This window comes from Ambystoma mexicanum, chromosome 13, assembly GCF_040938575.1.
Source record: "Ambystoma mexicanum isolate Mex_15411 chromosome 13, UKY_AmexF1_1, whole genome shotgun sequence".
In the NCBI taxonomy this organism is placed as follows: domain Eukaryota; kingdom Metazoa; phylum Chordata; class Amphibia; order Caudata; family Ambystomatidae; genus Ambystoma; species Ambystoma mexicanum.
The window spans coordinates 796,200,065-796,344,243 of NC_090938.1; the positions used below are offsets into that span (position 1 = coordinate 796,200,065).

At 49.1% G+C, this 144,179-nt stretch overlaps 2 protein-coding genes across 2 annotated transcripts; one reads left to right on the forward strand and one right to left on the reverse strand.

Annotated features, from left to right (window-relative positions):
- Positions 1 to 5,399: 5,399 nt before the first annotated feature.
- On the reverse strand, positions 5,400 to 69,902 carry ZBTB9 (zinc finger and BTB domain containing 9). Its single transcript, XM_069635195.1, has 2 exons — positions 69,782 to 69,902; positions 5,400 to 19,077 (listed from the first exon to the last, which is right to left on the reverse strand). Exon 2 carries the CDS (start codon positions 19,056 to 19,058, stop codon positions 17,682 to 17,684), a length of 1,377 nt encoding a protein of 458 aa, XP_069491296.1. The 5' UTR covers positions 19,059 to 19,077; positions 69,782 to 69,902; the 3' UTR covers positions 5,400 to 17,681.
- Positions 69,903 to 73,691: 3,789 nt separating this feature from the next.
- On the forward strand, positions 73,692 to 74,606 carry LOC138520581 (axoneme-associated protein mst101(3)-like). The gene has a single exon (XM_069632914.1). The coding sequence runs from the start codon at positions 73,692 to 73,694 to the stop codon at positions 74,604 to 74,606; it is 915 nt and encodes a 304-aa protein (XP_069489015.1).
- Positions 74,607 to 144,179: the final 69,573 nt, after the last annotated feature.

Below are 144,179 nucleotides of genomic sequence, written 5' to 3' on the forward strand. Positions count from 1 at the left end.
GTGGGGGAGGGTGGGGATGCAGAGCTGAGTTTTGGTATTTAGGGGCAGGGAGTTTGGGGAATGGGAAGGGAGGGTATGGGAGTTTGGGAATTGTTATAGCGAACTGTTACTGGAGGGTGTTCTACAGAAGATGGGTAGTTGGGGGGATTTGTTGAACTGTCTCACTTTTTCTTTCTGTTGGAAATCAATAAATAAAGTTTTTTAAAAAAAAGATAGAGAAAGCAATAACTTTCTAATTCCTGCAACCTTAAAAACGTCCATATAATGTTATGGAGTCAAAATGTTAATGTTAAAGGACATTTGTACTGCGCACTAGCACCACCGGAGTGGTCCCGTGGCGCTCTGGTGGCTGTGAAAAATTAAGGGAAGGGGGGGTTAGTGGGAGGAAGCTGGAAAAAAAAAAGAGAGCAGTGATGTGCTGTTGGCGGCCTCAGCCCGGTGGGTCTGTTGGCTGGGCCTAGGGTGTTTGCAGCCGGTAGTCATTGTGTGCTGTTGTGCAAGTCTATGTGTGTTTTTGTTTTGTTGTTGCCATTTAGTGAAGTTTGTGCGGTTTGTTGTGCTGTAGGTTTGTGGATGTGTTTGGTAAGAGTTTGAGAGGTGTATGCAGAGGGGGAAATTGTTAGTGCAATTGGTTATTTGGCATCTCTATCCTGGATTGAGGCGCTGGGTTTGTGTAATCTACCCAGATGGGATTCGGGAGCACCCCTGCGTCTCTGTCCTGCTCTGGGCCCGTCCGGCCTTCAAGGTCCCTTTCACATCTGGTCCCTCCTTTACCAGCCTCCATCGCAGCCCTACCTGTCTTCCTTTCCCACTCATACGGCCAGTGCACCTGCCAATGTGGGTAAAGGGGCATAGTTTGGACAACACAGGCAGAGTTTGTTGAAGGGGTGGAATCTGGTGAAAGCGCAGAGTCTGGCAGAGGTAGAATAAAGTTGGGGAGGGGGCACATGCACTTATTTGGGTCTACGGTAGTAGAAAGCCTAAATACGCCACTGGTCGTACCCATATGTGATTTAGGGCCGGATTCTTTTTTCCTATGGGATTGTGCCATTATAGAACGCTTCTATGAATTAGGCACTTAGTGTATAGTAGGATCCTGAACATGATGGTAATTAGTGTGTGTAATATTTTCTAGAGGTCTATTCTCTACTCAGATCTACATGCAAAGCGTCTGCCATCATGTATATGGTTTACATTTTAAGATAAAAAGCCACAACTGGCAATGTATTGTTTTATGTCTGCACTAAGCTCTGCTGTGTGTTATATTTAAGGCTTCCCGTTTTACTGATTACACATAAATACAGACGGAAAATCTGCTTTCTGTCTGTATTTATTTATAAAAAGGAAAAAAAACAGAAAAATTGGTATTTCTGTATGGTTTTCTATGTCACTCATACACTGCAGGTCAATCACATTGCAGATTGGCAGCATGGAGAGTAGAAAGGTTGTATACAAATGGCACTAAATTTCTTCAAATTGCTGACAGCATATATCTTAAGGCAGCAGCAGTCACAGGAGCAACTGTTGTTATGGAAAAAATTGAGCTAGCATTTTTTCTCGTATATGGCTGCATGCTTTTTTTCTAAATGCACTTTTTATGACAAATAAATGCATACATTTACTAGTTGAGAGTACTCTTTTTATATGACAAAAAAGAAATGTTAATAAATACAGACGGAAATACCAGAAAGAAAAATACAACAACACAGGAAGCCTTAGTTATATGTCACTGAGTACTTACTATGCCTAACCTGTATATATGGCGCGTGACCTTGTAATGGGAGTATATTTATGTCAGTGTAACCGTGTGGTGTATTCTGTTGTGGTGACTATTGGGAATAATTGCACCTCCCTGCTAGCATGCCTTTTCCCTGAAGGTAAGCCTGCTTTTTCTGCTACAGATGCCACGCAAGAGCCTGCTCTTTCCTTTTGGGTAACACACTGTTCTACCATTAGGTTAGATTGAGGAGAGGGTCCCGGTAATGCCCCTGATGACCCCTATGCCAATGTCGACTCGCAGGAGGAGGAATCAAAGGTGTAACTCGCTCTTTGGCCTGTCACTGACTACACCAATGTATCAAAGATATTCTCTCAGACAGCCATTCAAACCGGATCCAGTTGATGGTCTCGAGGAGACAGAGGTCTCATCAATGGACCAGGTCGACTAACAATTAAGCCAGTTATCGATGACATCATTAGTGAGATCACAACATAGCAGCTTTAGTCATGAAGCAAATATGCATCCAGGCATCCATGCATGGAGCTACACAGACATGCACCAGACTGACATGAAAAACATGCTTATAACTCTTGTAGGTAGAGGAAGGATGCATGTAGATAATGCTAAGAACCTTTTCTTTCAGCAAAGCGACAACGCAAGTTGGAGAATATACGTGGACCAAGCTTGCATATGCTTTATTGGACCTAACTACAAGAAGCCATGAAGACATATAGGGAGCGACTGTAGAGAATTAGGTAGGAAAAGCCAGGTCTCAAGTACATGGAAGGGGAGATGTGATCCCTGGAGCACGAGACGCAGAGCTGGTGTTCACAGCCAAAGACAAGGGCGGGTGGAAAATGCCTGGTTCCAGAGGCAGCAAGCCACCAGCAAGCATTCAGAATAAAACCTTCATAATTGCAGACAGAAGGAATTTGTTTTGCGTTCCACTCTCACGTGACCCAGCAGGAACAGGACAGTGCCCATTTACTCATGGTGGGAAGAGAAGCTGCTCCCAGAGCCACCGAGTGAAATTATACAAAAGCTGCCCACCAAAACTGCAACCTGCAGGCCCTTTCCCTGGCTAGGTGATCAGACCAGTAGCAACAATGGGGCACACACAGCCCTCCATGTCCCATCCCATCACCTTGAAAAGGTACACCAAGCTATGTGAACAGAAAGGGTCCCAGACCTGGGTGGACCCACCCTAGCCAATCCAGAAGCTCGATTTGTGAGGTGGTGTAGAATGTTGCACGGGCCAATGGTCTTCCTGCGACCCTGCAACAGTGTAGTTTGTAACAAATTGGGGGGGCTGGGGGGAGTCTCTGGCGAAGCCACCTGATGTCGACAGCCAGTAGAACAACTAACACATGTAGGTCCTATAGGTAGCTAATAAAAGACGGTATGCTCTGTCCCATGTATGCTCCTCCGTTTTTGCACTGGGGAGACTTTGATGGGCCCAAGATTCTCTGCTAACGTCAGACATTGTTATTGCAAATCCCCAATTCTTCTTGCCCACAAAATGATTACACAGCCCTCACCAGAAGGTTGTGCAAAGATTTCATTGACAACCGCCGTTCAGCCTCAATGCATTGTAGAAATACCGGCTCGCGAAAGAGCTGCGCTACGATGGCTTTAAATAGAACCAAAGGCATATACAAGTAAATAATGAGGCACATCTGAAGGCCTTTAGACTAATCTAACCTGGGGAGAAGACCAGGGATAAGAGGTGGCGAGGTGGAAGCAGTGGGAGCAGAAGAGTGGCAGTGTCTGCAGAGCTTGGGCATTAGGCGAGAGAGGTACAGGGGATGATACAAAGGAATGGTAAACATTGGAGACAAGAGGGGGAGAAACCAAAGCACAAGAGGGTGGAAGGTGAAGAAGGCAGTTGGTGGAAAGAAAAAATCATCCAGAGGCAACTGGAAAGCGGGGTTAGCAAGGCAACGAGGGGGGCCAGGACCAGTGCAGGTTCGGACAAGCAGGTCAGTGGGTAGACATCAGGATCAAGGCGAAGTGACGGGATAGGACCTTCAAATGGCCCTCTATGGAAACTCCCGTAGACGCCAACATACAGCTACTACTTCATCCCATTGCCAAGACACAGCAACAGGGGATGGTGAAAATGAGGCTACATAACATCTCTAGAAGCCACAAGAGTAAACACTGTATGGAAGAAACTGTCCAGGCAGTGAACGATCTTGACACGCAGAGACGCCTTCAGGGATAGTGGCAGTGGTAGCCACCCACCCACATCTGGACAGATGAGAAGGAGGATATTTGTGGTGCGATAACCCAAAATACAGAACAACCTTTGCAGACAAGCATTTTTTTGTTGACGTTAACTCTGGGAGGGAAAGACTTTGATGAACTTTGAGTTGCAGAAGCTTTCATCAAGATAGCTTTTCTTCTGATTTCTGAATAAAGCCCGTTCATCCCCGTTCATGTGCCTGGACTCTGGCTCACCCACGGCCATATGAGACATGACAAACGTGTGACTTCCTTAGCATGTCTAGTGACATGTTTCCATGCCGTCAGCACACAACTGAACATTTTGGAATCAGGACTAGGATCTACAGTACTCCATGGGGACTGTGTGTGAGGTGGCCTACTCCTGTAGAATTACTGAGTAGATGTATATTGTGGGTGGCAGTCATGTAATATCCATGTGGGTAGTGTAGTACAAAGGAGACACTTCACAAACCAGGTTATTTAGCTATTACCGGGCCATGTTTTCAGGAACTGCCATGGAGAGTAACTATGTTTGGGTCCTGGGTTGGCGGGTCACTCAAGATACTCACCATCAGAGTCCCCATGGTCTGTGACTGTTGGGTTCTGCAGGTCCCCTTCAACCGCATTTTGTTATTGAATTACACGGGCTTGTATCCTGCTCCCTGGGGCTGACAGAACTCCTCTGAAGTGACCTTTGCATGCACTTACCTGGACCTTCCCAGATGTCCTGTGTCTCTGGAGTTTCCCACCACGGGCTACGTCTAAAACATTTATTTAGACCTGTTAGAGAATATACCTGTGACTTTAATAAAGTGTATATTTTTCCACTACACCAGCGTTGGGACTTCCCTAACTCAACATTACTTGTAGCCTTTCTTCGCCCCGTAAATTAAGCCAGACTGCCGGGCCATTGCAACCCCTCCCTGTGGCTGCATTTTGGGGGGGTCCCTGTTGCAGCATGCGGTTGTATGGATGCACCTCCCTCACCATGGGGCTGTGCACAAATCTCCCCTACATTCACACACAACATTTTATTAGAAGATTGTGTGATTCGATGTGCGCGTCATGTCACTTCCACCACATTGTCATGGATTGCTCTCTGCCTGGGTATGCCGATGGATTGGAAAATTCAACCTTTGCCACCTTTGCCAAGTGTAACCAACTCCTGAGACCTTTGTCATTCTCTTAAGCCTCCCCTGATTCTAAGTTGGTGGATGGCTTCAATAGTGTTACGTTCTTTGGAAAGTTTACCCTTAAGCGAAAGGTTGCGGGCACCCACTACTGTCCACTCACCTTCAATAATGTAAGATGTCCTATGTAATACGCAAAAGGTCTGAGTGAAACCGGTGACATTCTGCTCTGCACCAAAAAAAGGTGTAGGTGAAATGAACAGTACACGTGAAACCACCGTGAGATCCTTTGTGGCATGCATTGTAGAAACCAGACAGCTGAGTTTCAAGTACAGAATGGATTTATTTTAAATCACAAACAGAATAAATAAAATCGGACCTTTCTACAAAATCAGCCATGGAATCGCCTTCTCTTGTGTAGGGGGTGTTCAGCACCCCAACAAACGGAACCATCACAGACTCTCCACCTCTCATAGCACTCTAGTGCGGGCTAATTCCAGAATAGAATCCTGGATCAGTGATGGAACATTGCCCCCACCCCATCTAGCCGAGGAGCGCAGGTCCCACCCCCACAACCATCAAATGCCCCCAATAGCAGAAAGAACAGCATTTCAAAGCGGATAGTTTCCACCGAAGATCCCTCAACCAGTACCAAAACCTGAAACTAGTGCGGTGAATCGGAAAGTGACCAATCAAGAACAAGAACCCCACACTCTCAGTCAATCCCACAGACCCAGACAGAGGCCAAGAGCAATGAAAACATTTCCTGCAAAGCGCACACACTGCATAGTACAGTCACCAGACACACAACATACGAGCAGGGATTGCTACCGCCGACTTCAGGGCACGATCCCAGAATGTGCACCATCTCCACCCCAACAGCAACGGAGGGTATATATTGTGCTATGGAGACACTTCCCAACCAAATGGGGAAGTGTTCCATCACAGCTAAGAGGTACTTGGAAGGTTGATAAACATATCATTCCATTGTCTTGGATTCTAAGAAAGCAAAACCAGGAAGTCAGTTGAGACTTAGAATCACTTGTCCAATATAAGACCAAGGTCAGGGCCCAGTTCTGTAGTCTAAGGTCGATCCTTTTCATAGATTCTGAAGTATGAGACAAATTAGCAGTGGAGTAATGGTGCCTATAGGATGCCTGAACGTTTACAGAAGGTGGTCTACCAGGTCCATCAAAAAGGAAGACCGGATTGCCAAAGCGGGCCGGAGTCCCCACAATAACACAGAAGATCCCTTGCTGCAGCAATGCATAGGATCTCCAGTACAGATCACTCACTAAGTGAAGTATCAGACTCTTTCCAGAACCCAAAACCAGATGTGCCCAGAGATCGACAGTTACGAGCTCCCTATACGCTCACCAGTGCTAGAACTCAACGCTCATTAGTCGTTAGTGGAATTTCTGAATGGAAATGTTCTGGGTGAGACTTGATCCCAACTAGGAAGCTACTTAAGAAGACTCAAATCACTCCAAGGACTGACACAGACCAAGCCCTACTGTTTCGTGGGCTGAAACCTGCATAGTTTAAATGGGACCTGGTAAGAACAAGAGACGGCTGCATTTGCTGCAATATATTAAAGGGTGGAATCAGAGTTTAGATCTGGATTAGACACAGTAAGTGGCGGGGCAAAGAGGACATGATGAGGCCAGGTGAAACTACCCGTCTCAGCGATCAGGGCTGTTGGCAATACAATACTGTAGGAATTTCCGAAGCTATTCATTCAGACCAGAAAGGACACTGGCATGAGGGGGCAGCAATTATGAAACGCAAGACCTTGTGAGCTGGAGCCAAAATGGACATTATCCTGGAGGAAGTGGCCTTAGGCAGGTGCCCAGGGTTGGAACACATCTACAAGAGGCCTATAGCAAATATCCCGGCAATGTCTGCCCTATTTTGCCCACACAGAGTGAAAGATTAGCATGTGCCCGCTGTTTATAATGTTCACTGTTGGCAGCACACGCCACCGCCAAACTCCCAACTCAACTCTGTATCTGTACTTAATAGGTAGGGCCTTCTGAATATACTCCCTGCAGCATGTACTGGAGATGGTCACACAGGTCAGTGGTAAAGCGTGGCAAGAAACCAGTGGAATGGGGAGTTGTGAAAGGGTACAGGACGATACAACAGGAAACATTTCGAGTGGTAAGTAGTGCTCAGGGTATAGGGCACGGCTCAATTGCCAACACTCAGCCCAAGTCTCAGACAGATGTGTGGGAGGCTGGGGAACACTGATCAGTGCAGTGGCGGCATGCGCATGTAGCATGAGCTATGTAAACTCAGGCAGCTGGATTGTCAGTGCAGCCTTAAACATTATTGAGGGAGTACATGGCATTCCCTTTCATAGGTAGGGTCTACACTGGAATTGTGAACTTTGCAGTTTGGAAATAGTGTGACTGCTTGAGATGGATGGGTCTGGATTAGGCAGAGGTGGTGTAAAAAGGGTGGGGTGGGGGGGCGAGGAATTGATTTGAACACCAGGGTGATGGTGAGTAGTTAGGCAGTACAAACACAACTTATGGTTGTACCCTACATTAATATTATTTAAGCCACAGGTCTAGCAGTCCCTAAACAAAGATTGCTTTGGCTCATCAATCTGTGTCATGTCATCAGAGAATGGGAACAGGATGGGGAAGTGTGAATATATCCCCTCTGTACCACCAGAGCCAAGCCGTGGAAACACTGACGTGGCTTCACAGCATCAGACAGTCCGTGTGCCAGCTGAAAAACAAGCATCAACTGGCCGATAAGTTTTCTTACACGTATTTATTAAGCACAATTTATACCCATCAAGGGGCACCTTGGTGCTAATCTACCTAAAAGATATCCCACCACATCAGTAATCAAATGCTATGAAGAAAGGACCTTATTATTTTGGGAACAGGAGAGAACTTTGGTGTCTGAAATCCAGGTGATCATTTGCCCAGGAATCTGAAGCGTAATGCTGTTCCAGTTCTTAGCTGCCGGTACAGAGAAGGAGCAGCCACCGGTTCTTTCCAAGTTATGATTGGGGACTGGGTACATAACTGATACTTGTAGATCCAGATTTTCATACTCTTCCAAATGCATAGCGGCTTGGCAATGGTGAATGAAAAAGACTATTGCCGAAGGACTACCTCACACATCACTTGCACTTTCTAGCGTTGACATCAATCATAGGTTCACATGCGATCCTCACATCCACCACATGTGGTTCGTCATATGTTGAGTACACTGGTGAATTTGCTGAATTTGAGGATGGTCTCTGGGGACAAAGCCTGGAGGTTACCCATCTCAATGGTTACAAGGCAAAAAAGAGTGAACCGGGTTACGGTGAGATGCTGCCACTGCCGCCAACTCTCAGCTTAGCGTTAAGTGAACCCCTCGTTTGTGAAGGGATTATGTAATCAGACTGACAAGAGAAAGAAAATGGGATGGATTTGGAGGTCAATAGAAACTGGCAAGTAAAGGCCGCCCGATCTTGTAGGGATGCGAAACCGAGAATGGAAGAGCCACCCAACGATGGCTGCCAGGCAGTCTGTGTTCTGGGCACGGAAGCATGAGAATGGTCGAAAGATCTGGGCATGGCTGTAGAAAGAGGAGATGATGGTGCTTACGAAAGCAGAGAATAGAGAGGCGAGGACACATGACCATGTGTCTACCAGCTCTTTCTCTACGATAGTCTCTCAACATATATCCCGGCCATTACACCATGCCTCCTGCTGCTGTAACTTTGCGTCTCACCAAGCTTGGCTTAGGGTCCTGTTTTACACTGTATGCCTTCTTAGGTCTCAACTAAAACATATTCTGTACCAGAGCTGGCCTATGCCTACCACCTCTTTCCCCCTACCTCCTCTTTTCATGTTGGCCTCTCTCTGCCAGGACATGGCATATCCCGCGGCATGTGCCCCGCTGCCTGCCTTGCATTCTCCCTGTATGCCAGCCTTTTCAGCCCAAGCTTTTGGTGGTCCCTCTGGCAGTCTTCACACCTGAAAACGTTCATGTCCTCGTCACGGTGCAAAATTATTAAGCAAAACTGGCAGTTATGCACTGTCGCCACTTTTGGCTAGGTGAGCTCATGATTCTCATCATATGTTGGAAAGATCTAGAAATGCTTCAAATGTTGTCCCACATGTGCTACCCCCTGAACTGATGAGTGCTGCCAACACCGGTTACGTAAATACCCCACGTCCTGTAAAGTGCAAGGTTTATATTGAAACAAGAGGAGATAAAGGGGTGCAGCCGGCGTAAGACACCTCATAGCCATTATCATGGAGAATGCTCATGATGCATGTCTGGAAAGGTGGGTGACTGCTTTCTCGGTGCAGGTGTGTCTAGTATGGATGGGCTTCATCTCTGCATCGCTTCAAGCTCATCCCTCATGGTAGCCATTCCATAACTGCACAAGCCAACTGGGTGTGGCCACTTTGCTTTTTGTCCATGCACCAATGCCTACCACACTGCCACTCTTCCCCTCAGTAACTGTCTGGACTATTTCTGCAAACAATGCCTTTTTGAAAGTATGGCCTAGCAATGTCAACTTAAGCTTCATGGTGCCTATACACCCCAGGCAAGCTTGGCATTGCCAACTAACTTTTCTGTTGAGGAATGAAACGGTGCATGGTTGCATCGCGTAACCCAGAGTTGGCCATGTGCCGCCATCCCCAGTGAACACCCGTCTCAGAGATGGCCTTCAATAACAGACTGCTCTTGGAGGACAAGCGGCAATGAAGCTACCTGCCAAAGGGGTGCTCATTACCGAGCACAACACACTGGGGGCTACCATGTGAGGGCCAGAATCTACATGGCTCCATGTATGGCACGACGCTACGCGGGTAGCTCAGCTGTCTGCTCAGCGCCTCATACAGTCTCTTCTTTGTTGCTATCACGCATTAGCTTTGTCCAACCACAGGAGGGGGTGCCACTGTCAAGCATCCAAGTCTGGCTCCCTTCTGCCTTTTGGTGGGTGCCTATTGATGTTTGATGTTTACACACCTTGCTCAGTGCTGGAGGAGCCCTTTGACTGGCAGGGTGCTGAAATTAACTAATCGTAGCCCTTAAACACTTTGATGCTGGGGGACCATCTGTTCCTATTCCCATAAAAACAGATGAAAGCTGCAGGGAAAGGGAGGACGGAAAGAGGAACAAGCGAAAATAAACAGAGGAATTCTGACTTCTAGTGAAACAGTGGTTGTTCCTCCTTCATACAATGACAAAGGAGGCCGTCTTGCCTTTGGCCACTGCCAATCCCTCCCAGCCATACGCAGTGCTTCAATTTCAGCACCCCGTGTTCCAGGAATTCAAGGATATCTTTAGGGTGCTCATCTCTGAAAGGAGAGGAAGGAGGAGAAACCCCCTAGCTCGTGGAGACCGAAAGTCAATGGATTTAGTGAAACACTGGCATTAAGCTTCGGCCCAGTGTCCAGTAACCAGGCATTCCCAAACCAAGCGCTAGCTCAAAGCAGCCAGCTAGAGATGAGCAAGCCCACTGATGGTCTTTAAGGACAGGTCTAGAGGGCTGCATGAGTAGAGCACAGTGCCTTGTCCCCAGAATACGCTCTGTCCCCAGAATACGCTCTGTACGAACCTATCCTGTATAGATCAAAAGGTTGCGTTTGAAACAGAGATGCATGATCAAACCCCTGTCCCTGGAATGCGGCCTGTGCGGCCGTGTCTGCAGAGGCCAAAAAGGTTGCGTTTGAACCAGAGTTGGATGATCAAACGCCTGTCCCTGGAATGAGCACTGTCTGAACCTATCCTGCATAGGCCAAAAGGCTGCATTTGAACCAGAGTTACATGATCACACGCATGTCCCCGGAAAACAGCCTGTGTGTTGCGTAGTGAATACGCGGTTGTGCGCATGCGCGGCCCATAACGAGGCTCGCGCATGCGCGCATTGAATAAAGACGGTCCCGGCCGGCAGTTCGCGCCGGAGACCAGAGCAGCAACACATCTCCGGCGTGTCTCTTGGTGTGAGTGCTGGATGCGAGCGTGTGTGTCTGCAGGTGGGGCCTGCCATCGCCCCACACCATCACAATTGCGACGAGGACGGCGCGGGAGCAGTCCTCTGCTCCGGTAGTGTCCAGGGAGGAGAACGCTGCTCTGTGTCGGCACGGGCTCACACGTGTGGCCGGCGGCCATCTTGGATTGTGCGCAGAACGCAGTGGTTGCGGCCTGTGAGGGTGCTCGTGAGCCATCTGCGATTTGCACCGACAATCATCCATTTTTGGACCTTCCACAGCCTGTGCAGCTGCAAGGTTGTGGCATTCTGTCGAGGAAAAAAAAAATAAAAAATAAAAAAAGAGTGGCACTGGAGAAGATATTGCACCATGGGTGATCCGGGGCCCTGTCTTCAAAGCAGTTCTATGCATTCCTGTGAGTACCACGCAGAGAAATGGGGGGAGGAAGAAGAACAGGATGGCTCTCCTGCCCCCATCCCTCACAGGGTGAACAGCACACTAGCCGCCATGCCCGAATTTGATACCACGGGCCCATCTTCCAAGTTGGGGCCTAAATGGCTCCTGTGGGTGAAGAGGTTGGAGATGTTCTTCACGGCCTCGGGGATCACGGAGGACGAAGAAAGAATTGCAATCACGGTGTACTCGGCAGGAGCCGAGGTTCACAAGATATATGACTCTCTGAACATTCCGGTTGCGACATATGCTGCAGTGAAGCAGGCGCTCAGAGATCATTTTCTGCCAATGGCGAATGTAGACTTTGATAGGTTCGTCATGAGTGTGGAAAGACAACGAGAGGAAGAGTCATTGGATCAATTTTGTGCACGACTCAGAGTTCTGGCAAGCTCCTGTAGATGGGGAAATGAAGAGGAGATGGTTCGGAACCAGTTGTTGCAGGGCTGCAGCTCCGGCAAACTGAGGAGGCAGGTATTGAGGGAACCTGGTTTGACCCTACAACAGATTCTGGACACAGGGAGGGCCTATGAGCTGGCTGACGCGAGGGGTGCGAAAATGGATGCAGCCACGCATGGGAGAAACGAAGGTGAGGCTTTTGCAATTGGCCGCACTAACCCAGGAAAGTCAAGATGGACATCAAGAGGTGGTGATAGCCCGGGGGGGGCATAGCAACGCTCCCTCGTGCCAATATTGTGGGTACGACTTGCCACACATGGGTGACTGTCCAGCCAAATCGAGAACCTGTGGCCGGTGTAACACACCAGGACATTATGCTAGGGTGTGCAGAGCATCAGCACCTGTCGCCGTGTCGAGAGGGCCCGAAAGGGTTGCCAGAGGCAGCACTCGGAGAGTGAGGGGTGTATCATCCATCGAACAAGGTATACAGGACCTAAACATTGCTGAGGAGGAGGAGGAGGAGGAGGAGGAGGAAGATGAAATCTTCTTCATCTCGAGCATAGCTGAAGGCCCCGGCAGGAGACGACAACCCAAGTGCACAGTTAACATTGGGGAAAAACCCACACCGGTCTTGATAGACACTGGAGAGTCTGTCTGTGTGCTGGCGACGGAACACTACAACGCACTCCCTGGTCCACCAAGCCTAGCCGAGTCCACAGCACGTATATACGCTTTCGGAGGACACACACCGCTCCCCATCCAAGGAGTATTTGTGGCCCCAGTCACTCACGGACAAAATAGAATAAGGGCAAGGTTCTTTGTCACAGATGTGAGCCCGCATTCCCTTCGGAGTTGTGCTGCGGCTGAGGCATTGGACATTGTACACTTCTCATTTGCGGTCTACCACACTGACTTGGAAAATCTGTTGAGTCGTTTTGAAACGATATTCCGAGGGATAGGGAAACTAAAGGCCGACCCAATACGCCTCCACATCGATGGGTCTGTGAGACCAACGGCTCTCAAACACCGCCGCGTCCCTTTCCATCTGAGGACACAGGTGGAACGCGAGCTGCATTCCCTGATAGACAAGGACATCATTGAGAAGGTAGAGGGCCCCACCCCGTGGGTCTCCCCGATCGTGGTAGCCCCGAAGCCCAAACAGCCGGGTGCGGTACGCATCTGCGTGGACATGAGGCTTCCCAACCTAGTGATCAAAAGAGAGCGCCACATAACACCCACCCTGGACGACATCATTGGGGAGCTTCAAGGGGCGAAAGTGTTCTCAAAACTGGATTTGAGATCCGGGACCATCAGTTAGAGCTCCACCCCGAGTCAAGATACATCACAACGTTTACGACTCACGAGGGGTTATACCAATATAAAAGACTCCGTTTTGGTATCTCTTCCGCGGCAGAGGTCTTCCAGAATACCATCAGGGGAGCCCTGTCTGGACTCAAGGGAGTGATAAACATGTCGGATGACATTCTGGTCTTTGCCCGTTCCGAGGCTGAACACCTAAAGGGCCTGGAAAGCACACTGGTGAGGCTGCGCGACCTAGGGTTGACACTGCACAAAGAGAAGTGTGAGTTCCTGAGAGACAGACTGGAATTTTTCGGGTTCGTCTTCCACGTGGGGGGCATATCACCTGATCCCGAAAAAGTGAAAGACATCCGGGAAGCTACGCCGCCAACCTCACCATCTGAAATCAGAAGCTTCCTGGGTATGGTGACGTAATGTGGTCGCTTCATCCGCGATCCGGCCTCCCTGTCGGAACCCCTGAGAGCGCTAGCCAGAAACGACATCGCCTGGAGCTGGGGGGAGAAAGAACAGAGGGCTTTCGACGACATCAAAAATGCCCTATCGGAACAAGAAACGATGGCATACTTCAATCCGGATCGGGAGTCCGAAATTGTAGTCGATGCCAGCCCCATAGGACTGGGGTCTGTCCTCATGCAGGCCGACAATCAAGGAACCATGAGGCCCATTGCATATGCCAGCAAAGCGCTAACGGAGACAGAGAGACGGTACTCTCAGATTGAGCGGGAAGCTCTGGCCATCCTATGGGGGTGCAGGCATTTCCGGATATATATTTTGGGAAAACCGGTCGTTGTGGTAACCGACCACAAGCCTCTCATCCCGATCTTGTCCGGAACATCATCCAAACCACCGCCTAGAATAGAGAGATGGATGCTGTCGTTAATGGAGTATGGGGTCAAACTGCTGTATCGACCAGGGCCCGACAACCCGGCAGACTACCTGTCCCGCCATGCAGGTGCGGGGAGGCCAAAAGACACAGTGGAAATGGAAGAGGGTGTCGAAGCAATACATCTCGCGGTCGAATCGGCACTGCCCGTTGCTCTATCCCGCCAGGAGATCGCTGAAAACTCCAACATGGACGAGACGTTCACAAGGATCAAGCTTGCTATGGCAAATTGAGAATGGTGAGAAGTCCTCCAGTCCTCCACTGAAATAGAGTTACATGATCAAACACCTGTCCCTGGAACGCGGCCTATGCGGCCCGGTCTGTGGAGGCCAAAAGGTTGCGTTTGAACCAGAGTTGAATGATCAAACGCCTGTCCCTGGAACACAGCCTGTGCGGCCCGGTGTGTAGAGTCCAAAAGGTTGAGTTTGAACCAGGGATGCATGATCAAACCCCTGTCCCCGGAATGAGCACTGTCTGAACCTATCCTGCAAAGGCCAAAAGGTTGCATTTGAACCAGAGTTACATGATCAAACCCCTGTCCCCGGAATACAGCCTGTACGGCCCTGTCTGCATAGGCCAAAAGACTGCGTTTGAAATAGAGTTACATGGTCAAACGCCTGTCCTAGGAACGCGGCATATGCGGCCCGGTCTGTGGAGGCCAAAAGGTTGCGTTTGAACCAGTGTCTCATGATCAAACCCCTGTCCCCAGAATGCTCTCTTTAAGAACCTATCCTGCATAGGCCAAAAGGTTGCACTTGGACCAGAGTTGCATGCTCAAACCCCTTTCCCTGGAACGCGGCCTGTGCGGCCCTGTCAGCGAAGGCCAAAAGGTTGCGTTTGAACCAGAGTTGCATGATCAAACCCCTGTCCCCGGAATGAGCACTGTCTGAACCTATCCTGCATAGGCCAAAAGGTTGCATTTCAACCAGAGTAACGTGATCAAACCCCTGTCCCCGGAATACAGCCTGTGCTGCCCCGTCTGCATAGGCCAAAAGACTGCGTTTGAACCAGAGTTGCATGATCAAACCCCTGTCCCAGAATGCAGCCCTGTCTGCGTAGGCCAAAAGGCTGCGTTTGAACCAGAGTTGCATGATCAGACCCCTGACCCCGGAATGCGGCCCTGTCTGCGTAAGCCAAAAGGTTGCATTTCAACCAGAGTTGCATGATCAAACCCCTGTCCCTAGAACGCACTCTGTACAAACATTTCCTGCATAGGCCAGAAGGTTGCGTTTGGATCAGAGTTGCATGATCAAACCCCTGTCCCCAGAATGCGCTGTGTACAAACTTATCCTGTATAGGCCAAAAAGGTTGCATTTCAACCAGAGTTGCATCAGCAGACGCCTGTTCCTGGAATGTGTCCTATGCGATCCTATTCTGAATAGGCCAAATGGTGGTCATTCAACCAGAGTTTCATGATCAAACCGCTGTCCCCGGAATGCGGCCTGTGCGGCCCTGTCTGCATAGGCCAAAAAGGTTGCGTTTGAACCAAAGTTGCATGATCAAACCCCTGTCCCCAGAATGCGGCCTGTGTCTCTCTGTCTGCATAGGCCAATAGGTTACGCTTGAACCAGAGTTACATATGCAGACACCCATTACCAGATTGCGCACCATCTGCATAGGCCAAAAGGTGGTGTTTGAGCCAGAGTTGCATGATCAAACCCATGTCCCCGGAATGCAGCCTGTGCTGCCCTGCCTAGATAGGCCAAAAGGTGTTGCTTGAGCCAGGGAGCTACAGAAGTGGCTCCATGTCCCAGTCAGGCGTCCTGGGCTGTCCTATAGCAGATAGGCCAGAAGGTGATGTCTAAGTCAGGGAGCTATAGGAGTAGACCTGTGTCCCCATAAGGTGTCCTGTGCAGCCTTATCCTGCACAGGCTAGAAGGAGATGCTTCAGCCAGAAAGCTACATGAGCAGACCCAGGTCCCTGTCACATCCTGCAATGTGCTATACCGTATAGGCTGAAAGCTGTGTTTGAACCAGACCATGGCATGAACACCCGGGGCCTGATTTACAAAAGCGTTTTCAATGGGAAAATCCCATTAAAAAACTCTTTGCAACTCAGGCCACATGACTGATTCTCAAAACAGTGGTACAAATTATAAAAAGGGGAGAATTGGTTCTGGAACATGTTTTAGTGCGTTGGGTGAAAGAACAAAATCATTCCCCGGCCAAAAATGCCATGAACCCAGGAATCATTTGGCCGCTTCTGTAGGCATAATCCACTGGCACACACTAGATATCCAGACACCCCCCAACCCCAAAGGCAAGCAAGCAAGGCAAAGCACCAATCACTGAGCCAAAGCTAGGAAGGACATCTTCTGAAGAGCTTACAATGAACACACAATCCTCATCAGAAACACAGCAGACATACCTTGAAAACATCGGTCAATATATGGTGTAGTGGCAAGTAGACAACTACTGCTATGATGGCAGCAACATGTGACATACTTGGATGAGGTCTTCCCTGCGCCAGTTGCCTCACTTACTAGCAGTACATCATCTCTTTCTCTCTAGCTTTCCTGGTTGCCCCATTCTTTGGTGACTCTCTGGCAGCTCATTGTCTCTCACACAGCCTATTTAGCGGCCCACTCCAGCAAGTTCCTGAGTATGGGCCCCTCTTATCCGATCTCTTGACTCTGCACATTACTACTCATTAGCTCTGGCAGCTCATTATTTCTCAGTCTGCCCCTTTAGCTACCCGTCTAGCAAGCTCCTGTGTATGGGCCACTCTTCCTTGATCTCTTGACTCTACACATTACTACTCAACAGCTCTGGCAGCTCATCATTTCTCGCTCTGCCCCTTTAGCAAGCACTCGCCCCTACCTCTCGACTCTACACGCTACTTCCCTTTAGCTCAGGCAGCTCATTATTTCTCAGTCTGCCCCTTTAGCTGCCGGTCTAGAAAGTTCCTTTGGGCCAGACACTCTTTCCCCACCTCTCAACTGTGCACACTACCTCCTGTTAGCTAGTACGCCACTTTGTTCACTGGCAGTTAGACCCTTCTTCTATGCCACTACGATCACATCAACTTTCCCCTTACATCGGCCTCCTACAGCCATGTCTTACCCTCCCCACCTGTCCCTCACTTGTCTCACTGGCCACCTCCTTCATTGCAACCTTCTACTCCAGCCCCTTCCCCTCACCATCTGCCTCAGTGAAGGCCCCCGTGTTCCTCTGCTTGTTGCCAACTTTCTTTCCGGGTCTACCCAATCTTGGCTTGTTCTTCTTGAGTATTTACAATTGCTTACTAATGGAAGAGCATGGTATTTTGCTCCTCTTTCCCATGTTCTGTTCTTTCCACAATGTGCCTTCACTCTTTCCTGTACAAAACATTCAGTCGAATGCTCACTTCTAAACGCCCTCGCTGATACTTTGGCGTGCGTTCCCTCCCACCCCCCGCATTGCCTGGCCATCTCTAACATCATGCAGATCCCGGAATACTGAACTACGGTCAGAATCTATAGTGCTGGGTCGCAATCGGGCCCAGAGAATCTGCTGTACATGGGGGGGTCCAGTACCAGAGCGTTTGGTACCAGCCCGAGCCTGGCGTAGTGTGTGCATGGCTGCACATTCCAAATCCCACAGGTGCCCCCCCACCTGTCTTATTTGTAAGACCAACAAGCTGTGGCCCAGCCCTGCCCCTTGCACATCTCCTTGTGCTTCAGGAAGCAGCTCTGGACGCGGAACTTGCGGCCACAGTCATCGCACGAGTATAGGGTTCCATCATGGGTCTTCATGTGCTCAGTAAGGTGGTGCTTGAGCTTGAACTTCTTGTTGCACACAGAACAGCCGAAGGGCCGGAGGCTGAATGTCAACATGATGTGCCTGTCCCGCTTCGGCTTCACCGCAAAGCGCTTTCCACAAAGACAGCCAAACTTTTTGCCATCGGGTGCTGCCATGATCTTAACAGGTGCGTGGATGACCTGCCCGTGGACAGTGTGGGCAATGATTTCATTCCCATGCAGGTCTACTGGTTTGGGGTTTAGCTGAGGGAAGTTCACCTCAGTTGACATTTTGCCCATGTAGTTCAGGTGTCCATCAGAAGGAACAAGGTAGCTTACCTCACCTCCTTGCTGGAAGTCCGATGCATACAGGCCCTGAAGCTCGGACATTCCGATGGCCCGCCCATGGCTCAGGGTCTTCAGAAAGTTTGCCTCATGCGCTGGGGATGTGAAGCCCTCGTCCTGCTCAAAGCGTTCCTGCTTGATGTAGAAGACCTTGGTGTCCTTGGAAGCAAAGCAGTCCTTCTCCCCACGGGAGGAAGACTCTTTATACGAACAGCTCGCCACGTTGCTCCCCTCGGCTTCCTCCAGGATAATCTTTACTGACTTGTCTACTGACCTGCTGGGGACCTGGACCTGCTCTTCATCCTCTTCATCCTCGTCTTCATCATCGTGGGACACCTGGATTTTGATGACGTCATCATCCTGACAGTCGTCAGACTGCTGGGCAGAAGTTGGGTCCTCCCTCTGACTTGGCACGTCTGCATTGCCAGCTTCACTCTCGTCTCGCTGGGCAAAGTAGTTGCTGCTGCTGGGCGATTGGCTTTCACTTGCTCGGCTGGACCACTGTCGACTGGAGCTGCCGTCCCTCTCCCGCTCTCGCTCCTTCAGGATCTCTGAGCAGCGGTCCACTACCTGCCACATTTGGAGGCCACTGGCCACTAGGAGGTGGCTGGGCAGGGCCTCCACGTTCAGCCGGAGGCGTCCCGAGTAGATGAGCTGCAGGAGGTTCTCAAAGGCGTCCGGCTCAATGGCACTGGGCAGCACAAGGCGGCTAGTGTCATTCAGGAGCAGCTTGTCATGGAAGTAAGGCGAGGAAGCTGCAAGCACGGTCTTGTGTGCCTGGAACACACGGCCCTGTACATGAACGCTGATGTCACAGAACTTCCCCTCAATCCGGTGCCGGTTGAGGCTCTCCAAGAGCACTGCACTGTAGTGGGGAAACTGGATGTGGATGACCCTCGTCTCAGACTCCATGGCACGTCCGGGCGGAGGCCTGCAGTGTGGGAGAAAAAGGAAAAGTCACATGCGGGAGGAACTGGAGCTGAGAGGGGACAGTATGGGGAAGATGAAAAACTGACAGAGCAAGGGACAAAGGCATGAAAGGAGGAAAACAAGGGAAGAGAGGCAGCAAAGACAGTGAACTGATATAAACAGGCGAGGGGAATGAAGGAATGTATAACAGAAAACACCAAGCACGACAGACCCCGAATAACCCTGGAGCCCCCAACTGACCCATGTGTAGCCCAGAAGACGGGACTGGCATTTGTAGCATGTTCTGTGCTGCCAGACACAACAGATTCTCTAAAAAGACTGTGGTAAACTGGTCATTTCCACTGCTGCTTAACCTAACGTGCCCAATCACTACGAGACAACATTTCCGTACTTCCTGAAACAATGATCCCTGGAGAACCCAATCTACTCTTGATCCTTATATTTTTATTTCATACTTTTTACTAGAGTTATGTTCGGCTGTATATAAATAAATCCACGTTCAGAATTGTTTTTCAATATTGAGGGACAATTAAAGAATCTACCATCCATTTCCTGTTCTTCTGCTATCGCGAGAAATATCAGTCCCCACTCCTCGGACGGGCAGGACTTCGCAATGTTGAGGATGCCTTAGTCTATAGTAAGCAAACAAGTAACCTCACAACTGTACACTTTGTATCCAAATATATTCACAGGAGATGGTAAAAGCAAAACAAAGTGGGCGACGCAATGACTTTGCCCCAATTAGACCACGGGCCTCATCACGAGTTGGGCAGTAGCCCTTAAATGCTATTACCGCCGCATTTAAGGGCTGGCCCTATCAAGAGTCTGGTGGAAAATCGCAATTTTTAGTGCCGTTTACGGCGCTATTAGTGCAGTGCTAATAGCGCCACCCGAACCCCATTGGGTCCAATAGACCGAATGGGGACTTACCGCCCCCCTGGCAACTCTGGATCCAGATCAAATAGGGCCATACCGAGTTGCGGTAACGGGGATAATGCCCAACTTGTGATGAGGCCACTTCATTCTGCATTGGTTGTGAACGCTGCATAACTTCTATTGCGATATACCGCAATATACCCAATTTGAATAATTGTATACATTCCTATTTTATATTTGAACAGGTCTTATTTTAAATATTATGGGTCATGTTATGCATCTTTTTAAAATGTCTACTGTTGTATTATTTGCTGCTTTTTGGCTAACGCCGTAATAAAGACTAATGACTAACTGATAAATATGTACCGTGTGGCTCTTCTGTGTCCTCGTTCCAGCTGCCGTCCCTCTACTGGACACACTGTAGACTGTTTGGCCGCTGCTCCCCTTTGGGGAGCAAGGACAGATAGGAGTAGAGACGGTTCACATCTGTGGAGCAGACCGTTCTGCAGAAAATGCTTCACAGGAGCACAGACTTTCAAAATTCTCTGCAGAATTTAGACATCACCTGCAGATTTTGAAATGTTTGGACAGCTCCAGCAGATTTTCCCTCTGCCACTATGGAATTTCTGACGTTTTCCTAGATTTGGACGGCCTCCAGCTGTGAGGCCATTGATTCCATTAAGACTAGTCCATACCTCTGTTGGGGGCCGGATGAGGTGAAGGAGTCGAGATATGCTGTCCTTGAGCCCTGGAGGAGGCCTCAAAAGACCACAACACCAAGAATGGCCGAGGATTCGGAGTATAGAGCAGACAAATAAGCAACAACAAAAAGGGGCCCCATAAATGAGCAGTGATGAGGAAGGGAAGAGGAAGCACAATAACAGGAAGAGAATGAAAGGCAAGCTGTAGAAATGATCAGGAAAGGTCAGGGAAACAGGCAGGGCAAAGAAGAGTGCAGGAGGGAAGCACAGAGGGCAGGTAATTGCAAGAGGGAAGGACAAAGGGCAGGGAAGCTGGCAAGGGAAAGAAAAAGGCAGGGAAGCGGGCAGGGGAAAGAAGAAGAGTGCAGGAGGGAAGCAGAAAGGGCAGGTAGGTGGGTAGGGGGAAGAAGAGTGCAGGAGGGGAGCACAAAGGGCAGGGAAGCGGGCAGGGGGAAGAAGAGTACAGGAGGGAAGCGGGCAGGAGAAAGTGCAGGAAGGAAGCAGCCAGGGCAGGGAAGCGGGCATGGCAAAGAAGAGTGCAGGAGGGAAGCACAACGGGCAGGGAAGCGGACAGGGAAAAAGAGTGCAGGACGGAAGCACAAAGGCCAAGGAAAGGAAGAGTGCCGGAGGGAAGCACAAAGGGCAGGGAAGCGGGCAGGGAAAGGAAGAGTGCATGAGTGAAGCACACAGGGAAGAGAAGCAGACAGGGAAAGGAAGAGTTCAGGAGGGAAGCACACAGGGCAGGGAAGCGGGCAGGGGAAAGAAGAGTACAGGAGAGAAGCGGGCAGGAGAAAGTGCAGGAAGGAAGCACCCAGTGCAGGGAAGCGGGCATGGCAAAGAAGAGTGCAGGAGGGAAGCACAACGGGCAGGGAAGCGGACAGGGAAAAAGAGTGCAGGACGGAAGCACAAAGGCCAAGGAAAGGAAGAGTGCCGGAGGGAAGCACAAAGGGCAGGGAAGCGGGCAGGGAAAGGAAGAGTGCATGAGTGAAGCACACAGGGAAGAGAAGCAGACAGGGAAAGGAAGAGTTCAGGAGGGAAGCACATAGGGCAGAGAAGCGGGCAGGGGAAGAAGAGTACAGAAGGGAAGCACACAGAGCAAGGAAAGTAAGAGTGCAAAAGGGAAGCACAAAGGTCAGGTAAGCAGGAAGGGAAAGAAGAGTACAGGGGAAGAACACAGGGCAAGAAAAGGAAGAGGGTAATGAAGAGGGCAGGAGGGAAGCACAAAGGTCAGGGAAAGAAGAGTACAGGAGGGAAGCACACAGAGCAAGGAAAAGAAGAATGCAGGAAGGAAGCACACAAGGGGGTATACGTTTTGGTGAAACCAGTAGGGTACTGGAAGAAATTGGGAAGAGTATACAGAAAGAGAAAAGGAAAGAGTAGAGATGATGGCGCAGAATTACTGGGAAAGAGACCAGAGTTCAGAGCAAGAAGGTGAAGGAAATGAAGGAAGCCGATGGATAGAGAAGGATGTAAGAGAGGCATGAGGAAAGGGGAGAGGAGCAAGCAGCACAGGGCGATTGATAGGAGGATGGAGAACAGCAAGTGGCTGGAGGGATGGATGTCTAGGAATGGATAGAGCATGGGATGAACCTGTCAGGAGAGGGGCACATAAATTAATTCAAGAAACCTCACAATCCCACGCCTCCTACTCTCTGCACACCTCTCTGCCTCTCCTCCTCTAGCTACCTTTTCATTTATGCCCTTCTAGCTCTCCTCTACTTTCTGCAACTTTATTCCTCCCTCCTCCATCATATCCCTAGACTCTGCTGCTATATGATATGATATGGCAATTGTAACGTGCCTATACACAAGTGTTTCAAGCTGCAACAAGCCAAACAAGGGGGAACAGAGTGGACAGAGACAACGATCTTAATAGGCCAAGTGAAATTGAGATCGAGCAAGTGCAGGGGAGGGGGGAGCGGAAAAGTGCCAGGGGAAAGGGGAGGGGGCAGTGCTGTATATGGGATCAAAACAATAACAAGAAGTGCCGCCAGCAGGTGGCAGGTGCAAGGGTAAGTGCAGACAGCAGGTGTCGAAAAGTGCAGGTAGGGGAACTTTAGGGTTCCAAATACAGACCTAAGCGCAAGGATTGCCACGAGGCAGTGCAGGTGTGCAACTGGGCAGGCAGGGACCTGGGCCCGAAATCAGAAGGTAGCCAGGTGACAAGTGCAGTATCAAACAGGAAATCAGCAGGGGGGAGGAAGAGAGAAGGCAGAAGCAAAGAGGAAGGTCTTGAGGTGCTTCCGGAACCGGAGATGGTTCTCTTCAGGTTTCAGAGAGGCTGTTCCAGAGGGAGTCCCCGAAGAAAGTGATCTATCACCATCTCGTTGCTTGGTGAAGCGCCTGACCCTGAGAGAGTTGGAGGAGCGAAGACCTTGAGTAGGTAGGTATTTACGAAGAGAGAGTTGGAGGTATTCAGGACCCAGGCGCCAGAAGGCCTTGTGGACAATGTAGATGGTCTTGAACTTAATCCTGCAGCCACTGGGAGCCAATGCAGAGATTTCAGTGCTGGAGAGATACGATCCCTGGGCTTGAGGCCAAGGACACGTCTCACAGTCCTGTTCTGGATAAGTTGCAGAGGGCGGAGAGTAAAAGCAGGAAGATTTAGAAAGAGGCTGTTGCAGTAGTCCAGCCTAGAGAGAACCAGAGCTCTAGATACAGAACTTCTGGGGGAAGGAGAGGAAAGGAAGAATACCTCTGATGAGGTGCAGTTGGTAGTTTGACTTCTTGGATACGGCAGAGATGTGAGGAGAAAAGGAGAGTGTAGAATTGAAGATGACCCAGAGGTTCTTAGCCTGATAGGTGGGAGCAGAAAGAGGGGAAAGTGAGGTCGGCCAGAGAGTGACAGGAAAGGAGGGTGCAGGTGTGTCGATGAGGAGAATCTCTGTTTTACTGCCATTTAGGCAGAAATCGTTGGCAGCACAACACTCCTGGAAAGCAGACAGACAGTGGGAGATGAGAGAAGGAGAAGAGGTGGCAGAGGGGAGCCCGAAAACAGAGTGTCATCCGCATAGCACTGAAAGTTGGAGCAGAGAGAGGCAATGCGGTGGACGAGAGGTGCCAGGCATTGGTTGAACAGCCAGGGACAGGGGTTAGACCCCTGGGGAACACCATAGGTAGAGAGTGAACTAGAGGAAAGGAAGGACCCATGTTGGACCTGGGAATGTCGATCAGAGAGGAACAAAGGTCATGCAGGCCAGGGCCTGATCGGTGATACCCAGGTTATCACGGAGACGATTGAGCAAGATGACCTGGTTGACCGTGTCAAAGGCAGAAGAGAGATAGAGTAAGATGAGGAGAGAGGGGAGAATGTGGGCAGGGCACATGCCCCTCCAATGCAAACATGGGTCTCATGAGCAAGCATGGATTCTGCACCCCACAGATCCCTGGGGCATTAGCACCTCACTTGCTGCTTGTACCCCCAGATGAATTCATGTAAAATCCCCCATTACAGAAAGCAATTTTACAACACTTGACTTGACAGTTACATTTCTTTCTTCCCTGCTGTTTTCCACAATCAGCACTTCCACTGTCTCCTTGTTTATGCTACAGAAATCAGAGATCAAGGAATGGAAGGGCACAGAACTATTTGTGATCTGTGACAATCCTTCAGATGGCATCACTTCTCCCCAGAGGGCAGCCGCTTTCTATGAGGCTAGGCCGCTAGGGGTGGTAACATGCAGGAAGATCTTATGGGGAGGGACTTCCCTCCTGGGGACAAGGATGTACATCTTGGACAGCCCCATTATCTCCCAATCCGACAGGGTAAAAACATCAGCCAACCCTTCCTTGCCTATACTAAAATCTGAGACAATGGGCCTAATTAGGAGTCCGGCGGTAACCGTGCCGGAAGTTCCAACAGGTTACCGCCAGACTCATATTACCATTCCGCCTCCGTGATTGCCCGAATCACCGGGGCATTACAACCCCGGTGACCCGGTAATTCCGGAGGCGGAAATCGGTAAATCCCCATAGGACTCCATGGGGATGGGGACCATGAAAACACTGGCTCCGTCTATGGCAGAGCTGGTGTTTCCATGTCCGCCTGCAGGCGGGTGGCATTAAACCTGCCAGGTCAGACCTGGCGGGAGTGACACCTCCCGCCTGCAGGACTTGAATCAGCTGGTCCGGAAACAACGGTGGTGGCGGATTTACCACCACCGTGGTTTCCGGACCGGCTGACTCGTAATGATGCCCAATGTGTTATTGTAATGTGACAGACAGTCACACTATGATGGGTACTGGGACGAAGAAGAACCCAAGAATGCTACCGTCAAGCATGAAGAGTGTTCGACCAGCTGTTGTCAAACTGGCGTTACACTGGGACAGACCCCGCTACTTAAGATAAACAGTAAAGGAGGACAGGGAAAGCAACCTCCGGAGAGACAGCAACATCCAGAAGGAGGGGGATGGAGAACTAGGAGGCTGCCAAAAAGCCAGCGAGTTTGAAACAAGGCGTTCGATGGCTGTGTCGAAGCAGCGGTATCAAGCAACGAGAAGGAACCGATGAATGCGAGGAAAGCCTCTCGTCTGGCTGGGAGTCTACAATCTTGAAGCTGAGAGTCAGTGTGGTGGTGGCATGACCTGTGGTTGGTGGACCATGCAGTCCAAGAACTACGCAGAGAATGCCAACACTAGTCTACTCCGGAGCCTTGTAGGCGACTACATGGGAAGCACGAGGAACTGTGGTGTTGAGCGACCTCTAATGGGTGTGGTGTTGAGCGACCTATAATGGGTGGATCATTTGGTCTGAAACTTACGCCCAGACCGTCAGCAGTAACAGGCCACAAAGTCAAGCCAGCCAAAGAAGAGCAGAAAAGAGAGCCTGCAACCCCTAGTGAAACTGGTGAAGAGTTCTCCGAGAGAAGGTAACGCAAATGTTAGTAAGTGCGGGAGGGAGCTGGGAAAAGACGAAACCAAAAGACAAGAGAGAAGTAGACTATTTTGTGAGGCAACTCCCTAGTCATTTCCATAGGACTGTGGTATTGAAGAGTCAAGAAGGACTCAGGAAGCCTCCTCCTCGTCCCAGTGGGGGCAAGCTGAAGGACTGTGTTAAAGTAAGGGCCACTCTAAATCCGCGGAGAGAACTTAAAAGATTGATGAAGAATCTAAAATCAAGGAGACCTCAGGGAGTCTCTACCTCATCCCGGTGGGGCAAGTTGAAAAACAGTGTTCAAGTCAAGAAAAGCCTGCTAAAAGCCGAATATAAACTAGGAGAAGGGAGCCTTTCTCCTAGTCCAGTGATATTTCTCAGCACCGTTGTGCAACCTAAACTTGAGAGATTTTTTCCCAGGAGAAGGGAGTCATTCTCCTGGGCTGGGAGAAGAACTCTTTTTCCTCAGTTTAGTAATTTGGGGAATCGAGAATCGAATGAAGCCTGGTAAGCAGAAGCCAGAACCCTTTTGAAGTTGTCGCTGAGACCATCGAGACAATAAGACCCCCACCCTTCTTCTGAGTAGAGAAAGGCTACATTTGCAGACTAACAGATGACCCCAAGAGGCCGTTCTCCTGGACATAGACATTGCAACCCAGGAGAAGGGAGGCATTCTCCTAGGATGCGGATTAGTTGTTTTTGGACTTTGGTGTTTTAGTGGTAGTAATAGTTTAGAAGTTTAGACCAGGATGGATAATTGTTATTTTTGATCATCACAGACTTCTAGTTTGGTTGCGGTAGGGAAATCACCTCTAGAGATCGCTTTTTGAATATTATAATAAAGGTTTAAAGCGCAAGCTTAAGGAGCCTGGTCAGAGTCGTCATTCTATGTCACCACAGACCCCAGCAAGTGCTGCCCACGCCTGTGGCATTTGCGCTTCCCTTTCAGACAAAGCTCTCAAAGGAATCTTGCTACTGGCAAGACATTTTATGGGTGTAATCCCGGGGGAGTTGTGGGACTTGTCAACCACGAGAAGTAAGTGGTTGGGACACTTCCAAAATGTCCAGTGGTCACCTTAAGAGTTGGGGACCGGCATCAAGAGCTGCAGAATGAGCTGCTTTTCCATTCACTCAACTGGGGGCAAACCAAGGTGTAGCGGTCAAATTTCAAGGGGGATCCCTGACCCAATCAAGCTTTGTTTTCCTACGAAGGGTCCGAAGATGCCATTCTGTGATCCAGGCTGGTATCGGAGCACTGTAACAAACTAAAAATGCATGTGTAATCGAGGGCTTTGTAGGTACTAGCAAAGGCCACTATTAGCATAAGGATGCAGCAAAACTGCAATGGTTCAGAGGGTTCAGAGTGCAAAGGAAACACACACACACACAAACCCACACAGGAGCATCCAGAACTGAGGCACCCTTGAATAGTGTTCACATATAGCTCCTTGTGGCAGCACAAAGATGAATGTGCTCTCCAGGACCTCAGAATCAAAAAGTGACTTTAATTAGAGATCAGTGAGCGGCTCTTTCGCTCCTCCGCACCTCAGGTAAGGTCTCCGACTCCACAAAGGATGCAGACAGGAGGCCCTGTTGAACATACCCTTGACTCTGATCCCTGCTTCTGGGTACAGGTTTGGAGGTGCGGATCTGCAGACCCTCAGCTAAGTAGACTGTGATAAGTTCAACACAGGGGACACCAGAGATCCCAGTGCAGTTTTGCCCATCCGGAGACCAAAACATGGTCACAGGCGTCAAGGGCACATCCCCAATGCCTGAACGTCGACCATATCAGACAGGGCACTGGCAGGCATCGCTGGGCATATTCATTTAAACAACAGGCAACAAACGCACGTGTGTTCTGTGCAAAATCTGCGCTTGTCACTTGCCACTGGCTAATCGTAATGGAGTCTTGGCGAGCAAATAATGTTGCTGCATGTATGTATAGGATTGTGGCAAGTGAGTTTGTTTGGCCTGCAACTTGGAATGTTTACCCCCCCCCCCCCCCCCGTGTTAGGGCTCATTGATCATATGAATGCTTGAAGATTACGGAGGGGCAAAACATCATCTGTGGCTGAAGTCACTGCAATGATGACATCACAGAAGGGGCTCCACCTCCACGATACTATACTGACCTAAGCAGAGGTCTTCAACCCTCATCTAAGAAGACATGTTGGAGATGGCTGAACTAATCTGGTCCCAGGCCATTTCTTCTATTGTAAATAAGTGCCAAATCCAATTGTTTAGGCTTGCTGAGGCAGTCTTAATTTCTTTGCACCTGCCATCCCGTATTGCCAGGCAGCCTTAGGAGTGAGCGAAGGCCCAGTAACACCTTACTTGGCTCCTGTGGGGTGGTGCATCCTGACTCTTCCTCTTCTTCTGCCCGGCAGATATTCCTGCCACATTATCCAAATTTAGTGCACCTTTATGGAACAGGGACTCGCATTGCTGCTAGAGCTTTTCCACCACACGCAAGAAAGACAAGATACTTGCAGTGTTGAGTGCAGCTTGTGGCTCCACAGTCACTGTTGCCAGAAGCACAACCCTGGCACTTGGTAGCAGAAGGCAAATTCACCTCAAGCCCTTTATCCCTTCACAGGGGCCGTGGCAGAGTGCAATAGATATCCCATCTGATGGGGGCGTCTAATCTGATCCCTACAGAGGAGGTTCTTGCATTATGCAAAGACATCCAAATAATACTCGGCCCAAAAAGTATTGTTGCTACCAACATTATTTTGCTCACACCAGGGGGATGTAGTGAGTTGTCTGAACTCCCCATAACTGTGGGGGAAGCTAGCCACCACGGGCTAGACTGGTCCGGCCGCTACCTGATGTGCCTCCCAGAGGGTGAATGAGGAGGTATCCCTCTTGCTTGCTGTCCCCCTCCTCCCCTATACGAGATGCGGCAATACCCTATCAAGGGTCCCAATGCAGGATACTGACACGGAGGGCCACACATCTCCTAGAAGCATTGCCAGGTACACTTGCAAGCCTGGACCCAGCAATGTCAAGATTTGGCAGAGGATATTGAGTCTGCTAACCCATGGCCTTCGGTAGTCCCGTAAAAACTGAATTAAAAAAAAGTACCTGAAGAAACCTGACTGAGAGTAGCCGCTTGGACACAAAGCGCCATAACACCCACTGCCGTTGAATTCTCCGGAGAAGCTGAAGATCAGCACAAACCCGCTCTCCGCATATGTACAGATTCCAAGATGGCCCTGCACGTTGCAATGTAAAGTCTCGAGCTCCTCCTCAACGGCAATGAAAACCATAAACAATTATCCCATACAAAAGCTACACTAATAATACCTTATGCAAGGGAAAATAAGCTCCCCTGCCCCCCGGGTAATAACCAATCAGATTCAAGAATTCAAACTGAACTAGAGAATAGCCTATCAGAAACAAGCTTAGGAGCCAGGCCCCTCACCAGGGAATATAAAATGGGCTGGGGAAGTTGCGTGGAAAAGAATCCCAGAGGAAGCAAGCCCATCTACCCATGATACCTTGATACAAGGAGCGGGGAGACGAGTGCTGTCTGGAAGACAGCAAGGATCATCTGTAGGACACTGGAAGTGACCAGAGTGGGGGGAAGTTAAGGCCTGAAGACTCTCAACAGAGAAGATAACCTGGGGGTTTGTGTGGTTGTCAAATGCGACAGGGTCAGGGACCCCATTAAGGGGGGGATGGGGAACCCTTAAACCTGGGGCAGGAGGCCCAACTGTGTTTCACAGAGCCAGTCCTGCCCCAGACACGTGGCGAGGGACCCAGTCTGTTCCCCCTTATGTGCCTTATTGCAAGCAGGAAGTACCACTTTTCATCATACAACTGGCGTACAACATGCTGTCTTCTCATCTATTGCAGAACTTCCGGGCCCAGAGGTCCTTGTGGCAGAGGACGGAACATACAGCGCACCACCGAGAGATGTGGTGGCGAGCACATAGCCGACAGAACAGTGCCGGCTGCAGACCGACACTCAAGACGCTCCCTCACGGCAAATTACAAACACTGACGTTGATAGTCACTGTAACGGCTGCCATTGTCAAACACCAGCAGTCCAGCGTTCGGAAAGGGGTGGGGCTTAGAGGGTGTCTTACGGATTCACACCTGAGAAACCAATCCCCTCGGGAGAGCAAGGCACAGATTAGCCAGGGGAACCAGGTGAGCCTGAGAACCCGAGAACCAATGCAAGGGAGAGGATGAGGAGAAAAGGAGACGAACAGGAGAGTGTGGGTTGTTTGGGTGAGCTCAAGGAGGAGACCGACCAAGAGACCAGGCCGTGGAAGGAAGGTGGAGGGCAACATGGACGCGACTAGCGGAGAGCGCATTGAAGGTGAGGTATTGGTTAGTGAAAGTGGTACTTTGGTGTGAAAATGCGTTTGTGGTGGTTGAGGTGTGTGAGACTTATTGGGAGATTAGGAGAGTGAGTGAGATGTCTAGGAGAGCGAGTGTGAGAGAAGGAGGAGTGCAATGGAGTGTAGAGAGGTTAGAATAGTAGAGAGCCGCAGGACTGTAAAGTAGTAGACAGTGGCAGGGGAGAGTAGTAGGAGGGGGGAATAGTATAATAGTGGGAGAGAAGAGCAGTGGAGAGTAGAGTGGAAGATAGTAATAAGGAGTAGAGCCGGGACATAATTACACCGGAGGGACAGAGGGAGAGAGAACAGAGAGTGGGAGGAAGAGATGGAAGGAAGGAACGAACATGAGGGAGATGGAATTGAGGAACGCTGTGAGAAGGATAAGAAGATGAAAGATCTCTGCAGTTGTAAGGCACAAATTCCTGGTACAAAGACTAATAAATAGAGTCATTGTGGGCCCCTAGACTAAGTTCCACCTAGAAGACCCCGAAGGGGGTCACATAAATAAGGTGATTACCTTTATGCGGTCAATGTTAGCGTGCCAGACTTTAGCTAGTACTGGCTACCCATCTCTAGTGACCATCTTGCAGATTAGTGTAGTCTGGGTAATGGAGGGAAAAGCCCACAGGAAGATGAGCGAGAGACGGCCCTTAAGTAGACCCCCTTTAATATGCAAATAAAAACCCTTGAACCTTTTCTGGGAGTTGATCTTTTCTTGAAGCTGTCCGTGACCAAAGCAACTCCCAAGCCTGGAGGGAATTGGACGACCAAAGACTGATGCCATTCACTAGTGATTCAGAGGTAAAGTGGAGAGGGACGGATCTCTTGGTGAGGGGGTGAAAGAATGTCTGTGGCGTGAGAAGGACCCTAATGAGTGGGCTGAGAAGTACCTATTTCTGTTCAGAATACCGAGAGAAAATCAAGTTCCAGGAAGGACCCATTGAGCAGCTTGAAACAAAGCCATAGTCTAGGAGGGATATGTTGATTATCATGAAACAATGCCAAGGTCCAGAAGGGACTTCTTGAGTATAATGAAGCAAAGCCTGAAACAAAGCCATGGTCCAGGAGGGACCTGTTGATTATCCTGAAACAAAGCCAAGGTCCAGGGGGGACCCGTTGATTATCCTGAAACAAAGCCAAGGTCATGGAGGGACCTGTTGATTATCCTGAAACAAAGCCAAGGTCCAGGGGGAACCTGTTGATTATCCTGAAGCAGAGGTCCAGAATGGACCTGTTGATTACCCTGAAACAATGCCAAGGTCCAGGGGGGACCTGTTGATTATCCTGAAACAATGCCAAGGTCCAAGGGGACCTGTTGATTATCCTGAAACAAAGCCAAGGTCAAGGAGGGACATGTTCATTATCCTGAAACAAAGCCAAGGTTCAGGGGGAACCGGTTGATTATCCTGAAGCAGAGGTCCAGGAGGACCTGTTGATTATCCTGAAACAAAGCCAAGGTCCAGAAGGGACCTGTTGATTACCCTGAAACAATGGCAAGGTCCAGGGGGGACCTGTTGATTATCCTGAAGCCCGACTTGATGTAAATGCAGAGGAAGCTAAGGTCCAGGAGGGACCTACAGAAACCCTAGGGAATCAGGGGATTGGAGAATTCCACAGGTGATTATGTGAAGACTGAAGAGAGGATTTGAGGCCTGAATACTGGGTGAGGTCTGGAGAGGGCAGGAGAAAGCAGAGAGGCCTGAAGGAGTAGACCCAACTGTGAGTAACTGCTACAAGAGCCTTTGTTATAATAATTGTTCTTTTATAACATGCTTAATACCAGCAAGTGTTGTGCTGTGTTGTCTTGCTCCCAAGACAAGCATGTTGCTCCTGAGCTACCCTTCCTCCCCTTCCAGTGGAAGAGTTCTGTTGAGTTGTATTAGAGTGGGGCTGGACTTCGAAGACTAGGTTCATGAACATTTGCCTTGCGTCAAATTTTATTTCGTCGGCATAGTTAGTCAGGAGCCTAAAACACTTGTTAAGTTCAGATGTTGTAACTTTTCGTTGCCCATCCATTTTGGGGCGTTTCTTTGTAGATTAGAACATTTCACAGGAAGATAAGGACTTGTGAGATTACGTATATAAACTTGATACCGCCAAGTACAACTCAAGTACTGTTTGCTGGGTTTGCTGCCTGTCTCTTTGGATTTATCGTGGGATCCTGCCGACTGGAGGACGTCTTAGGCGGATACACCAGATCCTGCCTGACTTCCTAAGATCTAGGTGACTTTCTTAAAAATTACATCCTATCCCGGAGGCATGACACCTACCACCGCAGACTAGTAAAAGGGTGGCATAGGGTGTAGGTGTGCATAGTGCACACAGGGAGCACACTGTTTAACAACGTGTGGAGTTGTGTTAATTGTATAGAGTGTGGACCTGCACGAACTTGAAGTGTGTTGTTCGTAATAACCTGACCTAAAGTTATTTGCTTCTTACTTAGGTTTCTTCCGGAGCGGAGGCTCCGCCTCCTAAAGAGGAACGCCCCTCTCTGCCTCTACAAGTGGACTGCTCCCAGCACACCGCGCGCGCACCGCCAAGTACAACTCAAGTACTGTTTGCTGTTCGCGGTGCGTGGGGAGCGGCGAACTGGGAGGCTGGACGGACTCGTCCTAGAGTTCTGTGGGTCAAATGTGCCTGTAGGTAAGGTGGTTGCGCGATTTTGAGTAAACCGTGAGACTTGACCATTATTGCACGTGGCACGAATCTACGTGGTTTGAGAGGTTAGCCCTTTTATTCAGAGGCTAACACTCCTGAATTGTTATAAAATAGATCAAGGTTAATACTCCGGCCTGTGATCTATCATTACATTGATAAGATTTGTGTTCCTTGCTGCATGCAAAACGATGTCTTCTCGACTACGGAGTGGGCTAAAAGAAACGATTATCAATCCGAAAATACGTACCAATGAGGCCACTATAAAAAAATTGGATGATATGCATGGAAACAAAAAGCTTATTGAATCGAATAATGATAATATGAATGACAATATAATGCATGAAATCAGTGCTAATAACAAACATGAGAAAGCTATCAATCTAAATACAACAAGGAGAAGTTTCTTAAGTGTACCAGAGTCAGAAACTGTGAACAATCAAGCCTTGGCTAGTATGGAAGACACTAATATAGGGCCGCCATCCGATATTTCGATCCTGGCTCCGGCTGTACTAATGGAATTGGAGAAGCGGATCGTAATGTCTGATGGCCCGTCAACACCAGTGACAGCACGGCTAATTGGAAAACACCAAGTACATCTTCATTGTGATATCCCATGTAACTTGGTATCAGAATCTGCCAACTCTTACAATCTAGAAAATTTTGCCTCTGATCAGGTGTCGATAGATCTGCATAATGATAGCCCTTCCCAACCAAAAAGGGAAGTGGTATGTTCTTCACCTGATATGCGAGAATCCACTCATAATAAACCACTGAAGACTGAATTACATGAGAACTTTCAACCCAAAATTACTTCTGATGTGGAGGATCTCCTGAGCTTTGAAGCCTCCTATCCGGTAATGTCAAGGATTCTTAACTTACTGGACAAGGGCCATGAGTATACGCATTATGAACTCCGTGATATAAAAACATCGTTGCTCAGCATATCCTCTAAACTTAATAAATTGGAGGGTTATATTTTTGCTGAGAATTATAAAAAGGAGAAAGGCTGTTATTCACCTAGTATTCCTTGTAGATGCACCGTAACAACGGCATCGCAAACAGAGAATTATAGTAGACCACCACAGGATCCTTCCAAAGAGATTGGAGGGGAACCAGCTTATAGCTTTCCCTCGACTTTTGCCCAGATAATGAATGTACAAAGAAACACGGACTCGATACAAATCTATTCACACGCGCAGCTTTGCCAGATGGTAAAGCAGAACTCAGAGAAAATTGATCAACTAATTTTCTTCAATCAGCCTAGCGATGTGATAAAAGAACCAAATGGACTGAACCAGCTGACTGAATCGGATAATGTCTCTGAGCAATCACCTGACAGTCCATCTGACCTAATAGAATTAATAAAAGAGGAAAAGGTCCAGAAGGGCGAAAAATTGGTACCTCCCCCACAAGAGCTACATTCTGAGCCGCAAGGATTAAAGCAATTCCTATCACGCAAACAAAAAAGATTGCATATTCGTGCAATAAATAGATTAAATGCAAGAAATAAGAAAATATTGGAAAAACAAAACCTTAATCAAAAACAAAAAAAAGTAAAAAATTTTGATCAAAATGCTAACATGGATCCAAAATTAAATGTTAAGGGGAAAGGAAGTGAGGAGAACATTGTTGCCTCTGCTGGCAATATAGACCTAGATGCAACGATAGATGTAGATGAACTTACCATTGCAAGTCGTCTTGCATTACAATTGCAATTGAATGTTGCTCCCAACAATGAATTAAACCAAATATCTGAGACAGATAAATCTATCTCAGTCAAACAGAAGGAATTTACGGCTTCATTGTCCTCCTCCCAACAATCGCTGTTATCAGCATTCTATAAACCCATTCCCAATAAAAAAACAACTGGACGGACCACTATGGGAGTAGACTCATTAGAAGACAATAGGGTAACATTGGGAAAACACAATGACAAAGTCATTCCCTCACAAATGCAAATTGAGCAAAACTGCATACCGTACTTGGAGGGACTGACATCAAATACAATACAAAATGTATCTCCAGTGCAACTGGAGGAAGACAGATCAACAAAGCAGTGGAACCCACAACTCCTGACTGGGCCGGGAAAAAAAAACAAAAATCACATTGGCTAATCAAGTTGAGGAAGAGGTGGTGGGGGAAAAATCTGTCGTTACGAAGACCTCTATTGAGGAAGATACATCTGAAAAGCCGATATCAACTATTTTGGGCTGGATTAGTGCTCCTGAAATTAATGGCGATCAAGATCTGAACAGATCATTTATATTACACACCTTTAAAAAAATCCCTGCACTAAGAACGCTGGTATCAAATGACATTATATGGATTACTCTTCCATCCATAAAGAATCATAGGATGGTCTTGGAACTTCAATCCCCAATAATCGCTGAATTAATTTGGAATTATAGACGAGAGTTAAAAATGTTGGGACTGGCAGTATTCCAAATTCCTACTATTGATGAAGCAAAAATTTTTAATGAGGTAATTCCCTTAACTATTACAAGCAAAAACAATCATGCATCTATGGGCAAGGCTGATAATTTAACGGATAAGGCAGTCTTGGAACAGTTAGTTGCTATTTCTGCGGTATCTAAAGATTGGTCCTGGCTACCGACAATATTGGGGAAGCGAAAGGAGGAAACAACGATAGAACACTCGTAGTAGCAAAAAGCTTCTGCGAGTGATATCATGGAACTCATGTGGTCTGAAAAACTTAAAAACTTGGGCAACTAGATATGCTCCGCATGAGCTTGTTGATATTGTATTATGCCAGGAAACCATGGCTCTGAAACCATTTGAAATTAGAGGCTTTACAGCATACTCAAAATCTGCAACACGGGTACATAGAGGGAGACCATCAGGAGGGATCTCCATTTTGGTAAACACTGCTCTGATGTACTCACTGTTATTAACCGCTACAACTACATCCTATATTGCAATTGTAATTAATATAGGACCATCTTCTATGGACTATGTTTTAATAGTATCAGTATATTTTAATCCATTAGGTACCGCAATGGATTCATTACTTAAAGATTTGGATATCCTGTTTGACGAAGTTTATTGTAAATGGTCTAATGTAAAAATAATCATAGGAGGAGATTTCAACTCAAACTGTACTGAAACTCCATCAAATGAAACTCAATCTAAGGTACAAAGTCACCCCCTGACCTCAAAGAGACGGGGAATATGCCTAAACCAATTTTTTAAACATTGGAATATAGACTTCTTACCCTTCATCACAAAAGGAAATGTGACCACATGGTCCCGAAATAATAGAACCTCATGTATTGATTACATTGCGGTATCTGGGGAACTATCATCTGATTGTAAAGGGGTAGAGATCGCGAACATTGAATTGAGTGACCATTGTATTTTATATGCAACTTTCAAATTAGTGATTCCAAAATTGCAATTAGACCCATTAAGCATATTTATACTGGAAGATCGACCAGGTGCCTCCCTACGATGGAATACTAGAACTTGCAAAAACTTAAATGTAACCATCAAGATGTTAATAGATAGCGCTAGAAATAATCATCCTAGAGAAACAATTGTTTTAACGATCAGACAAATTTCACTAATTATGACTATAGCGCTTACATACTTGGTATTTCAAAAAAACTAAAGAAATAACAAAGCCACGGGGAGTCGACTTAATGGCTACCAGAATTGCAATCCTAAAGAAACAAAAGAAAAATGAAATCTTACAATTAAATGGAATGTGTTTGGCTAGCGAGGAATATCATATACAGAAACGAAAGGTACTTAATAAATACCGAAATCGTATAAAAAAATTATAGGATTTACCTTCATAACTCAATGAACCAAACAATGATTACCGCATTATGCAAAAATGACAGGCGTTCCATATGGGCACTCTTAAGGAGCAATTACTTGGATCAAACTGTGGATCAAAGCTCTACTATAAGTGCCGAAATATGGACACAATATTATTAAAAAAAATTTGCTTTACCGGAAAGATTTAAAGCACTTGCTGACAACTTTACTGACAAAATGCTGAATGAATTTGAGGGTTGGACACTTGAGGATATCACATGGGCACTTGGAAAATTGAACAAATCAAGAGCGCCTGGTCCAGATTGTATTCCACCTTGTGCCTTGAAAGAAAATATCCAGTTATGGGCTCCGATATTAAAAACTCAATTTGACGAGATTATTCGCTCTTCTATTATTCCTCCATCCTGGCTTCAATCGATTATAGTTCCAATTCACAAGAAAGGCGATAAAACAAACCCAGGCAATTTTCGCCCGATTGCTTTGATGGATGCAAGTGCTAAGACCTTAGCTATCTTGTTGTTACAACAGCTGAAGGTGGTGATTAAACAACGGAATATTTTATCGATATTTCAGATTGGGTTTCGCGCCGGAATGGGAACTGCTTTAAATGCAACTGTTTTGGCGCACCTAATTGCACAGACGAATTCTCCGAACACGGGTCCATTATATATGGCATCCGTGAATCTAACAGCAGCTTTCGACTGTGTAATTAGGAATCTTCTCTGGGCAAAGTTGGAAGAAATGGGATTTCCGCCTCATTTAATCGTAATGTTAGCCAAATTGCATTATAAAACCTCATATCTGGTACGCATCAATAGTTCTGGTTCAACAACAGTCCCGATTATTACCGAGGTGGGGGTCAAGCAGGGGTGCAATTTGGCAGCTACCCTGTTTAACCTATACATCTCAGATATTGAGACAATATGGAACTCGGAAGTAAGCTATCCAGCAAGACTGGCACACTTACGTATCCATTGGATTGCATTTGCAGATGATGTCCTAATTTTTGATCGAACCCCTTATGGCCTACAAAGGAAACTGGAAATATTTGAAGCATATCTTTATAAAAATAACCTTATATGTAATGTCGAAAAGTCAAGTATCTTTATACTAAAAAATCTAAAAAAGAAATATCCCAAAATGCAATGGTCAATAAATTCTATCCATATGCCCATCGCATTAAATATGAGATATCTGGGGTATGATGTTATTGATTCACCTTCTAGAAAAACATGGTTCGCAAACTTAAATGCAAAAAAAAATGTTCTAGCGACTCAAATGCGGATGGTATTTATTAAGCATTGTAAATTTTCAATGGAACCACTTTTTCAATTTTACATGTTGAAAGTAGAAGCAATCCTACTTTATGGATTGGATTTCTGTCTTTGTAACATAGACTCAATATTAGATCAAATTCAAGGGCAATTGTGGAAAGCAACCTTGAGATTGCCAAAATCACTCCCAAATTGTATTTTATGACAGGAGTTAGGAATCTCTGCTTTATCAACCAGGTTCCATTGGCGACAGCTAACTAATTACGGAAAAATGATCTTTCCACAGCAACAGTCATTATATGAGGAATTACTAATCATGATTGGGAATCGAGAACCTAAATCGTTGATGAAGTTCTCGGAATGTATGATAAAAAAACTGGTCGATTGTGGTTTGAAACCAATAGATTTAGAATATCGTATGGGACATGTAAAGAAACGCTTATATGAGCAGGATTGGTTACTAACAATAGAAGATATGCAGGAAAAAAAATTATATTCTGAAGCAGCAAAATTTGCAACATCAAGACTGCCTCGCAAAACCTATTTGATTAAATTCCCAGCGAACAAACAGAGATATTTCTATCTAAGATTTAAACTCAATCTGTTTCACACCTATGAGAAAACCATTAAATGGGAAAAAAACACGAATGCTGGACTCAAACCATGGGGTAGATTTTGCGAGGGCAAATACTGGATAGAAAATCTGAAACATCTTACAGTATACTGTGAGCATTTTGAAACTCTACGATATACTTTAATCGGCCCACAATATCTAGGTATGACTCAGGAAGCTAGGGAATGGTGTTGGAAAAAATTCATGTGGGGATACTCAATGAAAGCAATTGTTCGATTGTGTGCATTTCTTGAAAAACTCGAATTTGAATTAGATGAGAAAGAAAATATGAATAAATCCTAATGTTAAACTTGTCAATAGTTAAATGTACGAAAAAGTACGAACAAGCATCATCCATTGGTAAGGTAAACGCACGAGAAAAGCATGAATTTAGCTTATCCACTAGGATTTACTTTATACATGTATTATGATAAGTAATGATGAATTCTAAATAACATACTGTGAACTTAATTTAATTTTTTATGTAATGATTTTAATAACAAAACTTGACGATGTTGTAAATGTTTGTTAATCAAACTTTAAAAACAACTTTTAATAAAAAAAAAATATATAAACTTGATATTTTAAACTAAAACACAACTTAGTTGTTGGGCACCTACCTACACACTTGTACAGTGATACCCTCAGAGCACCACTCTTTTCTAGAAGGCTTTTATCCAACCCTTTGTGCACATGGGCCATATCAATAAATCACCCCGAAGTCAGTGTCACTTGTGTCATGACACTGCCTTAACTCGGGGAGGCCTATCTGGCATAGCAAGTGCTCTACAAGACTGCTCCCCCAAGAGGTACAGCAAGACGTTCAAGAAAATTCAAGGGCAATCTCCTCTGCGTCACAAGTTCAATAAGCAGCAATCCATGCCCTTCCCCAAAAAGTCTTAAGTTCATCATCTTGGGATACTGGAAGAAGCTATAATGTGGGTTTGCAAGGCTGGATCGTCACCCTTTTCACCATCAGATCCTCATGTGTGCAAGAGGTTCTATCCAAAACTAATGCAGATATCTGGAGCTAAAGGAGTCGAGCCACCTCAGGCGGCGGCCAAGGCTTCTACTCAAAATTCGAGCCATTTTGTCTCGGGAGGATAGCAACGCACTCGTCTTGGAAGCAAGACGACGCAGCGCAACACAGGTTTGATCCCTGGTCTGCGCTTAGAACCCTCTGGGTATTAAGCGCGTTATAAATAACCAATCACATCATATATTTCATATCAGAAGCTCAACGCGTCATCTTCACATATTTTTTTTTAACTCAACTTTAAACTTCCTTCAGGCAATTCAAGATGGCTCAGTGAACTACGACCCGGTAATGGCTTTAAGACCAATCTAAGAGGCACAGTTCTACTTGTTCCATGGCACCCATCTAGGATAGTCCTCAGTTTGGTAGTGGAGTAGGTTGGAACCTTTGTCTTGGACTCAGAATGCAGAGTATTTAGTGACCATGCAGCAGCGCACCAGAGGTTTCTACGGTATCCGTTTCCAGCTCAGTGGCTTAACAAAGTATCTTCACCGAACAGCACCTTCAATCTTATGCACTTTGAATGGACACAGGTCACAGCACACACTGTACAACTTTCTAGTTTCTTCTTTCCATTTCCATGCTCCTTTTATTTTTTGGGGGGTGGGGGTGGTGACAGAATTTGCCATCAATGCTTTCAAATCACAAATCAGTATTCCAAGAACAGTCTGATGCAGCTGGAGGTGGGCTTTCAAAACTGCGGTTAGCGGTCGAAAAAGTACACTTCTAGACTTCAACGCAGGGATGGAACCCGTGCATGCAGTCAGACGCCTTGCGAGATCTGCACATGTCCTTCCTACAAGATTCCTACAGGAATTAAATGGAGCTACATTTTCCCCAAACGTGCTGCTGGTTCAGTTTAGTTTCAGAGAAAAGAATTGCTTCACACAAGAATCATGCATCACGCGTGTGTGGTTACACGACCCGTTCTAGTCGCAGGGTTCAAAATTCAGGGGAGATGGGAGCTATTTACCTGCCGGAAGAGGCCTGGTAAGTTTAAAACCAACAGTTACCACAAGCTACTTTTGGCTCCACAGTTCAACTGATGCAGAACAAAACGCACCCATGTCAATTGTGTGCAGTACAATATGTGGAAGTTAGATTTGTGCAACACTATGTACAAGCTCCTGGTTCCCCAGTGGTTGCTCCTGGATACCCAGGAGCAGCTTGTAGCTCCTGCTTATCTTATCTTCATTTCGAGCCCTGTAGTGCCTTATAAAACGTCCCACTGTGGAGTAGCATGTCGGGGTCAAGGGACAGTGAGCCTTGTGCCAAACCTCCGACACCATTTACCCGATGATACAGTTGTAAAACACCTGCCCTGACTGCTAGCTGAGACTGCCTCCATAATGATGGGAGGAACCCTGAAAACGTTCGGAGCAGAAGAACAGTGGCTGGAGGGTATACTGAGCAGCGAACCAGAGTGCGCCCCTCCTGTACTGTTTCAGCAAAGGAAGTCTGTGCAAGCTCTGTACACTGCGTCCCACCTCATGACTTCCCCGTATGGCTACAGACAACATGGCTCTGACTGCATCCGAAGCCAGAGTCGCCCCACACAGCATGGGGCTCACAGGATCGCAGCCAACCAGGAGAGGAGAATGGAGAGGATGCCAACGCTTTGGGCTGGGGAGCAGGGCCTGCACCCAGTGCCCCAGCCAGCAAGATGAGGAGAGCAGAGGATAGGGGAGAGAAGCACGGCCATGGAGGAGGGTATTAACGCACAGACCCGTTACATCAGCATACTTCTTTATCAGCTGCTAAACATGAAGGCGCACGTTGGAAGCCTTGTCTCGGCGGCAGCCTACTATATTAAGTTATCGGCTCACCTCAGACCTTTCATATCTCAGGATAACGCAGAGACCATCGCTAGAGCAACCACTGGCACAAATATTGATTATTGTAGTAGTCTCTTGGTTGGTCTTAGTAAAGTGGGCACTAATATAAATCTGAGCTAAAGGATATAAATGATATAAGATGAGCTGTAAATACTTATATGGTATGTGATGCATGTAGTAATGTTGTTTAGCTATGCACAAATTCTTTTTGCTTAGGTAGCATATATAATGTATGTGATTTATGGTCAAAATGGGAAAATGAACTGTGAGAATTCTGTTTTGTATGAAAAAATTTTTTTGTAAAGGTTTTTAACCAAATACAATAAAAAAAAAAAAAATAATAAAAAAAAATAAAAAAAAAAAAAAGTGGGCACTAATAGTCTTCAAGTTGTTCAAAACGGCGCGGTCAGGGTTGTCGTAGGACTATCTCGCAGTGACCACATCTCGGCGGCCAGACGTTCTTTGCATTGGCTCCCTGTCGAGGCACGTGCCCGGTTTCGACTCTTGGTGATTACGTTCAAATGCAGACTTGGCCTAATTCCCTCGTATTTGCAAGACCTCATCTCTAACAAGGTCAATAGCAGATCTTTGAGGTCTACTAATCAGAATCATTTGACCCCGTCTAGATGTAGGACTAGGAGGGTTGAAAGCAGAGCCTTCTTTATTGCAGCCCCTAAGGCCTGGAATCTGCGTCCCCCTATTCTTTGAGGCCAGGTCTCATTGGATACGTTTAAGGGAAAACTGAAAACGTGGTTATTTTCTTAAACTCCCAGTGCAGCTCTGCGCTGGTCCTATAGATCTTGACTGTCTCTCTCCTCTTTTGCTGCTGCTTCTGTGTTATGTCCGCGCCCTGATGCCCAAGGGTCCATGGTTGCACTATATACATTTCTTAAAGTAAAGTTTGATTGCCACAGGACACCGTTACTTTTGCATAATTATATTGAGGGATAATAACTGTTATTACAGTGCTTATATGTGGAGGAATCCATAAAAGCGCTCATTAGAATGCCATGGGAGTACAGTACTGGCCTGCTGTACAGTGCAGCACTGTTCTGTTAATGTTCACACAAGAAACCATGGCCACCAGTGCTCTAACAGGAGCAGCACAAAAGCGAAAACGACTTGTGTTCATGATGATTACACAGAGATTGGACTTCATTTAACGCCAAGAGACGGCAAGAACAAGTTGCAGCAGGAACTCAAAGTTGCCTCATCTACAGTCTATGGCATCAGGGCACAGAGAGTGGAGTTACTCCAGTGTGTGCCAAATTGCAGGAGAAGTAGAGCACCCGAAAAATGCTGTACTCAGCATAAACCAAACACTGGGGCCATTGCACACGGCATTGTGCCAGCAGAGGCGTAGCCAGGATTGTCTAACAAGTGGGAACTGAAGCTAATGTAGTTGGGTGCACCGGAGTAACATTAACATCTGTAAATGCCCACACAGGACTTCTGAGAGGCCATTGCCCGCTCAGGCCCTACCCTGCCTACGCCTCTGTGTGTCAGTGCTTTGCCCACACAGGTTAAGCGTGAGCTGTGACATCTGGCCCAAAGATCATCGTCAAGGGCCAAGACTTCCAACTACAAATGGAAGTGCCTGAGCCCTGGGAGTTTCCAACTGTGTGGTTATGATGATGGGTTATTTATAATGCGCTTAATACCCATAGGTTTCTAAGCGCAGACCCGGGGATCGAACCTGCGGTGCTCTGTGTCTTCTTGCTTCCAAGGCGAGCACGTTGCCCGAGCTATCCTACCGAGGTTGGCATGTGTCAACGTTTGCCATGGTATCAGGAGGCTCACACAAAACCTGCCGACCATGAAGCCACAGAAACATATTGTGCATTTTTCTGGAAATTGGCATGGTGCAACTACAGAAACCATTTTACCATGTTACTTGCCAACATCTACCTGGGCGAGTGAAACTGGTTTTCAGCAGACCAAGTCTCCCTTGACCATGTGTACACGTGCACATGCAACAAGCAAACAAGGAACGAGGCGGTCAGTGGTGGGAAAACTGAGCCAAGCAAGAGCACTCATTGGAGCTGCTCACCTACCTGTGGGATAAGAAGCGCAACCAAGTGCAAGGATGGATTTGGCACAAGAGCCCAGTGACGTGCTGCAGGCCATTGGTTTAGAGAAAACACAAGAAGGGCCACGTCGCTGATGCAGAGAATTCACAAGAAGAGCCACGAGAAGCCCTGCAGGTCATGTAGAGCCAAAGTCTGCAATCTTTAGCTCTCCAGAAGTCTTGGACTACATCTCCCATCAGACCTAGCCATGGTGAAGGATCATGGACATTTCCTTTAAGGAGAATTGGAACTTTTGATGAGGTAAGTTTGGTTTTAAATTAAAACATCAGGATTTTTAATGGATTCTTTTCATGGTTTTTGATGGAATGGGACAATTACTAGAAGCTATATTCCATTTTCAGTTTGATATCATTAGTCATACAGTCAATGGAGTATTGTACATGGATTATTAACCCAGAAGCTCAATAGGATCGAATCGAAACCGTGAAGACGAGGGAGAGTAATGTTCCACTTAGATTGGCTGGCGTTGAACTTAATAGTCCTCAAACAAACTTTACATCGCCAACACCTCAAAACTGCTACACAGTGGCTATTGAGTTCAAAATCACATTTGATGCTTTTTTGTTGTGAATACATGAATTACAACAATTGGGTTATAAATGAAATGATTTCGGGGGCCGGGCCGGCAGGGGACCAATGCAGTTCTAACTCCGTAGGGCTGCCACCGCCGGCCAAGAAATCCTGTCACTATCCTGCATGTGAGCCGGAGCTGCGGATCCTTTGCCAAGAACTGTACGGGGAAAGGCCTCAGGAGCGTGGGGATACCTTCCCCTAAGCATATATGGCTGCCGCTAATCATTGAGAGCGTGCCCTACAGAAGGCGAGCGGGATCTCAGAGTGCCGGGGGCTGCAGCTCCTCCATTGGTGCACCGCCGTGCAGAGACGTTCGCTCCTGCAGCTATCGCAGCTACCCACCGATACATAACCACCAGCGCAGCACCACTGGCTGGTGCGACAAGCAAAAGCATGTCCCGCCAGTGGGGGAGACCCCAAACTGGAGGTGATGAAGCAATGCCGGCGTCCATAACAAGCGACGCATGTTAGCCAGGGAAGCCGTCCTACACACTCAAATTGACTGCAGCCACCCACTTAGGAAAGCAACAAACAAGCCCTCATCAAGTGCGAGATCCACACACTGGAGGCTGCTTGGTCCGAAATCGAGCGGGGCAGCAGTGTCGAGGCTGCGATAGCGGCCTTCAGCACATGCCTAACCAGGCGGGCATGCAGGCGACCAGTCCCAGGGAGTCAGAGACTGATGAACAGACACTGCCGGTGCCCGAACTACAGTGCATCCGTCAGCACAAACCCAGAGGTGAGGAGGTGCACGGCTCACTGTGGTCACGGCTATCCAATGGGACGGGAGAGTGCATGGAGCGCTGGTGATGGCGGATACAAGTAAAGTGAGACTGTCTGCCCATCGCCTCTGGGGGCACCAGTGCTGGTTGGCCCCAGAGAGTGGACAGAGGAGGGCAGAGCCTGCGGCTAGCTGTGCTAAATACCCCACACTGAGGCCAATTCCCTCTGAAGACATAAGGGGCACAAGGATCCACATCACATGAGCCACGCCATAGATGGCCAGGGCCGGGGGACGGACTTCAGAAGACGGAGACAGGAGTGAGAGTCCTATCATAACAGTTTGAAGTCCCTGGACCATAACCACTTCGCTCTCTAACATCCAGCCCGCGCCCACCATACCACGATGATGGGGGTAAGGGCAGACAACCCAAGATGGACACATATGCAGTACCAGTACCACGCCCGCAGACAACTATAGCTTCACTGCTCCTTCAGCAGCAAAAAGATGTCCCCTTCAATCTGGAGAACTTAACAGAGGTTGTACAGGTGGTGTAGAGCTCCAGACTAGCCCTTGAGTCCAACATTGGCACAATTTCCCATTAGAGCCAATATGCAAATAAAACACAGACACAAAAAGGGACTGATCCTAGTGTCACAGCGACTCAGGAGGTGCAGATTCTCAAGAAACAGGTGTCCGCACTCCTACAGACGACCAAAACCTTGGAGGCTCGAGCAAAGGACCCAGAAGGCCGTTCAAGGACAAATAACTTGATATTCTGATTACACAAAGGCCAAGGGAACAGCAAGTCACTGATGCAGAGAATCCACAAGCGCCACAAAAAGCACCACAGATCATTGATATACTGATTACACAAAGGTCAAGAGAAGCAGCAAGTCACTGATGCAGAGAATCCACAAGCGCCAAATAAAGCACCACAGATCATTGATATACTGATTACACAAAGGTCAAGAGAAGCAGCAAGTCACTGATGCAGAGAATCCACAAGCGCCACAAAAAGCACCACAGATCATTGATATACTGATTACACAAAGGTCAAGAGAAGCAGCAAGTCACTGATGCAGAGAATCCACAAGCGCCAAATAAAGCACACAGATCATTGATATACTGATTACACAAAGGTCAAGAGAAGCAGCAAGTCACTGATGCAGAGAATCCACAAGCGCCAAATAAAGCACCACAGATCATTGATATACTGATTCCACCAAGGCCAAGAGAAGCAGCAAGTCACTGATGCAGAGAATCCACAAGCGCCAAATAAAGCACCACAGATCATTGATATACTGATTCCACAAAGGCCAAGAGAAGCAGCAAGTCACTGATGCAGAGCACCACAGATCATTGATATACTGATTACACAAAGGCCAAGAGAAGCAGCTAGTCACTGATGCAGAGAATCCACAAGCGCCAAATAAAGCACCACAGATCATTGATATACTGATTCCACAAAGGTCAAGAGAAGCAGCAAGTCACTGATGCAGAGCACCACAGATCATTGATATACTGATTCCACAAAGGCCAAGAGAAGCAGCAAGTCACTGATGCAGAGAATCCACAAGCGCCAAATAAAGCACCACAGATCATTGATATACTGATTCCACAAAGGTCAAGAGAAGCAGCAAGTCACTGATGCAGAGCACCACAGATCATCGATATACTGATTCCACCAAGGCCAAGAGAAGCAGCAAGTCACTGATGCAGAGAATCCACAAGCGCCAAATAAAGCACCACAGATCATTGATATACTGATTCCACAAAGGCCAAGAGAAGCAGCAAGTCACTGATGCAGAGCACCACAGATCATTGATATACTGATTACACAAAGGCCAAGAGAAGCAGCTAGTCACTGATGCAGAGAATCCACAAGCGCCAAATAAAGCACCACAGATCATTGATATACTGATTCCACAAAGGTCAAGAGAAGCAGCAAGTCACTGATGCAGAGCACCACAGATCATTGATATACTGATTCCACAAAGGCCAAGAGAAGCAGCAAGTCACTGATGCAGAGAATCCACAAGCGCCAAATAAAGCACCACAGATCATTGATATACTGATTCCACAAAGGTCAAGAGAAGCAGCAAGTCACTGATGCAGAGCACCACAGATCATCGATATACTGATTCCACCAAGGCCAAGAGAAGCAGCAAGTCACTGATGCAGAGAATCCACAAGTGCCACAAAAAGCACCACAGATCATTGATATACTGATTCCATAAAGGTCAAGAGAAGCAGCAAGTCACTGATGCAGAGAATCCACAAGCGCCACAAAAAGCACCACAGATCATTGATATACTGATTCCACAAAGGTCAAGAGAAGCAGCAAGTCACTGATGCAGAGCACCACAGATCATTGATATACTGATTCCACAAAGGCCAAGAGAAGCAGCAAGTCACTGATGCAGAGAATCCACAAGCGCCAAATAAAGCACCACAGATCATTGATATACTGATTCCACAAAGGTCAAGAGAAGCAGCAAGTCACTGATGCAGAGCACCACAGATCATTGATATACTGATTCCACCAAGGCCAAGAGAAGCAGCAAGTCACTGATGCAGAGAATCCACAAGCACCACAAAAAGCACCACAGATCATTGATATACTGATTCCACAAAGGTCAAGAGAAGCAGCAAGTCACTGATGCAGAGAATCCACAAGCGCCACAAAAAGCACCACAGATCATTGATATACTGATTCCACAAAGGTCAAGAGAAGCAGCAAGTCACTGATGCAGAGCACCACGGATCATTGATATACTGATTCCACCAAGGCCAAGAGAAGCAGCAAGTCACTGATGCAGAGAATCCAGAAGCGCCACAAAAAGCACCACAGATCATTGATATACTGATTCCACAAAGGTCAAGAGAAGCAGCAAGTCACTGATGCAGAGCACCACAGATCATTGATATACTGATTCCACAAAGGTCAAGAGAAGCAGCAAGTCACTGATGCAGAGCACCACAGATCATTGATATACTGATTCCACCAAGGCCAAGAGAAGCAGCAAGTCACTGATGCAGAGAATCCACAAGCGCCACAAAAAGCACCACAGATCATTGATATACTGATTCCACAAAGGTCAAGAGAAGCAGCAAGTCACTGATGCAGAGCACCACAGATCATTGATATACTAATTCCACCAAGGCCAAGAGAAGCAGCAAGTCACTGATGCAGAGAATCCACAAGCGCCACAAAAAGCACCACAGATCATTGATATACTGATTCCACAAAGGTCAAAAGAAGCAGCAAGTCACTGATGCAGAGAATCCACAAGCGCCAAATAAAGCACCACAGATCATCGATATACTGATTCCACAAAGGTCAAGAGAAGCAGCAAGTCACTGATGCAGAGAATCCACAAGCGCCACAAAAAGCACCACAGATCATTGATATACTGATTCCACAAAGGTCAAGAGAAGCAGCAAGTCACTGATGCAGAGCACCACAGATCATTGATATACGGATTCCACAAAGGCCAAGAGAAGCAGCAAGTCACTGATGCAGAGAATCCACAAGCGCCAAATAAAGCACCACAGATCATTGATATACTGATTCCACAAAGGTCAAGAGAAGCAACAAGTCACTGATGCAGAGAATCCACAAGCGCCACAAAAAGCACCACAGATCATTGATATACTGATTCCACAAAGGTCAAGAGAAGCAGCAAGTCACTGATGCAGAGCACCACAGATCATTGATATACTGATTCCACAAAGGTCAAGAGAAGCAGCAAGTCACTGATGCAGAGCACCACAGATCATTGATATACTAATTCCACCAAGGCCAAGAGAAGCAGCAAGTCACTGATGCAGAGAATCCACAAGCGCCACGAAAAGCACCACAGATCATTGATATACTGATTCCACAAAGGTCAAGAGAAGCAGCAAGTCACTGATGCAGAGCACCACAGATCATTGATATACTGATTCCACAAAGGTCAAGAGAAGCAGCAAGCCACTGATGCAGAGCACCACAGATCATTGATATACTAATTCCACCAAGGCCAAGAGAAGCAGCAAGTCACTGATGCAGAGAATCCACAAGCGCCACAAAAAGCACCACAGATCATTGATATACTGATTCCACCAAGGCCAAGAGAAGCAGCAAGTCACTGATGCAGAGCACCACAGATCATTGATATACTGATTCCACAAAGGTCAAGAGAAGCAGCAAGTCACTGATGCAGAGCACCACAGATCATTGATATACTGATTCCACAAAGGCCAAGAGAAGCAGCAAGTCACTGATGCAGAGCACCACAGATCATTGATATTCTGATTCCACCAAGGCCAAGAGAAGCAGCAAGTCACTGATGCAGAGCACCACAGATCATTGATATACTAATTCCACCAAGGCCAAGAGAAGCAGCAAGTCACTGATGCAGAGAATCCACAAGCGCCAAATAAAGCACCACAGATCATTGATATACTGATTCCACAAAGGCCAAGAGAAGCAGCAAGTCACTGATGCAGAGAATCCACAAGCGCCAAATAAAGCACCACAGATCAGTGATATACTGATTCCACAAAGGCCAAGAGAAGCAGCAAGTCACTGATGCAGAGAATCCACAAGAGAAGCTGCTAGAAGGGCCACATACCATTCATAGAGCAGTACCTACCACTGATGGGAGATAACCCACAAGAGAAGCTGCTAGAAGGGCCACATGCCATTCACGGAGCACTACCTACCACAGATGGAGTGAATCCACAAGAGAAGCTGCTAAAACGGCCACATGCCATTCATAGAGCACTACCTACCACCGATGGAGTGAATCCACAAGAGAAGCAGCTAGAAGGGTCACATGCCAATCATGGAGCACTACCTACCACTGATGGAGAGAATCCACAACTGAAGCTGCTAGAAGGGCCACATGCCATTCACAGAGCACTACCTACCACTGATGGAGAGAATCCACAAGAGAAGCTGCTAAAAGGGCCACATGCCATTCATGGGGCACTACCTACCACTGATGGGAGATAACCCACAAGAGAAGCTGCTAGAAGGGCCACATGCCATTCACGGAGCACTACCTACCACAGATGGAGTGAATCCACAAGAGAAGCTGCTAAAACGGCCACATGCCATTCATAGAGCACTACCTACCACCGATGGAGTGAATCCACAAGAGAAGCAGCTAGAAGGGTCACATGCCAATCATGGAGCACTACCTACCACTGATGGAGAGAATCCACAACTGAAGCTGCTAGAAGGGCCACATGCCATTCACAGAGCACTACCTACCACTGATGGAGAGAATCCACAAGAGAAGCTGCTTGAAGGGCCACATACCATTCATAGAGCACTACCCACTGTTAGGCAGAAACCTGTGCAGTTCCCTCTGGGACCACTGCAAAAGATTTAAGACTACAGGTTTTTGGCAGTAAACCCACTTGGTAGCAGTCTGTACCACACAGATTCACTTGGTAGCTGTGGCTGAGCAGTCAGACTTCCCTCAAGAAGAGTTAGGCAAAATACAGAGTATTCACAATAGGTCAAGAGAACACAGTAGAACAAGTAAACGCTGACCAGGGCTTGGTGTAAAAGAGATATAATTATTTATTTAAAACCGCATCTAGAAAAACACACGGGCACTAATAGTAAGCAATTCAAAAACACGGTCACTAAAAGATATACACTCCCTTAAAAGAATATTAGACAAGTCTTAAGTAAAGCCCCACTTATTTTCAGACAGCGGTGAGCGCTTAACGTAGATGGCACTCTAATAGTTCGTTTTAAAAAGGGAGAGAAAAGCAGAGAACAAGTTGAACAGATCCCAACACTTTTACAAGAACATAACAAGAGAGGAAGGCAAAGTAAAACCGTGAAGTTAGAGTTCAATAGGCCGGATCCACTTTAAGAGGATCAAACGGAATGTGTCCAAGGTCACACGGTTGCAGTGCAAAAAAGTCTTGTAACGGTTCAAAAAGGAGTTGGACCAAATAAAGGGACCAGTTAGAGGGTCAAGGCGGCCAGCCCAGTCCAGAAGGTTAAGGAGTTATTACCTTGTAGCAATCTTTAGAAAGGGAAGCCTGGCGGACGAGGTACCTTAAAGTGGTGAGAACACTCCAGCGGGGGCAGTTGTTCCTGGCAGCGGATGCAAGTCGGTGCTTCGTCCGGGGGTAGAGAGGATCTCGTCATGGAGGAAGACAGGAGTCCGTTGCACTGCCAGGGAAGAAACCAGCCGCGGAGTTTCTCAGGTACAAGGAGCAGTCCGTTGATTCGCGGTTCAGTGGGGAGTGGCTATCCAGCCGCCGGGGTGCTTGGCACGGGCAGTTCGACCACAAACCGATCTGGGGTGCGAAGAAGGAAGGTAAAACTGGTTGTGCCCACCAGTCAGGGGAAGAAGCCTCTTCTCTGTCGTCGGGAAGTGGTGAATCGGTTCTGCAGGGCTCCACCGGTGGTGTCGTCGTGGTAGGTCGGCTCAGCTTCTCCCTCGTCGGATTCTTAGGTCCTGTGGCAACTTCTGAAGTTCCAGTCCCCAAAGCCCTGCTTTTATGCAGCATAACCCCATTCACTCAGCCTAGTTGTCAATCACACATGCTAAGTGGTGGGGCCAATCACACAAGAGTGCGACTTGAGTTACCAAGATAACTCAGTCCAGGGTGCCTAAACCCCCTCCCACACCCCCTGTGGCACCCAGACAGAGTGGCACCACTTTTGGAGGCTTCTGTGGTGAAGCCTGCCAAAAAGTGGAACAAAGGGCTCGACTTCGGTTGGAGTCACAGAAGAGAACACAAACGCCATTTTAGAATCGAGTCCTGGCAAAAAATACCAACCGGCAAATTAATATTAAATAAATAAACCGGCGGCATGTTCGAGGCTATGAGAATTAAATAATTAAAGTTGGTAGCCTCGAACAATGGGAAAATCCCATAGGAAAATATTTGCGGTCGAATATAAAAAGTAGTTTCCACTGCCACCAGCCAAAACTCGATCAGGGGGTCGGAGACATGCCCCCTAGACTAACAGACCCCGGGGCAATCGAATTGCCCCGACCAGTATGTCCACAATATGATGGTTTGTACTGGTTTCTGTTAATAATTTGGGACTAGTAAAGCCAATGGTGACTTTACATGCCCTGGGAGACAGTAGTCAGTCCCAGGGTATGGAGTCTATGGTGGGGGGTCACTATGACACCCCTGTGTTACTGCACAGAGGGTGCTGTGTAACACACATAATAAAAACACATGAGACCCTATGGAGTAAAGGACCCCATAGCCCATAAAACACATTAACAGTCAAAGGAACACCATAAACATGTCCAAGAGTGGGAGAAAAAGAGTCTCACTCTTGGCAGGAGGAAAAAAACAAACACCAGAAATCCAGCAAAGCTGCTGGAGGACTCACTAGGTTAGGAAATTCAGCCTAAAGAGAGAATTCTCCCTAACACTTACCACCGATGGAGTGAATCCACAAGAGAAGCTGCTAGGAGGGCCACATGCCATTCATGGAGCACTACCTACCACTGATGCAGAGAATCCACGAGAAGAGACAGAATCAGTTGATTAAGTGAGAGTCTGGAACGACCACCATCCAGGTTGTAGTAGCCCTCAAAAGGCAGAGCAACACAACTAGGATGGGAAAAAAAATGCCGCCCCATCCTGTGAGTGTGTCAAACGTCAGAGCAAAGACACTGCATGTGCCTCCTACCTTGGAGCACAATCTCACTAATTTGGTGCAAATCTCGCAAGTGGGAGCATGGGAATCCCCTGCGTGTGTGTGGGCTGCAGATCCCGGATCACATGCTCACTTCTTCAGTGAGCAACTCTGGCCAAGGCTCTTTGGGCAAGCATTCAGGATGGGTCTCACACCTATAAATAGTGTGATATATTGAGTGGGCACCTCACTCCTTGGAGCATAGTATCAACCGTTGCTGGTAATCTCACAACTGAATGTACAGTTTCACTCTTGGTCATCTCAGTGACCCCATGTATATTAATGGAGTCAGTCTCCCATCTAGGAAGACAATTATATTTCTGTTAAAACACTCTTGTCACTCCAGTTTTCTCGAGCTATAGATCCATACCATATTCATTCAGTGTGTGCAGAGGTGATAACTTGTGTCTGAGAGAGCTCATTCTTTCATTCAGGAGAGATAAAGGGGTAACAACCCCCTGCATGTGGGATCAGGCTCATTTTGCCCCATGGCCCCTCCAGAAGGAGTGAGCAGGTTTTAAGCCCCTGCTGATTCTGCTATCTGACAGGCTCGAGCCTTCTATCCCTTGCCCCATCACGGCTCCCAACATCCTGAGCGGCAGCTTATGGACAGCAGGCAGCTCGGGACATGCCTGCTGCCAATTGAATGTAGACAGATCTACTATTTACACACTGGGAGAGAGCCATGAATCCACATTGGTGGTGAACAAGCACTCAACATACAGAACACAATGGTATAGTGTTGCAGTCCTGCTGAGAATGACAATTCTGAGCATGTGAGCAGTAGGCTGGATCAGTGCTGCCCCATAAAAGGTGTAGAAGCCTCTGTGAGAAGTGGAAGTACTGTCCCAACGGTGAGAAGTGTAGTATTTTCACATTAACTATACTTAAGAACTTTGGGTTATTGAATAGTCCTGCTACATTCTGAGTAATTCCATCCCTTTAAATATATGAGCTTGTGTATAAGCATGACAGTGTTGAGTTATTCTGATGATGACAGACTTGCTCAATAGTTCTGGTTCTGTATCGTTAAATGTACTTCAGATCTTTAGAGTATCGGAAGGATAGCTCAGGGGCAACGTACTCGCCTTGGAAGCAAGACGACACAGAGCAACACAGGTTCAATCCCTCGGTCCTCGCAACATAGGTTCACTCCCTCGGCCGCGCAACACAGGTTCGCTCCCTCGGTCCGCGCAACACAGGTTCGCTCCCTCGGTCCGCGCTTAGAAACCTCTGGGTAGTACACACATTATAAATAACCAATTAAAATAAAAAGAAATACATCTGTTGAGAAGTGCTGGGGCCTTGTCAATAAGAGTGTAGCAGCTCAACTGAGAAGTGTTGATGCTGTCCCATCAAAAGTATAGCAGCCCCACTAAGATGAACTAGCATTGCCTCAACAAAAGCATAGCAGCCCCACTAAGATGAACTAGCATTGCCTCAACAAAAGCATAGCAGCCCCACTAAGATGAACTAGCATTGCCTCAACAAAAGCATAGTTTATCACTGAGAAGATTCAACAATTATAGAAGCCCTGTTACAGCAGTACTCTCCCATCAAGAGTATAGCCAGCTAACTGAGGAGTACCAGCATTGCCCCATTTCAAATATGGCAGCTCTACTAGAAAGTGCTGGCTCATACGCCTCCGCTCCCCACCCATAGCATTCACCCTCACCACGTGCACCCTCAGAGACATGCAAAGAGTCTCATTTGCCCTGCCCCTGCTCCCTGCCCCCTCCCTCGCTTTGCATCTGTACCTCCAATTCTAAAAATCCTTCTGGGTTGGGTGTCCCTCTACATCTGTTCACCCCTCTTGCCAAGAGGGGTGTACAGATGTACAAATACACCAAACCCAAAACGATTTTTAGAAATTGAGGGACAGACTTATTTTGCATCTGTGCCCCCATTTCTAAAAATCGTTTTGGGTTGGGTGTACCTCTACATCTGTGCACCCGGTTGCACAGATGTAGACGTATACCCAACCCAAAACGATTTTTTTAGAAATTGAGGGACAGATGCAAAGCAAGAGCCTCTTACTTTTCATCCATCCCTCAATTTCTAAACATCATTTTTCCCCGGCTTTTACCCGGTGCGCCAGAAAGAGACAGTATGGATGGAACAAAGGGCCATCCATACTGCGTCTCTTCTCTCTGGCCTGGAGGGGGGGGGGGGGCTCAGCCCCGACTTCATTCTGCGGGGGGGGGCTTTCCCCGCAGCCCCCCGTACTCGGCGCCCCTGCATGTTTCAAACATATAAATATATATATATATAATGTCCCGCTTTCCCTGCCTTTGTTTGCTCTTCATCCCACAGACCACGGCCTGGCTGCGGTCTGGGCCAAGGTCACAATTTGCCTGAAGGCCTAGTACTGTAAAGCTATAACAGAGGTGATGTGCGCAGAATAAAGCGAATAAAAAGGTATCCAAAAAGGTTTGACCCCGAGTCAGCCAGAGTTTGAAATACCCAGCTATCACTATTGCACAGTCTGTCTTCCCTTTCCACACCCAGCCAAGTGCCCTTCTTGCAAGCAGTCCCCGTTGGCAGTGGCGGGGAGAGGGCTGGGGAGGAAAAGGTGCATCACCACCGCAATCATTATAGAGCATGAATGACTTCAGAATGTACTCCTAATGACACCATTGTGCTCTGCTGGGCTAACCTACGCCTATCCCCTTATCCCATTCATGGCGGATTAGAGAATGGCCACATCATTGACAGGCAATCAAGCATTCCCTGGGTACCTTTCCTCTAAGCAAAGAAAACAAGACTCAATAGAGCCCTCCGCTGTAGCGTCCAGGCCTTAAGAGGCTACCACTCCCCTATAGCGTCCAGGCCTTAAGAGGCAACCACTCCCCTACAGCTTCCAGGCGTTAAGAGGCAACTACTCCCCTACAGCTTCCAGGCCTTAAGAGGCTACCACTCCCATATAGTTTCCTGGCATTAAGAGGCTACCACTCCCCTATAGCGTCCAGGCCTTAAGAAGCTACCACTTTCCTACAGCTTCCAGGCCTTAAGAGGCTACCACTCCCCTATAGCTTCCTGGCATTAAGAGGCTACCACTCCCCTATAGCGTCCAGGCCTTAAGAGGCTACCGCTCCCCTATAGCGTCCAGGCCTTAAGAGGCAACCACTCCCCTACAGCTTCCAGGCCTTAAGAGGCAACTACTCCCCTACAGCTTCCAGGCCTTAAGGGGCTACCACTCCCATATAGTTTCCTGGCATTAAGAGGCTACCACTCCCCTATAGCGTCCAGGCCTTAAGAAGCTACCACTTTCCTACAGCTTCCAGGCCTTAAGAGGCTACCACTCCCCTATAGCTTCCTGGCATTAAGAGGCTACCACTCCCCTATAGCGTCCAGGCCTTAAGAAGCTACCACTTTCCTACAGCTTCCAGGCCTTAAGAGGCTACCACTCCCCTATAGCTTCCTGGCATTAAGAGGCTACCACTCCCCTATAGCGTCCAGGCCTTAAGAAGCTACCACTCCCCTACAGCTTCCAGGCCTTAAGAGGCTACCACTTCCCCTTAGCATCCGGGCCTTAAGAGGCTACCACTTCCCCTTAGCATCCGGGCCTTAAGAGGCTACCACTCCCCTTTACCATCCGGGCCTTAAGAGGCTACCACTCCCCTTTAGCATCCGGGCCTTAAGAGGCTACCACTCCCCTTTAGCATCCGGGCCTTAAGAGGCTACCACTCCCCTTTAGCATCCAGGCCTTAAGAGGCTACCACTCCCCTTTAGCATCCAGGCCTTAAGAGGCTACCACTCCCCTTTAGCATCCAGGCCTTAAGAGGCTACCACTCCCCGCAGGCTTCTGGGCCTTAAGAGGCTACCACTCCCCGTTAGCTACCAGGCCTGAAGAGACTACCCCTCCCCTCTAGCTTCTGGGCCTTAAGAGGCTACCCCTTGCCTTGGGATCTAGACGACTGGCCCAACTGACTGCTGGGGAACATTTATCCAAAGGCAACTCCCTCTATATTTGTGAATCCCCCCAAACCTTTAGCTTTTGTTACAGCATCTTGACCTGAAGTCTGCCAGTGGAGCACACTACGCCACTGGGCTTTCACTCATTTTTAAGGGGAAACTGACACTTGCCACTTTTGATAACATTTTATCATTACATTACTATAACGCGCAATGCAGTCTTTGTGTTTTCTGGCACTACACATCCGCTAACGATGTTTTGGTAATTCTAAGATGTGCCTAGCAACAGATTGGTGGCAGCAGAAGCCTTTTCTTTTATTTTTTCAACGTTTTACAGAGCCATACCGCATTTACCACGTGTGGCTCATGACTGCCGCTAGTGTCTATCATGGCTGTGCCACAAGGTCCTTTGTCTGTTCCTTTGGCCTTTTTGTCGTTTGGCCTTCCCCCTGGTCTTTCCGGCCGTGACTTCCTTCTTTGGACATACTGGTTCTTTCGCATACTCCTCCTGGTCATGTGGGTGTATACCCAGGAAGTGGGTTGCAACTGTCTGGTCCCAACCCACACTACTGATGCCAGAATATCTGGTGTGCACGAGAACATGAGAGCCGCAGTGGTCCTTGATTGGACCACTTCTGGCGTGCATGAGTGGGGCCAGCCGGGTACGAGCAATTGCGGGCTTGTGGATATGAGGAGTGGTGCTGAATTCAGACCTGCAAATCAACAGGTCCGAATTGACTTGTGGACGGAGCCAAGTATCTGGAAGAGCCAAGCAGAACAGAACAAAGGACTATCCAGAGACACGCTGAAGAAGGTTGACACCCTGAGCCTGCTGTTGTCCTGGTAGAGCCCTGGTTTGCACTCGATCTCGGAAGACCTGCAAAGGTGCTTTGAACCTTTGGAGTGGTGGGAATAATCACTCTCAATGCCTCCTGTTGCCCTGCAAAAGAGCTTGTTCTGAAGTGTACCTGGGCCATCCAGTGGACTGTCCAGCTCAAACCTTGGCACGCATGCAGGAGCATCGCTGCATTGAGTTTTGCCTCAAGACTTTGGAGGTTCCTAACTTGCACCGCAAAGCACATTTTCACTGATTTTCGTCATCCCAGCTGCTTTGGGCCGTGAGAAAGAAGGTGCGCCAGATAGCAATAGTTGGGTGCCGCTGCATCACTGTGCAACAGTAACAGTCGCTGAAGGCGGTTTTCCTGCGTTCCTTCTTGTATCCTGAGACCAGCTGCATCAGTGTTTTCTTTGTTCACCATCTGAATCGAGAGATACAGCTCCTGCTACAAACCGGACCCGCATCACCAGTGCCCTTTTAAGCTGAACCGAGGGCGAGAAATCTAACCTCTTCCAGACCTGGCAAGTTTGGACCAAAACAGAGCTAATGGCAGTGAGTACTGAAACCACTTACCGGTGGCCCCTTTTTCATCCATAACATTTTGCGCACGAAGGATCCCTTGTGTTCCTCTCTTTGACTTGGGTAGCCCCTGCTTCCTAAAGCCCTCTGAAAGTTGGGAATAGCTTTGCTCATCGCAGCACCTGGAACCTCTTGGAACCTGTTCACCCTTCAGAAACCTGTCCTTATCTTTACCAGCTTCCTAGAAAGGTACTTTGTGACTTTTACGCACGACCAAGCGTTTTTGCACGTGCTTCGAACATTGAGCACAAGGCTCCGTTCATCGTAGGGTTGTACTTATAAAGTTAGGGTTTTCTATTTCGGAAGATTGTCTATGCTCTAAAGATCGTCTGCCCTTTTCCCTTACAGGTATTGGTAGAGTTTCTAACTTTATCGCATTGACACCAGTGATTATATATATTTTACATAGTGTGTTGCTTGTGTATTTTACATAGTGTGTTGCTTGTGTGGTATGTTGCTATTGCTTTTCATTATTAATTTGTGTTTATTCTTGGGCCTAATAAATCGTAAATTTTTGTATACTTCTTTCTAATAGTAATCCTTGGTGTTTCACTGTGTGTGCTTATTAAAGACCTCCGATCACACCCACACCTCTCGAGATTTAGCCTGGACTGCTCTCGAAGCTACAGGGAACTGTTCCCAGAAGAGTCCCCTGTTTCACTAGCAAGGGTGGCCTCCTAAACATCTGTCCATCAGGCCAGTGGTTAGAAAGCCCTTCTAAACACTGACCACTTACCGACCTGAAGTTCCCCACATTTTATTTTTACATCTTTCCAATCTCTGCTTCTTTGGAGGAAAGGAAGTCAACCCACCGTGTTGCTCCCCACACTTCCCCCCAAAACACCTTTTATTCGAAATGTTTTAATGCTACTGGATAGCATTCTTTGGAGATAGGCCCCTTAAAATACAATAAATTACGTGTCTGCTAGGATATGTGCAGCGTGCCCTTACCCTGTATGCATGCATCCGAACTCACTTCAGTTGCTGTTCCTGTTATTAATGTATTTTAATGCGTTCTACCTGCGGCTGGGGCCGTGGTAGGACCGGTGACGCACTGACAGCAGAGCCACCTCAGACAGCTGTTGGCTCCTGTTCTCGGCAGCATTCAGTCTGCGCTGCTCACTGGCCCGGGTTCCGATACAGCGGCTTGCCATTAGACCATACGCTGGAAACGGGGTCGACAGCTGTGTCGCTCTTAGGCATTCATTGCAGGAGCAATGGGTGCCCGTTACTTGGCTGGAAATGGCAGCAAGTTTACATTTCGGTAGTATTTCAGATTTGTCTGGAGGGGGCGCTGATTCTTTCTTCTCTGGCTGTTCCCTTTCTTTGATGGTTACTATGGAGAGGAAAACATACAGAGAGCAGGTTTTGCAGGCCTCTGAGCGAGGTTCTTCATCAATTTCCCAGAAGCAGCCTAATCTGGCTTTCAAGACTCTGGGGAAAGGCACTAAAAGAGCCAAAGATCTCATAAAACGGCCATCTCCCCTCCTTCAGCATCTTCCCCCTCTTCACAGGTCTCGGAAGGGATATGGGGTGGTAAGTTAGAGGGAGATATTTGCTGAAGGAGGTGGTTATACAGCTGATCAACCACCTTGGCAAAAATCTTCACTTCCCAGTCGCATCGAATTCGCGCTACTTTAGGTTTCCAGAACCACAAAAGGAGAAGCAAGTTGGCCAGTCTGTCCCCGGACAATGACATCCGGGATGTGATTTTGGGGTAATAACGTTACGTAGATAAGGCATCTATCCACCTTCTGATGAAGAGGTTTGGCCTACAGACTATCTTGAAGAGGGTAGGTGGAACATATACGCAAGGTCCTGAGCTTTATACTTCCAGATACGAATGGGGACAGGCTAGGAATAACTGATAACTGATTGGTTGGGAAGGGTCTTGGATTTGCTGATGTTGTGCCAGAACATGTATGTCTTAATTTTTCCTTTGCTCCAAGGCAGAGCATTTCAGCTCTCTGGGAAGTCCAGCTCGGCGTAGCACCGATCAAGCTAAAGTCTATCACTGAGACAATGTGGGGCAAGCATTATCCATTCCATGTCACCCTAGAGAAAAGCTGATTGGAGACGTATGCAGAGTACCGCGGGACTGTGGACTTGATGGTCTGGCCATCAATTCTGCAAACCGAACATGGACCTTTATTCTACAGCTGACCGATTAGTTCAGGAGGGAAAGATAGAATGAATTCGGAAGTCATTGGCTGAGCAAAAGTGTGGATTAGGGCTTCTTACTACACTTTTCCATGTAGAGTGAGGTGCTGCTGGGAGGACATCTCACTCAATGTGTCCATGTACATGGAGGTGCTGCTGCAAGGACATTTCACTCACCATGTCCATGTACACTGAGGTGCTGCTGGGATGACATCACACTCAACGTGTCCATGTACATTGAGGTACTGCTGGGAGGACATCTCACTCAACCTTTCTATGTACATTGAGGTGCTGCTGAGAGGACATCTCACTCCATGTGTCCATGGAAATTGAGGTGATGTTGGGAGGGCATCTCACTCCACGTTTGCATGTAAATTGAGGTACTGCTGGGAGGACATCTCACTAAACATGTCCATTTAAATTGAGGTGCTGCTGGGAGGACATCTCACTCCATGTTTCTAGGTACATTGAGGTGCTGCTAGGAAAAAGGCAGCAAAGAGAAGAACCTCTTTGTGTTGAGTCCTGCCCTTGAGACGAGTGACCCTCCAATAAACCTTTTTCCCCTCATCCCCGGTGTTTGCAGCCCTTTGGGGGCAATCAGAGAATCCAGGATTGCCTAGCCGGGTATACATACAGGTAAGAACCGAGAGCTGTCAAGAGGGCAGTCCTGATCCTGGGAATCTCTCTGAAGGAGTTGCAATGCTCTTCAATTCTCCTAGATGCACAGCAACCCCAGCTGAGAATATCCCCATCATAGGCGATGTGTTGTGCAAAAAGGAAGCCAACTTTTAAAAACTACCTAACAGGTCCACTATCGTTCTTGGAGATGTGAACTGCTGGCTAGGGGTGGCGAATGATAAGGACGCAAGGGACCTGGAAAAGGCACGCATGCTGTTACCTTCGAAATCCTTAACACTGAACCAACCACTCAGGGGGACATATCCTTGATTGGATTAGCGTTAGAAATATCAGTCGAGATAGTTCCCTAACTGAAGCATGTCCTTGGTCAGATCATTTTTTCATTACGACAGACATATCTCTGCTGCAAATTCACACAGGCGGCACTCTAAACCTCTCAGAATAGCTCGCAGGAACTTTAAAAGGGTTAACCCCGAGGTTGTGGATAAATGCCTGAAGAAATTATGGAGCTTACCCAGGACTCAGACCCGCCGGAAGTGCTAGTGAACACCTACAACTCACACCTGACTTATCTTCTGGACAAGGTCGCCCCCTCAAACCCAAAACAGTGAGGAGCACCTCTAATAAACAACTCTGGTTCACCTCCTTGCTGGCTCAAACAAAACAAGAAACAAGAAGACTAGAAAGGGCCTGGTTAAAAAGCCTGTCCAGGGAGAATAAAGATTCCTGTAAGCCTACTCGTGCCATTTACAATCGCCAAATTTGCGACACAAAAAAAAGACTTCTTCAACAAAGAAATCGAGGCTGCCAGTAATCAACCAAAGAAGTTATTTGAAATGTGTCGCTGCTTAGAGAAACCGATGGTGCAACCTCAGCAACTTACTCCCTCTAACGAAGACTACAAGCATTTGAAAACAAAATTTCATTAGCTTGCTCGAAGATTGCAGCCTCTATGAAATCGCACGTACCTCATCCTACACTCATTACAAGTGGCGAGCCACAACCCACCTGCACATTTTCTTTTTCTCCCGCTTCCATACCGGACATCCTTAACATCTTGAAATCTATACGGCTAGCCTCCTGCGCGGGAGAAAACTTTCCTTCAAAATGTATTACAAAATGTCCTGGCACTTTTGCACCCTTTCTGGCCCGTTTTGTCAACACATCGTTTAGAGATGGCACAATACCCGACAGTCTCAAGCATGTGGTTCTCTCGCCTCTGCCGAAGAAGTCCGGCTTAGATCTCAGCAACCCTAGCAATTTACGGCCCATAACCAACACCCTTTCTTGATTAAAGTGATCGATAAAGTTGCCCTAACCAGTTCCAAAACCACCTGGAATCTAAGAATAGTCTCCACCCATATCAATCAGGTTTCCGGGTTACTCATGGGACGGTGACAGCCTTGGTGGACCCCCACACCAAAATGTTGAGCATCGTAGAAAGGGGGAAGGCAGGTCTACCGGGAAGGCAGGTCTACCCTCACACTATCAGCCTGCTCCCAACAGAAACCACATCAAACCTGACCCTAATAACACAACTAACCACCCAAAGGGATGCCTCGCCACCAATCTCGCCCACCTCAGCCAACATGAAAACCAGAAACAAGTGAAAGTCTGCAATACCATGCTAGACAACCCCATACAGCCCCTCAAAGGAGCCTTAATTAATATAAGGTCTCTAGTTGCTCACGCTACCGACTTAGCGGACATCATATTATCCAACAACTTGGATTTCCTAGCAGTAACAGACTCCTGGCTGCATGCTGCAGCAGGCCCCTCACTACCATTAGCAATCCCAGATAACTACTCTATCATTAGAGTTGACAGACCTATATCCAGAGGAGGAGGCATTGCCCTAATCTTCATAAACACACTTGACATGAGAATAGTTTCTTCACCAGCACTCTCCTCATGTGAAATCCTTTCAGCCAAACTCCAAAACTCAAACAAAAGTACCACTTCAATCCACTTAATTTATAGATCCCTGGGCCCATAGGCATATTCCAGCAGGATGTAATGACCCTACTCTCCCACAACATCAAAGCCACTTCGCAAACCATAATTCTAGGAGATTTCAAGTTAGGCTATAACGACCCTACTATAACGACCCTCCCAGCTACCTCTCTAGCTAATACCCTGGCCGAACATGGCTTTACTCAAAAAAATCACCCAACCTACTCATGAGAAAGGCAGGACCCTTGACTGGGTAACAGACCTAAATTGCAACATCTCAGTAAATAAAATCATACCGCAAACATGGACTGACCACTACCTTATCTATTTTGAGCTTAACATTGACAAAATACCTAACAAGAAATGGCCCCACAGCACCCCCGTACCCCACCAGAAACAAACGCAACATTACTGCTGAGGCAATTATGCCTCTTGTAATCCCCACCCTAAGTGCTCTACTAAACACGAATGACCCTAACGTTTTTGTAGACGCCTATAACTCTTCCATGTCTACAGCAATAGACACAGTAGCACCTCTTAAAATGCGCAAAGGGAAACCAAGAGCCCATGTGAATTCATGCTTTACCCCTGAGCTGAAGGCACTTCGCGCTGAAAAAAGAAAACTTGACTCTCTGGAAGCATACCCCCTAATCAGAGAATAAAACTAACCTAGTTACCATCTCTACCAAATACAAAGAAGAGATTATCCACACTAAACGTGATACTTACAACACTAGAATTAACCAAGCAGGTTCTAGAACTAAAGAACTCTTCACCATTTTGCATGAAATGGAGACGCCTAACCCACCCGCGGACTCATGCTTAATAAAAAACAAACCTTGGTGCACGAACATTCAAAATGCTCTCACCAATAAAATTGCCAGTCTACAGACTAAAATAGCAGACAAACGACGACGACTACTTACTAACTCGGCCTCTACCAAGCCCCCCACAGAACTACCCATCTTGCAGGCCCAATGCTTCAAATTTACAAATGTATCAATACCTGAAGTACAAAAAATGATAGCCTCTTTGAAACCCTCTAATTGCCAGGGTGACAGTTGCCCAGCACAGATCATCAAAGATGCGGTCAGAGACCTGGCCCCTTTCGTCACCAAACTAATTAACTCATCATTTTCAAGTGGCATAGTACCTAGTAACCTGAAGGAATCATGGGTACTTCCATTACTCAAAAAACAAACTTTACACCCCACCATCCCCACGAACTATAGACCTATTACTACGGTCCCATTACTGTTAAAGATCCTGCACAGGGTTGCATACTTGCAAATCCAAGACTACCTACAGGCTAACAACCTCCTGGGATCTCGGCAATTTGGCTTTAGATGCCCTTATTGGCCTAAAAAACCAGAATGCCGATCTCAAAGACAAAAGTAGACTTGCTATAATGCTCCTCTTGGACATGTCAGCGGCATTTGACCTGGTTGATCATAAGGTACTATGCGATCACCTCGCGACAGCAAACCATTTCTCCAAGTCAGCCATCACGTGGATACAATCTTTCCAAAAAAATAGGACCATGCAAGTTTTCTCAGCATCTGCAGCAGCTGAACCCATAGCTATCACCTCCAGTTTGTCCCAAAGCTCATGCGTCTCGCCAACTTTGTATAACATCTTTACAAAGCCATTGTTTGATTAATTGGAATGTCAGGGTGTCACCTACACCAACTATGCAGATGACACCCAGATACTCCTACCCCTTACAGGCATCTACAACACAGATGTTCGACGTGTGAAAGAAATTTACACTATCATTCAGGCATGGATGGCCGTCCATGGCCTGTGCCTGAATGACGACAAAACGGAATTCCTCCTAGTAGGCTCCCCAGCTAACCTAAACAAATTAAGCCCGAACCAAAACTCATTAAGCATAGATGGCAATAACATCCCTATTGACAAAGTAGTAAAAACACTTGGCTTCTACCTTGATGGTACCTCCAACCTTACCAACAAGTGACCGTGACCGCCTCAGCCACTGCCTATACAGGCAAACTGATGAGCTTGCAGACCCATGCCATCTATAGAAAGTTGTCTCACACTAGCCAGAGCTCTTATAGGGTCCAAACTGGACTATTGCAATGGTCTTTACTTAGGCGCCAATAAGACTGTAATTAACAAACTCCAAATAATGCAGAACAATGCCCTAAAAGCTGCTTTAAATATACAGAGAAACAAACATATCCAGGCTACGAGAAAACAGTATAAATGGCTCTCTATAAAAGAAAAGATTAAACTTTAAAAAAACAATTTGTCTCACCTTCAAAGCGCTGAACCATACAGCCCCCCATACCTCACCGAAAAATTCACCCTGAGATCATCCACACGAATCACTAGATCTTCAGACACTTCCTTCCTGGTGGTTCCAAGATACAACTTAAAAAGATCCGCTGGATCCAGTTTCCCAGTCTTGGCCTCCCAATTATGGAACACCCTCCCATCTGACATCAAATCTATCCAAGTATTCTCCAATTTCAGGAGAAGCGTTATCTCCTGGTTACTCAGCAAGAACTAATTAACAGCTGCCTAGATCCCTTTACTACTGACTATTCTCTAGCTATGCATAATAGTTACCTTTGGTACTGTAACCTCTTTGCTACTGCCCATGTCTCCAACTGTATTTTGTTAACTATCTGCATGCTGGTTATTACTTCAATGTATGTACTTTATCCACTGTTAAACTGCATGCCTTTGCTGTAACTGTGTACTAAAGCGCCCAGATACCTCTGGGTCAGGCACACTATATAAATAAAATAAACAAACAAAGAAACTACTGGATCTATCGCCCGCTTTTGACTTGTTAGATCATTCCGGCCTCCCGAGTCGGTTGAGCCTTCGTGGCCACTGCTCCGAGAGTGCCATTCACTGGATCTCTTCCTTCCTTGGTAACAGGATCTTGCGAGTGTGTTGGGGAAAGGCCTCTTCAGGCCCTGAACATATCAAGGAAGGGGTTCCCCAGGGGAGCCTGTTTGTCCTCAGCGCTGTTTAACCTATTCATTAGGCCTTTGTGTGATCTGCTGACATCACTGAATGTGTACTTTTCTAACTACGCAGATGACACCCAACTCATCTTTGAGCTGAGTGGTAACTACAAGCAAGATATTATGCGGCGAAAGCACATATACAGCATTATTAACGACTGGATGGATTTAAGCTGCATGTGCCTTAATCCCTCCAAACCGAACTGTTGGTATTTGGCTCAACGCACGCCACAGGTAAACTCTCAGGAGAGTACTCCTGTATGTCCATTGACAACCACGCCACCCCCCTTCGGAACAAAGTGAAAACCCTTGTGAACTCTGCGGCCCATGTCGACGGGAACATTCACGGCACACACTACCATCTCAAAGTACTGAGACATGGTAAATCTTTTCTGTCCCAAAGAAACCAGGCCACTTTGGCTACGGCAGTCATACTACCGCGTCTTGATTACTACAACACGTTACTACTGCGGGCTTCGCCCAGCTGTATTAACTTATTGCAGATCGTACAAAACGACGCTGTTCATTTCGTGTACAACCTATCTAAAAGAGACCACGTATCCAGTGCTCAAAAGAAGCTGCATTGACTTCCTGTTCCATCCAGGAGATGCTTCAAAGCCATTACTATGACCCACAAATGTGTTTTTGACGACGCTCCTAAAAATCCAAAGGAACATTTTACACCATACACCTCACTGAGGCAACTCCGCTGCAGCACCAACGAATTGTTGAGGATACCCAGAGCTAAAAAGAGCAGGGGTTTGGGAAGATCTTTCTCTGTCCTATCTGCTCAACTTTGGAAAGATATCCCACTTGGGCTACGAAAAGAAACCAATTTGCCGTGCTTTAGAAAACTTCTGAAAACCCGCCTTTTCACCCAGGCCCACCTGTTCCCCCTGAGATGCTTTCTGTGGTGTCCTGTCCTTGCAATGTCCTCTGTGTTTTTGTGGCACCCAGATGCCTACGGGCATTTGGCGCTTGATAAATAAATACATAAAAATAACAATGGAAAAGTAAATTTACAAGATCAAGTTTGGCTTTTTGCTCAGCAACATACATTGCCTAAACCTCAAGCGCCAAGCTTTTAGGTTTTAACTCTTTGTTGCAAGGCACGGAGGGGAACAGAGGATGCTCCACTGTGACCGAGCTGGCACAGAGGCAATCTGAGTGAGTGACCGAGCTTGCTTTCAAGAATGCCAGGGCCCCAGATTTAGTAGCAGATGCTTCCGTCCTTGGCAGAGGCAACAATTGGAGAGAGGACTGGAAGCCTGACCTGTTAGTTAAGCAATAATGCCTTGAGGGTATGGGAATGCCAGGGCTTAGGTGCCCAGAAAGCCAACTACCCTGAGCAAAGAGAAGAGAAGCTGAGCCCACCTAAAGACTTTGGTTGCCGCCCCACAGATGCTGAAGATTTTAACTCCAGTGGGAAAGGATATTTTTGTTTAAAGAAAAAATAAAACAAAAGTAATAATGGTAATTATGTGTTATGTATAAAGCACTTTTGCCAAAGTAGAGGAGCTGGTGTCATGTTGTAATGGAGACACAGCACTGCACACACAGGAGGGAAGAGGACGTGAAAGCAAAGTGGTATGCCAGTGCCCAGCCTGGTGCAGTTCCCAGAGGTCCAGAGGCCATGAGCCTCCAAGCGAAGGGACCAGGCCAGCAGAGGGTGGTAGCAATGGAAGCCAAGGTGAGCTATGACAGAGTGGCACAGAACCTTGGCTGTGCTCGACCACTGGAAATCAGGGATTCCGGGCAACAATTAGCTAACAGTTCTCAGCATCGCTGCATCCCAACAGGCTGGGGGACAGCTAACCTTCCAAAAATCATTTTAAAATGAGTTAGCTTACAGATGCTTCCGTTTGAGACCCAGAATCCATTTGGACAGCAAATGGGTGATTGAAGAAATCGTACCTCTGAAGGATGCCAACATTGCACTATTATTTCACCATAATCTAAACCTCTAGCCTTTCCCGTTCAATGGTCTCCTCAGAACTATTCGTCACCCTGGCCAAACGCCGGTCATCTTATGTCAAGCAGCCCTGCTTGGCCTGCGCAGGCCGGCCCCTTGCTCCGGGCTATGCGGTGGTAGCATCCTTCTCAGGGGTGGCTGGGAGGGCTTGTTCCATGTTTTGGAGATGTTTGGAAAAGGCATGGGCGATTTACATGATTCAAGGAGGCTGGACATGATTTGGTTAAATTCCTCCATCTTCAGGTCATTAAGATACTCAGTTTCTTTGCCGCCCGCCAAGAGGAAAGTTTCTTCTTACAGGAGGCAGACCTTTGGAGCAAGAGGATGAACTAGAAGGCTCTTTCTTGTCCATCGTCTTTCTACTTTTGAGGCAATCAGAAGAATGGACACTTGTTTTAGGCTCAATGCGATCAAAACAAGAGCATCGGGTCTATCAGGCTTAAAATGGAAACCTTGCAAGAAGGGAGCTCTCTGGCGAGCAATGGGGGTTTTCTTTGCTCACTCGATAAGCAAGATGCCTACCTCCATGGCCTCCACCATCAATGCGTCTTTTGCTCCTCTGCTCCAAAAAAGTTAAATTTCAAAGTTCTTCTGTTCGGCCTTCTATTTGCTGCATTGCCTTTTTTTTACAAAGCTCCTGGCAGCAGTGGTGACATGGCACGAGGTATCATGTGGCATCCAGTTTCGACGAGTGGATGGTTCATGTCCCCAACTTCACAGAAGCATTCAGCATGAAAGCCGTTTTGAGCACTGTGCAAGAGTTTGGTTAACTGTTGAATGAGAATGCGTCCTCCTTCAGGGCTCCAAATCTGCACTTACCACTAGCCTCTGGCTATGATACTTGACTCTTGGCGAGCAAGAAATTGTGTGCTTCTGCGTATCTGTACAATTGAGGGGGCAAGTGACTTCATGGCTGGCTAGTAGCTTGGACCCTGAACATTCTTCCACCTGCCTCCTTCCATCCCAGGACCTTCAGTTCACAGAAGCCATGTTCACGACAGACCTGGGAATTGCCACCTTCTCAGTAGATCCGCTCCTTGCCAGATCGGCAGATTCTCAGGACTATTCTTTTAGTCTGGTTCCCTCTTCCAGCTGAAAAAGCCACGTTACATTGGTTGGATTTCGGATACCAGCCCTCTCATCTATATGGGTTTCTGAAACCCAGATTCACTTCCCCACCCTCTGTTAAAACTATGATGTGATGGGAGAGAGCGGCAACTGGAGGTCTTAACTTGACTGGAGGTTCTTCTGCAGTCCACAAGGGGATTGGTGATTGCGCCTACCTGGTGTAAACAAAGCGGTATCCCCTTAGCGGGGGTTATTTGGAGAAAGTGTTTCATCTGCAGCTATTTATGGCCGCCTTCGTCTTCATTAAATAGGCTTGTTCTTAGGCATGCCGCAGAAACTGGGGGCCTCTGGTCTGTTTTCGTTTACAGTGGGGTCATTACGAGTCGGGAGGTAAGGGATACCGGGCACCGATAAGGAGACGGGTGCCGGTAATCCCTTACCGCCCGATTCAGAGGTCCCGTGGAGGGAACCGTAAGGAACGTGTGGTCTGACCACACGTCCCTTATGGGTCCCGCTAAGGGACCAGGGCGATAATAACGGGCTTTCCATTCGCGAGACAGTTTTTAGCGCTCTCCCCATTTCCATTGAGCCCTATGAGGGCTCAAATGGGAATGGGTAATGGTATGTTCAATGGGGATTTACCGGTCCTGCCAGGGTCGGACTGCACCGGTAAGTCCCCATTGAACTAGACCGGTGCCAGACCCGTTATTGGAGGCAGCCATGGCACAAATAGCGCCATGGCTACCTCCAATCTCGGAATGAGGCCCAGTGTCTTGATGCCCTAGTCTTGTTTTTCCTTCAGTCAGGAAGGGGACGAGGAAGAGGGGGTAATCGCATACTCGTCATCACCCCATTCATTACACCGGCCCACCCCTGCTGTGCCATGTCATCGAGCCATTTCTAGGCAAGGCAACTTCAGGACGTTCCATGGGGAGAGGTAGCATCTTAAGACCCAGCCACCAAAAGGGGGGGGGCCTGAGAAGTCTTGCTTTCATTTTCTCAAAAGGAAACAGTATCCATGGAATATGTGGTCAAGTGCAAAGGGAGGGTGCAGACATCATTTCAATAACAAAATACAATACAATGTATGCAGGAAGAGCTTCACTATTCACACTATTCACACTGTAAATCCAACTCTTCTTCTCTCTGCCCCTATAAACCCACTCCTCTTCATCCCCATAGAGTTGAGACCCACCCTTTATTTCTTTACCCGGCTTAAAGCCACTCCTCTTCTTCCCTAGCTGCACATTCCCTGCTCCCCACGTACCTTCTCTCCTCTCCCTCCCCCTCTATTATCATCGCCTAGCCCCCAGCGCCGCCCCCTCCTTCTATCTCTCCCCTCTTTCCCCACTTCTCTGCCCGCTCCTGCTCTGGGGCGACCCCTCCCCTTCTCTGCCCATTCAGACACTCCTCTTCTGTCTCGCTCCTCTGGCTCGCCGTCCTGTGCAACCCCCCCTCCACCACCACACTTGCCCTGCGCCCCACCTCTGCCCCCTCTCACCTTGCACCGGCTGCAGGCAGGAGAGGACGCACAGGCCCCGGGACGAGCAGCGCCTAACCCGAGGCCGACCAGAGGCGAGCCCTGGGAAGGGAGAGCTTGACAGCGGGCCAATCGGAGGCCAGCCCTGAGAAGGGACAACTTGACAGCGGGCCAATCAGAGGCCAGCCCTGGGAAGGGACAGCTTGACAGCGGGCCAATCAGAGGCCAGCCTGAGAAGGGAGAGCTTGACAGGGCCAAGCACCGGCAAACCCTGGGAAAAACAAGCAAAGACAAACCCTGGGAAAGGAGAGCTTGCCAGCAGCCTAAGAAAGGCAACCCCTGGGAAAGGAGAGATTGACAGCGGGCCAATCAGAGGCCAACCCTGGGAAGGGACAGCTTGACAGCGGGCCAATCAAAGACAACCCCTGGGAAAGGAGAGCTTGACAGCGGGCCAAGCAACGGCAAACCCTGGGAAAGGACAGCTTGCCAGCAGCCTAAGAAAGGCAACCCATGGGAAAGGAGAGCTTGACAGCGGGCCAATCAAAGGCCAGCCCTGGGAAAGGACAGCTTGACAGCGGGCCAATCAGAAGCCAGCCCTGGGAAAGGACAGCTTGACAGCGGGCCAATCAGAGGCCAGCCCTGGGAAGGGACAGCTTGACAGCGGGCCAATCAGAGGCCAGCCCTGGGAAGGGAGAGCTTGACAGCAGGCCAATCAGAGGCAGCCCTGGGAAGGGAGAGCTTGACAGAGGGCCAAGCAACTGCAAACCCTAGGAAACACAAGCAAAGACAAACCCTGGGAAAGGAGAGCTTGCCAGCAGCCTAAGGAAAGACAAACCCTGGGAAAGGACAGCTTGCCAACAGCCTAAGAAAGGCAACCCCTGGGAAAGGAGAGCTTGACAGCGGGCCAATCAGAGGCCAACCCTGGGAAGGGACAGCTTGACAGCGGGCCAATCAAAGACAACCCCTGGGAAAGGAGAGCTTGACAGCGGGCCAAGCAACAGCAAACCCTGGGGAAGGATAGCTTGCCAGCAGCCTAAGAAAGGCAACCCCTGGGAAAGGAGAGCTTGACAGCGGGCCAATCAGAGGCCAGCCCTGGGAAGGGACAGCTTGACAGCGGGCCAATCAGAAGCCAGCCCTGGGAAGGGACAGCTTGACAGCGGGCCAATCAGAGACGAGCCCTGGGAAGGGAGAGCTTGACAGCGGGCCAATCAGCTGCAACCCATGGGAAACACAAGCAAAGACAAACCCTGGGAAAGGAGAGCTTCACAGCGGGCCAAGCAAAGGCAACCCCTGGGAAAGGACAGCTTCACAGAGGGCCAAGCAATGGCAACCCCTGGGAAGGGACAGCTTCACTGAGGGCCAAGCAAAGGCAACCCCAGGAAAGGACAGCTTCACAGAGGGCCAAACAAAGGCAACCCTGGGAAAGGAAAGCTTCACAGAGGGCCAAACAAAGGCAAACCCTGGGAAACACAAGCAAAGACAAACCTTGGGAAAGGAGAGCTTCACAGAGGGCCAACCAAAGGCAACCCCTGGGAAGTAACACCTTCACCGAGGGCCAAGCAAAGGCAACCCCGGGAAAGGACAGCTTCACAGAGGGCCAAGCAAAGGCAACCCCTGGGAAGGGTCAGCTTCACAGAGGGCCAAGCAAAGGCAATCCCTGGGAAACACAACCACAGAGACAAGCAAAGGCAACCCCTGGGAAATACAACCACAGATACAACCAGAGACAAACCCTGGGAAAGAACAGCTTCACAGAGGGTCAAGCAAAGGCAACCCCGGGAAAGGACAGCTTCACAGAGGGCCAAGCAAAGGCAAACCTTGGGAAAGGACAGCTTCACAGAAGGCCAAGCAAAGGCAGCTCCTGGGGAACACAACCACAGGGACAAGAAAAGGCAAACCCTGGGAAAGGACAACTTCACAGAGGGCCAAGCAAAGGCAAACCTTGGGAAAGGACAGCTTCACAGAGGGCCAAGCAAAGACAACCCCTGGGAAACACAACCACAGGAGCAAGCAAAGGCAAACCCTGGGAAAGGACAGCTTCACAGGGGGCCAAGAAAAGGCTAACCCTGGGAAACACAACCACAGGGACCACCAGGGGCAAACCCTGAGAAAGGACACCTTCACAGCGGGCCAAGCAAAGACCAACCCTGGGAAAGAACAGCTTCACAGCGGGCCAAGCAAAAGCAACCCTGGGAAAGGACAGCTTGATAGATGGCCAAGCAAAGGCAACCCCGGGGAAATGTGAACACAGGGACAAGCAAAGACAAACCCTGCAAAAGGAACGCTTGCCAGAGGGCCAAGCAAAGGCAACCCCTGGGAAAGAAAACTACATGGGCAATCAGCAGCAAGCCCTGGGAAAGGACAGCTTGCCAGCGGGCCAAGCAAAGGCAACCCCTGGGAAAGAGGACTACACTACATAAGTACCGCTTGGCCGCTCTACCCCTGTCTCCTGCTTTGGATATTTTGCAAGGATTTTACCAATTTCAGGGAGTTTCCAGGACTTTCAGGACTTCATCTACCAGCAGGCACTCTGTGGTCCACTGCTGACACGCCCCATACAAGGTGTGCATATTATCTGGAACACGCGTGCATCGCGTGCGCGCACCGTTGCAAGTACCTTTTAAGTACCGCTTGGCCACTCTACCCCTGTCGCTTTGGATATTTTGCAAGGATTTTACCAATTTAAAGGAGTTTCCAGGAGTTTCAGGACTGTTTCAGGACTGCCTCTACGAGCAGGTGAACTGTGTACAAGCTAGTGATAAGGAGAAAATAGTGCTGATTTTCTATTAGCTTACATCTGTTTTTTACTTTGTTGGTCTAGGCACTCTGTGTTCCACTGCTGACACACCACCTACAAGGCGTGCATATAATCTGGAACGCGCGCGCACTGTTGCAAATACCTTTTAAGTACCGCTTGGCCGCTTAGCCGTCGAGTTGCGGAATTACGACCTCACGCTTTTAATGCCTTTTATGTTTAAGAGCATATTTAGCTTATTGTGTTAATGCATATTTTTTCACAGTATGAACTTTGAATAGCTAGTGATAATAACTAGCTTTCCTGCCCCGTAACCCAGTCAGCCAGAACGCTAACACGCAGGCACGAAAAAACGTCAACATTTTTTAATTTTACATGCAAGTGTACACGCTCAAATCGAACATGCCAAATGTACTGGAGATTCCATTGACTCCATCGATAATTCCAGTCAATCCTTTAGTGAAACCAAAGCGCTCGTCCTCACAAAAAACCATAATGCTCACGCCGATAGCACGAGCGCAGAGCACCAATAAAGACATACGGACATTCTGTGCTCGGAGGAAAAGCACTGACATGGATGTGGATGCCAACCATGACAACGTCGATATGAATAACAAAATCACAAGTGAAGTGGAAAAAGAACAAGTAATTGATAAACAAGCTATCTCTGATAATACACTTTTGCAAGAAATAAAATCGCCCAATAATAAAAAAAATGCAGAGGCAGCAGCCAATGATAGTGAAAGACACTTCAGAAAGTGATGAAGTATTTTCGAACATATCGATCCATGCAAGTGTCAAAAATATAACTACTTCATCAATCTCACTTTCTCCAGACTATAATGCTCGCTGCTCCATGGATTCCAGCATGTCACCTGCTGCACCATACATACAACCGACTCCGAGGCGGCGTTTGTCACCCATGAATCAACACAAAGACAGTACCAATGATGGCCGGATTGAAATGACCCTCACTGCAGTAAACACAACAATCCAAAGTCTATTCAAGCTGTTTCAATCTCTGAAGTCAAAACTTAACAACCAATCATGCCAAATTCAAAAAATTGTTGAATGGATTGAAAAGAATCCTGGTTTCCCTAATCCTCCGAAACCATACCCTCAACTAATAGCAGATAAAATGCGTTAAATGAAAGTGTACACATTATCACAGACTGTATGTCTGCCTCTGTACTACCAACCTTTACGCAAATTATTTGCCCACTAGAGGGAGATGAAGTCACAGTTGATAAAATAAATTTGTCCTGGATTAGCGTAGACAACCTACCTATCAATCCTCAACAGCCTTCGAGTGAAGAAACATATGACGTGTTTAATAAACGGTCTCAAGATAAAGAATGTTTGAAACATCTAACGTCAAAATTTGCCCACGCAACTTCAAAGTCGACAAGAACGACTAAGATTAAGAAACGCACACCAATGGTAGACAACCTGAAGGAAAAATCTGAAAGTTGCAGCAAATCGTCTGATCTATCTTCAAAAGTTGTTCCATCAACAGACACAAGCTTAAAAACTAAACATGATGAACTTCTAACAAATCAACAATGTCCAATAAGGGCCACACCTCCGGTACACTCACCTTTGAACCATCTAGTAGCAATAGTTGAGAAAGCTGCAACTGATCGATTGAAGGCACTTGAGGAGAGTCTACTATTGAAGGCGGCTGCTGCCGCACCGTCGATAGCACTGGCAAAAAAAGCCCCACAAATTCAACAGGAACAGCAACTACTCACAACAGCTCAGAAAACAACAACTGATCGATTAAAGATCTCAGAAGAGAACAAACTATTGAAGGCGGCAGAAAGTGCATCGTCGGTGTCTCTGGCCACAAAAGCCTCACAAGACCAACAAGACAATTCAAGTCTAACTGATCGCTCTGAATTTATTAAAGCTGCAGTAGAAGCATACCTCACGCAGCGACTAAATGACATTGCCACAGTCGCTAGAACGAAGATCGCTGCCCCAGAAACATCTCAACAAAAATGCTCAACCGACTTAAGTACAAATCAATTGAAGCCCTCGGTGCAAGAACATAATGCAAACATATGTCCATCTACATCTCTTAAGTGTTAGAATTCCTTAGGGGTTGTTATGGAGGAGATGGAGGAAGCACCATTCTCGCTATAAGCAGTGGAATGCAAGATGGCGCCTCCTTGGTTCCATCTCAGTAATTCACAGGGAGCGCTCTAGCCTTTTTCAACATGGCGGCACGCTCACTACCCGTTCTATATCAGTCATCACAACAAACGGGTAGGTGCGTCGCTTCTGTCTCGCTCCGTTGTGCCTAAGCTCCTTGCCTCTGCACTACGAACTTTTGCTACTTCATTAGCGTTATTTGTTTCCCTATCTCCGTCTTTCCCCTCTCCATTCCTTTCAGCTCTCTTCATTGCGCTTCGTCGTGGAACTTACTCACTCTTACTATTATTCTATCTGTTTACTTTTCCTTGGCGATTCTTGCCGCTGGTTTTCCCCTGCCCAATTGGGAATGTTCCCGTTCCGCCTTTCAAACCGCTGTTAACTACCTTCCTCCTGGTTTTCTCTGCTGCCCTCCTGGAGCCTCTGCGCTTCTTGCTCCAGTCGGCAATCACTACGCCTCCTGGAGAACCTTGTGACTTTCTTCGTGCAGCTCCTCGGCAAAGTACCAGCCGTTTCTTTGCAAGCCGCACGCATTGCTTCTCGCAATCTACTTACCATCATTCTACGATTGCTACAGGCTCCACTCCGCTAGGATCCATCTACAGCACCCCGAACACCTACTACTTCGGAAATTGGAGTGTCTTCTGGACTACGACTAATTGGGTTTTCTTCCCCACGAGGGTTGCCCAAGGGTGCTGCCCCTGTGGTTCACAGAGCCCGGTTACTGGCCTCTGGACGCCGTGGGGAACGCATTCCCTTTTCTACTGGTACGCCACTGCCAGCACTTGCACAAGACTGCAACTGTGAGAACACAAACGTGTTTCTGTCTAATATTAAGTCACAACAGAGAATTAATGCTATGGAGAAATGTTCGCATAACCAACTAAATGGAGACACCCATGAACAACTACTGAGGAAAGAGCCTAAAAAAAGCAAAAAAAAATATTTCACAGACTATCATACACTAATACTAAAGTGCCAAAATGCTCCATTTGAGAAATATGATCTTAGCAGAACAAGCATCTTGAACATTTTTAATGAGATACATGAGCTAGAGGATATCTCGTCGGCTGACATCGACCAAGTTGAATTCTTATGTGACAATAATCTATCAGTCGTACATTTATGGATAAAGTCAGGCCTAGTCCTGAACACCCTCTGGAGGGCCAAAATGGCACTTTCCAGTATGGGATTTTTATTGGCTCAAGATCCAGAATGAGTAATCTGTGAGCTTAATGGACAGAAGTCATCAACGGACCAACTGCAAACCACTCAGATGAAGCAGCCAGTCTGTTAGCGCACATTTTGTAATCAAGAATCAGACGCATAACCATCAACCAACGTGAATCAAAAAATGGTGACCCTAGCTAGTTGGAACTCCAGGGGCACAATCACCTTCAATCGGACCAGCATCAAAGTATAAATGATTTTGATATAGTTGCCCTCCAGGAGACCTGGATGTTAACCTCGCCGATATGGGACGATCATGAAGTGACACTACTACCTGCAATTCCAGCTTTAAAAGGACGTCCAATAGCGGGCTTACTGGTAGCAGTCAAACTCAGCGCAGGATTCACCTTGCAAGCTTGGGCATCACCAAATACATTTACTCAGTTGGTTAAGATCACGAATGACACACAAAACCTAGCTTTGGTCAACCTATATAGAAATCCTGCTGCGATTTCGGACAACACATTGTATAAAGATTTATCTAGTGTGTTTGAAGCCATAGCCAAAGAACATAGCATCATGGCGACCATGGTGTAGGAGACCTTAACCTTAAGTGTATGGAGCCAGCTCCAACAAACAACCTTCAAGCAAGCAGAAGATGAGCACATTTTATGAAAGATTGAGGCTTAAGAATGGCGAATGGCTCGTTTTCCTGGGAGACATACATTGCAGCTTACATGGCAAAGAGGAACTTCTAAGAGTACCATCAATTATATATCCCTCTCTGAAGAACTGTTCATGAAGGCTGCGAAATTTGAAATTGTAAAACAAACTGCCAGTGATCACCATATTTTGGCGCTTACCTGGCCTTGGGGACATGATCCTAACATACAACATCATCAATGGATGACACAGCAATTAATCAGCAACAATCCTAGATCTCGGTTCAGATGGTCTAATGAAAAACCTTCTATGCTGAATGATACACTACAAACCTGTCAATCAGGACCCAATTTTGAGTCATATGTAGGATCCTTGTTGTTGTTTAAAAATTTGAGTAATCTTCACTTCCTCCGAGCAAAGAGCCATAACCACACCTATGATCATCAACTACAACAAATCAAGTCAATCTACAGAAAAGACCTAAGATCCGTCTATAAACGTCGAACTGATGAAAGATATCAAGCGATAAAGACTATTAAATGTAGGTACAAAAATTGGATACGCTCACATAGGGCTATCATGTTTCAAGAAGATAGTGAAACCTTTCTGTACTTAATTGTCACTAAAAACGCATCACAAATATGGTTGTTACTAAAAGAAAGGACAGGGACAACACAAACCCATATTCAGCTGAATGGTGTTTCAGAAGCCCAATGGGTCGCTCATTTCTCTAATATGTACCTAGATGAGGATTTCGACAATTACCAATATACAAGGCAATCTGAACCACCGTGGGATTTAGAATGTTCCGAAACAACAATTGAAGAGTTAATAATGAAATCTTCCACATCACGTGCAGCAGGCCCTGACGGTCTATCAAACTTCAGGATGAACATCCCACACAGTGGGCCATCACCCTGAATAACATTTTCCAGTATATACTTCGAAAACAAAAAATCCCAAACTCATGGTGCACTTCTCTCATTGTCCCCATATTTAAGAAAGGCGACCAAGGAATGCCGTCTAATTGCCGACCGATAACACTCCTCGACACTCCGGGAAATATTTTCTCACGCCTAGTTCTGAGAGATTTCAATCAGTGGACCAAAGAAGCCAAACAACGGGATCCGAACCAAACAGGATTTGTCACAGGTATGGAGACCGTGATAAATCTACTTACTATCGAGAGTCAAACTAATGGATAAACTTATCAAAGCACAATGTCCATCAAGTCTGCTCGATATTATTTATCAATTGCACTCTTCAACATCAGTGCAGATCAGACTTTCGATGATGGCCCTTCTATCATCAGTGATCCGTACTGCAAGAGGGCTGAAGCAAGGTTGCATACTTGCTTCAGCCCTATTTAATTTTTTTATTCATGATGTGATGACAATATTTGTGGGTGTTGAATCGGATTCTCCTAAAATGCAAAATATGCCAATACGAGCTCTCTGGTATGCCGATGACCTTGTCTTAATATATAAGACCCCAATTGGACTTCAGAAACTACTGTTAGCCCTCACCCAATATTTTGATGATAATCAACTTGTCATTAATATAAAAAAAATTCAAATGGTCATGTATGCTCCGAAAAGTTCATCAAGAAATAAGATGGAATGGAAAATAAAAAATGTGAACTTGGAAATTGTACCATTTTACACTTATTTACGTCTTCCCTTCAATGGCATGCTAACTACTAATTCACACATTACCAACATTGAAAATAAGATGACCCCAGCTATATCTCAGTCTAAGTTAATTTTATATAAATTTGGCAAATTTTCAATCAGTCCAGCGTTCATTTCCTGGTGCCAGAAAATCACTCCAGCGCTGCTATATGGCCTTGAATCATCTAATATTATTAAAGGAAATGTCCTTAATAAACTTGAAGTGAAATACTGGTGACAAATTCTGAATGTCCCCCAATGTATGCCAGGACCTTGGCTGAGATATGAGCTGGGTCTCAGTTCTTTACAAGCAAAATATAATTGGCAATTGTGTGCCCTGTTTCGTAAGTGTTTGGTATATTCCAGAACGGATATAGTGCTAACAACTGTAGCAAATTATATGTTTTCATCGAAACATCAATTTGTTCAAGAATGGACTAGTAACGTCATAGAAATCATGGCATTAGCCGATGTATCACTAGAGATTTTGCTCACCAACCCCGACAGAGCCAAGAAGAAGATCTACTTACAAGATTGGATAACCACACGATCAACCTGCTTAACATATAAACACTTCAATCAGCATTCTTTTGGGGAAAAGAAACTCGGTGTAACAGAGCTCTATTTGTGTAAAGCTCCAAATCCTCAAATCCGTACTGCCATTTTGAGATTACGTTTGAATTTATGGCCTACCCGTGACGTGATGGCCCAACGGAAACAGCTACATGGGCAATCAGCAGCAAACCCTGGGAAAGGACAGCTTGCCAGAGGGCCAAGCAAAGGCAACCCCGGGAAAAACAACCACAGGGACAAGCAAAAGCAAACCCTGGGAAATACAACCAAAGGGACAAGCAAAGACAACCCCTGGGAAACACAACCACAGGGACAACCAGAGGCAAACCCTGGGAAAGGACAGGTTCACAGAGGGCCAAGCAAAGGCAAACCCTGGGAAACACGACCACAGGGACAACCAGAGGCAAACCCTGGGAAAGGACAGCTTCAAGAGGGCCAAGAAAACGCAAACCCTGGGAAAGGACAGCTTGCCGGAGGGCCAAGCAAAGGCAACCCCTGGTAAACACAGCCACAGGGACAACCAGAGGCAAACCCTGGGAAAGGACAGCTTCACAGAGGGCCAACCAAAGGCAATCCTGGGAAAGGACAGCTTCACAGAGGGCCAAGCAAAAGCAACCCCAGGGAAACACAACCACAGGGACAAGCAAAGGCAAACCCCGGGAAAGGAGAGCTTGCCAGAGTGCCAAGCAAAGGCAAACCCGGGGATCACGACAACAGGGACAATCAGAGGCAAACCCTGGAAAAGGACAGCTTCACAGCGGCCAAGCAAAGGCAACCCTGGGAAAGAGAACTACATGGGCAATCAGCAGCAAGCCCTGGGAAAAGACAGCTTGCCAGCAGGCCAAGCAAAGTCAACCGCTGGGAAAGAACAGCTTCGCAGAGGGCCAAGCAAAGGCAATCACAGGAAACACGACCACCGGGACAACCAGAGGAAAACCCTGGAAAAGGACCGCTTCACAGAGGGCCAAGCAAAAAGGCAACCCCGGGAAAGAGAACTACATGGGCAATCAGCAGCAAGCCATGGGAAAGAACAGCTTGACAGCGGGGCAATCGGAGACAAGCCCTGGGAAGGACCGCTTCACAGAGGGCCAAGCAAAGACAAACCCTGGGAAAGTACAGCTTCACAGATGGCCAAGCAAAGGCAACCACAGGAAACATGACCACAGTGACAACCAGAGGCAAACCCTGGAAAAGGACAGCTTCACAGAGGGCCAAACAAAAAGGCAACCCCAGGAAAGAGAACTACATGGGTAATCAGCAGCAAGCCATGGGAAAGAACAGCTGGACAGTGGGCCAATCAGAGGCAAGCCCTGGGAAAGGACAGCTTCAAAGAGGGCCAAGCAAAGGCAAACCCTAGGAAAGGAGATCTTTAAAGAGGGCCAAGCAGAGCAAACCCTGGGAAACACAACCACAGGGACAATCAGAGGCAAACCCTGGGAAAACAGCTTCACAGAGGGCCAAGCAAAGGCAACCCCTGGGAAGGGACAGCTTCACAGAGAGCCAAGCAAAGACAAACCCTGGGAAAACAGCTTCACAGAGGGCCAAGCAAAGGCAATCCCTGGGAAACACAACCACGGGGACAAGCAAAAGCAACCCCTGGGAAAGACAACCACAGACACAACCAGAGGCAAACCCTGGGAAAGAACAGCTTCATAGAGGGTCAAGCAAAGGCAAACCCTGGGAAAGGACAGCTTCACAGAGGGCCAAGCAAAGGCAACCCTGGGAAAGGACAGCTTCACAGAGGGCCAAGCAAAGGCAACCCCTGGGAAGGGACAGTTTCACAGAGAGCCAAGCAAAGACAAACCCTGGGAAAACAGCTTTACAGAGGGCCAAGCAAAGGCAACCCCTGGTAAACACAGCCACAGGGACAACCAGAGGCAAACCCTGGGAAAGGACAGCTTCACAGAGGGCCAACCAAAGGCAATCCCGGGAAAGGACAGCTTCACAGAGGGCCAAGCAAAAGCAACCCCAGGGAAACACAACCACAGGGACAAGCAAAGGCAAACCCCGGGAAAGGAGAGCTTGCCAGAGTGCCAAGCAAAGGCAAACCCGGGGATCACGACAACAGGGACAATCAGAGGCAAACCCTGGAAAAGGACAGCTTCACAGCGGCCAAGCAAAGGCAACCCTGGGAAAGAGAACTACATGGGCAATCAGCAGCAAGCCCTGGGAAAAGACAGCTTGCCAGCAGGCCAAGCAAAGTCAACCGCTGGGAAAGAACAGCTTCGCAGAGGGCCAAGCAAAGGCAATCACAGGAAACACGACCACCGGGACAACCAGAGGCAAACCCTGGAAAAGGACCGCTTCACAGAGGGCCAAGCAAAAAGGCAACCCCGGGAAAGAGAACTACATGGGCAATCAGCAGCAAGCCATGGGAAAGAACAGCTTGACAGCGGGGCAATCGGAGACAAGCCCTGGGAAGGACCGCTTCACAGAGGGCCAAGCAAAGACAAACCCTGGGAAAGTACAGCTTCACAGATGGCCAAGCAAAGGCAACCACAGGAAACATGACCACAGTGACAACCAGAGGCAAACCCTGGAAAAGGACAGCTTCACAGAGGGCCAAACAAAAAGGCAACCCCAGGAAAGAGAACTACATGGGTAATCAGCAGCAAGCCATGGGAAAGAACAGCTGGACAATGGGCCAATCAGAGGCAAGCCCTGGGAAAGGACAGCTTCAAAGAGGGCCAAGCAAAGGCAAACCCGAGGAAAGGAGATCTTTAAAGAGGGCCAAGCAGAGCAAACCCTGGGAAACACATCCACAGGGACAATCAGAGGCAAACCCTGGGAAAACAGCTTCACAGAGGGCCAAGCATAGGCAACCCCTGGGAAGGGACAGCTTCACAGAGGGCCAAGCAAAGACAAACCCTGGGAAAACAGCTTCACAGAGGGCCAAGCAAAGGCAACCCCAGGAAAGGACAGCTTCACAGAGGGCCAAGCAAAGGCAACCCTGGGAAGGGACAGCTTCACAGAGAGCCAAGCAAAGACAAACCCTGGGAAAACAGCTTCACAGAGGGCCAAGCAAAGGCAGTCCCTGGGAAACACAACCACGGGGACAAGCAAAAGCAACCCCTGGGAAAGACAACCACAGACACAACCAGAGGCAAACCCTGGGAAAGAACAGCTTCACAGAGGGTCAAGCAAAGGAAAACCCTGGGAAAGGACAGCTTCACAGAGGGCCAAGCAAAGGCAACCCTGGGAAAGGACAGCTTCACAGAGGGCCAAGCAAAGGCAACCCCTGGGAAGGGACAGTTTCACAGAGAGCCAAGCAAAGACAAACCCTGGGAAAACAGCTTTACAGAGGGCCAAGCAAAGGCAATCCCTGGGAAACACAACCACAGGGACAAGCAAAAGCAACCCCTGGGAAAGACGATCACAGACACAACCAGAGGCAAACCCTGGGAAAGAACAGCTTCACAGAGGGTCAAGCAAAGGCAACCCCGGGAAAGGACAGCTTCACAGAGGGCCAAGCAAAGGCAAACCCTGGGAAAGGACAGCTTCACAGAGGGCCAAGCAAAGGCAACCCCGGGAAAGGACAGCTTCACAGAGGGCCAAGCAAAGGCAACCCCTGGGAAGGCACAGCTTCACAGAGAGCCAAACAAAGACAAACCCTGGGAAAACAGCTTCACACAGGGCCAAGCAAAGGCAATCCCTGGGAAACACAACCACAGGGACAAGCAAAGGCAACCCCTGGGAAACACAACCACATACACAACCAGAGGAAACCCCTGGGAAAGAACAGCTTCACAGAGGGTCAAGCAAAGGCAACCCCGGGAAAGGACAGCTTCACAGAGAGCCAAGCAAAGGCAACCCCTGGGAAAGGACAGCTTCACAGAGGGCCAAACAAAGGCAATCCTGGGAAACACAACCACAGGGACAAGCAAAGGCGAGCCCTGGGAAAGGACAGCTTCACAGAGAGCCAAACAAAGGCAACCCTGGGAAACACAACCACAGGGACAAGCAAAGGCAAACCCTGGGAAAGGACAGCTTCACAGAGGGCCAAGCAAAGGCAACCCCTGGGAAGGGACAGCTTCACACAAAGCCAAGCAAATACAAACCCCAGGAAAACAGCTTCACAGAGGGCCAAGCAAAGGCAATCCCTGGGAAACACAACCACAGGGACAAGCAAAGGCAACCCCTGGGAAACACAACCACATACACAACCAGAGGCAACCCCTGGGAAAGAACAGCTTCACAGAGGGTCAAGCAAAGGCAACCCCGGGAAAGGACAGCTTCACAGAGGGCCAAGCAAAGACAAACCCTGGGAAAACAGCTTCACAGAGGGCCAAGCAAAGGCAACCCTGGGAAAGGACAGCTTCACAGAGGGCCAAGCAAAGGCAACCCCTGGGAAGGGACAGCTTCACAGAGAGCCAAGCAAAGACAAACCCTGGGAAAACAGCTTCACAGAGGGCCAAGCAAAGGCAATCCCTGGGAAACACAACCACGGGGACAAGCAAAAGCAACCCCTGGGAAAGACAACCACAGACACAACCAGACGCAAACCCTGGGAAAGAACAGCTTCACAGAGGGTCAAGCAAAGGCAAACCCTGGGAAAGGACAGCTTCACAGAGGGCCAAGCAAAGGCAACCCTGGGAAAGGACAGCTTCACAGAGGGCCAAGCAAAGGCAACCCCTGGGAAGGGACAGTTTCACAGAGAGCCAAGCAAAGACAAACCCTGGGAAAACAGCTTCACAGAGGGCCAAGCAAAGGCAATCCCCGGGAAACACAACCACAGGGACAAGCAAAGGCAACCCCTGGGAAACACAACCACATACACAACCAGAGGCAACCCCTGGGAAAGAACAGCTTCACAGAGGGTCAAGCAAAGGCAACCCCGGGAAAGGACAGCTTCACAGAGGGCCAAGCAAAGGCAAACCCTGGGAAAGGACAGCTTCACAGAGGGCCAAGCAAAGGCAACCCCGGGAAAGGACAGCTTCACAGAGGGCCAAGCAAAGGCAACCCCTGGGAAGGCACAGCTTCACAGAGAGCCAAACAAAGACAAACCCTGGGAAAACAGCTTCACACAGGGCCAAGCAAAGGCAATCCCTGGGAAACACAACCACAGGGACAAGCAAAGGCAACCCCTGGGAAACACAACCACATACACAACCAGAGGCAACCCCTGGGAAAGAACAGCTTCATAGAGGGCCAAACAGAGGCAACCCTGGGAAACACAACCACAGGGACAAGCAAAGGCAAACCCTGGGAAAGGACAGCTTCACAGAGGGCCAAGCAAGGCAACCCCTGGGAAGGGACAGCTTCACACAAAGCCAAGCAAATACAAACCCCGGGAAAACAGCTTCACAGAGGGCCAAGCAAAGGCAATCCCTGGGAAACACAACCACAGGGACAAGCAAAGGCAACCCCTGGGAAACACAACCACATACACAACCAGAGGCAACCCCTGGGAAAGAACAGCTTCACAGAGGGTCAAGCAAAGGCAACCCCGGGAAAGGACAGCTTCACAGAGGGCCAAGCAAAGGCAAACCCTGGGAAAGGACAGCTTCACAGAGGGCCAAGCAAAGGCAAACCCTGGGAAAGGACAGCCTCACAGAGGGCCAAGCAAAGGCAACCCCTGGGAAACACGTTGAAGGGGTTTATAAGCAAAGGCAAACCCTGGGAAAGAACAGCTTCACAGAAGGCCAAGCGAAGAAAAACCCTGGGAAAACAGCTTCACAAAGGGCCAAGCAAAGGCATACCCGGGAAAGGGCAGCTTCACAGAGGGCCAAGAAAGGCAACCCCTGGGAAGGGACAGCTTCACAGAGAGCCAAGCAAAGACACGCCCTGGGAAAACAGATTAATGGAGGGCCAAGCAAAGGCAATCCCTGGGAAACACAACCACGGGGCAAGCAAAGACAACCCCTGGGCAACACAACCACAGACACAACCAGAGGCAAACCCTGGGAAAGAACAGCTTTATAGAGGGTCAAGCAAAGGCACCCCGGAAAAGGACAGCTTCACAGAGGGCCAAGCAAAGGCAACCCCTGGGAAACACAACCACAGGGACAAGCAAAGGCAACCCATGGGAAAGGGCCGCTTCATAGAGGGCCAAGCAAAGGCAAACCCTGGGAAAGGACAGCTTCACAGAGAGCCAAGCAAAGGCAACCCCTGGGAAAGACAACCATAGGGGCAAGCAAATCCAAACCATGGGAAACAACAGCTTGACAGCGGGCCAAGCAAAGGCAACCTCTGGGAAAGGACAGCTTCACAGAGGGCCAAGCAAAGGCAACCCCAGGAAACACGACCACAGGGACAACCAGAGGCAAACCCTGGAAAAGGACAGCTTCACAGAGGGCCAAGCAAAGGCAACCCCGGGAAAGAGAACTACATGGGCAATCAGCAGCAAGACCTGGGAAAGGACAGCTTGCCACCTGGCCAAGGAAAGGCAACTGCTGGGAAAGGACAGCTTCACAGAGGGCCAAGCAAAGGCAACCCCAGGAAACACACCACAGGGACAAGCAAAAGCAAACCCTGGGAAAGGAGAGCTTGCCAGAGGGCCAAGCAAAGGCAAACCTGGGAATCACGACCACAGGGACAATCAGAGGCAAACTCTGGAAAAGGACAGATTCACAGAGGGCCAAGCAAAGGCAACCCTGGGAAAGACAACCAAAGGGATAATCAGAGGCAGACCCAGGGAAAGGCAGCTTGCCAGAGGGCCAAGCAAAAGCAACCCCTGGGAAAGAGAACTACATGGGCAATCAGCAGCAAGCCCTGGGAAAGGACAGTTTGCCAGCGGGCCAGCAAAGGCAACAGCTGGGAAAGGGCAGCTTCACAGAGGGCCAAGCAAAGGCAAACCCATGAAACACGACCACAGGGACAACCAGAGACAAACCTTGGAAAAGGACAGCTTCACAGAGGGCCAAGCAAAGGCAACTCCGGGAAAGAGAACTACATGGGCAATCAGCAGCAAGCCCTGGAAAAGGACAGCTTGCCAGCGGGCCAAGCAAAGGCAACCACTGGGAAAGGACAGCTTCACAGAGGGCCAAGCAAAGGCAACCCCAGGAAACATGACCACAGGAACAACCAGAGGCAAACCCTGGAAAAGGACAGCTTCACAGAGGGCCAAGCAAAGAAAAACCCTGGGAAAACATCTTCACAAAGGGCCAAGCAAAGGCAAACCCGGGAAAGGACAGCTTCACAGAGGGCCAAGCAAAGGCAACCCCTGGGAAGGGACACCTTCACAGAGAGCCAAGCAAAGACACACCCTGGGAAAACAGCTTAATGGAGGGCCAAGCAAAGGCAATCCCTGGGAAACACAACCACGGGGCAATCAAAGGCAACCCCGGGGAAACACAACCACAGACACAACCAGAGGCAAACCCTGGGAAAGAACAGCTTCACAGAGGGTCGAGCAAAGGCAACCCCAAGAACGGACAGCTTCACAGAGGGCCAAGCAAAGGCAACCCCTGGGAAACACAACCATAGGGGCAAGAAAGGCAAACCCTGGGAAAGGACAGCTTCACAGAGGGCCAAGCAAAGGCAACCCCTGGGAAACACAACCACAGGGACAAGCAAATTCAAACACTGGGAAAGGACAGCTTGCCAGCGGGCCAAGCAAACGCAACCGCTGGCAAAGGACAGCTTCACAGAAGGCCAAGCAAAGGCAACCCCAGGAAACACGACCACAGAGACAACCCGAGGCAAATCCTGGTAAAGGACAGCTTCACAGAGGGCCAAGCTAAGGCAACCCCGGGAAAGAGAACTACATGGGCAATCAACAGCAAGCCATGGGAAACAACAGCTTGACATCAGGCCAAGCAAAGGCAACCTCTGGGAAAGGACAGCTTCACAGAGGGCCAAGCAAAGGCAATCCCTGGGAAACACAACCATACGGGTTTATAAGCAAAGGCAAAGCCTGGGAAAGAACAGCTTCACAGAAGGCCAAGCAAAGAAAAACTGTGGGAAAACAGCTTCACAAAGGGCGAAGCAAAGGCAACCCCGGGAAAGGACAGCTTCACAGAGGGCCAATTAAAGGCAACCCCTGGGAAGGGACAGCTTCACAGAGAGCCAAGCAAAGACACACTCTGGGAAAACAGCTTAATGGAGGGCCAAGCAAAGGCAGTCCCTGGGAAACACAACCACGGGGGCAAGCAAAGGCAACCGCTGGGAAAGGACAGATTCACAGAGGGCCAAGCAAAGGCAAACCCTGGGAAACACAAACACAGGGACAACCAGAGGCAAACCCTGGGAAAGGACAGCTTGCCAGCGGGCCAAGCAAAGGCAACCACTGGGAAAGGACAGCTTCACAGAGAGCCAAGCAAAGGCAACCCCGGGAAACAGGACCACAGGGACAACCCGTGGCAAATACTGGAAAAGGACGGCTTCACAGAGGGACAAGCAAAGGCAACCCCCGGGAAACACAACCATAGGGGCAAGCAAAGGCAAACCCTGGGAAAGGACAGCTTCACAGAGGGCCAAGCAAAGGCAACCCCTGGGAAACACAACCACAGGGACAAGCAAATTCAAACCAAGGGAAAGGACAGCTTGCCAGCGGGCCAAGCAAAGGCAACCGCTGCGAAAGGACAGCTTCACAGAGGGCCAAGCAAAGGCAACCCCAGGAAACACGACCACAGAGACAACCCGAGGCAAATCCTGGAAAAGGACAGCTTCACAGAGGGCCAAGCTAAGGCAACCCAGGGAAAGAGAACTACATCGGCAATCAACAGCAAGCCATGGGAAACAACAGCTTGCCAGCGGGCCAAGCAAAGGCAACCGCTGCGAAAGGACAGCTTCACAGAGGGCAAAGAAAAGGCAACCCCAGGAAACACGACCACAGGGACAACCAGAGGCAAACCCTGGAAAAGGACAGCTTCACAGAGGGCCAAGCAAAGGCAACCCCGGGAAAGAGAACTACATGGGCAATCAGCAGCAAGACCTGGGAAAGGACAGCTTGCCAGCGGGCCAAGCAAAGGCAACTCCTGCGAAAGGACATCTTCACAGTGGGCCAAGCAAAGGCAACCCCAGGAAACACAACCACAGGGACAAGCAAAAGCAAACCCTGGAAAAGGAGAGCTTGCCAGAGGGTCAAGCAAAGGCAAACCCGGGAATCGCGACCACAGGGACAATCAGAGGCAAACCCTGGAAAAGGACAGGTTCACAGAGGGCCAAGCAAAGGCAACACTGGGAAAGACAACCAAAGGGATAATCAGAGGCAAACCCAGGGAAAGGCAGCTTGCCAGAGGGCCAAGCAAAAGCAACCCCTGGGAAAGAGAACTACATGGGCAATCAGCAGCAAGCCCTGGGAAAGGACAGCTTGCCAGCGGGCCAAGCAAAGGCAACCGCTGGGAAAGGACAGCTTCACAGAGGGCCAAGCAAAGGCAAACCCATGAAACATGACCACAGGGACAAACAGAGGCAAACCCTGGAAAAGGACAGCTTCACAGAGGGCCAAGCAAAGGCAACTCCGGGAAATACAACTGCATGGGCAATCAGCAGCAAGCCCTGGAAAAGGACAGCTTGCCAGCGGGCCAAGCAAAGGCAACCGCTGGGAAAGGACAGCTTCACAGAGGGCCAAGCAAAGGCAACCCCAGGAAACACGACCACAGGGACAACCAGAGGCAAACCCTGGAAAAGGACAGCTTCACAGAGGGCCAAGCAAAGAAAACCCTGGGAAAACTGCTTCACAAAGGGCCAAGCAAAGGCAACCCTGGGAAAGGACAGTTTCACAGAGGGCCAAGCAAAGGCAATCCCTGGGAAACACAACCATAGGGGTTTATAAGCAAAGGCAAAGCCTGGGAAAGAACAGCTTCACAGAAAGACAACCAAAGAAAAACTGTGGGAAAACAGCTTCACAAAGGGCCAAGCAAAGGCAACCCCGGGAAAGGACAGCTTCACAGAGGGCCAATCAAAGGCAACTCCTGGGAAGGGACAGCTTCACAGAGAGCCAAGCAAAGACACACCCTGGGAAAACAGCTTAATGGAGGGCCAAGCAAAGGCAGTCCCTGGGAAACACAACCACGGGGTACAAGCAAAGGCAACCCCTGGGAAAGGACAGATTCACAGAGGACTAAGCAAAGACAAACCCTGGGAAACACAAACACAGGGACAACCAGAGGCAAACCCTGGGAAAGGACAGCTTGCCAGCGGGCCAAGCAAAGGCAACCCCGGGAAACACGACCACAGGGACAACCCGTGGCAAATACTGGAAAAGGATGGCTTCACAGAGGGCCAAGCAAAGGCAACCCCGGGTAAGAGAACTACATGGGCAATCAGCAGCAAGCCATGGGAAACAACAGCTTGCCAGCGGGCCAAGCAAGGGCACCCGCTGGGAAAGGACAGCTTCACAGAGGGCCAAGCAAAGGCAACCCCAGGAAACACGACCACAGGGACAACCAGAGGCAAACCCTGGAAAAGGACAGCTTCACAGAGGGCCAAGAAAAGGCAACCCCAGGAAAGAGAACTACATGGGCAATCAGCAGCAAGCCATGGGAAACAACAGCTTGCCAGCGGGCCAAGCAAGGGCACCCGCTGGGAAAGGACAGCTTCACAGAGGGCCAAGCAAAGGCAACCCCAGGAAACACGACCACAGAGACAACCCGAGGCAAATCCTGGAAAAGGACAGCTTCACAGAGGGCCAAGCTAAGGCAACCCAGGGAAAGAGAACTACATCGGCAATCAACAGCAAGCCCTGGGAAACAACAGCTTGCCAGCGGGCCAAGCAAAGGCAACCGCTGCGAAAGGACAGCTTCACAGAGGGCAAATCAAAGGCAACCCCAGGAAACACGACCACAGGGACAACCAGAGGCAAACCCTGGAAAAGGACAGCTTCACAGAGGGCCAAGCAAAGGCAACCCCGGGAAAGAGAACTACATGGGCAATCAGCAGCAAGACCTGGGAAAGGACATCTTCACAGAGGGCCAAGCAAAGGCAGCCCCAGGAAACACAACCACAGGGACAAGCAAAAGCAAACCCTGGAAAAGGAGAGCTTGTCAGAGGGTCAAGCAAAGGCAAACCCGGGAATCGCGACCACAGGGACAATCAGAGGCAAACCCTGGAAAAGGACAGGTTCACAGAGGGCCAAGCAAAGGCAACACTGGGAAAGACAACCAAAGGGACAACCAGAGGCAAACCCTGGAAAAGGACAGCTTCACAGAGGGCCAAGCAAAGAAAACCCTGGGAAAACAGCTTCACAAAGGGCCAAGCAAAGGCAACCCCGGGAAAGGACAGCTTCACAGAGTGCCAAGCAAAGGCAGTCCCTGGGAAACACAACCATAGGGGTTTATAAGCAAAGGCAAAGCCTGGGAAAGAACAGCTTCACAGAAAGACAACCAAAGAAAAACTGTGGGAAAACAGCTTCACAAAGGGCCAAGCAAAGGCAACCCCGGGAAAGGACAGCTTCACAGAGGGCCAATCAAAGGCAACCCCTGGGAAGGGACAGCTTCACAGAGAGCCAAGCAAAGACACACCCTGGGAAAACAGCTTAATGGAGGGCCAAGCAAAGGCAGTCCCTGGGAAACACAACCACGGGGGCAAGCAAAGGCAACCCCTGGGAAAGGACAGATTCACAGAGGGCCAAGCAAAGACAAACCCTGGGAAACACAAACACAGGGACAACCAGAGGCAAACCCTGGTGAAGGACAGCTTGCCAGTGGGCCAAGCAAAGGCAACCACTGGGAAAGGACAGCTTCACAGAGGGCCAAGCAAAGGCAACCCCGGGAAACACGACCACAGGGACAACCCGTGGCAAATACTGGAAAAGGACGGCTTCACAGAGGGCCAAGCAAAGGCAACCCGGGTAAGAGAACTACATGGGCAATCAGCAGCAAGCCATGGGAAACAACAGCTTGCCAGCGGGCCAAGCAAGGGCACCCGCTGGGAAAGGACAGCTTCACAGAGGGCCAAGCAAAGGCAACCCCAGGAAACACGACCACAGGGACAACCAGAGGCAAACCCTGGAAAAGGACAGCTTCACAGAGGGCCAAGCAAAGGCAACCCCAGGAAACACAACCACAGGGACACGCAAAAGCAAACCCTGGGAAAGGAGAGCTTGCCGGAGGGCCAAGCAAAAGCAAACCCGGGAATCACGACCACAGGGACAATCAGAGGTAAACTCTGGAAAAGGACAGCTTCACAGAGGGCCAAGCAAAGGCAACCCTGGGAAAGACAACCAAAGGGATAATCAGAGGCAAACCCAGGGAAAGGCAGCTTGCCAGAGGGCCAATCAAAAGCAACCCCTGGGAAAGAGAACTACATGGGCAATCAGCAGCAAGCCCTGGGAAAGGACAGCTTGCCAGCGGGCCAAGCAAAGGCAACCGCTGGGAAAGGACAGCTTCACAGAGGGCCAAGCAAAGGCACACCCATGAAACACGACCACAGGGACAACCAGAGACAAACCCTGGAAAAGGACAGCTTCACAGAGGGCCAAGCAAAGGCAACTCCGGGAAAGAGAGCTACATGGGCAATCAGCAGCAAGCCCTGGAAAAGGACAGCTTGCCAGCGGGCCAAGCAAAGCCAACCACTGGGAGAGGACAGCTTCACAGAGGGCCAAGCAAAGGTAACCCCAGGAAACACGACCACAGGAACAACCAGAGGCAAACCCTGGAAAAGGACAGCTTCACAGAGGGCCAAGCAAAGAAAAACCCTGGGAAAACAGCTTCACAAAGGGCCAAGCAAAGGCAACCCTGGGAAAAGAACAGCTTCACAGAGGGCCAAGCAAAGGCAACCACTGGGAAACATAACCATAGGGGTTTATAAGCAAAGGCAAACCCTGGGAAAGAACAGCTTCACAGAAGGCAAAGCAAAGAAAAACCCTGGGAAAACAGCTTCACAAAGGGCCAAGCAAAGGCAACCCCGGGAAAGGACAGCTTCACAGAGGGTCAAGCAAAGGCAACCCCTGGGAAGGGACAGCTTCACAGACAGCCAAGCAAAGACACACCCTGGGAAAACAGCTTAATGGAGGGCCAAACAAAGGCAATCCCTGGGAAACACAACCACGGGGCAAGCAAAGGCAACCCCTGGGAAACACAACCACAGACACAACCAGAGGCAAACCCTGGGAAAGAACAGCTTCACAGAGGGTCAAGCAAAGGCAACCCCAAGAACTGACAGCTTCTCAGAGGGCCAAGCAAAGGCAAGCCCTGGGAAACGCAACCATAGGGACAAGCAAAGGCAAACCATGGAAAGGACAGCTTCACAGAGGGCCACACAAAGGCAAACCCTGGGAAAGGACAGCTTCACAGAGGGCCAAGCAAAGGCAACCCTGGGGAAACACAACCATAAGGGCAAGCAAAGGCAAACCTTGGGAAAGGACAGCTTCACAGAGGGCTAAGCAAAGGCAACCACTGGGAAAGGACAGCTTCACAAAGGGCCAAGCAAAGGCAACCCTAGGAAACACGACCACAGGGACAACCCGAGGCAAATACTGGAAAAGGACAGCTTCACAGACGGCCAAGCAAAGGAAAACCCTGGGAAAACAGCTTCACAAAGGGCCAAGCAAAGGCAACCCCAGGAAAGGACAGCTTCACAGAGGGCCAAGCAAAGTTAACCCCGGGAAAGAGAACTACATGGGCAATCAGCAGCAAGCCATGGGAAACAACAGCTTGACAGCGGGCCAAGCAAAGGCAACCACTTGGAAAGGACAGCTTCACAGAGGGCCAAGCAAAGGCAACCCCAGGAAACACGACCACAGGAACAACCAGAGGCAAACCCTGGAAAAGGACAGCTTCACAGAGGGCCAAGCAAAGAAAAACCCTGGGAAAACAGCTTCACAAAGGGCCAAGCAAAGGCAACCCTGGGAAAAGAACAGCTTCACAGAGGGCCAAGCAAAGGCAACCACTGGGAAACATATCCATAGGGGTTTATAAGCAAAGGCAAACCCTGGGAAAGAACAGCTTCACAGAAGGCAAAGAAAAACCCTGGGAAAACAGCTTCACAAAGGGCCAAGCAAAGGCAACCCCGGGAAAGGACAGCTTCACAGAGGGTCAAGCAAAGGCAACCCCTGGGAAGGGACAGCTTCACAGACAGCCAAGCAAAGACACACCCTGGGAAAACAGCTTAATGGAGGGCCAAGCAAAGGCAATCACTGGGAAACACAACCACGGGGCAAGCAAAGGCAACCCCTGGGAAACACAACCACAGACACAACCAGAGGCAAACCCTGGGAAAGAACAGCTTCACAGAGGGTCAAGCAAAGGCAACCCCAAGAACTGACAGCTTCTCAGAGGGCCAAGCAAAGGCAAACCCTGGGAAAACAGCTTCACAAAGGGCCAAGCAAAGGCAACCCCAGGAAAGGACAGCTTCACAGAGGGCCAAGCAAAGGTAACCCCGGGAAAGAGAACTACATGGGCAATCAGCAGCAAGCCATGGGAAACAACAGCTTGACAGCGGGCCAAGCAAAGGCAACCACTTGGAAAGGACAGCTTCACAGAGGGCCAAGCAAAGGCAACCCCAGGAAACACGACCACAGGAACAACCAGAGGCAAACCCTGGAAAAGGACAGCTTCACAGAGGGCCAAGCAAAGAAAAACCCTGGGAAAACAGCTTCACAAAGGGCCAAGCAAAGGCAAACCTTGGGAAAGGACAGCTTCACAGAGGGCTAAGCAAAGGCAACCACTGGGAAATGACAGCTTCACAAAGGGCCAAGCAAAGGCAACCCTAGGAAACACGACCACAGGGACAACCCGAGGCAAATACTGGAAAAGGACAGCTTCACAGACGGCCAAGCAAAGAAAAACCCTGGGAAAACAGCTTCACAAAGGGCCAAGCAAAGGCAACCCCAGGAAAGGACAGCTTCACAGAGGGCCAAGCAAAGGTAACCCCGGGAAAGAGAACTACATGGGCAATCAGCAGCAAGCCATGGGAAACAACAGCTTGACAGCGGGCCAAGCAAAGGCAACCTCTGGGAAAGGACAGCTTCACAGAGGGCCAATTAAAGGCAACCCCAGGAAACACGACCACAGGGACAACCCGAGGCAAATACTGGAAAAGGACAGCTTCACAGAGGGCCAAGCAAAGAAAAACCCTGGGAAAACAGCTTCACAAAGGGCCAAGCAAAGGCAACCCCAGGAAAAGACAGCTTCACAGAGGGCCAAGCAAAGGCAACCCCTGGGAAACACAACCACAGGGACAACCAGGGGCAAACCCTGGAAAAGGACAGCTTCACAGACGGCCAAGCAAAGGAAAACCCTGGGAAAACAGCTTCACAAAGGGCCAAGCAAAGGCAACCCCAGGAAAGGACAGCTTCACAGAGGGCCAAGCAAAGGTAACCCCGGGAAAGAGAACTACATGGGCAATCAGCAGCAAGCCATGGGAAACAACAGCTTGACAGCGGGCCAAGCAAAGGCAACCACTTGGAAAGGACAGCTTCACAGAGGGCCAAGCAAAGGCAACCCCAGGAAACACGACCACAGGAACAACCAGAGGCAAACCCTGGAAAAGGACAGCTTCACAGAGGGCCAAGCAAAGAAAAACCCTGGGAAAACAGCTTCACAAAGGGCCAAGCAAAGGCAACCCTGGGAAAAGAACAGCTTCACAGAGGGCCAAGCAAAGGCAACCACTGGGAAACATATCCATAGGGGTTTATAAGCAAAGGCAAACCCTGGGAAAGAACAGCTTCACAGAAGGCAAAGAAAAACCCTGGGAAAACAGCTTCACAAAGGGCCAAGCAAAGGCAACCCCGGGAAAGGACAGCTTCACAGAGGGTCAAGCAAAGGCAACCCCTGGGAAGGGACAGCTTCACAGACAGCCAAGCAAAGACACACCCTGGGAAAACAGCTTAATGGAGGGCCAAGCAAAGGCAATCCCTGGGAAACACAACCACGGGGCAAGCAAAGGCAACCCCTGGGAAACACAACCACAGACACAACCAGAGGCAAACCCTGGGAAAGAACAGCTTCACAGAGGGTCAAGCAAAGGCAACCCCAAGAACTGACAGCTTCTCAGAGGGCCAAGCAAAGGCAAGCCCTGGGAAACACAACCATAGGGACAAGCAAAGGCAAACCATGGAAAGGACAGCTTCACAGAGGGCCACACAAAGGCAAACCCTGGGAAAGGACAGCTTCACAGAGGGCCAAGCAAAGGCAACCCTGGGGAAACACAACCATAGGGGCAAGCAAAGGCAAACCTTGGGAAAGGACAGCTTCACAGAGGGCTAAGCAAAGGCAACCACTGGGAAATGACAGCTTCACAAAGGGCCAAGCAAAGGCAACCCTAGGAAACACGACCACAGGGACAACCCGAGGCAAATACTGGAAAAGGACAGCTTCACAGATGGCCAAGCAAAGAAAAACCCTGGGAAAACAGCTTCACAAAGGGCCAAGCAAAGGCAACCCCAGGAAAGGACAGCTTCACAGAGGGCCAAGCAAAGGTAACCCCGGGAAAGAGAACTACATGGGCAATCAGCAGCAAGCCATGGGAAACAACAGCTTGACAGCGGGCCAAGCAAAGGCAACCTCTGGGAAAGGACAGCTTCACAGAGGGCCAATTAAAGGCAACCCCAGGAAACACGACCACAGGGACAACCCGAGGCAAATACTGGAAAAGGACAGCTTCACAGAGGGCCAAGCAAAGAAAAACCCTGGGAAAACAGCTTCACAAAGGGCCAAGCAAAGGCAACCCCAGGAAAAGACAGCTTCACAGAGGGCCAAGCAAAGGCAACCCCTGGGAAACACAACCACAGGGACAACCAGGGGCAAACCCTGGAAAAGGACAGCTTCACAGAGGGTCAAGCAAAGGCAACCCTGGGAAAGAGAACTACATGGGCAATCAGCAGCAAGCCATGGGAAACAACAGCTTGACAGCTGGCCAAGCAAAGGCAACCTCTGGGAAAGGACAGCTTCACATAGGGCCAAGCAAAGGCAACCCCAGGAAACACGACCACAGGGACAACCAGGGGCAAACCCTGGAAAAGGACAGCTTCACAGAGGGCCAAGCAAAGAAAAACCCTGGGAAAACAGCTTCACAAAGGGCCAAGCAAAGGCAACCCCGGGAAAGGACAGCTTCACAGAGGGCCAAGCAAGGGCAACCCCTGGGAAACACAACCATAGGGGTTTAAAAGCAAAGGCAAACCCTGGGAAAGAACAGCTTCACAGAAGGCCAAGCAAAGAAAAACCCTGGGAAACACAACCACAGAGCAAGCAAAGGCAACCCCAGGGAAACACAACCACAGACACAACCAGAGGCAAACCCTGGGAAAGGACAGCTTCACAGAGGGCCAAGCAAAGGCATCCCTAGGAAACACGACCACAGGGCCAACCCGAGGCAAATACTGGAAAAGGACAGCTTCACAGAGGGCTTGGCAAAGAAAAACCCTGGGAAAACAACTTCACAAAGGGCCAAGCAAAGGCAACCCCAGGAAAGGACAGCTTCACAGAGGGCCAAGCAAAAGCAACCCCTGGGAAACACAACCACAGGGACAACCAGTGGCAAACCCTGGAAAAGTACAGCTTCAGAGAGGGCCAAGCAAAGGTAACCCCGGGAAAGAGAACTACATGGGCAATCAGCAGCAAGCCATGGGAAACAACAGCTTGACAGCGGGCCAAGCAAAGGCAACCTCTGGGAAAGGACAGCTTCACATAGGGCCAAGCAAAGGCAACCCCAGGAAACACGACCACAGGGACAACCCGAGGCAAATACTGTAAAAGGACAGCTTCACAGAGGGCCAAGCAAAGAAAAACCCTGGGAAAGAACAGCTTCACAAAGGGCCAAGGAAAGGCAACCCTGGGAAAAGAACAGCTTCACAGAGGGCCAAGCAAAGGCAACCGCTGGGAAACATATCCATAGGGGTTTATAAGCAAAGGCAAACCCTGGGAAAGAACAGCTTCACAGAAGGCAAAGCAAAGAAAAACCCTGGGAAAACAGCTTCACAAAGGGCCAAGCAAAGGCAACCCCGGGAAAGGACAGCTTCACAGAGGGTCAAGCAAAGGCAACCCCTGGGAAGGGACAGCTTCACAGACAGCCAAGCAAAGACACACCCTGGGAAAACAGCTTAATGGAGGGCCAAGCAAAGGCAATCCCTGGGAAACACAACCACGGGGCAAGCAAAGGCAACCCCTGGGAAACACAACCACAGACACAACCAGAGGCAAACCCTGGGAAAGAACAGCTTCACAGAGGGTCAAGCAAAGGCAACCCCAAGAACTGACAGCTTCTCAGAGGGCCAAGCAAAGGCAAGCCCTGGGAAACACAACCATAGGGACAAGCAAAGGCAAACCATGGAAAGGACAGCTTCACAGAGGGCCACACAAAGGCAAACCCTGGGAAAGGACAGCTTCACAGAGGGCCAAGCAAAGGCAACCCTGGGGAAACACAACCATAGGGGCAAGCAAAGGCAAACCTTGGGAAAGGACAGCTTCACAGAGGGCTAAGCAAAGGCAACCACTGGGAAAGGACAGCTTCACAAAGGGCCAAGCAAAGGCAACCCTAGGAAACACGACCACAGGGACAACCCGAGGCAAATACTGGAAAAGGACAGCTTCACAGACGGCCAAGCAAAGAAAAACCCTGGGAAAACAGCTTCACAAAGGGCCAAGCAAAGGCAACCCCAGGAAAGGACAGCTTCACAGAGGGCCAAGCAAAGGTAACCCCGGGAAAGAGAACTACATGGGCAATCAGCAGCAAGCCATGGGAAACAACAGCTTGACAGCGGGCCAAGCAAAGGCAACCTCTGGGAAAGGACAGCTTCACAGAGGGCCAATTAAAGGCAACCCCAGGAAACACGACCACAGGGACAACCCGGGGGCAAATACTGGAAAAGGACAGCTTCACAGAGGGCCAAGCAAAGAAAAACCCTGGGAAAACAGCTTCACAAAGGGCCAAGCAAAGGCAACCCCAGGAAAAGACAGCTTCACAGAGGGCCAAGCAAAGGCATCCCCTGGGAAACACAACCACAGGGACAACCAGGGGAAAACCCTGGAAAAGGACAGCTTCACAGAGGGTCAAGCAAAGGCAACCCTGGGAAAGAGAACTACATGGGCAATCAGCAGCAAGCCATGGGAAACAACAGCTTGACAGCGGGCCAAGCAAAGGCAACCTCTGGGAAAGGACAGCTTCACATAGGGCCAAGCAAAGGCAACCCCAGGAAACACGACCACAGGGACAACCAGGGGCAAACCCTGGAAAAGGACAGCTTCACAGAGGGCCAAGCAAAGAAAAACCCTGGGAAAACAGCTTCACAAAGGGCCAAGCAAAGGCAACCCCAGGAAAGGACAGCTTCACAGAAGGCCAAGCAAAGGTAACCCCGGGAAAGAGAACTACATGGGCAATCAGCAGCAAGCCATGGGAAACAACAGCTTGACAGCGGGCCAAGCAAAGGCAACCACTTGGAAAGGACAGCTTCACAGAGGGCCAAGCAAAGGCAACCCCAGGAAACACGACCACAGGAACAACCAGAGGCAAACCCTGGAAAAGGACAGCTTCACAGAGGGCCAAGCAAAGAAAAACCCTGGGAAAACAGCTTCACAAAGGGCCAAGCAAAGGCAACCCTGGGAAAAGAACAGCTTCACAGAGGGCCAAGCAAAGGCAACCACTGGGAAACATATCCATAGGGGTTTATAAGCAAAGGCAAACCCTGGGAAAGAACAGCTTCACAGAAGGCAAAGAAAAACCCTGGGAAAACAGCTTCACAAAGGGCCAAGCAAAGGCAACCCCGGGAAAGGACAGCTTCACAGAGGTTCAAGCAAAGGCAACCCCTGGGAAGGGACAGCTTCACAGACAGCCAAGCAAAGACACACCCTGGGAAAACAGCTTAATGGAGGGCCAAGCAAAGGCAATCCCTGGGAAACACAACCACGGGGCAAGCAAAGGCAACCCCTGGGAAACACAACCACAGACACAACCAGAGGCAAACCCTGGGAAAGAACAGCTTCACAGAGGGTCAAGCAAAGGCAACCCCAAGAACTGACAGCTTCTCAGAGGGCCAAGCAAAGGCAAGCCCTGGGAAACACAACCATAGGGACAAGCAAAGGCAAACCATGGAAAGGACAGCTTCACAGAGGGCCACACAAAGGCAAACCCTGGGAAAGGACAGCTTCACAGAGGGCCAAGCAAAGGCAACCCTGGGGAAACACAACCATAGGGGCAAGCAAAGGCAAACCTTGGGAAAGGACAGCTTCACAGAGGGCTAAGCAAAGGCAACCACTGGGAAATGACAGCTTCACAAAGGGCCAAGCAAAGGCAACCCTAGGAAACACGACCACAGGGACAACCCGAGGCAAATACTGGAAAAGGACAGCTTCACAGATGGCCAAGCAAAGAAAAACCCTGGGAAAACAGCTTCACAAAGGGCCAAGCAAAGGCAACCCCAGGAAAGGACAGCTTCACAGAGGGCCAAGCAAAGGTAACCCCGGGAAAGAGAACTACATGGGCAATCAGCAGCAAGCCATGGGAAACAACAGCTTGACAGCGGGCCAAGCAAAGGCAACCTCTGGGAAAGGACAGCTTCACAGAGGGCCAATTAAAGGCAACCCCAGGAAACACGACCACAGGGACAACCCGAGGCAAATACTGGAAAAGGACAGCTTCACAGAGGGCCAAGCAAAGAAAAACCCTGGGAAAACAGCTTCACAAAGGGCCAAGCAAAGGCAACCCCAGGAAAAGACAGCTTCACAGAGGGCCAAGCAAAGGCAACCCCTGGGAAACACAACCACAGGGACAACCAGGGGCAAACCCTGGAAAAGGACAGCTTCACAGAGGGTCAAGCAAAGGCAACCCTGGGAAAGAGAACTACATGGGCAATCAGCAGCAAGCCATGGGAAACAACAGCTTGACAGCGGGCCAAGCAAAGGCAACCTCTGGGAAAGGACAGCTTCACATAGGGCCAAGCAAAGGCAACCCCAGGAAACACGACCACAGGGACAACCAGGGGCAAACCCTGGAAAAGGACAGCTTCACAGAGGGCCAAGCAAAGAAAAACCCTGGGAAAACAGCTTCACAAAGGGCCAAGCAAAGGCAACCCCGGGAAAGGACAGCTTCACAGAGGGCCAAGCAAGGGCAACCCCTGGGAAACACAACCATAGGGGTTTAAAAGCAAAGGCAAACCCTGGGAAAGAACAGCTTCACAGAAGGCCAAGCAAAGAAAAACCCTGGGAAACACAACCACAGAGCAAGCAAAGGCAACCCCTGGGAAACACAACCACAGACACAACCAGAGGCAAACCCTGGGAAAGGACAGCTTCACAGAGGGCCAAGCAAAGGCATCCCTAGGAAACACGACCACAGGGCCAACCCGAGGCAAATACTGGAAAAGGACAGCTTCACAGAGGGCTTGGCAAAGAAAAACCCTGGGAAAACAACTTCACAAAGGGCCAAGCAAAGGCAACCCCAGGAAAGGACAGCTTCACAGAGGGCCAAGCAAAAGCAACCCCTGGGAAACACAACCACAGGGACAACCAGTGGCAAACCCTGGAAAAGGACAGCTTCAGAGAGGGCCAAGCAAAGGTAACCCCGGGAAAGAGAACTACATGGGCAATCAGCAGCAAGCCATGGGAAACAACAGCTTGACAGCGGGCCAAGCAAAGGCAACCTCTGGGAAAGGACAGCTTCACATAGGGCCAAGCAAAGGCAACCCCAGGAAACACGACCACAGGGACAACCCGAGGCAAATACTGTAAAAGGACAGCTTCACAGAGGGCCAAGCAAAGAAAAACCCTGGGAAAGAACAGCTTCACAAAGGGCCAAGGAAAGGCAACCCTGGGAAAAGAACAGCTTCACAGAGGGCCAAGCAAAGGCAACCGCTGGGAAACATATCCATAGGGGTTTATAAGCAAAGGCAAACCCTGGGAAAGAACAGCTTCACAGAAGGCAAAGCAAAGAAAAACCCTGGGAAAACAGCTTCACAAAGGGCCAAGCAAAGGCAACCCCGGGAAAGGACAGCTTCACAGAGGGTCAAGCAAAGGCAACCCCTGGGAAGGGACAGCTTCACAGACAGCCAAGCAAAGACACACCCTGGGAAAACAGCTTAATGGAGGGCCAAGCAAAGGCAATCCCTGGGAAACACAACCACGGGGCAAGCAAAGGCAACCCCTGGGAAACACAACCACAGACACAACCAGAGGCAAACCCTGGGAAAGAACAGCTTCACAGAGGGTCAAGCAAAGGCAACCCCAAGAACTGACAGCTTCTCAGAGGGCCAAGCAAAGGCAAGCCCTGGGAAACACAACCATAGGGACAAGCAAAGGCAAACCATGGAAAGGACAGCTTCACAGAGGGCCACACAAAGGCAAACCCTGGGAAAGGACAGCTTCACAGAGGGCCAAGCAAAGGCAACCCTGGGGAAACACAACCATAGGGGCAAGCAAAGGCAAACCTTGGGAAAGGACAGCTTCACAGAGGGCTAAGCAAAGGCAACCACTGGGAAAGGACAGCTTCACAAAGGGCCAAGCAAAGGCAACCCTAGGAAACACGACCACAGGGACAACCCGAGGCAAATACTGGAAAAGGACAGCTTCACAGACGGCCAAGCAAAGAAAAACCCTGGGAAAACAGCTTCACAAAGGGCCAAGCAAAGGCAACCCCAGGAAAGGACAGCTTCACAGAGGGCCAAGCAAAGGTAACCCCGGGAAAGAGAACTACATGGGCAATCAGCAGCAAGCCATGGGAAACAACAGCTTGACAGCGGGCCAAGCAAAGGCAACCTCTGGGAAAGGACAGCTTCACAGAGGGCCAATTAAAGGCAACCCCAGGAAACACGACCACAGGGACAACCCGGGGGCAAATACTGGAAAAGGACAGCTTCACAGAGGGCCAAGCAAAGAAAAACCATGGGAAAACAGCTTCACAAAGGGCCAAGCAAAGGCAACCCCAGGAAAAGACAGCTTCACAGAGGGCCAAGCAAAGGCATCCCCTGGGAAACACAACCACAGGGACAACCAGGGGAAAACCCTGGAAAAGGACAGCTTCACAGAGGGTCAAGCAAAGGCAACCCTGGGAAAGAGAACTACATGGGCAATCAGCAGCAAGCCATGGGAAACAACAGCTTGACAGCGGGCCAAGCAAAGGCAACCTCTGGGAAAGGACAGCTTCACATAGGGCCAAGCAAAGGCAACCCCAGGAAACACGACCACAGGGACAACCAGGGGCAAACCCTGGAAAAGGACAGCTTCACAGAGGGCCAAGCAAAGAAAAACCCTGGGAAAACAGCTTCACAAAGGGCCAAGCAAAGGCAACCCCGGGAAAGGACAGCTTCACAGAAGGCCAAGCAAAGAAAAACCCTGGGAAACACAACCACGGAGCAAGCAAAGGCAACCCCTGGGAAACACAACCACAGACACAACCAGAGGCAAACCCTGGGAAAGGACAGCTTCACAGAGGGCCAAGCAAAGGCATCCCTAGGAAACACGACCACAGTGCCAACCCGAGGCAAATACTGGAAAAGGACAGCTTCACAGAGGGCTTGGCAAAGAAAAACCCTGGGAAAACAGCTTCACAAAGGGCCAAGCAAAGGCAACCCCAGGAAAGGACTGCTTCACAGAGGGCCAAGCAAAAGCAACCCCTGGGAAACACAACCACAGGGACAACCAGTGGCAAACCCTGGAAAAGGACAGCTTCAGAGAGGGCCAAGCAAAGGTAACCCCGGGAAAGAGAACTACATGGGCAGTCAGCAGCAAGCCATGGGAAACAACAGCTTGACAGCGGGCCAAGCAAAGGCAACCTCTGGGAAAGGACAGCTTCACATAGGGCCAAGCAAAGGCAACCCCAGGAAGCATGACCAGAGGGACAACCCGAGGCAAATACTGGAAAATGACAGCTTCACAGAGGGCCAAGCAAAGAAAAACCCTGGGAAACCAGCTTCACAAAGGGCCAAGCAAAGGCAACCCTGGGAAAGGACAGCTTCACAGAGGGCCAAGCAAAGGCAACCCCTGGGAAACACAACCACAGGGACAACCAGGGGCAAACCCTGGAAAAGGACAGCTTCACAGAGGGCCAAGCAAAGGCAACCCCGGGAAAGAGAACTACATGGGCAATCAGCAGCAAGCCATAGGAAACAACAGCTTGACAGCGGGCCAAGCAAAGGCAACCTCTGGGAAAGGACAGCTTCACAGAGGGCCAAGCAAAGGCAACCCCAGGAAACACGACCACAGGGACAACCAGGGGCAAACCCTGGAAAAGGACAGCTTCACAGAGGGCCAAGCAAAGAAAAACCCTGGGAAAACAGCTTCACAAAGGGCCAAGCAAAGGCAACCCGGGGAAAGAACAGCTTCACAGAGGGCCAAGCAAAGGCAACCCCTGGGAAACACAACCATAGGGGTTTAAAAGCAAAGGCAAACCCTGGGAAAGAACAGCTTCACAGAAGGCCAAGCAATGAAAAACCCTGGGAAAACAGCTTCACAAAGGGCCAAGCAAAGGCAACCCCGGGAAAGGACAGCTTCACAGAGGGCCAAGCAAAGGCAACCCCTGGGAAGGGACAGCTTCACAGAGAGCCAAGCAAAGACACACCCTGGGAAAACAGCTTAATGGAGGGCCAAGCAAAGGCAATCCCTGGGAAACACAACCATGGAGCAAGCAAAGGCAACCCCTGGGAAACACAACCACAGACGGAACCAGAGGCAAACCCTGGGAAAGAACAGCTTCACAGAGGGTCAACCAAAGGCAACCCCAAGAACGGACAGCTTCACAGAGGGCCAAGCAAAGGCAACCTCTGGGAAACACAACCATAGGGGCAAGCAAAGGCAAACCCTGGGAAAGGACAGCTTCACAGAGGGCCAAGCAAAGGCAACCCCTGGGAAACACAACCACAGGGACAAGGAAAGGCAAACCATGGGAAAGGACAGATTCACAGAGGGCCAAGCAAAGGCAAACCCTGGGAAAGGACAGCTTCACAGAGGGCCAAGCAAAGGCAACCCCGGGGAAACACAACCATAGGGGCAAGCAAAGGCAAACCCTGGGAAAGGACAGCTTCACAGAGGGCCAAGCAAAGGCAACCCCAGGAAACACGACCACAGGGACAACCTGAGGCAAATACTGGAAAAGGACAGCTTCACAGAGGGCCAAGCAAAGGCAACCCCGGGAAAGAGAACTACATGGGCAATCAGCAGCAAGCCATGGGAAACAACAGCTTGACAGCGGGCCAAGCAAAGGCAACCTCTGGGAAAGGACAGCTTCACAGAGGGCCAAGCAAAGGCAACCCCAGGAAACACGACCACAGGGACAACAGGGGCAAACCCTGGAAAAGGACAGCTTCACAGAGGGCCAAGCAAAGGCAACCCCGGGAAAGAGAACTACATGGGCAATTAGCAGCAAGCCCTGGGAAAGGACAGCTTGCCAGAGGGCCAAGCAAAGGCAACCGCTGGGAAAGGACAGCTTCACAGAGGGTCAAGCAAAGGCAACCCCAGGAAACACAACCACAGGGACAAGCAAAGGCAAACCCTGGGAAAGGAGAGCTTGCCAGAGGGCCAAGCAAAGGCAAACCCGGGAATCGCGACCACAGGGACAATCAGAGGCAAACCGTGGAAAACGACAGCTTCACAGAGGGCCAAGCAAAGGCAACTCCGGGAAAGAGAACTATATGGTCAATCAGCAGCAAGCCCTGGAAAAGGACAGCTTGCCAGCGGGCCAAGCAAAGGCAACCGCTGGGAAAGGACAGCTTCACAGAGGGCCAAGCAAAGGCAAACCCAGGAAACACGACCACAGGGACAACCAGAGGCAAACCCTGGAAAAGGACAGCTTCACAGAGGGCCAAGCAAAGGCAACTCCGGGAAAGAGAACTACATGGGCAATCAGCAGCAAGCCATGGGAAAGGACAGCTTGCCAGCGGGCCAAGCAAAGGCAACCGCTGGGAAAGGACAGCTTCACAGAGGGCCAAGCAATGGCAACTCCGGGAAAGAGAACTACATGGGCAATTAGCAGCAACCCCTGGAAAAGGACAGCTTGCCAGTGGGCCAAGCAAAGGCAACTGCTGGGAAAGGACAGCTTCACAGAGGGCCAAGCAAAGGCAACCCCAGGTAACACGACCACAGGGACAACCAGAGGCAAACCCTGGAAAAGGACAGCTTCACAGAGGGCCAAGCAAAGGCAACTCCGGGAAAGAGAACTACATGGGCAATCAGCAGCAAGCCCTGAAAAAGGACAGCTTGCCAGCGGGCCAAGCAAAGGCCACCACTGGGAAAGGACAGCTTCACAGAGGGCCAAGCAAAGGCAACCCCAGGAAACACGACCACAGGAACAACCAGAGGCAAACCCTGGTAAAGGACAGCTTCACAGAGGGCCAAGCAAAGAAAAACCCTGGGAAAACAGCTTCACAAAGGGCCAAGCAAAGGCAACCCCGGGAAAAGAACAGCTTCACAGAGGGCCAAGCAAAGGCAACCACTGGGAAACACAACCATAGGGGTTTATAAGCAAAGGCAAACCCTGGGAAAGAACAGCTTAACAGAGGGCCAAGCAAAGGCAACCCTGGGAAAGACAACAAAAGGGATAATCAGAGGCAAACCCAGGAAAAGGCAGCTTGCCAGAGGGCCAAGCAAAAGCAACCCCTGGGAAAGAGAACTACATGGGCAATCAGCAGCAAGCCCTGGGAAAGGACAGCTTGCCAGCGGGCCAAGCAAAGGCAACCGCTGGGAAAGTATAGCTTCACAGAGGGCCAAGCAAAGGCAAACCCAGGAAACACGACCACAGGGACAACCAGAGGCAAACCCTGGAAAAGGACAGCTTCACAGAGGGCCAAGCAAAGGCAACTCCGGGAAAGAGAACTACATGGGCAATCAGCAGCAAGCCATGGGAAAGGACAGCTTGCCAGCGGGCCAAGCAAAGGCAACCGCTGGGAAAGGACAGCTTCACAGAGGGCCAAGCAAAGGCAAACCCAGGAAACACGACCACAGGGACAACCAGAGGCAAACCCTGGAAAAGGACAGCTTCACAGAGGGCCAAGCAAAGGCAACTCCGGGAAAGAGAACTACATGGGCAATCAGCAGCAAGCCATGGGAAAGGACAGCTTGCCAGCGGGCCAAGCAAAGGCAACCGCTGGGAAAGGACAGCTTCACAGAGGGCCAAGCAACGGCAACTCCGGGAAAGAGAACTACATGGGCAATTAGCAGCAAGCCCTGGAAAAGGACAGCTTGCCTGTGGGCCAAGCAAAGGCAACTGCTGGGAAAGGACAGCTTCACAGAGGGCCAAGCAAAGGCAACCCCAGGAAACACGACCACAGGGACAACCAGAGGCAAACCCTGGAAAAGGACAGCTTCACAGAGGGCCAAGCAAAGGCAACTCCGGGAAAGAGAACTACATGTGCAATCAGCAGCAAGCCCTGGAAAAGGACAGCTTGCCAGTGGGCCAAGCAAAGGCAACCACTGGGAAAGGACAGCTTCACAGAGGGCCAAGCAAAGGCAACCCCAGGAAACACGACCACAGGGACAACCAGAGACAAACCCTGGAAAAGGACAGCTTCACAGAGGGCCAAGCAAAGGCAACTCCGGGAAAGAGAACTACATGGGCAATCAGCAGCAAGCCCTGAAAAAGGACAGCTTGCCAGCGGGCCAAGCAAAGGCCACCACTGGGAAAGGACAGCTTCACAGAGGGCCAAGCAAAGGCAACCCCAGGAAACACGACCACAGGAACAACCAGAGGCAAACCCTGGTAAAGGACAGCTTCACAGAGGGCCAACCAAAGAAAAACCCTGGGAAAACAGCTTCACAAAGGGCCAAGCAAAGGCAACCCCGGGAAAAGAACAGCTTCACAGAGGGCCAAGCAAAGGCAACCACTGGTAAACACAACCATAGGGGTTTATAAGCAAAGGCAAACCCTGGGAAAGAACAGCTTCAGAGAGGGCCAAGCAAAGGCAACCCTGGGAAAGACAACCAAAGGGATAATCAGAGGCAAACCCAGGAAAAGGCAGCTTGCCAGAGGGCCAAGCAAAAGCAACCCCTGGGAAAGAGAACTACATGGGCAATCAGCAGCAAGCCCTGGGAAAGGACAGCTTGCCAGCGGGCCAAGCAAAGGCAACCGCTGGGAAAGTATAGCTTCACAGAGGGCCAAGCAAAGGCAAACCCAGGAAACACGACCACAGGGACAACCAGAGGCAAACCCTGGAAAAGGACAGCTTCACAGAGGGCCAAGCAAAGGCAACTCCGGGAAAGAGAACTACATGTGCAATCAGCAGCAAGCCGTGGAAAAGGACAGCTTGCCAGTGGGCCAAGCAAAGGCAACTGATGGGAAAGGACAGCTTCACAGAGGGCCAAGCAAAGGCAACCCCAGGAAACACGACCACAGGGACAACCAGAGGCAAACCCTGGAAAAGGACAGCTTCACAGAGAGCCAAGCAAAGGCAACCCCGGGAAAGAGAACTACATGGGCAATCAGTAGCAAGCCATGGAAACAACAGCTTGAGAGCGGGCCAATCAGAGACAAGCCCTGGGAAGGACAGCTTGACAGCGGGCTAATCAGAGGCAAGCCCTGGGAAGGACAGCTTCAGAGAGGGCAAAGCAAAGACAAACCCTGGGAAAGGACAGCTTCAAAGAGGGCCAAGCAAAGGCAAACCCTAGGAAAGGAGAGCTTCAAAGAGGGGCAAGCAAAGCAAACCCTGGGTAACATGACCACAGGGACAATCAGAGGCAAACCCTAGGTAGAAGTCTTCAGTCGTGAGTGGAAACTCAAATTCTTTACTGAGATAAGAAGGAAAACAAGGTAAGTATACACGGTGGAAACGTAGAGGAGAACAAAGAGTTCCTACGGTATACCTGTGATAGAAGAAGGGAGGAGTTTGGTGGTTCTACCAAAGGTAACGATGCTGGAATGGTCACAGTAGTGTGGATGGGAGGTCTGTGTTATGGGAGCGGTAGATAAGAGGTAAGTAAGAAAGAAATACTAGGCTGGGACAGTACCTCGATCTCTCCCTTCAAACCCCACCTGGGTGAAGTAAGTAATGGCAGGTTGAAACCCGGGAAAGCAGGATTATCCAGAACTCTGGCGGCGAGAAAGGCTACAAAGTGGGTGAATAACAGTTAGCCTAAGTCAGAATCGGCTAACAATAGAACCCCAGAAGACTATTTCCTACTGTGTGGACACGGGTTCGGAACCGTACTGGATCCGCGGTCTTGCGCGGTGCAAAGAAACTCGGATATAGAATATCTACACTCGCGGTTTGGCACGAGGCAGTCAATGGAGGAGTGGCTGACAGGTGAGTCCCTAAGAAAAAAACAGAGAGCATGATATACAGAGCAGGAGCAGGAAAGAAGCAATTCCCTAGGAAACAAACTTATGATGTGTCTTGCCAAGGAGTAGTGACGCAACTGGGAGTCCGAATGTTGTGATGATATTCGATCACATGACCGCTGGAAAGCGGTGGATGCTGGAAAGTGAAAATAGACGAAGGCGCTGGAACAAAGCGACAGGAAATCTCTGCCATCTTGGGAGAAGCTGTAACCCCCAGTCCATAAGGAAACAGACCCTGGACAGAAATGTAACGAAGGCCATTCTGGTGCCACCAAGACCATCGGGTTAGAGGAGATGTGACAGTATCCCCCCCTCTCAAAGGCGGGCATCCGGGCTTGCCTGGATGCAGCCGGTAAAACTGACGTAACAGGCGGGCATGAACCCCCGACGCCGGCTCCCAAGACCTGTCAGCTGTAGAGTAGCCTTTCTAATCAACCAGGAATTGCAACTGAGCCTGGAAATAACGGGAGTCACAGATCCCGGAAGCCTCGTATTCAGGCCTTGAAGAGATGGAAATGGGAGCAGGGTGAGAGATAGAGACCCTCGAAAAAACGATCCTTCACGTCCAGCTTGATCTGGGAGAGATGAAAGACAGGATGAATACAAGACCAAGACGGGGGAAGCCGGAGCCGCACAGCAGCTTCACCCACGGTATGGGCAACTCGAAAAGGTCCAAAATATTTCGGTGAAAGTTTAGATGGAACCAGGTGTTTGGGCAAGAATTTAGGTGAAAGCCAAACCATATCTCCGGCTGAAATAATAGGTGCGACCCTCCTCCTTCAGTCGGCCGAACGCTTGACTAATACCTGGGCTTCCTGTAAGGTTGTACAGGCAAGCTGTTCGCCTCGATGAATGTCCGAAACCAGGGCATCCACTCCTGGAAATCGAGAAGAAGTATGATGAACCACAGGTGTAAAGGACGGATGGAACCCATAAGTACAATGAAATGGACTGGTTTGTAAGGCAGAGTGAGTTGCATTATTGTAAGCAAACTCAGCCAGGGGTAACAATTCCACCCAATCATCCTGAGCCGCAGAGACAAAGCAACATAAGTATCCCTCCAATGTCTGATTTAGTCGCTCAGTCTGCCCATTAGTCTGCGGATGGTAGCCGGAACTCAATGCCCTTTGGATATGAAGAAGGGAACAAAGTTTTTGCCAAAACTGGGAAGTATACTGTGGTCCTCGGTCAGAGACTATACTTTCCGGAAGTATGTGCTGAGAGAAGATTTCTGAAATAAAAACTCTAGCCATCTGAGAGGCGGAGGGGATTCCTGGAAGAGCTGAAAAGTGTGCTAATTTTGTGAAAAAGTGTATAGTTACCATAATGGCAGTTTGACCCTCGGATGGCGGTAAGTCAACAAAGAAGTCTGTGGAAATGATTTGCCATGGTTTTGTGGGAATTGGCATCTGGGCGAGGAGTCCCATAGGTCTTTGATGAGAGGGTTTAGATTGGAGGCAGGTGGTGCTTGCAGCTATATAATCCCGGACGTCCTCTAATAGAGAAGGCCACCAGAATTGTCTGAGTATAAGGTCCAGAGTGTTTTGCATACCACGATGACCTGGGGCTCGGGAATCATGACACATGAACAGAACTTCTTTTTGGAGTTCCGGAGAAGGGACCAATACTTTATCTTCCTTGAAATAGTAACCCTGTTGCTTTGTCAGTTGATAAGTGTCTTCTAACCCTTGACAATAGGTGTGGTTGTTGAGAGTTGCCTGTCGGATTCGAGTTAGGAAGTCTGTTACCACCTGTAAAAACACAGCCTTTGGGAATATCCGGTCGGCTTTACATTTGATGGTTGGTGGATCCCTGTGGGAGAATGCGTCTGCTCTGAGGTTCTGTCTTCCGGGAAGGAAAGTGAATTGAATCCGGTATGGAGAGAAAAAATGAGCCCACCGGGCTTGATGACTATTTATGGTCTGTGCATATTGTAATACCTTTAAAATTCTGAAGATCGGTGCGGACCTCTATAAGATGGGGAGAACCGAGTAGTAGATGTCTCCATACTTCGAATGCTCTTTTTATCGCAAGTAATTCATTCTCCAATACCAAGTAGTTTATTTTTGCAGGTTCAAATGTCTTTGACAGGTAGGCAACAGGAGATTCTGTTCCTTCCTGATTCTCTTGGAGTAATACTGCCCCAAGTGCGTAATGAGAAGCATCTGTTTCAAGGATGAAACGTCTTGATTGGTCCGGAGTAATGAGATTTGGTGCAGTAGTAAAGAGAGTTTTTAACAAGTTGAATAACTCCTGGGCTGGGGTACCACACAAGAAAGGAATACCCTTCTTTAACAAATGATTGAAGGGAAGAACGATTTCAGAGAATCGAGGAATAAACTTCCGATAAAATTTTGCAAATCCCAGAAATCTCTGGATCTCTTTTACATTAGATGGAGGAGGCCATTCTTCTACTGCTGCCACCTTTTGAGGATCCATAGAAATACCCTTGGCTGACAGAACACAGCTTAAATAGGTGACTTGAGAACGATGGAATTCACATTTATGAATTTTACAATATAGTTGGTTTCCTTGTAATATTTCCAGAACAAGATTGACATGATGGATGTGACTTGTCTTGTCTGAGGAGTAAATCAATATATCGTCAAAGTAAATGACCACAAAATGTAAAAGCACATCCGCGAACAGGTGGTCCATAAATCGTTGAAATACTGCGGGTGCATTGGAGAGTCCGAAAGGCATCACATGATATTCATAGTGCCCAAAAGGGGTCCGGAAGGCTGTCTTCCATTCATCCCCGCGAACTATCCGAATCAAATGATAAGCCCCTCGTAGGTCCAGTTTCGTGTATATAGTGGCCCCTGCTACTGCCTCAAGGATATCTGGTATGAGGAGCATTGGCTACTTATCAGGGATAGTAATCTTATTTAAACCCCTATAATCGATGCAAGGGCGAAGCTCATCAGAATTCTTTTTTGGGATAAAAAAAAGAGAGGCTCCAACAGGAGATTTCGATTCTGTTATGAGCCCGTTTTCTAGGTGGGTACGTAACTACTCTCTTAATACTGACCTTTCTTTTTGTGAAAGCATGTACATGCGCCCAAAGGCAATGGGTTGGTCAGGTTGCAGTTCGATTCGACAATCATCTCTACGATGAGGAGGTAGAGATGAGTATTGTTGATGGTCAAAAACCAGTATAAATTGTCTATGGCATTCAGGTATCTGGGAAACATTGCTGACCATAGTGACGGGACCGGTTGGCTGTTCCACTGTAGAACATTGGATACCAATTGAATTTTGAGAGACATTATTCAGACTCCAAAAACAAGGTACCCGCTGTCCAGTTAATGAAGGGGTTATGGGTCCTTAACCAGGGCAAACCCAAAATTATAGGAAAATGTGCTGTCTTAATTAAATCAAAACATAGGGTTTCTTGGTGGGAGGATACTCGACAGGTAAGAGGCAGAGTCTGTTCTCTGATTGGACCAGAGCTTAAAGGGCTACCATCAACACCCTGAATGGGCACTGAGATGGTCTTGGTAACTCTCCATATACCTTTAGTCCTAACCCATTGGTCATCAATAAAGTTTCCAGCCGCCCCGCAATCCACAAGAGCAGGGTCGTTTGGTATTTTGTATGTTTGCGCGGACAATTGAAGAAGAACTACAAGCATTGAATTGTCTTTTGTTCCGGTATTCTGGGAAAGAACCGGAGGGTAACGGGAACCTTCACGCATCACCCAAGCCGAGGTTCCCCTTAAGGCTGGGTGCGAGAGTTTGCCTGCTTTCTGCTTTCCCATCGTCGTGGTGGTGCCACCGGACAATCTTTGACCACATGATCTGAAGCTCCACAGTACATGCACAATCCCCCACTTCGCCTTTGCTCCCTCTCGGCCGGAGTTTGGGGTCCTCTTGCGGTACCAAGTTGCATGAGTTCTTTGGGAGGTTCTGTTTTAGGGATATGGCAAGGTCCCTCCATTCGAGACCTGGGTGATCGTCCTTTCTTGCGTTCCATTTGTCTCTCTTGAAGATGGTAATCTATCTGTAAAGTCAACGTAATCATGTCCGCTGGGTTGGCAGGTCTGGGTATTTTGGACAATTCGTCATTCAGTTCCTTGGTTAGACCCCGGCGGAATAAAATTAACAGAGCCCCATTGGGCCATTCCGTTTCGGAAGACAATTGTTTAAACTTGGTAACGTAGCCCATTAAGTCTTGAGAGCCTTGTCGGAGATCTAATAATCTCTCCTGTGAGGAAATGGAAATCTCTTGTCGATAGAACATGGCCTTGAGTGCATTTACAAAGGCTGAATAAGAGTCGAGAATGGGGCTCTGGGAAGTGACTAAAGGAGTATCCCTTGCTAAAGCGGCCCCCGTGAGATGAGAGACCATAAACCCAACTTTGTCTTTCTCTGTTTGGAAATACTGTGCCTTAAAGGTGAATTGGACTGTGCAACTGTCTAAGAATTCCTTCAATTTGTTGGGGCTGCCGTCATATTTGCCAGAGGGCAAAGCAGAAGGAGGTAGATCGGGGTTGCGACGGGCCACCTGCTGTCGCAGGTGCGCATTTTCCGGTTTGAGATTCTGTACCTCGTGAGAGAGGGATTGCATTGCAGACATCATCTGCTGCATCTGCTGCTCCATGGCTTCTGCGAATGGTGATATTGTTTCTTATTTTCGGGCGTCGCTATCTGTAATTATCTGTAATTTTCTAACTGTAGACTATGTAGAGGATTACTAAACACTCTATGTAATAAGGAAAATACTAGATTCACGGAAGCCTCTAACCTGCATGCAGACTGCCCCTGTTGTATTGAAGACTTCCCTAGAAACCCTACCGCCCTCCACCTGGAATAACAGGATGGATGGCGGCAAGCCTCCCAGGTAAACCCTCTGGGAAATAAAACGCTGGATCCGGACTGGTGCTGGAACTGCGGGACTGGAGATGTGAGCGAAGGACCCTGGCTAGAAGTCTTCAGTCGTGAGTGGAAAACTCAAATTCTCTACTGAGATAAGAAGGAAAACAAGGTAAGTATACACGGTGGAAAGGTAGAGAACAAAGAGTTCCTACGGTATACCTGTGATGGAAGAAGTGAGGAGTTTGGTGGTTCTACCAAAGGTAACGATGCTGGAATGGTCACAGTAGTGTGGATGGGAGGTCTGTGTTATGGGAGAGGTATATAAGAGGTAAGTAAGAAAGAAATACTAGGCTGGGACAATACCCCGATCTCTCCCTTCAAACCCCACCTGGGTGAAGTAAGTAATGGCAGGTTGAAACCCGGGAAAGCAGGATTATCCGGAACTCTCGCGGTGAGAAAGGCTAAAAAGTGGGCGAATAACAGTTAGCCTAAGCCAGAATCGGCTAACAATAGAACCCCAGAAGACTATTTCCTACCGTGTGGACACGAGTTCGAAACTGTGCGGGATCCGCGGTCTTGCACGGTGCAACGAAACTCGGATACAGAGTATCTACACTTGCAGTTTGGTGTGAGGCAGTCAAGGAAGGAGTAGCTGACAGGTGAGTCCCTAAGAGAAAAACAGAGTGCATGAGATACAGAGCAGGAGCAGGAAAGAAGCAATTCCCTAGGAAACAAACTTACGATGCGTCTTGCCAAGGAGTAGCGACGCAACTGGGAGTCCGAATTTTGTGATGATATTCGATCACATGACCGCTGGAAAGCGGAGGATGCTGGAAAGTGAAAATAGATGAAGGAGCTGGAACAAAGCAGCAGGAAACCGCCGCCATCTTGGCAGAAGCTGCAGGCCCCGGTCCATAAGGAAACAGACCCTAGACAGAAATGTAACGAAGGCAATTCTGGTGCCACCAAGACCATCGGGTTAGAGGAGATGTCACAGGGAAAGGACAGCTTCAAAGAGGGCCAAGCAAAGGCAAACCCTGGGAAACACAACACAGGGACAACCAGAGGCAAACCCTGGAGAAGGACAGCTTCACAGAGGGCTGAGCAAAGGCAAGCCCGGGAAAGAGAACTACATGGGCGATCAGAAGCAAGCCCTGGGAAAGGACAGCTTCACAGAGGGCCAAGCAATGGATACCCCTGGGAAACACAACCACAGGGATAACCAGAAACAAACCCTGGAAAAGGACCGCTTCACAGAGTGCCAAGCAATGGCAACCCCGGGAAAGAGAACTACATGGGCTATCAGAAGCAAGCCCTGGGAAAGGACAGCTTGCCAGAGGGCCAAGCAAAGGCATCCCCGGGAAACACGACCACAGGGACAACCAGAGGCAAACCCTGGAAAAGGACAAATTCATAGAGGGCCAAGCAAAGGCAACCCCGGGAAAGAGAACTAGATGGGCAAATAGGAGCAGGCCATGGGAAAGGAGAGCTTGACAGTGGGCGAATCAGAAGCAAACCCTGGGACAGGACAGCTTGACAGCGGGCCAAGCAGAGGCAACCCCTACAAAACACGACCACTGAGACAAGCAAAGGCAAGCCCTGGGAAAGGACAGCTTCACAGAGGGACAAGCAAAGGCAACCCCTGGGAAAGAGAAGTACATGGCCAATCAGCAGCAAGCCCTGGGAAAGGACAGCTTCACAGAGGGCCAAGCAAAGGCAAACCCGGGAAACACACGACACAGGGACAATCAGAGGCAAACCCTGGGAAGGGACAGCTTGCCAGAGGGCCAAGCAAAGGCAACACCTGGGAAACACGACCACAGGGACAATCAGAGGCAAACCCTGGGAAAGGACAGCTTCACAGCGGGCCAAGCAAAGGCAACCCCTGGGAAAGGACAACTTGCCAGCAGCCTAAGAAAGTCAAGCCCTGGGAAAGGACCGCTTCACAGAAGGCCAAGCAAAGGCAACCCCTGGGAAACACGACCACAGGGACAATCAGAGGCAAACCCTGGGAAAGGACAGCTTCACAGAAGGCCAAGCAAAGGGAACTCCTGGGAAAGAGACAACATGGGCAATCAGCAGCAAGCCCTGGGAAAGGACAGCTTGCCAGAGGGCCAATCAAAGGCAACCCCGGGAAAGAGAACTACATGGGCTATCAGCAGCAAGCCCTGGGAAAGGATGGCTTGACAGTGGGCCAAGCAAAGGCAACCCTGGGAAAGAGAACTACATGGGCAATCAGAGTCAAACCCTGGGAAACGACAGCTTGCCAGTGGGCCAAGCAAAGGCAAACCCAGGAAAGAGAACTACATGGGCAATCAGTAACAATCCCTGGGAAAGGGCAGCTTCACAGAGGGCCAAGCAAAGGCAACCCCTGGGAAACATGACCAGAGGGGCAATCAAAGGCAATCCCTGGGAAAGGACAGCTTGACAGTGGGCCAAGCAAAGGCAACCTCGGGAAAGAGAACTACATGGGTAATCAGCAGCAAGCCCTGGGAAAGGACGGCTTGCCGGAAGGCCAAACGAAGGCAACACCTGGGAAACACAACCACAGGGACAATCAGCGGTAATTACTGGGAAAGGACAGCTTCATGGAGGACCAAGCATAGACAAACCCAGGGAAACACGACCACTGGGACAATCACAGGCAAACCCTTCGAAAACACAGCTTCACAGAGGGCCAAGCACAGCCCAACCCATTGGAAACACAACCACAGGGACAATCAGAGGCAAATCCTGGGAATGGACAGCTTGCCAGCATCCTTAGAAAAGGTAACCCTGGGAAAGAGAACTACATGGGCAATCAGAAGCAAGCCCAGGGAAAGGACAGCTTGCAAGAGGGCCAAGCAAAGGCAACCCCAGGAAAGAGAACTACATGGACAATCAGAAGCAAGCCCCAGGAAAGGACAGCTTGCCAAAGGGCCAAGCAAAGGCAACCCTTGGGAAACACGACCACGGGTACAATCAGAGGCAAACCCTGGGAAAGGACAGCTTGACAATGGGCCACGCAAAGGCAAACCCCAGGGCAAGAGAACTACATGGGCGATCAGAAGCAAGCCCTGGGAAAGGAAAGCTTGCCAGAGGGCCAAGCAAAGGCAACTTCTGGAAAGAGAACTACATGGGCAATCAGTGGCAAACGCTGGGAAAGGACAGCTTCACAGAGGGCCAAGCAAAGGCAAACCCTGGGAAAGGACACTTGCCAGCAGCCTAAGAAAGGCATGCCCTGGGAAAGGACTGCTTCACAGAGGGCCAAGCAAAGGCAACCCCTTGTAAACACGACCACATGGACAATCAGATGCAAACCCTGGGAAAGGACAGCTTGGCAGCAGGCCAAGCAAAGGCAAACCTTGGGAAAGAGAACTACATGGGCAATCAAAAGCAAGCCCTTGAAAAGGACAGCTTGCCAGCGGGCAAAGCAAAGGCGAACCCTGGGAAAGAGAACAAAATGGGCAATCAAAAGCTAGTCCTGGGAATGGACAGCTTGCCAGAGGGCCAAGCAAAGGCAACCCTGGGAAAGAGAACTACATGGGCGATCAGCAGCAAGCCCTGGGAAAGGATTGCTTGATAGCGGGTCAAGCAAAGGCAACCCCAGGAAAGAGAACTACATGGGCGATCAGCAGCAAGCCCTGGGAAAGGCTGGCTTAGCAGCGGGCCAAGCAAAGGCAAACCCAGGAAAGAGAAATACATGGGCAATCAGCAGCACTACCTGGGAAAGGACAGCTTCAAAGAGGACCAAGCAAAGGTAACCCCTGGGAAACACGACCAGAGGGACAATCAGCAGCAAGCCCTGGGAAAGGACAGCTTGCCAGAGGGCCAATCAAAGGCAACCCCGGGAAAGAGAACTACATGGGCTATCAGCAGCAAGCCCTGGGAAAGGATGGCTTGACAGTGGGTCAAGCAAACGCAACCCTGGAAAGAGAACTACATGGGTGATCAGCAGCAAACCCTGGGAAAGGACGGCTTGCCAGCGGGCCAAGCAAAGGCAACCCTGGGAAAGAGAACTACATGGGCAATCAGAGTCAAACCCTGGGAAACGACAGCTTGCCAGTGGGCCAAGCAAAGGCAAACCCAGGAAAGAGAACTACATGGGCAATCAGTAACAATCCCTGGGAAAGGGCAGCTTCACAGAGGGCCAAGCAAAGGCAACCCCTGGGAAACATGACCAGAGGGGCAATCAGAGGCAATCCCTGGGAAAGGACAGCTTGACAGTGGGCCAAGCAAAGGCAACCTCGGGAAAGAGAACTACATGGGTAATCAGCAGCAAGCCCTGGGAAAGGACGGCTTGCCGGAAGGCCAAACGAAGGCAGCACCTGGGAAACACAACCACAGGGACAATCAGCGGTAATTACTGGGAAAGGACAGCTTCATGGAGGACCAAGCATAGACAAACCCAGGGAAACACGACCACTGGGACAATCACAGGCAAACCCTTCGAAAACACAGCTTCACAGAGGGCCAAGCACAGCCCAACCCATTGGAAACACAACCACAGGGACAATCAGAGGCAAATCCTGGGAATGGACAGCTTGCCAGCATCCTTAGAAAAGGTAACCCTGGGAAAGAGAACTACATGGGCAATCAGAAGCAAGCCCAGGGAAAGGACAGCTTGCAAGAGGGCCAAGCAAAGGCAACCCCAGGAAAGAGAACTACATGGACAATCAGAAGCAAGCCCCAGGAAAGGACAGCTTGCCAAAGGGCCAAGCAAAGGCAACCATTGGGAAACACGACCACGGGTACAATCAGAGGCAAACCCTGGGAAAGGACAGCTTGACAATGGGCCACGCAAAGGCAAACCCCAGGGCAAGAGAACTACATGGGCGATCAGAAGCAAGCCCTGGGAAAGGAAAGCTTGCCAGAGGGCCAAGCAAAGGCAACTTCTGGAAAGAGAACTACATGGGCAATCAGAAGCAAGCCCTGGGAAAGGACAGCTTTCCAGAGGGCCAAGCAAAGGCAACATCTGGGAAACATGACCACAGGGACAATCAGTGGCAAACGCTGGGAAAGGACAGCTTCACAGAGGGCCAAGCAAAGGCAAACCCTGGGAAAGGACACTTGCCAGCAGCCTAAGAAAGGCATGCCCTGGGAAAGGACTGCTTCACAGAGGGCCAAGCAAAGGCAACCCCTTGTAAACACGACCACATGGACAATCAGATGCAAACCCTGGGAAAGGACAGCTTGGCAGCAGGCCAAGCAAAGGCAAACCTTGGGAAAGAGGACTACATGGGCAATCAAAAGCAAGCCCTTGAAAAGGACAGCTTGCCAGCGGGCAAAGCAAAGGCGAACCCTGGGAAAGAGAACAAAATGGGCAATCAAAAGCTAGTCCTGGGAATGGACAGCTTGCCAGAGGGCCAAGCAAAGGCAACCCTGGGAAAGAGAACTACATGGGCGATCAGCAGCAAGCCCTGGGAAAGGATTGCTTGATAGCGGGTCAAGCAAAGGCAACCCCAGGAAAGAGAACTACATGGGCGATCAGCAGCAAGCCCTGGGAAAGGCTGGCTTAGCAGCGGGCCAAGCAAAGGCAAACCCAGGAAAGAGAAATACATGGGCAATCAGCAGCAATACCTGGGAAAGGACAGCTTCAAAGAGGACCAAGCAAAGGTAACCCCTGGGAAACACGACCAGAGGGACAATCAGAGGCAAACCCTGGGAAAGGACAGCTTGACAGCGGGCCAAGCAAAGGCAACCCCGGGAAAGAGAACTACATGGGTAATCAGCAGCAAGCCCTGGGAAAGGATGGCTTGCCAGCAGGCCAAGCAAAGGCAAACCTTGGGAAAGAGAACTACATGGGCAATCGAAAGCAAGCCCTGGGAAAGGACAGCTTGCCAGCGGGCCAAGCAAAGGCAAACCCTGGGAAAGAGAACTAAATGGGCAATCAGAAGCTAGCCCTGGGAATGGACAGCTTGCCAGAGGGCCAGGCAAAGGCACCCCTGCGAAAGAGAACTACATGGGCGATCAGCAGCAAGCCCTGGGAAAGGATTGCTTGACAGCGGGTCAAGCAAAGGCAACCCCAGGAAAGAGAACTACATGGGCAATCAGCAGCAAGTCCTGGGAAAGGACGGCTTGCCAGCGGGCCAAGCAAAGGCAACCCCGGGAAAGAGAACTACATGGGCAATCAGAGTCAAACCCTGGGAAAGGACAGCTTGCCAGTGGGCCAAGCAAAGGCAAACCCGGGAAAGAGAAATACATGGGCAATCAGCAGCAATCCCTGGGAAAGGACAGCTTCAAAGAGGGCCAAGCAAAGGTAACCCTTGGGAAACACGACCAGAGGGACAATCAGAGGCAAACCCTGGGAAAGGACAGCTTGACAGCGGGCCAAGCAAAGGCAACCCCGGGAAAGAGAACTACATGGTTAATCAGCAGCAAGCCCTGGGAAAGGACGGCTTGCCAGAAGGCCGAGCTAAGTCAACCCCTGGGAAACACAACCACAGGGACAATCAGAGGTAATCACTGGGAAAGAACAGCTTCATGGAGGACAAGCATAGACAAACCCTGGGAAACACGACCATTGGGACAATCAGAAGCAAACCCTTGGAAAGCACAGCTTCACTGTTACACTTTTCCGGCGCTGGTCATTGTGGCAGCGCAGATGGCTATGTGGGGCAACGTTCATGAATACACCCAACATGGCCGACGATCACCTTGACTGTGCTGAGGACAGCGGTACTGTTGATTCACGTTCGCAAGGGACGTTATTGGCTAGTAACTTGACTTCACATACAGAAGGAAGGACAGCAAGCAAATGCGTCGCTACTGTTCATGCTGGCGCTCCGTAAATTCGCTCCTAGGATTATACCTTGTGCCCTCTAACGTTGTGACTTTTCCTCTTTCTAACCTTCCTTGTCATTACCTTTTCTTAGTTAGGTCCTTCCAACTGTATTCTCCCCTTGCCGAATTTCCAAAGCGGTTCCCGTTCTCTTCCTTCATAGCACCAAGTGTTTCTAATCCTTTCATCTACCAGGTAGTGAGCTGTAATATACCCGCCTGTCACTGGAAAGTGAGTCTTCCTTTTTCAGCTTTCCGTTAACTTCCCGTCTATGTTATCTTTTTTCTACTGCCTTCTGAACTTAATTTCTCTCTCTACTTGTAGAGCCGTTTTCTTTCCCGGGTATTAGGTCCTACGCTCGCAGTTTAGCTAAATCATCTCAGACCAGGGAGTAAGTGTTAGCCTCTACCTCCCCATATTTTTCTCCCTCAGTCTTTTTGTAGAAAATACTTACCTGTTCTGTCTCTCCTCCTTAGAGAATTCATCACTGTCATCAAACCTTCCCTACTCCAGTGGGCAACGACCAATCTCAAGACCTGGTCCGCAGTCCGGTTGTCTATGGCGATACAGGGTTTTCTTCCCCGGAGGGTTTCCCTGGGAGTCGTGCCCTCTCTCTCGCTGGTTATCTTATTCTTTGGTGAGGGAGGGGCAGGATTGTCCGGGAGATCTTTCCTTTCAGCATTTGTTTTCTCCGCTGGAATCTGCTGACTGCCCAGGTTAGTGTGTACTTTGGAAGAATCTATTTACTATAATTGGCAGTTGCATTATTAGTTACTAACAGTTAAACACTGTCAGAATCTGTAACAGATATCGACGCCTGAATTTAGAGGAAGTTGGGCAGACAGCATTTTCAATGGAGCAGCAAATGCAACAGCTTATGGCTGCTATGCAGTCAATGTCTCTGGAAATGCAGTCACTTAAACAAGACAACGCTCAGTTGAGATAGCAAGCAGCCCAAGCTTTTTCAGAAACACCCCCATCTACCTTGCATACAGGCAAGTATGAGGGGCATCCTCAAAAACAGAAGGAATTTTTGGATAGTTGTACTGTCCAATTTACATTCAAGTCCCGCTTTTTTCCTACTGATAAGGATAAGGTTGCCTTCCTGATATCACATTTATCGGGACTAGCCTTAGCCTGGGCCACCCCGTTAGTGACCTCAGGAAATGCTATTCTTGACTCATATCCATCCTTTACTAATAGTCTAAAATCTATGTTTAGCCGGCAGGAAATCTTGGTAGCTACCCAGGAGAAGCTACTTGATTTAAAGCAAGGCACCAAACACATTATGTCTTATATAACTCAATTTAAACAGTTGTCCTCCGAAACGGGTTGGCCTGATGACGGGCTTCTTACATTATTACGACGAGGACTTTCTGAGGAACTTAAGGATGAAGTCTCTAAAGTCCCTCGCCCAGCAAATCTGGCAGATGTGATAACCCTCACCATGCAGATTGACTATCGCCTTCAAGAACGCTCACACGAGAGGAAGAAAGGGAAAGGGATTCAACCACACACAGATTATCTTTCAACTGCTAGCAAGCCGGTGCCGGCGGAAGAACCCATGCAAATAGGAGCGGTGAGAGGTCCACTTTCCAATAGCGAGAGAGAAAGGCGAAAGACTCTAGGTTTATGTATGTATTGTGGTTCATCCTCTCATATTTTACGGGATTGTCCTGTAGTTCCTCCACGCCGTGCATGAATTCCGGTGCCGGGAAACGCCAAGTCCCTGCCGTGGGGGGAACCACGGTAGGAGTTCACAGACAGTGTTCCCCAGATAGGGTCGGTTTGTCTCTTGAATCAACCTCTGTCGAACAGCCTATGATAGTACTATCCCTAACTATTTTACTACCTGATGAAGTCCTGCAAGTTATACCTGCTTTAATTGATTGTGGGGCAGCGGGTAACTTTCTTGACGATCAATGGGCGGCCAAAAAGGGGTTTGCCAGAGTTGCCAAATCGTATGTCACTCCAATTCAAGAGGTTGACGGTAGCCCCTTAAGCTCCGGGCCCATTCGGGAACAGGCCACACCTGTAACATGCATCATTGCATCTCATAAGGAGACCTTAGTTTTCGATCTGATAAAGAGGGGCCATTTTCCTGTTATTCTAGGCCTTCCATGGTTCCGAACTCATAACCCCTTCATAAATTGGACGACCCGGACTTAACGCCACCAGTAAAACCATACTGGCGTTGTTTCCGTGACCGTGCAATCATGGCCCACAGACCCGGAAAAACCACCACCACAAACCGCTGCCGCGGAGTTAAGGGATCCGTAGAATGCAACGGCGGCGAAGCCACCCAGTTACCGGCAACACGAAACACCATGGGCATCACGAGTACCACGGACATGGAAACACCACCACAAAAATGGCGGAAAAACCGTGGGCACGGAGACGGTATTGGCGCCACCGCGAACATGACATTAAACAGTACCAGGTGAGGCGAATCAGGCCACATGTGCTCCAAATGAGGCCAGCCGGACCCAGCAGGTCACTGGGAGGCTACAAAAGGGCCACACCCACACCCAGGCCAACTCCAAACACAACAATGCAGGCAGCAGCAGCAGCATTGGGACTGGGACTATTGAACCTACAGGCAGCAGTGCACATGGTGGCAGCAATGGTGCAGAGGAGGATGAGGTGGAGGCGGAGGAGGCGCAGGCATCAGTTAGCAAACCCTGCACCCATGCCAAACCCAATTGTGCAGCCGGCACGACCCCGCAGGCAGCCTGCAATACCCCGCATCAGGGCTTCACCCTGGAACCTGACCCCAGGACAGATCCACACATTATACCGACTGGACTGTCCAACAATCATGTACATCACCGCCATGATTGAGGACGACATCAGCAGCCACATTGCCATCTCGACCGCAACTCCCCTCCTAAAGGTGGTGTCAGTACTGCATTTCCTAGGCACCAGAACTTATCAGCACACAGTTGGTGAGCTGCACGGGCTCTCACAGCCCTGTTTTTCAAAAATATTGGGACATGTACTGGACGCTCTGCTGCGCCATGTGTCGGAACACATTACCCTACCCCGTACACTTGCAGAGGTTATTGCAACCAAGTTGGCATTCCATGCCATTGCAGCCATGCCAAATTGCATAGGTGCATTAGACTGCACCCACATAGAGCTGACAGTACCACGTGCAATGGAGATGGTGTACCGCAATAGGAAACAGTACCACTCACTGAATGTACAGATGGTATGTGAAGCCGGACTGCTGATTACACATTGCAGAGCACGTTTTCCGGGGTCAACACATGACTCAATGGTCCTGCGGAATTCCACATTGCCACGCTACATGGAACGCTACGCTGGACAAAGCACATGGCTATTGGGTGAGTACAACTGCCAATGCATAGGCCCTGTGGAAGTGTGTTGAGTGCCCAGGTCAATGACCTGTGTAAGTGGGCTGCTACAACTGCACATGCATCGCCCCCTGGGCCATGTAATGGACGGTCAGCATAACCCACACATCACATATCTACGCATGACAGGTTGCCACAGTACACACCCTGCCTAAGGAGACATACGACCAATGGTACCAACAGGCCATACAAGTTGATCCACTCAATCCATCCACCCACACTTAGGACCACTTCCCCCCCAAAGCACATGACGACTGCACATGAGACATCCTGCAACAGCCAAATCATCACAGGCCATGGAATGACTCCCTCATGTGTGCTTGTCATTGCACAGTGCCTTACTTACCAACCACTATCGTGTATAAGGTCCACTTCATATGCACAGCAAGTAATAGTGCAATGTCCAAATGCCACCATCTACAACAATTATCCATGGATGGCAATCACCCGCCCTTACGACCACGGCTAGGCCCATATGGATGAATGTATGATGACACAATATTGCATTGCATCAGATCAAGAGATGAACCACAAACACTGACATGTCCCCCACATCTGCATTCCATGTAGGTGATGCTGCATATGCACTCATACCATGGCTGATGACGCCTGTACGGAGGCCAAGGAACAGGCATGAGGAGGCGTACAACAGGGCACACGTCCGCACACGTGGCATGATTGAGAGGACATTTGGCCTACTGAAGGCCAGGTTCCGCTGCTTGAGCAGATCAGGAGGATCACTGCTCTACAACCCAGTGAAGACGGGTAAAATTGTGCTTGTGTGTGCCATGCTGCACAATCTGTGCTTGCGCAGGAACATTCCGCTGCCCCCAGATGCAGGAGATGAAGATGGGGATGGAGATGGGGATGGAGATGGAGATGGGGATGGGGGTGGGGTGGCACCACAACCTCCCAGGGGTGCGCAAGATGGCCAACAAACACAGGATGCACTCATTCGCATTTACTTTGAGAGACTGCACATTGACAGCAAAGCATGGATATGACGATGCCGGTGAATAAATGATTTTTGTCTGCTAATGAAATGACAGATGTCCACTCATTATGGTAGTTTTCAAAGGTTTTGTATTATCAATTAACCAGGGAAGAAAGTGCATTGGGTAGGGAAGCTGTACTCCCATGCCCACCCACCACCCAAACCACTCAAACGTTCCCACCCCCAACAAGGCCCCTAACAACTAACCCCCTAATGGGCAACCCCCACCACCCCCACCACCCAAACATTCCCACCCCGCTACACCCATGGTGTCCCCGAATGTCATGTTGACTGGCATCCCCACATGCCACTATTTGCGGGGGCGCTTGTACGCAGGCGTGTCCTTGCTGGCGGGTCCAGTCAACCGACTTGAACGCCTCCGTGGGCTGCCAGTGGCAGAGCTGGATGGGGTGGTGCTGGCTGAGGTGACTGTCGGTGTAACTATGGGCAAGAATCCTTGAAACGCCTGCTGGGCTACCAACATTGACTTGGCAATGCTGGATTGCACACTGTTCCCTTCCCTGGCATGGCGTGCAAGGGTGAGAATTGTGGCCGCAAATCGTCCAATCGACCTGGTGAGCCGACGCACCGACGTAGCATTGCTCTCCCTCTGCAGCCTGGCCTCCTCCTGCTGATGCATGGCCTCCTCACGCAGCAGCCTGGCCTCCTCCAGTTGTCTTTCCACCAGCTGCATCAGGGTGGCCTGTTGTTGCTCGATGTGCTGCAATCGTGTACAGAGCTCGGCCATGGATGGAGTTGGGGAGCGCATGGGGCTGTGCAGTTCTGGGGGGCTGAACTGTAGGTCATGGATGGGTGACAGCCCATCCATGTGTTCCTCTCACCCTGTTGTACTGCTTCGGCCTGCATGGCCGGGGCACTCCCATCACTTGATGCAGCCTCCTCAGCTGTGCAGATGGGGCCAGGGTGGGTGCCTGCATGGGGATGGTGGCATCTGCTGGTGTGCCTGCTGCAGCCGGTGTGGCTGATGTTGCCAGTGTGCCTGGTGCTGCCGAAGCCTGTGTGCCAGAGCAGCTCGCATCATCCTCCTGGACATGAGTGCTGAGTTGTGCGCCTGCAGGTGGCCGCTGCGTAGCCTCTTGTGCGTCGTTGCTGTCAGTTGTCGCGACTGTGGAGATACAGAGGGCATGCGGTTAGTTGTCTGGTGTGTCCATCACATGCATCAAACATCACAATCCATGTCCACTTGCAATTCAACACTTTTGACTATTGATGCACACAGGTGTGGGTCTCTGCTTCCAGTCAGGCACGCACTGTGTGAATTACGAGGGGTCCTGCTTTGGGGATGTGATACACGTCGTCTGGCCAGTCAGTGGGTCCATTGGGTCACTCCTGCCCTGTTGGGGGGGGGGATTGGGAGTGGGTCCATTGGGTCACTCCTGCCCTGTTGGGGGGGGGCATTGGGAGTGGGTCCATTGGGTCACTCCCATTCACACTTATGGCTTATGGCTTTGCACTCTGTGCACTTACCAGCATCTGCAGGTGGGCTCACTCCTGCCTCTGCCTCTCCTATGCCGTGGATGCCTCCGAGGTGCATGACACTGCTGCAGCGCTCCTCCCATGATTGCAGCTTCAGAGGGGATGCAGGGCCTCCACCAGTGCCCATGCTGTGTTGGCGGTGTGCTGTGATGAGGTTGCACACCCGGAGCCTGAGGTCATCCCACCTCTTGTGGCACTCCTTCACTGAGCGTGTGGTCACACCAACCGCTGTGCACTTGGGTGCTGCCTCCGCCCACACCTCCTTGCGGCGTTGCTGAGTAGCACGCCGCTGATCTGCGCTAAAGAGCATTTCAGCATGCTCAACAATGTGCTCCACCATTACTGTGAGCTCAGCCTCACTGAAGCGCTGCTTTCTCTGTCTGCGTGCTGGTATCCTGGATGCCATGATGCTGTTGGATGAGTTGTCAGTCTCAGGGAGGTGATCTGACCTGTGGTGTTTGAGGATGGCAGTGGATTGTGCTTTATATAATGTCCGCCTCTCTGTTTCAGTTTTTTTCCCCACGGTCATGGTATTTCTGCTTCCGGTGTTTCCGTGTCGGCGGGGGCAGACACGGGTCTAACGCCGTTTTCTGTGGTGCTAAAACCGTGCGCGTAAGTGTTTACGTGACGGCGGTGACTCCGTTTCCACCACGGTGTGTTGCGTGCGACCCACCAGCCGTAATTGGCCCGTCTTTCCGCACCCTTGTGGTCGCGGAAGCGGAGTTACCGTCGACACGGAATCAGCACATTCCAGCATGGCGGACTCGTAATGAGGCCCATTGTCTTTCTGAAGCATCGGTAGGAGTACAAATCCCATCTGAGGTTGCCGGCCACTCGGCTGTTCCTTCCATTAGTCTGTTAGGTAGTATTCCAGAATGCCACCAACAATACCAATCATTGTTTTCGACACCCGAGTTCCCAACACTACCTCCTCATCGGAGAGATGATTGTCACATAGACCTACTCCCAGATCAGCCAATCCCATTTGGACGAATGTATGTTCTGTCTCAGCAAGAAAAGAATGCCCTCAAAGAATACCTTCACTCCAACATCCAGAATGGACTCATAACAGAATCTAAATCTCCTGCGGGTGCTTCATTATTCTTCATCCCTAAGAAAGATTCGGAGGAACTTAGACCGTGCATTGACTATCGAGGCCTCAACAAGATCACTATATCTGACAAATACCCGATGCCTTTGATACCTGATATTTTAGAAGCTGTTCAGGGGTTGTCTGTTTACACCAAATTGGATCTCCGAGGTGTGTATCATCTTATCCGAATTGCTCCTGGAGATGAGTGGAAGACTGCCTTTCGGACCCCTTTTGGGCATAACGAGTATCAGGTTATGCCGTTCGGTCTGGTCAATGTGCCTGCTGTCTTCAACGCTTTATGGATCACCTAGTTGCTGATATCCTTCTCCATTTTGTGAATATTTATTTAGATGACATTCTAGTCTTTTCTACAAATAAAGAAGAACACATCCGACATGTCAACATCGTTTTAGATCACCTCCGGTCAAACCAACTGTACTGTAAAGCAGAGAAGTGCGAATTCCACCGAGAACGGGCTACATATTTGGGATTCGTTTTGTCGGCTCACGGAAAATCCATGGACCCCAAGAAAGTGTTGGGCGTATTGGACTGGCCTTCTCCTACTACCATTAAGGAGATCCAGCGATTCCTGGGATTCGCAAATTTCTATTGTAAATGTATTCCCTGTTTTTCGAAAAACAATTCTTCCTATCACCAGACTACTAAAAAAGGGGGTTTCATTTTCCTGGGATAGGCAAGCTCAAGAGGCGTTTGAAAATCAGAAAAGTCTATTCACGTCTGCTTCAATTTTGTCAACTCCTGATCAGTCTCTGCAATTTATTGCTGAGACGGATGCCTCCCATCATGCTTTAGGAGCAGTTCTCCTACAAAAGAGCGAACAGGGGGAAGAGAGACCGGATGCTTACCTGTCAAAAACCTTTAATTCATCAGAGGAAAACTATTCGGTTCTCGAGAAGGAGCTACTAGCCATTAAAAGGGCATTTGAGGAATGGAGACACCTATTGTTAGGCTCACCCTTTCCGGTGGAGGGCCGTACAGATCATCAAATTCTTAAAGTACTTCAGCAGGCTTATACAACCAATAGCCGGCAGGCGCGATGGGCCCATTTTTTTTACCATTTCGGATTGAATTTACCTTCCTCCCAGGGAATCAAAATCTACGAGCTGATGCTCTTTCTCGTAAAGACCCTCCAACTAACAGATTTTACCCGGAACGATTATTTCCGAAAGCTAAATTTATTGCAATGATCACTGATTTTCTTCAAACACTTAAACAAGAAACTTCCCAGCACTGGCAATTATGCGAGAATCTCGCGTCCACTTATCAGCTTACCAAAGATCGAGGATACTACTTTTTCAGGGACCAGGTTCTTGTTCCGACCCCTTCTCTTCAAAAGGAAATACTTCAAATGTGCCATGATTCACGAGCCGCGGTTCATTGAAGTTATCAAACCACCCTTGATTTGATTACACGCCATTTTTGGTGGCCAAATCTACAATCTGATGTACGAGATTATATCTCAGCATGCATAGTTTGTCTGCAATCCAAGACTCCACGACTTCCGCCTTTTGGTCTATTAACCTGTATGCCTATCCCGGATAGGCCTTGGCAAGTGATATCTACAGACTTTATAGTGGATCTTCCTCCTTCTTCTCATCATACCACCATTATGGTTACCATAGATTACTTCACTAAATTGGCTCACTTTACCCCTTTGCTCAAACTTCCAGGAGCCGCTCAAATGTCCAAGATATTCATCTCTGAAGTATTTTCCTGACACGGCCTCCCAAATACCATTGTGTCGGATAGAGGGCCTCTATATACCTCTCTCTACTGGAAAGGCATTTGCCGCATACTGGGAATTAAAAGAGCACTTAGCTCGGGCTATCATCCTCAGACCAATGGGCAAACAGAACGCCTTAATGAAACTCTAGAGGGCTACTTGCATTGTTTTGTCTCTGTGGCACAGGATAATTGTGTGGACTTACTACCACTAGCGGAGTATGCCTACAACAACGCCAGTCATTCAGCTCTGAAAACCAGCCCCTTTTACTGTTCTTATGGGTATCATCCTTCATTTGTACCTTCGATACCTTCACCTTCCTCCTGCTGTCCAGGAATGGACAGTCTCATAACTGACATACAGAATGGCCATCGGATCGCTCGTTTGTCTCTTCAAGCTGCCCAAAACCTAGCTAAACTGTATGCGGATCGATATACCAGCACTTAATGTGGGAAACACAGTCTGGTTAGTCTCCCGGTTCCTTCCAAGGCATTTAGTTCCTTCCAAACTGTCTCCTAGATTCTTCGGTCCTTTCAAGGTGGTGTCTTTGGTGGGAGCAGCCGCAGTTCGACTGGCATTACCCTCTTCTTGGTCTCACATACATCCGGTTTTTCACCTTTCACAGATTAAGTTGTCAGTTAAAGATCATTTCCTATCGACAAATAAGGCTCTTCCCCGCCAGTGGTTACTGAGGCAGGACCTGAATATAAGGTGGCCAGCATATGTGACTCACGGTATCGCAGAGGTCGCCTTCAATTCCTTATTGACTGGAAGGGGTATTCCCCTGCTGAAAGAACATGGGAACCGGCTTCTGGAGTCCACGCTCCCCGTTTGGTGCGACGGTTTTTCCGGTTACATCTGGGGAAACCGGGATCGCCCCCCCTTGAGGAGGGTGCATACTGCTACACTTTTCCGGTGCTGGTCATTGTGGCAGCGCAGATGGCTATGTGGGCAACGTTCATGAATACACCCAACATGGCCAACGATCACCTTGACTGTGCTGAGGACAGCGGGACTGTCGATTCACGTTCCCAGGGGACGTTATTGGCTAGTCACGTGACTTCATATACGGAAGGAAGGACAGCAAGAAAATGAGTCGCTACTGTTCATGCCAGCGCTCCGTAAGTTCGCTCCTAGGATTCAACCTTGTACCCTCTAACGTTGTGACTTTTCCTCTTTCTACCTTCCTTGTCATTACCTTTTCTTATTTAGGTACTTCCAACTGTACTCTCCCCTTGACGAATTTCCAAAGCGGTTCCCGTTCTCTTCCTTCATGGCACCAAGTGTTTCTAATCCTTCCATCTACCAGGTAGTGAGCTGTAATATACCCGCCTGTCACTGGAAAGTGAGTCTTCCTTTTTCAGCTTTCCGTTAACTTCCCGTCTATGTTATCTTTTTTCTACTGCCTTCTGAACTTAATTTCTCTCTCTACTTGTAGAGCCGTTTTCTTTCCCGGGTATTAGGTCCTACGCTCGCAGTTTAGCTAAATCATCTCAGACCAGGGAGTAAGTGTTAGCCTCTACCTCCCCATATTTTTCTCCCTCAGTCTTTTTGTAGAAAATACTTACCTGTTCTGTCTCTCCTCCTTAGAGAATTCATCACCATCATCAAACCTTCCCTACTCCAGTGGGCAACGACCAATCTCAAGACCTGGTCCGCAGTCCGGTTGTCTACGGCGATACAGGGTTTTCTCCCCCGGAGGGTTTCCCTGGGAGTCGTGCTCTCTCTCTCGCTGGTTATCTTATTCTTCGGTGAGGGAGGGGCAGGATTGTCCGGGAGATCTTTCCTTTCAGCATTTGTTTTCTCCGCTGGAATCTGCTGACTGCCCAGGTTAGTGTGTACTTTGGAAGAATCTATTTACTATAATTGGCAGTTGCATTATTAGTTACTAACCGTTAAACGCTGTCAGAATCTGTAACATTCACAGAGGGCCAAGCACAGCCCAACTCACTGGAAACACTACCACAGGGACAATCAGAGGCAAAACCTGGGAAAGGACAGCTTGCCAGCAGCCTAAGAAAAGGCAACCCCGGGAAAGAGAACTACATGGGCAATCAGAAGCAAGCCCTGGGAAAGGACAGCTTGCCAGATGGCCAAGCAAAGGCAACCCCGGGAAAGAGAACTACATGGACAATTAGAAGCAAGCCCTGGAAAGGACAGATTGCCAGGGGGCCAAGCAAAGGCAACACCTGGGAAACACAACCACAGGGACAATCAGAGGTAACCCCTGGGAAAGGACAGCTTCACGGACGACCAAGCAAAGACAAACCCTGGGAAAGAACTACATGGGCAATCAGAAGCAAGCCCTAGGAAAGGACAGTTTGCCAAAGGGCCAAGCAAAGGCAACCCCTGGGAAACATGACCACGGGTACAATTAGAGGCAAACCTTGGGAAAGGACAGCTTGACAATGGGCCAAGCAAAGGCAAACCCCAGGGCAAGAGAACTACATGGGCAATCAGAAGCAAGCCCTGGGAAAGGACAGCTTGCCAGAGGGCCAAGCATAGGCAACACCTGGGAAATTCGACAGGGACAATCAGTGGCAAACCCTGGGAAAGGACAGCTTCACAGGGGCCAAGGAAAGGCAAACCCTGGGAAAGGACACTTGCCAGCAGCCTAAGAAAGGCAAGCCCTGGGAAAGTACCGCTTCACAAAGGGCCAAGCAAAGGCAACCCCTTGAAAACACAACAACAGGGACAATTCAGAGGAAACCATGGGAAAGGACAGCTTGCCAGCAGGTCAAGCAAAGGCAAACCCTGGGAAAGAGAACTATATGGGCAATCAGAAGCTAGCCCAGGGAATGGACCGCTTGCCAGAGGGTCGAGCAAAGGCAACCCCTGGGAAGCATGACCACAGGGAGAATCAGAGGCAAACCGTGGGAAAGCACAGCTTCACAGAGGGCCAAGCAAAGGCAAACCCTGGGAAAGGACAGCTTCCCGGCAGGCCAAGCAAAGGCAAACCCTGGGAAAGAGAACTACATTGGCAATCAGAAGCAAGCCCTGGGAAAGGACAGCTTGACAGCAGCCTAGGAAAAGACAAACCCCGGGAAAGGATAGCTTGACAACAGGCCAAGCAAAGGCAACCCCTGGGAAACACGACCACAGGGAAAATCAGAAGCAAACCTTGTGAAAGGACAACTCGCCAGCAGCCTAAGAAATGACAAACCCTGGGAAAGAGAACTACATGGGAGATCAGCAGCAAGCCCTGGGAAACGACAGCTTGCCAGCAGCCTAACAAAAGGCAACCCAGGGAAAGAGAACTACATGGGCAATCAGCAGCCAGCCCTGGGAAAGGGCAGCTTCACAGAGGGCCAAGCAAAGGCAACCTCTGGGAAAAACCACCACAGGGACAATCAGAGGCAAACTCTGGGAAAGAGAACTACATGGGAAATCAGAAGCAAGCTCTGGGAAAGGACAGCTTGACAGCAGCCTAAGAAAAGGAAAACCCTGGGAAAGGACAGCTTGCCATCAGCCTAAGAAAAGGCAAACCATGGGAAAAACATCCAAAGGGAAAATCAGAGGCAAACCCTGGGAAAAGACAATTTGACAGCGGGTCAAGCAAATGCAACCCCTGGGAAAGAGAACTACACGGGCAATCAGAAGCAAACCCTGGGAAAGGACAGCTTGCCAGCGGGCTAAGCAAAGACAGACCCTGGGAAAGAGAATTACATGGGCAATCAGAGGCAAAGCCTGTGAAAGGACACCTTTAAAGAGGGCTAAGCAAAGGGAATCCATGGGAAACGCAACCACAGGGACAATCAGAGGCAAACCCTGGGAAAAATAACCAAAGTGAAAATCACAGGCAAACCCTGGGAAAAGACAGCTTGATAGCGGTCTAAGCAAAGACACACCCTGGCAAAGACAACCAAAGATAAAATAAGAGGCAACCCCTGAGAAATAACAGTTTGACAGTGGGCTAAGTGAAGGCAAGCCCAGGGAAAGAGAGCCACTTGGGTAATCAGAATCACCCCCTGGGAAAAGACAGCTTGACAGTGGGCTAAGCAAAGGCACACCCTGGGAAAGACAACCAAAGGTAAATTCAGAGGCAAGCACTGGGAAAATTCATCTTGACAGTGGGCGAAGCAAAGACAACCCTTGGGAAGAGAACTACCTAGGCAATCAGAAGTGAACCATCGGAAAGAACATCTTGGCAGAGGGCTAAGCAAAGGCAAACCCTGGGAAAGACAACCAAAGGGAAAATCAGAGGCAAACTCTGGGAAAAGACAGCTTGACAACGGGCTAAGCAAAAATACACCTTTGGAAAGACAACCAAAGGGACAATCAGAGGCAAACCCTGGGAAAAGACAGCTTGACAGCAGGCTAAGCAAAGACAAACCCTAGGAAAGAGAACCACAAGGGCAATCAGAAGCAACCACTGGCAAAGACAATCAAAAGAAAATCTGAGGCAAAACATATGAAAAGACAGCTTGACAGCGGGCTAAGCAAAGACACACCCTGGGAAAGACAACCAAAGGGACAATCAGTGGCAAACCATGGTAAAAGGCAGAAGGATATCTTGACAGCAGGCTAAGCAAAGACAACCCCTGGGAAAGAGAAAAATAAATGAGCAATCAGAGTCAACCCCTGGAAAAAGACATCTTGACAATAGACTAAGCAAAGGCAAACCCTGGGAAAGACAACCAATTGGATAATCAGAGTCAACCCCAGGGAAAGAATACCAAAGGTAAAATCTGAGGCAAACCCTTGGAAAAGACATCTTGACAGTGGGCTAAGCAAAGACAGCCCCTATGAAGAGAACTACATGGGCAATCAGAGGCAAACCCTGGGAATGAACAGCTTGACAGAGGGCTAAGCAAAGGCAAACCCAGGGAAAGACAACCAAAGCGAAAATCAGAGGTGAACCCTGGGAAAGACAACCACAGCAACAATCAGAGGCAAACCCTGGGGAAAGACAGCTTAACAGTAGGCTAAGCAAAGGCAAACTCTAGGAAAGAGAACCACATGGGCAATCAGAAGCAAGCCCTTGGAAAGACAATCAAAGGGAAAATCAGAGTCAAACCCTGGGAAAAGACAGCTTGACAGCAGGCTATACTAAGGCAAACCCTATGAAAGAGCACAACATCACAATCTGAAGCAAACAATGGGAAAGCCAACTAAAGGGAAAATCAGAGGCAAGCCCTGGGAAAAGACAGCTTGACAGCACGCTAAGTAAAGGCAAACCCGAGGAAAGAGAACCACATGGGCAATCCGAAGCAAACCCTGGGAAAGACAACCAAAGGGAAAATCAGAGGCGAAACCTGTGAAAAGACAGCTTGACAGTGGGCTCAGCAAAAACACACTCTAGGAAAAACAACCAAAGGGACAATCAGTGGGAAACCATGGCAAAAGACAGAAGGACATCTTGACAGCGGGCTAAGGAAAAACAACCCCTGGGAAAGAGAACCAAAGGGACAATCAGAGGCAAACCCTGGGAAAAGACAGCTTGACAGCGGACTAAGCAAAGGCAAAACCTGGGAAAGACAATCAAAGGGACAATCAGAGGCAGACCCTGGGAAAGACAACCAAAGGGAAAATCAGAGGCAATGCTGGGAAAAGACAGGTTGACAGTGGGCTAAGCAAAGGCAAACCTTGAGAAAGACGACCACGTGGACAATCACAGCCAAACCATGGGAAAGGACAACATGACAGCGGGCTAAGCAAAGACAAACCTGCTGAAAGAGAGCTAAATGGACAATCAGAGTCAACCTCTGGGAAAGGACAGTTTGACACTGGGCTAAGCAAAGAAAACCCCTAGGAAAGAGAACTACATGCACAATCAGAGTCAAACCCTGGTAAAGGACACTATAACAGTGGGCTAAGCAAAGACAAACCCTGTGAAAAATAAATAGATGGGCAATCAGAGTCAACCCCTGGGAAAAGACAACTTGACAGCGGGCTAAGTAAAGGCAAACCCGGGAAAGACAACCACAGGGACAATCAGAGCGAAACAATGGGAAAAGACATCATGACAGCAGGCTAAGCAAGGATAAACCCTGGGAAAGAGAACTACATGGGCAATCAGAGTCAGCCCTTGGGAAAGGAGAGCTTCTAAGCAGGCTAAGCAAAGACAACCCCTAGGAAAGAGAATTACATGAGCAATCACAGTCAAGCCCTCGGAAAGGACACCTTAACAGAGGGCTAAGCAAAGGCAAACCCTGGGAAAGCAAGCTACATGGCCAATCAGAGGCAAACCATGGGAAAGGACAGCCTGACAGCGGGTTAAGCAGAGACAAACATGGGACAGAACTACATGGTCAATAAGAGGCAAACCATGGGAAAAGACAACCTGACAGCGGACTAATCAAAGACAAACCCTGTCAAATACAACCACAGAGACAATAAATGACAAACCTAGGGACGAAAATACATGGGAAAACATAGTTAAGCCATGGGAAAGGATAGCTGCTGATAGATGGGCAATCAAAGACAAACTCTGTCAAAGACAGTGGTGGGTACAATCAAAGACAAACCATGAGACATGCTATCATAGGCAATCCCTGGGAAAGGGTAGTTGCTGATACATGGACATTCAAAGACAAATCCTGGGAATTGAAAGCTACTGGCAATGTGACAGTCAAAGACAAACTCTGGGAAAGATAGCCACAGGGACAATCAAAGTCAAATCCAGGGACAGATAATCACACGGACAATTACATGGGTAATCAAAGACAAACCGTGGGAAACAACACTAAAGGGACAATCAGTGTTAAAGAAAACTACATGTGGGGAATACTTACCAGTTATCTTCAAGTCTTACTCTTCCTTGTCACAATACTTACTTGTGAGGCACTAGCCACTAAGACGCATAACTGTCAAGTGCTCTAGTCTCAAGCCAGTGCTTGCATTGCCCATTGCATGCTGGAACGTGGAGATGGTTTTCTTTTAATGTAAGAATATGGGGCTACATGCTGCAGCATGCAACGGGAAAAACAGAAATGGCTCACAGTGTCACTCATAGAACTCAGAAACTTGGCAGCTATGATGACAGGAACACTTTTCTTTAAATAATGTTGTAAACCCCCTGCCCTCCTTCCTCCAGAGGATAAGCTCCAACGCTGCGCATGATGAATCAGTCAAATATTCCAAGCATATCATGGACTTCTCCAGAGGCTCCAGGAGAGAGAGGGGGGGGTCACTAATGAGGAGGAATCTGACTCGGAGCAGCAATGACGATTACCAGTAAGGAATGCCCATATTGCCACCACATCCCCCTTCCTTGTCAGAGGACTTACCTGTGAGGTATACCAATGCTTTTCACACCTGGATGGGTCCATGACCCCATACCCAACACACAGAGACCACCTATATATGAGGGTAGCACACTCTGTCACAGATTTATTCACCAATTCAAACTTCACAACCGACACGTAGGACCTCTGTGCCAAAGGCCGCAGAGCTATGACCCGGAAAGTTCTGTCTATACTGTCTCACAAAGGTGTTGGTGTCAGTCTGTGTAGATTCCCCACAGATGTGTTGTGTTGAGACTCCTTGTGTTTATGCCCAAGATGCTGACATGTGCCTTGTTGACCTGCCCAAGGAAGCGGTTGTGTCGCAACCTCATATGCCATCGCTATGGCCCACCTGATCCATCAACGGACATATGGGACAGACTCTTGCCTCTGCGGTTCATTACCACCAAAGGTTATGAGCAGACTGGCCAACTTCCTAAAAGGCTGAGCCGTGTTTAAATACTTCAGTACAACCCTCTTGGTGTTCAACATATGCAAAAGCGCTGTCAAGCTGGAGGGAGCATTGGTGCGTACCTGATCTTGGAGTTCGAGGAGTAGAATCTGCCACTGTGTTCCTGGAAGGCTGAACCAGAACTGAAGAGGAGTAGCATAAAAGCAATGCCCTGTAACCGCCTCCCCGGACAATATACCAGGAGGCCGGAGACAGGACAATACTTCTTGCACCACTGAATGGATAACCCAGTGATGTTTATGTGGTACAAAAACAGTGCAAAGCACTGAAAGCAGGAATCCAGGAAGCACACAAAAGGTGGTCAGATAAGGCCGAGGTAAGGCAAGGAGCAACCACAGGCAGCAAGGAAGAAGAGAGCAACAGGGCAGAGAGCAACAAGTCAGAGAGCAACAAGGCTGAGAGCAACCAGGCAGAGAGCAACCAGGCAGAGAGCAACAAGTCAGAGAGCAACAAGGCTGAGAGCAACAAGGCAGAGAGCAACAAGGCAGAGAGCAACTAGGTAGAGAGCAACCAGGCAGAGAGCAACAATGCAGAGAGCAAGGAGGCAGAGAGCAACTAGGTAGAGAGCAACCAGGCAGAGAGCAACCAGGCAGAGAGCAACAATGCAGAGAGCAAGGAGGCAGAGAGCAGGGAAACATCCAGCGGAGATGCACGGAGAACAGAGGAAGGGAACAGGAGTGTGCAACAAGAGTGTTGAGACGCTCCAAGCTGCGTCTACATCCTGCTTTTATATGTGTAGGCATGGTTGCTGGGCAACGCTGTGTGGAACGCACGCATGCGTTTGCCTGGCCTTGCCCGTTATGTGGCAAGGATAGTCAGGCAAACATGGGCGCGACTAGCTGCCTCGCACTTTGTAGTTCCGGACCCCCACCAGGTCAGCAAAGAGCCAGGGAAGACCTCCGAAGTGCGGGCGGGGGCCAGACCACCAGGACCCAGGTAGGGAGCATGTCATCAGGTGGGCAGTTATCACGCGTGCCAGCGGTTATACAGCTGCCAGCCTTCCGGGCCACGATTGAGGATTGAGGTTGGGGAAAGCATTGGTAAAAACATCAAAGCAGCTGCAGGGAAAAACCTGAGAGGCAGGTTCCCAGGTGCAAACTGTGGAGCGATGAGGGTGGGCACCACTTGCATTATATAGTTTTGTGATATTTTGTTCATATTCTCATGATACTGTGTCCAAGGTTCTCAGGTGCAATTTTCTAGGTGCATAACCTTTCCAGTGTATTAAGTATTGAAGATGTCCACCGGAACAAAACGAGCCTCACAAATGGCTTCCACCTCATATTCAGGTTCACTGTCAACCACAACGTCAGGATCCGGGGAAGACAGGGACGATGCGATGTGTCTGGAAGATAAGGCTTAAGCAGGGAGAGGGGGAACACCAGATGAATGCATCATGATGCAGGGAGGAGGAGACGGAAGGCCACAGATGACAACTTTTTTGTGATCTTGAAAGGTCCCACAAAATGAGGGGCACATTTCCAGGGACAGTTACGCATGGGCAAGTCCCGTGTTCTAAGCCATACCCGGTCACCAACCTGATATGGGAGTTGGGAGTTCTTTGTCGATTGGCTTAAGTGTCCTGATAGGCCTTAGTTCTTGTCAGGATGGATCTGAGAGACGCTTGGTTGTCACAGATAGCCTTGATATGGTCATTCACTGTGGGCATGGAGGTTGTAGCAATTGGGGGTATAGGTAGTATCCTGGGGTGTAACCCGCAGGTGCAGTAGAATGGGCTACACTGAGTGGCTGAGTGAGTGGCGTTGTTGTAAGCCACCTGTGCTGTATCCAGATAGTCCGCCCAATCTGATTGCAGCAAACCAGTGAATCAATGTAGACAAGTTTCAAGGGTCTGATTGGTTCTCGCAGTTTGTCCATTCGTTTGCAGATGATATCCGGAACTAAGAGCTTTCTGTATCCCCGGGACCAGGCATATGGCAGTCCAAAAACATGAGGTGAATTGTTGTCCACAATCTGTGATGATCTTCTCGGGCAAGCCGTGCAGGCGATAGACCTCATGCAAGAAAGCTGGTGCTGTTTGGTGGGCAGAAGGAAAGGGAACGAAGTGCACCAGCTTGCTGTAACAGTCAACGACTACCATGATACATGTATACCCATTGGATACAGGTAACTCCACAATAAAGTCCATAGCTATGGTATGCCAGGGATATGGTGGAACTGCAATGGAATGCAAGAGACCTACTGGTTTACGTCAAGGTGTTTTGTGCATGGCACACGTGGGGCAAGAGGACACATAAGAGAACACCTGTTTTCTCATAGAAAGCCACCAGAATTGCCGTGAAATCAAGTCCAGTGTAGCAGATTGCCCACAGTGACCAGCAATCACTGAGTCGTGAAAACCATGCAGGACCATGTTCCATAGTGCTTCAGTGGGGATGTAGAGTTTACCCTGATAAAGGCCAATCAGTGCTACCTGACTGTTACAAAATGCAGATCGTCTCAAGGTGGCCATATAGGGGTCCACGACATGGGCCTCCTTAACAGTGTTTAGAAAGGACTGTACTGCCATCATGAAATGTTTGGCAGGTAAATATAGCATGAGATTCTCTGCATTCGAGTTGTGTGGGTTCAGACTGCATGGTAGGGTGTCTGTCTTTATGTTCTGTGTTCCTAGTATATGTGACATGGTGAAGTCGAATTGTGAAAAGAACAATGCCTATCAGGCTTGATGGCTGTTGGTACACATTAGGGTTTGAAGATATTGCAGATTTCTGTGGTCGGTACATATTTCAACAGGAAACTGTCCTCTGAGGAGGTGATGCCTCCACTCGGAAAAGCTTTCTTTAATAGCGAGTATGTCCTTTTCGATGATGGCATAATTACGCTCACTACTTGTCAGTAGAGACATGTTCAAGCTACTTTCTCCTCGGTGTCAGGTGGGCACTGGTGGGAACCTGACCTTCCTGCAACATTTGTTTCCTTGCTTCTCTAAAGTTATGTCCATCGTCTGGGATCTACTTATTGTCTGTACTTTTCCAATGCTGGTTCAAACCTGTCTTTCCCCGCTAACATTGGCAAATTGTGCACTTGCTATCTGCAACGTTTGGGCGTAGCAAATTTTGCTGGCTCAGCAAGGCAGTGTCCCTCTGCTGTCGTATGGCTTCTCAATGTCTCCCATTCACCTACTATGATTGCGTCCTCCATCTTGGTTTACATGGCCACTTATTTTAGCTGCGTTCTGCCGTAAGCAAGCTGTTATATGTATTCTCATGTGACTTGCGTTTCAGCATAGCAAGGAGAGTATGTGTCCTCTAACCTAGTGGATGCAGGCATGTTCTTCGTGTCTAAGTGTGATTTGACCTAGTGTTTGTATAACTCTGTGTGTGGATATATATGTGCTGCGCGTCTAATGTACCTACGGGTATTGGCTTCCGCCATGGTATCATTAGTCTCTTTCATGATTATATCTCATCTAGGGGTTCCATCGCCTGCAGATTTATTGCTTCAGTGACGTCATCTGGATAGGGTCGGTAAGGTTGTCTCAGGGAGTAACATCTCTCGCATCAGCAGTACAATGGTGGTGAGAGGGTGGCCAGTATGACCGAAGTATATTGTTCATGTCTATACCATCGGAATGGGGAGGGCCAAAGCAATGATGGACACGTTCATTTGCCTCTCTTCATCCCCCGCTCTGGTTGAGTCATCTACCACACCAACTGGACGCCTTTCCCCTCTAACAGGTTTCTTGAGGGTCCACACCTTTGCTACCTCACTCAGGTTGTCATGATACTTCACAGGTTAGTCCACAATCAAGGTCATATAGCAGCACGCCCCATCCAGCTTACACCAGACTCAATGTCCCACATAATTACAGGCATCTCAGGGATAAAAGAATGTTGTACCTGGGGGGAAGCGGGGACACTGTTTTAGATGTGACTGTAGCACTTCAAAAATGTGTGTGTTTCTGACTGTCTTAGTATCCACGTCTACTAATATTTCCATTCCTATTACTCTCTGGGCTGTATTCTTACATTGGTCTATTGCTACTCTGATGACACAGAATCCAAATAATACTAACCTTATTGTGGCTATGAGGACCTTCAGGCTGTTTGCCATGAGTGGCATCCAGGAAAAGATATAATACGCCAACTAATCGTCCTAGGCCCCTATTGAGTTTGTTTCTTCTTCCATCTTGGCATGCAGGTCTGACAGCAACTTTATTGCTTCTGTCAAGGTCCCATTTTGCTCAACTTGGGCAGGTACGTAGGTACAGCAGGATGGCCCTATTTTTGTGCAGACGCCATCCTCCATTGCTGTGATAAGGTCGAGAACATACCTATTCTGGAGGGTCATGAGCCTCATGGCTGGGAGCTCTTCCTTTATGGTGTTGAAACCCTTTACTGTTGAGTTGATTGTCTGCAACAGCTCCCATTGCGTAATCTGCAACCACTTGGCATCCACTTTCACTTGAATTCCAGGAATGACAGAGGTGAAGAACATCTCTGTCCTGCTGAACAGCCTGTGCTCCTCTGCTATTGCGTCAAGGGCCGCATCCATCTTCTTGGAGATGTAATTTCCTCTCTTTACTCTGTTCACCCCTGCTGATCTTTTGTTCCTCAAGTGTGCATCCATTTTGGGGAACCCATCTATCTTGATGTCTTTCTGAGCTACTACCAAGGCTTGTGTGCTCAGTTGCACCTAGGAACATATCCCTCCCCAGTAGGGGGGCAGCTGTATGTAGGCGTGGGAACCGCAGGTCCAGTAGAGGTCCATAAGCACTGCTGTCCCTACTTTTAAGCCAGGCACCTTCGAAATGTGTTTGCAGCCTCTGCTTTCTACAACCTTCACTGGACCATCCTTCTGGTAACATAATGATGCGTTCTTGAGGGGTATTCTGGGTAGGTGCCCTGCTTTGTTTTCTACCGAGGTAAGCAATTTCAAATACTCTGCCCAATCAATGAGGCACTCATCATGTTCTTTCAACGCCTCTTCCACTGGAACTGTCAGGAGTGCATGTGCTTTGCATTCCATCAGCCCTTCAACCCATTCTTCTTCTGTGAAAACCTGTCCATATACCAGCAGTTGGGGTCTCTCCAGTTTTAGGGCATTGCAGCTCCTTTTGTGTCACTATTCTAGCCTGCCGTCTGTGGTGGGGCCATCCAGTATGTATTGTAGCGTTTTGTCTGTGCTCCAGTGATCTTCTGTCATTGTCAGTGTCTTCATTTAGCTATCCTCATATGGAAATGTGTTTTGTGACATTCATCTTAGTGTAGCCCACTTCCCCTGAAATTGGCCCCTAGTGGTGCAAAGTGCCTGATACATTAGGCACTGTGCTCTAGTTGCTGGTATTTTAGTGGCTATTAATGTCCTGGAAGCGCTCATGGCATACTGAATGAGCGAACAAACATAGCAGCTCTCCCCTGAAACCTCAGTCCCCATACGGGTCATGTGCTGGTACTACATGTGGGGACTTGGGTTGAACTAATCATGTAGGCATTCACGTGTTCAAAGTTGTTAGTGATGCTCCGTTTGAGCCTCCTTGTCTATTGGGTGGCACTGGTGAGGTATGGGATTGTTACTTCAGTTAATAGGGGAACAGGCGTCCCATTGGCATACACAGGTTCAGGTGCATAAAACATTGCGGCTTTTCCTGATGCTAAGAGGGTAAAGAGATAGAGACAGCAGAATGCAAAGAATGTAATCACAATTGCCTTAGTCGTGTAATTCATGCATTGCAAGCATGCACGTCCATTTATTTGTCTGTAAACAATCACTCTATGTTTAGCAAAATCAACAGCGTTATGTATTATGATTATTTTTACTGTCATTTGTGTTTTTCACCCTTGTTTTTAAGTGCCAGACTCTTACGAGAGGACTGTGTTAGGATCGCTACTAGGGTATGCTCAAAGATAAACTGCATTTTAGGGTCGTTGAATAGGACATCAGTGGGCACCTTGCTCTTCACAAATGTTTGGTAACTACTGGCAACGTAAGCAAGAAAGGCATAGATAAAAAGCTGGATGGGCAACATTTAATGTCTGTGCTTCAGTGTGTCAAAACTAATTGTTGCTGTGTTTTTCACTCTGCATGTAAAAGTCTTTTTCTCTGAAGTACTGTTCACTTGTGCACGGTGCTATCCTTGTCATTTGGGAAGTGGGGCAAGGGTGCCTCACCTGCACAGCGTTTGGCATCTCCAAGATGAAACCAGGAAAAAGGACCATTAAAATGAGGCATGTGCCATGCCCTAGAGAAAGTCTTCAGTAGCACCGTGTCCCCTGGATGTAAGGGAGGGGGTTCAAGATGTTTGTGTGGGTCTGATACTTCGTTATCCTCCTTGTTCTTCGACCTCCCCTGCAGTGCTTGAAGTTGTTGGGAAATAAAAGAAACATTCACCATCATTGCTGTAAGGTAGTCATGCATTTCAGTTCCCAAAATAACAGCAGTATTCTGTGCATCAGTCAACACTTTAATGGGAGGAGCAAGTGGGATACGCATGTGGCGTCCTGTCACCAACTCATGAGCAGTTAAATGGTGGTCAGAGCCGGGCTGATTTCGTAATGCAAAAAGTGCTGGGGGTAGGCAATGGAGCCATTCCTTCTGTAGTATGATTTTTAGCTTGGTGAAATACTCCTTGAGCAGACCATTGAGGTGCTTACAAACCCATTCACTCGTGGGTGATAAGCGCAGGAGAATGTACACTTATCCCCAATAGAGTTGTGATATGCTCAAAGATCTCATTTACAAAATGCAGTCCATTGTCAGACCAGAGGACTTCGCACACACCCCATCTTGGGAACACCTCTCATACGAGGGTACGAGGAATTTGGCAGCACAGGTGGAGTCAGGCGTTAGAAAGGGCACATGACTACTAACAAGTAGCTGTTACAATTTTGAATCATATCGACATAATCAATGTGAAAATGTTGGAAGGACCCGGTGGGCCAGGGTATTGCTCCTCTCACTGCTCGCAACATATGTCCTGCTGTAAATTGCTGGCAAATCATACAATTCGATACAAATGTGGCAACATGCTCCACCAAGTTGGGAGTGAACCAGTCTTATGCAATCTGTACTGCAAGACACTCTTTACTTGTATGGGTCGGGTTATGGAGTTCCTCTAATTCTGTCTTGTCATGGCCACTGGACCGGAACCCAAGTTCACATCCCCTAAAGGGTCCAGTTGGACCCAGTCCTGGCACCTTTGGCGTCAGGCTCATAAAAAAGTGTGCTCTGCACACTTTTTCCCTTGGGCACGTGCCAGTTCATCTCATATCAGTCAACCACGTGTATCTGGGCCGGGGGTGGCCATAGGAATCAATGAAGCTGCCCTTGCAGCATCATTTTGGAGTGGCAGGGTGGAACCATCTAGCAGATTGAGGGGGAGTGGCCGGGACCAGGCTATTTAAGCCTGCCCCGCCCACAGGCCTACGCTTTGCGTTATTCTGCCTAAGCAGCGTAACGCTCACTGCCGCATGAGAAGCATTTTACCTGTTTTCCAGTGCAACCATCTTGGAGAAGCCTCTTACCTGTCTCCCAGCGAACCATCTCGGAGAAGCATCTTACCTGTCGTCCAGCGAAACCATCTTGGAAAAGCTTCTTACCTGTTGTCCAGTGAAACCCTCGCAGAGAAGCATCTTACCTCCTTAGCCAGCCAAACCATCGCGGAGGCGCAACTTACCCGTTTTCTCCATCAGAACCAGCTGAATCATCGCTGAAGCGTCTCTTACCTGCTCGCAGTGACTCCATCCGTGATCGACCAGAGCGCACTTACCTGGCTTGTGGAATACAATCACCTACTGCGCGCCTTGCCTGACCTTCAGCTCGGACACCAACTCAGAAGTTCTACATGGTCAGCTTCGTCGCAGTGGCAGGCATCCTTCACCCGCCGCCAGGTCTGCACACCGCAACTCTTCTCCAAGCGCCACCAGACTATACCTGCAGGAGGAAAGAACAAATAATGTTAGAAACCTAATGGAGACATTTGCTAAGGTCGCGGGCCATTGCTTCTAGCGCTTACCTTTGGATTCCAACTAGTCATCTTCTTGGGAACACTTCAAAGTCCTCCACCGGCGCAACGGCTCCACTGGGCCGCCATCACCTATAAGGAAGAAAGAGACATTATTAAGAGTATGAACTTAAATCATGTGATAAGACATTAATACTTATATGAACAATAATCATCACAAAACTCCTACCTTAAACGTGGTTTGGTTACAGCTGGCCTGGGCCACCACATCTATGGACCAGTGAAGCAGATGGGTCATCTTAAAGCACCCCTGCAGTTGAGAAGCAGGACGGAGAGCTCGCCCTAACTATATTTCAGGTGAGCCCTTTATGGGTAAACACTTACCTCATTTTGGCACGAATGGTCAGGGGGGAGTCACGATACCTCCACACCCTTCTCATTGCCGCTCGTT

Excerpts from the sequence above, each read along its gene's own strand:
- LOC138520581 (XM_069632914.1), top strand. The coding sequence starts at position 73,692 with ATGTCTGCCTCTGTACTACCAACCTTTACGCAAATTATTTGCCCACTA.
- ZBTB9 (XM_069635195.1), bottom strand. The coding sequence starts at position 19,058 with ATGGAGTCTGAGACGAGGGTCATCCACATCCAGTTTCCCCACTACAGT.